Raw genomic sequence first — 144,179 nt, 5'->3', positions numbered from 1 at the left:
TTTGAAATTGTGCCCTGTGCACCAAGGTCTAGGTCATTAATATATATCAGGAAAAGCAAGGGTCCTAACAATGAGCCCTGGGGAACTCTACTATGAACCTTCCTCCAGCCGAAAAACATCCATTAATCACTACTCTTTGTTTCCTGTGACTCAGCCAATCTCGTATCCATGTTGCTACCGTCCCTTTTAGTCCATGAGCTACAAGTTTGCTCACAAGTCTGTTGTGTGGCATTGTATCAAATGCCTTTTGAAAGTCCATGTACACCACATCAACAGCATTGCCCTCATCAACCCTCTCTGTTACCTCCTCAAAAAACTCCAGCAAGTTAGTAAACATGCTTTTTCCTTAAGAAATCAGTGCTGGTTTTCCTTAATTAACTCACATTTGTCCATGTGACCATTGATTTTGTCCCAAATTATTTTTTTTCTGGAAGTTTTCCCACCACTGAAATTAAACTGACTGGCCTGTAGTTGCTGGGCTTATCTTAACACACTTTTTTGAACAAGGGTGTAACATTTGCAATCCTCCAGTCCTCTGGCATCACCCCTGAGTCTAAGGAAGACTGAAAAATTATGGCCAGTGCCTTTGCAATTTCCACCCTCACTTCCCTAAGTATCCTTGGATGCATCTCATCTGGTCCTGGTGCTTTATCCACTTGAAGTCCAGACAGCCTATCTAATACTTCCTTTTTAAAAAAATCAATTTTAAATCCCTCTAGTGTCTGACATAACGCCTCTTTCAACATTGCCTGGGTTGCATCTTCTTCCTTGGTAAAGACAGATGCAAAGTATTCATTTAATACCTCAGCTATGCCCTCTGCCTCCAAGTGCAAATCCCCTTTCTGGTCCCTAATCAGCCCCACTCCTCCTTTTAACAACCTTTTACTATTTATATGCTTATAGAAAACTTGGGGACTTCCTTTTAATGCTAGCTGCCAGTCTCTTTTCATGCTCTCTGTTTGCTTTTATTTGCTTTTTCACTTCCCCTCTGGACCTTCTATATTCAGCCTGGTTCTCAATAGTATTTTCTACCTGGCATCTGTCATCTTTATCTTAATCTCTATCTCTTTTATCATCCAGGGAGATCTGAATTTGTTTGTCCTCCTTTTCCCCTTCGAGGGAATATACCTTGATTGTGCCCAAACTATCTCCTCTTTGATGTCATGTACCCTTCAATATTCTGGTCCCAATCTGTCATCTTGCTGCCATGTCTCTATAATGGCTATCAGATCGTACTTATTTATTTCTATTTGCGCTATCAGTTCATCTGTTCTGTTTTGAATGCTACGTGCATTCAGATACAGAGACTTTAGTTTTGTCCTTTTATTATTTTTGTAACCTCTAGCCTTGACTGCTGATTTACTCTTAGATTTATACTCTTGGTCCCTTCCCATATTAATACCTTTCATGTCTTGTCTTGACTCTTTGATTTACCACATCTTCCCAAATTTGATCCTTTGGCCCTACACTTCCCTCATTATGTGGCTCACTTGAACACCAGTCCCAGCACCGTCCCAACGGTACAGCCCCCACTTGCCCCAGTACTTGTGCCAGTTCCCTACAAACCAGAATGCACTGCTACCACACCAGTCTTTGAACTACGCATTCATTTCTCTAATCTTATTTGCCCTATGCCAATTTACACGTGGCTCAGGTAATAATCCAGAGGTTAATTTTGAGGTTCTACTTAATTAGGTGCCTAGCTCCTCATACTGACTATGCAGAACCTCCTTCCTTATCCTGCCAATGTTGTTGGCACCTACATAGACTATGACGACTATCCCCTTCCCATTGTAAGTTTCTCTCCAGCCCTGTGCAGATGTCCCGAACCCTGGCACTGGGAAGGCAACACAGCTGTCTGGACTCTTGCTCTTTGCTGCAGAGAAAAGTGTCAATCCCCCTAACTATACCGTACCCTGCAACTACAACATTCCTTTTTGCTCCACTGATTGAATGGCTTCCTGTGCCAACGTGCCATGGTCAGTTTGCTCATCCACCCTGCAGCCCCTACTCTCATCCAAACAAGCTGAAAGAACCTCTAACCAGTTGGACAATTGCAATGGCTGAGGCTCGTCCACTCCTGTCCTTTGGGTCCCCTTACCTGTCTCAGCTGCAGTCACGCTCTCCAGTCCCTGATCATTGACAAAATCAGAAGGCCCTATCCTAAGGAGTGTGTCCGCCTCCTGGAACAAAGTGCCCAGATAACCTTTCCCCTCCCTGATGCACTACACTGTCTGCAGCTCATTAACTCTCAGCACGCCAAATCATAAACACTTACTGCAGATATGGTTGCTGTGGATCACACTGGTGTCCATGATCTCCCACATACTGCAGCTGCAACACATCACCTGCCCTGCTATCCTGATTGTGTTTAATTAATTATTTAGTTCAATAATTAGTAGGAAATAGTCACCAGCCAATCTATTAAACTTTACTACTATTAGTAAATAGAATCTAATTGCTACAATTACCTGTGTTTTTGAAAGATTGTTATCAAGGTTTTCATTTTTTTGTTCAAACTTGAGAATCTTTTAAAAATTGAAAAGGATTTCATGGATGCTGGAATGTTGAAGAAGCTGAACTTTTGGTGTTTTTTTTAAAAGGAAGTTCAACAGAAGGTTGACCAGTAAACAGGTTTTTACTGCAAGGCACATGTTTGTAAAGAATTCAGCAAATGTTGTGTTCTAACCTGAGGGACAGATGTTTACAAGGAAATGACAGACCACAATTTATGGCTGTCTCAGGATTGTTGCTGAACAGTTAACTTCATCTTGAACTGTTAAAGCCAGCTGATTTGGCTAAAAACAGGCAGCTGGACTTTGCTAATTCACCTGCCAGGAGAATAGAAGAAAAGCCAAACAATTGTTACCTCTCTGAAGAATCCCTGCTCTTGAAAAGCAAATCCTGTATCAAGTTAAAAAAGAACATACGAATATACAAATTAGGAGCAGGAATAGGCCACTCGGCCTTTCGAGCCTGCTCCGCCGTTTAATAAGTTCATGGCTGAACTGATTATTCCACATTTCCGCCTACCCCCGATAACCTTCCACCTCCTTGCTTATCAAGAATCTATCTACCTCTGCTTTAAAAATATTCAAAGACTCTGCTTCCACCGTCATTTGAGGAAGAGAATTCCAAAGACTCATGACCTTCGGAACGAAAAAATTTCTCATCTCTGTCTTAAATGGGCAACCCCTTATTTTTAAACAGTGACCCATAGTTCTAGATTCTTCCACAAGGGGAAACATCCTTTCCACATCTACCCTGTCAGGACCCCTCAGGATCCTATATGTTTCAATCAATTGCCTCTTACTCTTCTAAATTCCAGCCGATACAAGCCGGACCAATCTTTCCTCGTAAGACAGCCCGCCCGTTCCAGGTATTAGTCCAGTAAACCTCCTCTGTACTGCCTCCAACGCATTTACATCCTTCCTTAAGTAAGGAGAGCAATACTGTACACAGTACTCCAGATGTAGTCTCACCAATGCCCTGTATAGCTGAAGAATAACCTCCCTACTTTTGTATTCAATTACCCTCGCGATCAACGATAACAATCTATGAGCTTTCCTAATTACTTGCTGTACCTACTTACTAATCTTTTGTGATTCATGCACTAGGACACCCAGATCCCTCTGCAATCTCTCACGATTTGGATAATATGTATTCTTCCTGCCAAAGTGGACAATTTCCCACTTTCCCACATTATACTCCATTTGCCAGGTCTTTGCCCACTCACTTAACCTATTTATATCCCTTTGGAGCCCCCTTATGTCCTCTTCACAAGTTGCTTTCCTACCTATCTTAGTGCCATCAGTAAATTTAGCAACCATACCTTCGGTCCCTTCATCTAAGTCATTTATATTGTTACGACCAGGTGAGAAAGCTGTCTAGGGGTCCCTTTTAGTCTTCACCTGGTCTTATTATAACAGGGTTTAATTTTAAACACATTGTGTTTTGAGCTCCCCCTTGGTGAATCCTTGTTCATCGCTTTCCAATTATAGGCAAAGAAATGAGCACAAACAGCCTTCCTTAGGTTTAAAGAAGAAAAGTGAAATTTGTTAAGCTTAAACTCTAATTCGTTTAACACCGCTGGATACACGCTGCACCCCATGCTGGCGTGCATATGTGATATGCACAAGCAAATAGAGACAGAAAAGAGCAGAAGAAAAACAAAGTAGAGAAGTTTGAGGCAATATCAGAAGAGTTTCTTGTTACTGTGCTTTGAGCTCACTGTAGTCCTTTTGTAGGTAGATCTTGCTTTTCGTTGGGGCCCAGTATTCTTTTTAAACCATGTTCACTGTAGGAAACTTTTCTCTCTTAGGGTTCATGCGTCTTCAATGGGTCTTCAGTTCCATGAGAAAGAGATGAGAGCAGACAGGAGAGAGGTCTTTTCAGTCTAGGAGCAAAGAGCTTTCTGAGTTTTAAAACTCTGTGGCCAACCACCAGTTAGTCATGTGACTAAACTGGTCTGACCAGGTCTTCTGTGTATTGAGGAAGCAGGGACTGGTTCCTTTGTTCCAACGCTGTCTGCTAGTATACAAAAAAGGTCCTTCTGGCGAGGAGCCTGGCAATTCTTTGTGATCGGCTCACTTTTCTTCCCAGCAGCAATTTTAAATTTTAATGTTCATCTGGTGAAATAATGTGTGCCTTATTCTTGGCAGGTGGAAGCCTGCATGACAATATAAATTGTAAAAAGTTGAAGCCCCAGCACAGATCCCTGTTACCACATGTTACATATTGCCAACCAAAAAATGACCCATTTATGCCGACTCTCTGTTTCCTGTTAGCTAATCAATCTTCTATCCATGCCAATATGTTACCTCTACACCATGAGCTTTTATTTTGTGCAATAACCTTTGATGCGGCACCTTATCAAATGCCTTCAGGAAATCTAAGTACAATACATCCACAGGTTCCCCTTTATCCACGTACATGTAACTCCCTCAAAGAACTCCAATAAATTGGTTAAACATGATTTCCCTTTCACAAAACCATGTTGACGCTGCCTGATTATCTTGAAGTCAATAATGAGGTCAAGAGGGGTAAGCAGATGCTAGGCATCTGTAATTAAAAACTAATCTCAGTAATCATGCCATGAAACTATTATCGAGTGTTGTAAAAACCCATCTTGTTCACCAATGTCCTTTAGAGAAGGAAGAGCAGCAGAGTTTAAAAAGAGCGGGAGAGTGGAGGGGCAGAGTTTTAAAGAGCGGGAGAGAGGAGGGCCGGAGAGGGGCAGAGTTTTAAAGATCTATTCTAGCTTGTGCAGGCCACCAGAATGGAACGACTGCCTCCTGAGAAAAAAATCATAGTGACGTCACAGGAAAACAGGTAGTTGACTGGCTGGTGAGAGTTTTTCTCATTTATCGTGTTACGACCGAGGTGGGAGGAGTGCACTGTTAATTCAGTCCCACTTCTCCACAGGTCACAACATATATTTAAATTTTCCCACTTACTGAAACAGTCAATCATATATTTTATTTGTCACCAGAATAAAGGACACTAACCTTACCATCAGGAGCGGAGAGCAGTCGGACCTGTGTGGAAAGAACCAGAACCGGGAGCGGATAAATCCAGCACGGGGCTTGGGGCCTTCACTTTCCTTCAGGAGCGGAGAGCAGTCGGACCTCTTCCAGCACGCCGGAGTTTTGAAAAAAAAAGCCAACAGTGACGTCACAGGAAAGCTGCAAGGTGACTGGTTGGTGAGTCACTGCTGTTAGGGAATAGCTGTAAATAACTGGGTCAGTATCTAAGGTAAGAAAGGTTTACAGTTTATTTCATATATAGTAAGCAGCGTTTTTTGAGGGACTTCTGTAGTAACAAGGACCAGGGAAGAAAGGCCCTAGAGTAACTGATATTATTGGACATTAAGATCTTCCAAAAGGTTAATTTAAAGGGTTAAGTCATGGCAGGAGAGCTCAAAGCCGTGGTGTGCTCCTCGTGCTCCATGTCTGAAGCCGGGAACGTTTCCAGTGCCCGGGACCAGCATGTGTGCAGGAAGTGTCTCCAGCTGCAGCTCCTGGAAGCCCGGGTTTCAGAGCTGGAAACACTGTGGAGCATCCATGGGGTGGAGAGTATCGTGGATAACACGTATAGAGAGTTGGTCACACCGCAGGCTTAGAGCCCACAGGCAGGAAGGGAATGGGTGACCACCAGGCAGAGCAAGAGGACTAGGCAGGCAGTGCAGGAATCTCCTGTGACTATTCCCCTGCAAAACAGATATACTGCTTTAGATACTGTTGGGGGAATGGCCTCTCAGGGGAAAGCAGCAACAGCCCAATTCGTTGCACCACAGTTGGCTCTGCTGCATAGGGGAGGAGTAAAAAATGTTGGAATGCAATAGTAAAAGGGGATTCAATTGTAAGGGGAATAGATAGGCGTTTCTGTGGCCGCAAAAGAGACTCCCGGATGGTATGTTGCCTCCCTGGTGCTAGGGTCAAGGATTACAGGTGACAGAGCGGTTACAGGACATTCTGAAGGGGGAGGGTAAACAGCCAGTGGTCGTGGTACACATTGGTACAAACGACATAGGTATAAAAAAAAAAGGGATGAGGTCCTAAAAGCAGAATATAGAGAGTTAGGAAGTAAGTTGAAAAGTAGGACCTCAAAGGTAGTGATCACAGGATTACTACCAGTGCCACGTGCCAGTCAGAGTAGAAATAGTAGGATATATTGGATGAATATGTGGCTGAAGAGATGGTATGAGGGGGAAGGTTTTAGATTCCTGGGACATTGGGACCGGTTCTGGGGGAGGTGGGACCAGTACAAATTGGACGGGTTACACCTGTGCAGGACTGGGACAGATGTCCTGGGGGAGTATTTGCTCGAGTGGTTGGGGAGGGTTTAAACTAAAATGGCAGGGAGATGGGAACCTTTGCAAGGAGTCAGAGGAGGGGGGATCAAAGACAAGAACAAAAGACAGTAAGGGGAATAAGAAAAGTGATAGGCAGAGAAATCAAGGGCCAGAATCAAACTGGGCCACAGTGAAAAATAGTGGGAAGAGGACAAGTAATGTTTAAAAGACAAGCCTTAAGGCTTTGTGCCTTATCGCGCGGAGCATTCACAAAGTGGATGAATTAATTGTGCAAACAGATGTAAACAGCTATGATATAGTCGGGATTATGGAGACATGGGTGCAGGGTGACCAGGGATGGGAAATGAACATCCCGGGGTATTCAGTATTTAGGAAGGACAGACAAAAAGCAAAAGGCGGTGGAGTTGCATTGCTGGTTAAAGAGGAAATTACTGCAATAGTGAGGAAGGATATTAGCACTGACGATGTGGAATCCGTATGGGTAGTGCTGACAAACACTAAGGGGCAAAAACGTTAGTGGAGGTTGCAGATAGACCCCCAAACTGTAGTGGTGATGTTGGGAATGGCATTAAACAGGAAATTAGAGACTTATGCGATAAAGGAACATCTGTAATTATGGGTGACTTTAATCTGCATATAGATTGGGCAAATCAAATTAATCACAATACCTTAGAGGAGGAATTCATGGAGTGTACATGGGATGGTTTTCTGGACAATACATTGAGGAACTGACTAGAGAACAGGCCATTCTAGACTGGGTATTGTGTAATGAGAGAGGAATAATTGACAATCTGGTGGTGCGAAACCCCTTGGGGATGAGCGACCATAATATGGTAGAATTCTTCATCAAGATGAAGAGTGACATAGTTGATTCTGAGACTAGGGTCCTGAATCTTGGTAAAGGAAACTACGAAGGTATGAGGCGCGAGTTGGGAAAAGTTACTTGAAGGGATGACGGTGGATAGGCAATGGCAAGCATTTCAAGAGCACATGGATGAACTGCAACAATTGTTTATCCCTGTCTGGCGCAAAAGTGAAACGGGAAAGGTAGCCAAACCATGGCTTACAAGGGAAATTAGCGATAGTATTAGATCCAAGGAAGAGGCATATAAATTTGCCAGTGAAAACAACAGACCTGAGGATTGGGAGCAGTTTAGAATTCAGCAAAGGAGGACCAAGGGATTGATTAAGAAGGGGAAAATAGAGTATGAGAGCAAGCTTGCGGTGAACATAAAAACTGACTGTAAAGGATTCTATAAGTATGTGAAGAGAAAAAGATTGGTGAAGACAAATGTAGGTCCCTTACCGTCAGAAACGGGAATTTATTATGGGGAACCAAGAAATGGCTGACCAACTAAATGCATACTTTGGTTCTGTCTTCACAAAGGAGGACACAAATATCATACCAGAAATGTTGGGGAACACAGTGAGAGAGAGGAACAGAAAGAAATCAGTATTAGTAGAGAAATGATTAGTGGAGGTTGTAGATAGACCCCCAAACTGGGGAAATTGATGGGATTGAAGGCCGATAAATCCCCAGGGCCTGATGGTATGCATTCCAGAGTACTTAAGGAATTGGCCCTAGAAATAGTGGATGCATTGGTGGTCATCTTCCAAGATTCTATAGACTCTGGAACAGTTCCGACAGATTGGAGGGTAGCTAATGTAACCCCACTATTTAAAAAGGAGGTAGAGAGAAAGCAGGGAATTATAGACCAGTCAGCCTGACGTCGGTAGTGGGGAAAATTCACAAGTCCATTATCAAAGATTTTATAGCAGAGCACTTGGAGGACAGTGGTAGAATCGGGCAGAGTCAGCATGGATTTACGAAAGGGAAATCATGCTTGACAAATCTACTAGAATTCTTCGAGGATGTAACTAGTAGAGTTGATGAGGGGGAGCCAGTGGATGTGGTTTATTTGGACTTTCAGAAGGCTTTCGACAAAGTCCCACATAAGAGATTAACGTGTAAAATTAAAGTGCATGGGATTGGGGGTAGTGTATTGCGATGGATAGAAAATTGGTTGGCGGAGAGGAAACTAAGACTAGGGATAAATGAGTCTTTTTCCGACTGGCAGGCAGTGACTAGTGGGGTACTGCAGAGATCGGTGCTAGGACCCCAGCTATTCACAACATATATTAATGATTTATATGAGGGAACTAAATGTAATATCTCCAAATTTGCAGATGACACAAAACTGGGTGGGAGGGTGAGTTGTGAGGAGGATGCAGAGTGGCTTCAGGGTGATTTGGACAAGTTGAGTGAGTGGGCAAATGCATGGCAGATGCAGTATAATGTGGATAAATGTGAGCAAAAACAGGAAAGCAGATTATTATCTGAATGGCTATAAACTGAGAGGGGGAAGTGTGCAGCGAGACCTGGGTGTTCTCGTACACCAGTCGCTGAAGGTAAGCATATAGGTGTAACAGGCGGTAAAAAAGGCAAATGGTATGTTGGCCTTCATAGCGAGAGGATTCGAGTACAGGAGCAGGGATGTCTTGCTGCAATTATACAGCAAGTGAGGCTACACCTGGAATATTGTGTGCAGTTTTGGTCTCCTTATCTGAGGAAGAATGTTCTTGCTATAGAGGGAGTGCAGCGAAGGTTTACCAGACTGATTCCTGGGATGGCGGGTCAGACGTATGAGGAGACATTTAGTCGGTTGGGATTATATTCGCTGGAGTTCAGAAGACTGAGGGGGGATCTCATAGAAACCTATAAAATTCTAACAGGACTTGACAGGGTAGATGCAGGAAGGATGTTCCTGATGGTGGTGGAGTCCAGAACCAGGGGTCATAGTCTAAGGATATGGGGTAAACCTTTCAGGACTGAGATGAGGAGAAATTACTTCACCCAGAGTGGTGAGCCTGTGAAATTCGCTACCACAGAAAGCAGTTGAGGCCAAAACATTGTATGTTTTCAAGAAGGAGTTAGATATAGCTCTTGGGTCTATAGGGATCAAAGGGTATGGGGAGAAATGGGAACAGGTTACTGAGTTGGATGATCAGCAATGATCATAATGAATGGCGGAGCAGGCTCGAAGGGCCAAATGGCCTACTCCTGCTCCTATTTTCTATGTTTTTCTGTAGCTCTTGATGTCGTTGTTAATGTTGAAGGCACTGACTGGCTGGATCTAGATCACCACAAACATACAACTCACACAGAAAGGTAATCTCTGGATTACTACCTGAGTCACCAGCAGATTGACACAGGGTAATTAAGAGAGAGTTAGATGCGTAGCTCAATGACTGGTGTGGGAGAAATGGGTTTCGATTCATGGTGCACTAGTACTGGGGAAGGTGGGAGCTGGACTGTTGAACCGTTCCAGGAGTCGTGTTTTGGTAAATCATATAACTAAGGCAGTAGAGAGGGGTTTAAACTAAATAGTGGGGGAGAGGGGGGAAAGGATCAAGTGACAGGAGATGTGATAAATTAAAGGGAAAGGGCAAGGCAATCATGCAGGGTAACGACCTGGGTAATGATAACCAGAGTGTGACAGGAAAGGACAGAGCGTACAAACTTAAGAGTGCACCAGCAGATAAGGCCAGGGTTATAAAAAATTGTAAAAAGGCAGAACTGAAGGCTTTGTATCTGCATGCAGCATTCATAACAAAACAGATGAATTATTCGCACAAATAGAAATAAATATGGATGACTTGATAGCCATTACAGAGATATGGTTGCAAAGTTACCATGGCTGGGATCTGAATATTCAAGGGTACTTGACATTTCAGAAGGAAAGGAAGCTCGGAAAAGGTACTGGGGTAGCTCTGTTAATTAAGGAAGACAGTGACAGATGACCTCAGTTCAAAAGATCAAGATGTAGAATCAATTTGGGTAGAGATAAGAAATAATAAAGGAAAATCACTTGTGCAGCAGTTTATAGGTCCCTTAACAGTAGCTACACTGTAGGACGGGGTATACAAGAAGAAATAATAGGGGCTTGTAAGAAATAGAGGCGTACAGCATAGAAACATGCCCTTCGGCCCACCGTGTCCATGCCGACTATAATGCCTATCTATACTAATCCCACCTGCCTGCATTAATTCCATATCCCTCTCTGCCTTGCTCATTCAAGTATCTGTCCAGATGCCTCTTAAATGTCGCTACTGTTCCTGCCTCCACCACCTCCTCAGGCAGCTCATTCCAGATGCCCACTATTCTTTGTGTGAAAAATTTACCCCTTTGATCCCCTTTAAACCTCCTCCCTCTCACCTTAAATCTATGCCCTCTAGTTTTAGTCACCCCTACCATGGGAAACAGACTCCGGCTATCTACCCTATCTATGCCTCTCATAATTTTATATACCTCTATCATGTCACCTCTCAGCCTCCTTTGCTCCAGGGAAAACAGACCCAGCCTATCCAATCCCTCTTTATAACTCAAGCCCTCCAAACCAGGCAACATCCTTGTGAATCTTTTCTGCACCCTCTCTAGCTTAATCACATCTTTCCTGTAGTGCGGCGACCAGAACTGCACACAGTACTCCAAGTGCAGCCTAACCAACGTTATGTACTACTGTAACATGACATTCCAACTCTTGTACTCAATGCCTCGGCTGATGAAGGCAAGCATGCCATACTCCTCCTTCACCACCCTGTCTACCTGTGTTGCCACTTTCAGGGAACTATGTACTTGCACCCCAAGGTCTCTCTGCTCAACAACACTCCTCAGGGCCCTGCCATTCACTTTATATGTCCTGCCCTGGTTTAACTTCCCAAAGTGCATCACTTCACACTTGCCTGCGTTAAATTCCATTTTCCATTCCCTTGCCCACTTTCCCAGTTGATCTATATCCTGTTGTAACCTAAGACGACCTTCATCACTGTCCACTATACCACCAATTTTGGTGTGAACTGCAAATTTACTAATCATGCCCCTTACATTCACATCCAAGTCATTAATAGACATGACAAACAACAGAGGGCCCAGCACTGATCCCTGCGGCACACCACTGGTCACCGGCCTCCAATCTGAAAAACAACCTTCCACGACCACACTCTCCCTCCTATCACCAAGCCAATTTTGTATCCAATTGACTAGCTCACCCTGGATCCCATGTGTTTGAACCTTCTGGACCAGCCTACCATGTGGTACCTTGTCAAAGGCCTTGCTAAAGTCTATGTAGACAACGTCCATCGCCCTGCCCTCGTCAATCCTCTTGGACACCTCCTCGAAAAACTCAATCAAATTCATGAGACATGATTTCCCAAGCACAAAGCCATGCTGACTATCCTTAATCAGAGCATGCCTTTCCAAATGCATATAAATCCTGTCTCTCAGAATCCTTTCCAATAACTTCCACAGAATCACAGAATAATACAGTGCAGAAGAGGCCCTTCGGCCCATCGAGTCTGCACCGATGCATTAAAACACCTGACCTGTCTACCTAATCCCATTTGCCAGCACTTGGCCCATAGCCTTGAATGTTATGAAGTGCCAAGTGCTCATCCAGGTACTTTTTAAAGGATGTGAGGCAACCTGCCTCTACCACCCTCCCAGGCAGGGCATTCCAGACCGTCACCACCCTCTGGGTAAAAAAGTTCTTCCTCAAATCCCCCTTAAACCTCCCGCCCCTCACCTTAAACTTGTGACCCCTCATAACTGACCCTTCAACTAAGGGGAACAGCTGCTCCCTATCCACCCTGTCCTTGCTGCTCGATCAGGTCACCCCTCAGTCTTCTCTGCTCCAGTGAAAACAACCCAAGCCTATCCAACCTCTCTTCATAGCTTAAATGTTTCATCCCAGGCAACATCCTGGTGAATCGCCTCTGCACCCCCTCCAATGCAATCACATCCTTCCTATAATGTGGCGACCAGAATTGCACACAGTACTCCAGCTGTGGCCTTACCAAAGTTCTATACAACTCCAACATGACCTCCCTGCTTTTGTAATCAATGCCTAGATTGATAAAGGCAAGTGTCCCATATGCCTTTTTCACCACCCTATTAACCTGCCCTTCTGCCTTCAGAGATCTATGGACAAACACGCCAAGGTCCCTTTGTTCCTCGGAACTTCCCACTGTCAGGCCATTCATTGAATACTTCCCTGTCACATTACTCCTTCCAGAGTGTATCACCTCACACTTTTCAGCGTTAAATTCCATCTGCCACTTTTCTGCCCATTTGACCATCCCGTCTATATCTCCCTGTAACCTAAGACACTCTACCTCACTGTTAACCACTCAGCCAATCTTTGTGTCATCCGCGAACTTACTGATCCTACCCCCCACATAGTCATCTATGTTGTTGATATAAATGACAAACAATAGGGGACCCAGCACAGATCCCTGTGGTACGCCACTGGACACTGGCTTCCAGTCACTAAAACAGCCGTCTGTCATCACTCTCTGTCTCCTACAGCTAAGCCAATATTGAATCCACCTTATCAAGTTACCCTGTATCCCATGTGCATTTGCTTTCTTGATAAGTCTCCCATGTGGGACCTTGTCGAAGGCTTTGCTGAAATCCATGTAAACTACATCAACTGCACTACCCTCATCTTCACACCTGGTCACATGCTCAAAAATTTCAGTCAAATTTGTTAGGCATGACCTCCCTCTGACAAAGCTATGCTGACTATTCCTAATCAAATTTTGCCTCTCCAAGTAGAGATAGATTCTCTCCTTCAGAATTTTCTCCAATAGTTTCCCTACCACTGATGTGAGACTCACTGGTCTGTGGTTTCCTGGCATATCTCTACAACCTTTCTTAAATAGTGGGACCACATTAGCAGTTCTCCATTTCTCTGGCACCTCCCCCGTGGCCAGAGAGGAATTAAAAATTAGGGCCAGAGCTCCTACAATCTCCACCCTCGCCTCCCACAGCATCCTGGGACACAAATCGTCCGGACCTGACGATTTGTCCACTGTTAAGCCTTCCAAAACCTCCAATATATTGTCACTCCCTATGACAATTTGCTCAAGAACCTCACAGTCTCTCTCTCTAAGTTCCATATCTACATCCTCATTCTCTTGGGTGAAGACAGATGTGAAGTATTCGTTCAACACCCTACCAATGTCCTCTGGCTCCACCCACAAATTTCCCCCTTGGTCCCGAATGGGTCCTACTCTTTCCCTGGTTATCCTCTTCCCATTGATATACTTATAGAATATCTTGGGATTTTCCCTACTTTTACCAGCCAGAGCTTTCTCATATTCCCTCTTTGCTCTCCTAATTGCTTTCTTAAGCTCCATCCTACGATTTCTGTACTCCACTAATGCTTCCATTGAATTGCTCTCCTTGTATTTGTTAAAAGCCTCTCTTTTCCTTCTCATCGTACCCTGAATGTTTCTGGTCATCCATCGTTCTCTGGGCTTGTTGCTCCTACCTATTACCCCAGAGGGAACATGTTGGGCCTGTACCCTCCCCATTTCCTTTTTGAATGCCCCCCACTGCTGTTCTGTAGATTTCCCGACAAGTAACTTTTTCCAGTCTACCTTGGCCAGATCCTGCCTTATTTTACTAAAATTTGCTCTCCCCCAATCCAAAACCTTTTTTTGCAACTTGTCTTTTTCTTTCTCCATAACAAGCTTAAATTGTACCATGTTGTGGTCGCTATCACCAAAATGGTCCCCCACCAACACATCAACCACCTGTCCGGCTTCATTCCCCAGAATTAGGTTTAGCACTGCACCCTCCCTTGTTGGATCCTCTACATATTGTGCTAAAAAGTTCTCCTGTATACATTTTAAGAACTCCACTCCATCTAAGCCCTTAACATGATGACTATCCCAATTAATGTTAATGTCCCACCACTGATGTAAGGCTCATCGGCCTGTAGTTCCCTGGCTTATCCCTGCTGCCCTTCTTAAATAAAGGCACAACATTAGCTATCCTCCAGTCTTCCGGTACCTCACCCGTGGCTAACACTGATACAGAAATCTCTGCCTGGGCCCCAGCAATCTTCTCCCTTGCTTCCCATAGCATCCTAGGATACACCTGGTCAGGCCCTGGGGATTTATCCACCTTAATGTGCTTCAAAACCTCCAACACCTCTTCCTTTGTAATGTTGATATGCTCCAGGATATCTGTGTTCACTCCATTGAACTCACTGGCTTCCATGACCACCTCCACGGTAAATACAGACGAGAAATATTCATTTAAGACCTCGCCCATTTCCCATGACTCCACACATAGATTACTACACTGATCCTTAAGGGGACCTACTCTCTCCCTTGCTTCCCTTTTACTCTTAATATATTTATAGAATCTTTTAGGATTCTCCTTTATCTTATCTGCCAAGGAAAGCTCATGGCCCCTTTTCGCCCTCCTAATTTCCTTCTTAAGTGTAGTCCTATATCCCTTTTACTCCTCGAGGGACTCGCTCGATTCTAGCTGCCTATACCTGACATATGCCTCCTTCTTTGTCCTGACCAGACCCTCATTATCCTTTGTCAATCAAGGTTCCCTAAACTTGCCAGCCTTGCCCTTCCATCTAACAGGAACATGCCGGCCCTGAACTCTTCCTATCTCACTTTTAAAAGCCTTCCACTTGCCAGACGTCCCTTTACCTGTAAACAGCCTCTCCCACTCAACTTTTGAGAGTTCCTGTCTGATGCCATCGAAATTAGCCTTCCCCCAATTTAGGACTTCAACTTGAGGACAAGTCTTATCCTTTTCCATAACTTTCTTGAAGCTAATAGAGTTATGGTCACTGGTCCCAAAGTGTTCCCCCACTGACACATCAACTCCTGCCCAGCCTCATTTCCTAAGGGGAGGTCGAGTGTAACCCCTTCTCTAGTAGGGCCATCCACATACTGCTTCAGAAAATAATCCTGGACACACTTAACAAATTCTTCCCCATCTGATCTGATTAGTAAGTTTGCGGACGACACAAAGGTTGATGGAGTTGCCGATAATGATGAGCATTGTCAGAGGATACAGCAAGATATAGATCAGTTGGAGACTTGGGTGGAGAAATGGCAGATGGAGTTTAATCCGGACAAATGTGAGGTAATGCATTTTGGAAGGTCTGATGCAGGTGGGAAGTATACAGTAAATGGCAGAACCCTTAGGAGTATTGACAGGCAGAGAGATCTGGGCGTACAGGTCCACAGGTCACTGAAAGTGGCAGTGCAGGTGGATAAGGTAGTCAAGAAGGCATACGGCATGCTTGCCTTCATTGGTCGGGGCATAGAGTATAAAAATTGGCAAGTCATGCTACAGCTGTACAGAACCTTAGTTCGGCCACACTTAGAATATTGCGTGCAATTCTGGTCGCCAGAGGGACGTGGAGGCTTTGGAGAGGGTACAGAAGAGGTTTACCAGGATGTTGCCTGGTCTGGAGGGTATTAGATATGAGGAGAGGTTGGATAAACTTGAATTGTTTTTACTGGAATGACGGAGGTGGAGGGGCGACATGATGGAGGTTAAGAAAATTATGAGCAGCATGGACAGAGTGGATAATCAGAAGCTTTTTCCCAGGGTGGAAGAGTCAGTTACTCGGGGACATAGGTTTAAGGTGTGAGGGGCAAAGTTTAGAGGGGATGTGCGAGGCAAGTTCTTTACACAGAGGGTGGTGAGTGCCTGGAACTTGCTGCCAGGGGAGGTGGTGGAAGCAGGTACGATAGCGACGTTTAAGAGGCATCTTGACAAATACATGAATAGGATGGGAATAGACGGATACGGTCCCCGGAAGTGCAGGTTTTAGTTTCGATAGGCATCAAGATCGGCACAGGCTTGGAGGGCCGAATGGCCTGTTCTTCTTTGTTTGTTCCCCCTCCTCTCTTACCTCCACCTCTGTCACGCCAGAAGGATCGGTACCCCGGAACATTGAGCTGCCAGTCCTGCCCAGCCTTCAACCACGTTTCCGTAATAGCTATAATATCACAATCCCATGCACCAATCCATGCTCTGAGTTCATCTGCCTTACCTGGAAGGCTTCTTGCATTAAAGTAAATGCAGTTTAGCCTACCAGACCTTCCACGCTCCCTGTCCTGCCCCTGCCTGACCTGCCTACTGGACTTGCTTTAAAGTGTGGGTGCGAGAACACAGCCCTGTTTCACGCCACTCGGGATAGGAAAGGGGTCTGATGAGGTGCCGCCATGTTGAATTGTGCCTTTCGTATTGTCATGGAATGAGGTGATAACACTTAGTAGCTTTGGTGGACATCTGATCTTTTCTAGTTGTCTGAAGAGACCACGTCTGCTGATGAGGTCAAAGGCTTTGGTGAGATCAATCAAAGCAACGTAGAGGGGCATCTGTTCGCGGCATTTCTCCTGTATCTGACGAAGGGAGAACAGCATGTCAACGGTCGATCTCTCTGCACGAAAGCCACACTGTGCCTCAGGGTAGACGCGCTCGGCCAGCTTCTGGAGCCTGTTTAGAGCGACTCGAGTTGTAATCCTGAGATTACAACCCTGGAGGTCTTGCTTTTTATCCTTCTGCCTAACTCCCTGTGTTCACTTTGCAGGACCTCATCTCTCTTCCTGCCTATGTTAGTACCAATATGGACCACGACCTCTGGCTGCTCACCCTCCCCTTTCAGAATGTCCTGTAGCCGCTCCAAGACATCCTTGACCCTAGCATCAGGGAAGCAACATACCATCCTGGAGTCTCGTTTGTGACCACAGAAACACCTGTCTGCACCCCTTACGATAGAATGCCCTATCACGATAGCTCTTCCACTGCTTTTCCTCTCCTGCTGTGCAGCAGAGCCCTCTGTGGTGCCACGAACTTGGCTGTTGCTGCTTTCCCCTGGGAGGTCATCCCCCCCACCCCCCGCCCAACATTATCCAAAGCGGTATATCTGTTTGAGAGGGGGATGGCCACAGGGGACTCCTGCACTACCTGCCTGCGCCTACTACTCTGTCTGGTGGTCAACCATCTCTTTTCTGCCTGTGCAGCCATTACCTGTGGTGTGACCACCTCACTAAACGTGCTATCCACGACTTCCTCAGCATCGCGGATTCTCCACAGTGAATCCACCCGCAGCTCCAGCTCCGTAATGTGGGTAGTCAGTAGCTGCAGATGGATACACTTCCTGCACACATGGTCACCAGGAACACTGGAAGCGTCCCTGATTTCCCACAGAGTGCAGGAGGAGCATATCACGGGGCTGAGCTCTCCTGTCATGACTTACCCTTAGATTAATTAGTTACTCCCTTAATTAAAAAATACTAATTATCCTAGGGGCCTTGTTCCACCCACTTCAATTTAAAGTCCTTAAAAAAAAACTTCAGTAGTACTCCCCTTATCACCAGAGATTTTTTTTTCCAATAACTAAAACTTACCCCTTTTTTTTTCAGATATTCTAACAGCTGCTACTCACCAACCAATCACCTTGCAGCTTTCTTCTGATGTCACTGTTTGCCTTATTTTTCAAAACTCCGGCGCGCTGGAAGAGCTTCGACTGCTCTCCTCTCCTCTCCGCTCCGCTCCCGGAAGGTCATGTACTGCAATAATCATACATGATTTTAATCTACATATGGATTGGACAAGTCAGGTTGACAAAGGTAGCCTGGAAGATGAGTTCATAGACCGTATTCAGAACAATATCTTGGAATGAACGAATAAAAAATAAGTAGCATATTCTAGTGCTGACCAGGGAGCAGGCTATTACCACACCTGGTAATGTGCAATGAGACTGGATTAATTCATGACCTCATATTAAAGGAGCCTGTAGGCAACAGTGATCAAAACATGATAGAATTTCACATTCAGTTTGAGGGTGAGAAGTTTGGTTCTAAGATTCGTGTTTTAAACGTAAATAAAGGTAATGACAAGGGTATGAAGACAGATCTGGCCGAAGTGAACTGGGACAATAGATTAAAAGATAGGACGGTAGAGAAGCCGTGGCAGAAATTTAAGGAGATATTTCAAAAGATATATTCCAGTGAGAAAGAAAGACTCTGAGAAGGATGCACATTCCAAGGCTAACTCCAGAAATTAAGGATTGTATCAAATTGAAAGAAAAAGCACACAATTCTGTGAAGATTAGTGGTAGGTCAGACGATTGGACAGATTTTAAAATGGTTGAGGATGATTCATTGGATGTGGAGGTTGGTGGGATGGAAAGTGAGGACAAGGGGAACCCTGTCGCTGTTTTGGGAGGGAGGGGAAGGGGTGAGGGTAGAGGTGCAGAAAATGGGCCGGACACAGTTGAGGACCCTGTCAACCACAGTGGGGGGGAATCCTCGGTTGAGGAGAAAGGAAGACCTATCAGAAGCACTGTTATGGAAGGTAGCATCATCAGAGCAGATGCATCGGCGACGGAGAAACTGGGAGAACGGAATGGAGTCCTTACAGGAGGCAGGGTGTGAAGAAGTGTAGTCGAGGTAGCTGTGGGAGTCAGTGGGCTTATAACAAATATTAGTAGACAGCCTATCACCAGAGATGGAGACAGAGAAGTCGAGGAAGGGAAGGGAAGTGTTGGAGATGGATCATGTAAAGAGAAGGGTGGAAATTAGAAGCAAAGTTGATAACGTTTTCCAGTTTGGGGCGGGAGCAGGAAACGGCACCGATACAGTCATCAATGTACCAGAAGAAGAGTTTGGGGAGGGGGCCTGAGTAGGACTGGAACAAGGAATGTTCGACATATCCCACAAAAAGACAGGCATAACTGGAACCCATGCGGGTACCCAAAGCAACATCTTTTACTTGAAGGAAGTGAATGGAGTTGAAGGAGAAGTTGTTCAATGCGAGAACAAGTTCAGCCAGGCAGAGGAGGGTGGTGGTGGATGGGGACTGGTTGGGCCTCTGTTCAAGGAAGAAGTGGAGAGCCCTCAAACCATCCTGGTAGGGGATGGAGGTGTAGAGAGATTGGACGTCCATAGTGAAGAGGAGGCAGTTAGGGCCAGGAAACTGGAAATTGTCAAAATGAAGTAGGACGGCGGAAGAGTCACGGATGTAGGTGGGAAGAGACTGGACCAGCGGAGAAAAGATACAGTCAAGATAGGAAGAAATAAGTTCAGTGGGGCAGGAACAGGCTGAAACAATGGGTCAGCCAGGATAGTCCTGTTTGTGGATTTTGGGAAGGAGGTAGAAGTGGGCTGTCCGGGGTTGCGGGACTATGATGTTAGAAGCTATAGAGGGAAGATCTCCAGAGGAGATGAGGTCAGTGACAGTCCTGTGGACAGAAGCTTGATGATCAGTTGTGGGGTCATGGTCCAGGTGGAGGTAGGAAGAAGTGTCTGAGATTTATCAATTGAATTCAGATTCCACCTCCTGCCATGGTGGGTTTCGGACCCAGGCCCCAGAGCAATACTCTCGGTCTCGGGATTACTAGTCTTGTGATGATATCACCATGCCACCGCCTCCCTACGCGCAGGAGTAGGCCACTCGGCCCCTCAAGCCTGCTCCGTGATTCAATAAGATCATGGCTGAACTGATTACTCCATATCCTGCCTACCCCCAATAATCTTTCACCCCATTGCTTATCAAGAATCTGTCTACCTCTGCCTTTAAAATATTCAAAGACTCTGCTTCCACCGCATTTTGAGGAAGAGAATTCCAAAGACTCATGACTCTGAGATGAGCAAATGGGCAACCCCTTATTTTTAAACAGTGACCCCTAGTTCTAGATTCTCCCACTAGAGGAAACATCCATTCCTTCTTTGCACATCCACCCTGTCAAGACCCCTCAGGATCTTATATGTTTCAATCAAGTCACCTCTTACTCTTCTAAACTCCAGCAGATACAAGCCTAGCCTGTCCAACCTTTTCCTCAGAAGACAACCTGCCCATTCCAGGTATTAGCTCAGTAAATGGGCGGCACAGTGGTTAGCACCGCAGCCTCACAGCTTCAGGGACCCAGGTTCAATTCTGGGTACTGCCTGTGTGGAGTTTGCAAGTTCTCCCTGTGTCTGCGTGGGTTTTCTCCGGGTGCTCCGGTTTCCTCCCACTGCCAAAGACTTGCAGGTGATAGGTAAATTGGCCATTGTAAATTGCCCTTAGTGTAAGGAATATGGGATTACTGTAGGGTTAGTACAAATGAGTGGTTCTTGGTCGGCACAGACTCGGTGGGCCGAAGGGCCTGTTTCAGTGCTGTATCTCTAAATAAAATTTTTAAAAAATAAAAACCTTCTCTGAACAGCTTCCAATGCTTTTACATTCTTCCTTCAATAAGGAGACTAATACTGTACATAATACTCTGGATGTGAACAAAGAACAGTACATAACAGGAACAGGCCATTCGGCCCTCCAAGCCTGCGCCGATCTTGATGCCTGTCGAAACTAAAACCTTCTGCACTTCCGGGGACCGTATCCCACTATCCCCATCCTATTCATGTATTTGTCAAGATGCCTCTTAGAGGGTAAATCAACATCTGACAAACAGGCTAATTATAACAATATTAGGCAGGAACTGAAGAATTTAGATTGGGGGCGGCTGTTTGAGGGTAAATCAACATCTGACGTGGGAGTCTTTCAAATTTCAGTTGATTAGCATCCAGGACCAGAATGTTCCTGTGAGGAAGAAGGATAAGTTTGGCAAGTTTCGGGAACCTTGGATAACGCGGGATATTGTGAGCCTAGTCAAAAAGAAAAAGGAAGCATTCGTAAGGGCTGGAAGGCTGGGAACAGATGAATCCCTTGAGGAATATAAAGACAGTAGAAAGGAACTTAAGCAAGGAGTCAGGAGGGCTAAAAGGGGTCATGAAAAGTCATTGGCAAACAGGATTAAGGAAAATCCCAAGGCTTTTTATTCATATATAAAGAGCAAGAGGGTAACTAGGGAAAGGGTTGGCCCACTCGAGGACAGAGAAGGGAATCTATATGTGGAGCCAGAGGAAATGGGCGAGGTACTAAATGAGTACTTTGCATCAGTATTCACCAAAGAGAAGGACTTTTTTTTTTAGAATTAGAACATTACAGCGCAGTACAGGCCCTTCGGCCCTCGATGTTGCGCCGACCTGTGAAACCATCTGACCTACACTATTCCATTTTCATCCATATGTCTATCCAATGACCACTTAAATGCCCTTAAAGTTGGCGAGTCTACTACTGTTGCAGGCAGGGCGTTCCACGCCCCTACTACTCTCTGAGTAAAGAAACTACCTCTAACATCTGTCCTATATCTATCACCCCTCAACTTAAAGCTATGTCCCCTCGTGTTTGCCATCACCATCCGAGGAAAAAGACTCTCTTGGTGGATGATGAGCCGAGGGAAGGGAGTGTAGATAGTCTCAGTCATCTCATTATCAAAAAGGAGGAGGTGTTGGGTGTCTTGCAAAGCATTAAGGTAGATAAGTCCCCAGGGCCTGATGGGATCACCCCCAGAATACTGAGGGAGGCAAGGGAAGAAATTGCTGGGGCCTTGACAGAAATCTTTGCATTCTCACTGGCTGCAGGTGAGTTCCCAGAGGAATGGAGAATAGCCAATGTTGTTCCTTTGTTTAAGAAGGGTAGCAAGGATAATCCAGGAAATTATAGGCCAGTGAGCCTTACGTCAGTGGGAGGGAAATTATTAGAAAGGATTCTTCGGGACAGGATTTGCTCCCATTTGGAAACAAACAAACTTATTAGCGAGAGACAGCATGGTTTTGTGAAGGGGAGGTCGTGTCTCACTAACTTGATTGAGTTTTTTGAGGAAGTGACAAAGATGATTGATGAAGGAAGGGCAGTGGATGTTATCTAAATGGACTTCAGTAAAGCCTTTGACAAGGTCCCTCATGGCAGACTGGTACAAAAGGTCACACGGGATCAGAGGTGAGCTGGCAAGATGGATACAGAACTGGCTCTGTCATAGCAGTGGAAGGGTGCTTTTCTGAATGGAGGGATGTGACTAGTGGTGTTCCGCAGGGATCAGTGCTGGGACCTTTGCACTTTGTAGTATATATATAAATGATTTGGAGGAAAATGTAGCTGGTCTGATTAGTAAGTTTGCGGACGACACAAAGGTTGGTGGAGTTGCGGATAGTGATGAGGATTGTCAGAGGACACAGCAGGATATAGATCGGTTGGAGACTTGGGCGGAGAAATGGCAGATGGAGTTTAATCCGGACAAATGTGAGGTAATGCATTTTTGAAGGTCTAATGCAGGTGGGAAGTATACAGTAAATGGCAGAACACTTAGGAGTATTGACCGGCAGAGAGATCTGGGCATACAGGTCCACAGGTCACTGAAAGTGGCAACGCAGGTGGATAAGGTAGTCAAGAAGGCATACAGCATGCTTGCCTTCATCGGTCGGGGCATAGAGTATAAAAATTGGCAAGTCACGCTGCAGCTGTACAGAACTTTAGTTAGGCCACACTTAGAATATTGCGTGCAGTTCTGGTCGCCACACTACCAGAAGGATGTGTAGGCTTTGGAGAGGGTACAGAAGAGGTTTACCAGGATGTTGCCTGGTCTGGAGGGCATTAGCTATGAGGAGAGGTTGGATAAACTTGGATTGTTTTCACTGGAACGACGGAGGTGGAGGGGTGACATGATAGAGGTTTACAAAGTTATAAGCAGCATGGACAGAGTGGATAGTCAGAAGCTTTTTCCCAGGGTGGAAGAGTCAGTTACTCGGGGACATTGTTTAAGGTGAGAGGGGCAAAGTTTAGAGAGGATGTGCGAGGCAAGTTCTTTACACAGAGGGTGGTGAGTGCCTGGAACTTGCTGCTGGGGGAGGTGGTGGAAGCAGGTACGATAATGACGTTTAAGAGGCATCTTGACAAATACATGAGTAGGATGGGAATAGAGGGATACGGTGCCTGGAAGTGCAGAAGGTTTTAGTTTCGGCAGGCATCAAGATCGGCGCAGGCTTGGAGGGCCGAATGGCCTGTTCCTATGCTGTACTGTTCTTTGTTCTTTAAAGCCCTCCTGGATGCTCCTTATGAATTCTGCCCCATCCAAGCCCCTAGCACTAAGTGAGTCCCAGTCAATATTGGGGAAGTTAAAATCACCCACCACTACAACCCTGTTACCTTTGCATCTTTCCAAAATCTGTTACATATCTGCTCCTCTACCTCCCGCTGGCTGTTCGGAGGCCTGTAGTAAACCCCCAACATTGTGACTGCACCCTTCCTATTCCTGAGCTCCACCCATATTGCCTTGCTGCATGACCCCTCCGAGGTGTCCTCCCGCAGTACAGCTGTGATATTCTCCTTAACCAGTAATGCAACTCCCCCACCCCTTTTACATCCCCCTTTATCCTGCCTGAAGCTTCTAAATCCTGGAACATTTAGCTGCCAATCCTGTCCTTCCCTCAACCAAGTCTCTGTAATAGCAACAACATCATAGTTCCAAGTACTAATCCAAGCTCTAAGTTCATCTGCCTTACCTGTTATACTTCTCGCCTTGAAACAAATGCACTTCAGACCACCAGTCCCGTTGTGCTCCGCAACATCTCCCTGCCTGCTCTTCCTCTTAGTCTTACTGGCCTTATTTACTAGTTCCCCCTCATTTATTTCACCTGCTGTCCTACTGCTCTGGTTCCCACCCCCCTGCCACACTAGTTTAAACCCTCCCGAGTGACGCTAGCAAACCTCACAGCCAGGATATTTGTGCCCCTCCAGTTTAGATGCAACCCGTCCTTCTTGTACAGGTCCCATCTGTCTCTGAAGAGATCCCAATGATCCAGATATCTGAAACCCTCCCTCCTACACCAACTGCTCAGCCACGTGTTTAGCTGCACTATCTTCCTATTTCTCGCCTCACTGGCACAAGACACAGGGAGTAATCCCGAGATTACAACCCTAGAGGTCCTGTCTTTTAACTTTCTACCTAACTCCCTAAACTCCCCCTGCAGGACCTCGTCACTCTTCCTGCCTATGTCATTGATACCGATGTGTACCACAACCTCTGGCTGTTCACCCTCCCCCTTCAGAATGTCCCCTGTCTGTTCAGAGACTTCCTTGACCCTGGCACCAGGGAGGCAACATACCATCCTGGAGTCTCTTTCACGTCCACAGAAGCGCCTATCTGTGCTCCTGACTATAGAGTCCCGTATAACTATTGCTCTTCTGCGCTTTGTCCCTCCCTGCTGAACAACAGTGCCAGCTGTGGTGCCACTGCTCTGGCTGCTGCTGTTTTCCCCTGATAGGCCGTCCCCCCCAACAGTATCCAAAACGGTATACTTGTTGGAGAGGGGGATAGCCACAGGGGATTCCTGCACTGAATGCCTGCCCCTTCTAGCGGTCACCCATCTATCTGCCTGCACCTTGGGTGTATCCACGTCTCTAAAACTCCTGTCTATGACGCTTTCTGCCACCTGCATGCTCCTAAGTGCATCCAGTTGCCGCTCCAACCGATCCATGCGGTCTGTGAGGAGCTGCAACTGGGTACACTTCCTGCAGATGTCATCTGGAACGCTGGAAGCGTCATGGACCTCCCACATCTCACGAAGCACTTTACCTCTCTAACTGACATTTCTAGCACTAAAGATGAGGAGAAATGTCTTCACACAGAGGGTTGTGAATCTTTGGAATTCTCTACCCCAGAGGGCTGTGGAAGCTCAGTCATTAAGTATGTTTAAAGCAGAGATTGACAGATTTCTAAATACAAATGACATAAGGGGATATGAGGATAGTGTGGGAAAAAGGCAATGAAGTGGATGATCAGCCATGATCGTATTGAATGGTGGGGCAGGCTGAATGGCCTACTCCTGTTCCTATATTCCTATGTTCCTATCACTCAGATCTTTGACACTGAAAACTGATGTTATTCCGGAGCTGCCAGTGCTTTGATCTAGGATGTCTCCACATGGTTTTATATTTGTCCTTCTACTGGAAGAGGATGTTTGTTATAATGAGGCTGTGCTGAGCACACTTTCTTAGCAGGAGGATACCATTTGCTTTGGCTTTTCCAACTCCTTTTTTCCCCAATGGTTCCACTCCAGACTTCGGAGTCACAGCCAACCCTGGCATTGAAGTCCCGAAAAGATTGTTTTTTTTTCTTCTTTTGGGATGGCAGGGAGGACTTTATCACGGTCAGAGTCCAGGTTTGGGGTAGAAGCACTGATGGTGATATATTGATTGCTGCTGAGCTGTCGTTGAAGTGTCATGGACTCTTTCATTTATACAATTGGGGAGTTACGGCCGTGGATCCAAGATACTATTCCGGAAGGCACAGACAGCTCTGTGGACACGAGGGTCCTTTTCAGCCTTTCCTCCCAGGAAGGCGGGTCTCACTGAGGGCGGCGATGTCAATTTGGAATCTTGATGGCTCATGTGATGTGATTTTAGTTCTTCTATCCAGATGGTCACTCTTGAGATTATCCTTGAGTGTTCCAACATTCCAAATTGCAAAATTTAAAGTTTTCTTTATTTGACCACGGTAGGCGGTGGCGTAGTGGTATTGTCACTAGTCTAGTAACCCAGAGACCCAGGGTATTTCTCTGGGGACATGGGCTCGAATCCCACCACAGCAGAAGGTAGAACTTGAATTCAATTAATAAATCTGGTATTAAAAAGCTAGTCTAATGATGGCCATGAAACCATTGTCGATTGTTGTGAAAATCCATCTGGTTCACTATAGTCCATTAGGGAAGGAAATCTGCTGTTCTTACCTGGTCTGGACTACATGTGACTCCAGACCCACAGCAATGTGGTTAATTCTTAAATGCCCTCTGAAATGGCCTAGCAAGCCACTCAGTTGTACCTAACCGCTACAAAGTCAATAAAAAGGAATGAAACCAGACAGACCACCCGGCATCAACCTGGGCACCGGAAACAACAACAGCAAACCCAGCCCTGTCAACCCTGCAAAGTCCTCCTTTCTAACATCTGGGGGCTTGTGCCAAAGTTGGGAGAGCTGTCCCACAGACTAGTCAAGCAACAGCCTGACATAGTCATACTCACGGAATCATACCTTACAGACAATGTCCCAGACACTGCCACCACCAGCAGGATAGACCCAGCGGAGGTGGCGGGACAGCGGTATACAGTAGGGAGGGAGTTGCCCTGGGAGTCCTCAACATCGACACCGGACCCCATGAAGTCTCATGGCATCAGTTCAAACATGGGCAAGGTAACCACCTACTGATTACCACCTACCGCCCTCCCTCAGCTGATGACTCCGTACTCCTCCATGTTGAACACCACTTGGAGGAAGCATTGAGGGTGGCAAGGGCACAAAATGTACTCTGGGTGGGGGACTTCAATGTCCATCACCAAGAGTGGCTAGGTAGCACCACTACTGACCGAGCTGCTAGACTGGGTCTGCGGCAGGTGGGGGGGGGGGTGGAAACTAACACGAGGGAAAAACATACTTGACCTCGTCCTCCCCAATCTGCCTGCTGCAGATGCTTCAATCCATGACAGTATTGGTAGGAGTGACCACCGCACAGTCCTTAGAACATAGAGCACAGTGGCGCAGTGGTTAGCACCGCAGCCTCACAGCTCCAGCGGCCCGGGTTCAATTCTGGGTACTGCCTGTGTGGAGTTTGCAAGTTCTCCCTGTGTCTGCCTGGGTTTTCTCCGGGTGCTCCGGTTTCCTCCCACAAGCCAAAAGACTTGCAGGTTGGTAGGTAAATTGACCATTATAAATTGCCACTAGTATAGGTAGGTGGTAGGGAAATATAGGGACAGGTGGGGATGTGGTAGGAATATGGGATTAGTGTAGGATTAGTATAAATGGGTGGTTGATGGTCGGCACAGACTCGGTGGGCCGAAGGGCCTGTTTCAGTGCTGTATCTCTAAACTAAACTAAAACATAGAACAGTACAGCACAGTACAGGCCCTTCGGTCCACGATGTTGTGCCGAACCTTTAACCTACTCTAAGATCAAACTAACTACCTACCCTTCATTCTACTATCATCCATGTACCTATCCAAGAGTCGCTTAAATGCCCCTAATGTATCTGCTTCTACTACCACCGCTGACAGCGCATTCCACACACCCACCACTCTCTGTGTAAAGAACCTACCTCTGACATCTCCCCGAAACCTTCCTCCAATCACCTTAAAATTACGCCCCCTGGTGATAGCCCTTTCCACCCTGGGAAAAAATCTCTGACTATCCACTCGATCTATGCCTCTCATCATCTTGTACACCTCTATCAAGTCACCTCTCATCCTTCTTCGCTCCAATGAGAAAAGCCACAGCTCCCTCAATCTTTCTTTGTAGGACTTGTCCTCCAGTCCAGGCAGCATCCTGGTAAATCTCCTCTGCACCCTCTCTAAAGCTTCCACATCCTTCCGATAATGAGGCGACCAGAACTGAACACAATATTGGAAGTCCCACCTTCACTTTGGGGATACCGTCCGTCGTGTTGTGTGGCACTGTCACCGTGCTAAATGGGATAGATTTCAAACAGATCTAGCAATTCAAAACTGGGCATCCATGAGGCGCTGTGGGCCATCAGCAGCAGCAGAATTGTACTCGACCACAATCTGTGACCTAATGGCCCGGCATATCTTTCACTCTACCATTACCATCAAGCCAGGAGACCAACCCTGGTTCAATGAAGAGTGCAGGAGGGCATGCCAGGAGCAGCACCAGGCATACCTCAAAATGAGGCGTCAACCTGGTGAAGCTACAACCCAGGACTATCTGCATGCCAAACTGCATAAGCAGCATGTGATAGACAGAGCTAAGCGATTCCATAACCAACAGATCAGATCTAAGCTCTGCAGTCCTGCCACATCCAGCCGTGAATGGTGGTGGACAATTAAACAACTAACTGGAGGAGGTGGCTCCACAAATATCCCCATCCTCAATGATGGGGGAGCCCAGCACATCCGTGCAAAAGATAAGGCGGAAGCATTTGCAACAATCTTCAGCCAGAAGTGCCGAGTTGATGATCCATCTCAGCCTCCTCCTGAAGTCCCCAGCATCACAGATGCCAGACTTCAGCAAATTCGATTCACTCCGCATGATATCAAGAAACGACTGAAGGCAGTGGATACTGCAAAAGCTATGGGCCCTGACAATATTTCGGCAATAGTACTGAAGACCTGTGCTCCAGAACTTTCCGCGCCCCTAGCCAAGCTGTTCCAGTACAGCTACAATACTGGCATTTACCCTGCAATGTGGAAAATTGCCCAGGTATGTCCTGTACACAAAAAGCAGGACAAGTCCAACCCGGCCAATTACCGCCCCATCAGCCTACTCTCAATCATCAGTAAAGTGATGGAAGGTGTCATCAACAGTGCCTTCAAGCGGCACTTGCTTAGCAATAACCTGCTCAGTGACGCTCAGTTTGGGTTCCGCCAGGTCCACTCAGCTCCTGACCTCATTACCGCCTTGGTTCAAACATGGATAAAAGAGCTGAACTCGAGGTGAGGTGAGAGTGACTGCCCTTGACATCAAGGCAGCATTTGACCGAGTATGGCATCAAGGAGCCCTAGCAAAACTGAGGTCAGTGGGAATTGGGGAAAGCCCTCCGCTGGCTGGAGTCATACCTAGCGCAAAGGAAGATGGTTGTGGTTGTTGGAGGTCAATCATCTGAGCTCCAGGACATCACTGCAGGAGTTCCTCAGGGTAATGTCCTGGGCCAAACCATCTTCAGCTGCTTCATCACTGACCTTCCTTCAATCATAAGGTCAGAAGTGGGGATGTTCGCTGATGATTGCACAATGTTCAGCGCCATTCGCGACTCCTCAGATACGGAAGCAGTCGGTGTAGAAATGCAGCAAGACCTGGACAATATCCAGGCTTGGGCTGATAAGTGGCAAGTAACATTCGTGCCAGGCAATGACCATCTCCAACAAGAGAAAATCTAACCATCTCCCCTTGACATTGAACAGCATTACCATCGCTGAATTCCCCAGTATCAACATCCTAGGGGCTACCATTGACCAGAAACTGAACTGGAGTAGCCATATAAATACCGTGGCTACAAGAGCAGGTCAGAGGCTAGGAATCTTGAGGCGAGTAACTCACCTCCTGACTCCCCAAAGCCTGTCCACCACCTACAAGGCACAAGTCAGGAGTGTGATGGAATACACTCCACTTGCCTGGATGGATGCAGCTCCAACAACACTCAAGAAGCTCGACAGCATCCAGGACAAAGCAGCCCGCTTGACTGGCACCCCATCTACAAACATTCACTCCCTCCACCACCGATGCACAGCGGCAGCAGTGTGTACCATCTACAAGATGCACTGCAGCAATGCACTAAGGCTCCTCAGACAGCACCTTCCAAACCTGCGACCTCTACCAACTAGAAGTACAAGGCAGCAAATACATGGGAACACCACCACCTGCAAGTTCCCCTCCAAGTCACACACCATCCTGACTTGGAACTATATCGCCGTTCCTTCACTCTCGCTGGGTCAAAATCCTGGAACTCCCTTCCTAACAGCACTGTGGGTGTACCTACCCCACATGGACTGCAGCGGTTCAAGAATGCAGCTCACAAGCACCATCTCAAGGGCAATTAGGGATGGGCAATAAATGCTGGCCTGGCCAGCAACACCCACATCCCATGAATGAATAAAAAAAAAAGATGGTGATCCCACAGGATGTGATTCCCCAGCCAGGAGGAAGTGGGAGAGCCTATATTTAGGGCACTTCTCTAGCGCCTTCCCTTTTTGGGGTTAGTAGAGGGTTTCCTGAAGAGGGAGGAGGTTTAAAGGGGATCAAAGGGGTAAATTTTTCACAAAGAATAGTGGGTATTTGGAATTAGCTGCCTGAGGAGGTGGTGGAGGCAGGAACAGTAGCGACATTTAAGAGGCATCTGGACAGGTACTTGAATGAGCAAGGCACAGAAAGATATGGAATTAATGCAGGCAGGTGGGATTAGTTAGATAGGCATTATGGACGCGGTGGGCTGAAGGGCCTGTTTCTATGCTGTATGACTCTATGACTGCTCAGTCACAGATGCTGCTGCATAAGGCTACCTCTGTTCCAACACAGGTCTCCAATGACCTTCATACATCTGTCACCCGTGTGCAGATTCTTGGTTCTGGACTCCCAGGTTCACAGCCCTGTCCCCGTCGCCAATTCTCCATTCTCACAGGACTTGGTAAGTGGACCCTGGTAAAAGCCTACATGTGGCTTTGTTTCATGTGGGGACCATGAATGAGGCGCCATGATTGTTCAGATGATCTTTACAGATTGGTGGTCAGATTTCAGTGATGTTTTGAATGACATTGAGATAATGGACCACTTTTCTGCTGCAACCTCCTTCCGCCTTCACAGCTGGTGAGGCGCAGCGTCTTCCTTCACCTTCTGCTATTGAGGACTTTTTGAACCACACTTTGTCTGGCACATCCCTCGACCTTACCTCTATGGGAGGCCCTACAAGGAGCAGGGAGCTCCTGCTGGCATCACTTAAGGGATTATTAGGACACACAATCCTCTCCAGCACGTCAAGGTGGCAATCCGCAGAAAAGATCCTTGGAGATTAGGGGCTCAGTCCTTACCATATTTAAGCCATGTGACCTCCTTATTTTTCCTATCAAAATACACAAGTTATCAATATTGAAATTTGTTTGCCAATTACTCACTTATTCTACAAGTTTATTAACGTAGTCTTGCATTTTGTCACAGTCTTCCTCAGTATTGACACCAGTTTTACAAAAGCAAAATACTGCAGCTGCTGGAAATCTGAAATAAAAAAACGGAGAAAGCTGGAAATACTCAGCAGGTCCGGCAGCATCTGTGAAGAGAGAAATAGAGTTGATGTTTCAGATCTGTGACTTTTCATCAGAACTGGATGAAAGGTCATTGACCTGAAATATTAACTCTGTTTCTCTCTCCACAGACACTGCCAGACCTGCTATTTCCAGTTTTTTGTTTTTATTAACTGTAGTTTTTAGTGATATATATTTTTTGTGAACTCTATTTTCCACCTTTTTAAATATTTCCCACTGTTATTCTGTCTCTTTGATTATCAATACATTTTCCAGTTCCATTGTCATCATCTCATAATTAGCTTTTTTTCCAATCTATTACTTTGGTCTTTTGTTTCTCTGAACCTTTATTGTAAACCTTTTATTATGGTGTGATTGCTGCTACCTGGATGATCCCCTAAGTTCACTTCTCTTATCTACTGAAGTCAAGAATGCACAACAGGCCAAACTGAAGGAATGCGAAGCTTTCGGAGAGTTCGAGGACTGGAGGAGGTTACAGAGGTAGGGAGGAGGTGAAGCCATGGAGGAACTTAAACACATATCAAAAGAGTCAAATGTTTTAGTTCTCAAAATACCAAGCCATCTGTTCAATGCTTGTTATTTTGAAATGAAACATACTCGAATATGATCATTTTCCTGATTGGCCTATGGAAAGCCATTAGACTTCTGGACATAAGTACTAATGTTATAAGTGCCTATAGTGTACAAGTACCAACCAAAAAGATGTCTGAGAGGCTCCATAAACAAGAACTATCTGTTTTATTGAAGAATCTTCTTCCACCTGAGCAAGTTTGAGGAAGATGAACAATTCCCTCTCATGCTGTGTCCGAGTGGCCAACAGCTCCAGGGAAATGGGGAGTTGGGGGGTGAGTCAAAGAAGAGATAGATAATGTCACACTTGAAGGTCATCTGTGTAAATCATTTCCATCTATGGCAACTTTTACAGAGAGAGCTGTTAAATCCTTTTTAATTATTGAATTTCCTTCACATACATGATAGACAATGATATTCAATAAATTTGTAACATTAAGTGCCAAAAAACAAAAATATTCAAGCTACCTAGAGATTATTTCAGGATTAATATTTACAGGCTGTCACTCTTTCCTCTAGAAAATAAAAGCCTGCGAGATGACGTCCTAGAGGTTTTCACAATTATCAGTGAGTTTGTCAGGGTAGACATACAGAATATTTCCACCTGTGATGAAATCTAAATCCATAAATTGTAAATATAAGACAATCACAAATAAATCAAATAAAGGAGGAACTTCTTTAGCCAGAGAGTGGTTAGCATGTGGAAGTATAGAATCACAGAATTACACAGCACAGAAGGAGGCCATTCAGCCCTTTGTGCTGACCCTTTGGCAGAACTATCAAATTAGACCCACTCCCTTGCCCTTTCCCATAGCCCTGCAAATTGTTCCATTTTTTTACATCTCAATTAAATCTCCTCTGAGTCTCCTCTGTTCTACAGAAAACAACTGCAACCAATCCAATCTTTCCTCATAGCTAAAATTCTCCATTCCTGACAACACCCTTGTAAATCTTCTCTGTACTCTATCTAGTATAATCATGTCCTCCCTGTAATGTGGTGTCCAGAACTGTACACAGTACTCTAGCTGCTGTCTAACTAGTGGTTTATACAGTTCCAGCATAGCCTCCCTGCTCTAATATATTCTATGCCTTGGCTAATAAAGGAAAGAATCCCATTTACAAAAGCAAAATACTGCAGATGCTGGAAATCTGAAAGAAAAACAGAAAATGCTGGAAACACTCAGCAGATCTGGCACCATCTGTGGAGAGTTATCATTTCAGGTCGATGCCCCTTCATTAGAACTAGGAAGAGTTGGAAATGTAATAGGTTTTAAGTAGGTTAAATAGAAGGGTGGAAAAAGGCCAAAATGGAAGGTCTGTGATAGGGCAGAAAAAGGGAGACATTGGCTGTAACTTTATGCCCCCCAAACGAGCAGGCTGGTCGTGGGGTGGGGGGGGAGGCATAAAATTGAGTGGGAGTTACGTTGAGTTCCTGATGCTCTCCCGCCCCCATTGCCAGTTTACCCAGGGCGGCAGGGGCAAGAAATGGCCCACCCACCCCAGGCCAATCAAGACCCATAAGTGGCCAATTAACTGGCACTTAAGGGCTTCCACCTACCGTCACGGGTATTTTACGCTTGGCTGGCGGGCAGCTGAAGCCTCAAATAGCCTGCCTAATGAAAGCAGATGGCCTTCTTGCAGGCTGGGGGGGGGGTCCCTGATTGAGCTCCCTGTGCTCTACAGAGGGCCACCGTCAAAGTCCCAACTGCCCACAATGCACAAACCTCCCCCGTCCTCCTGACAAACCCCCCCCCCCCCCTTTCTTCACCGGGGCCGGATCGATTGCCACCTTTTCTTTGGGGCCGTCCTTCATCTTCTTCTGATGGCTGGGTGTAGTCCCAGCAATGGCCACCGTTCCCAGTGACGCTGCTGGGACTAAGAGCTGCCAGTCTGCTGATTGGCCGACAGCTCCATTAGGTGGGATTTCCTGCCTCAAGGAGGTGGAAGTCCCACCCAAGACCAATTAAAAGCCTGGGGAGGGAAAAATCCTGATCTGGCTCCCCAAGCTTGGCGGAGGTGGGCTCGCCACCGACTTTTCGGCCGGTGGATGGGGCCTCCCACCCAACGAAAAATTTTGTCCATTACTTGTCCCATTGTTACTCCTTTTGGCTCTGTCCCACTAACTCTTTAAATGACAAAAGAGACAAAAGATACACCCAGAGGAGGTGTGAATGGCAGAATGATGAAGAGCTGCCATCTGAAAGCAAAATGAGAGAAAACAAGCTAAAGACCGAAACGTGCAAAGAAAAGGAAACAAAAAGGGGCAGACATTAACAGTCTGAAATTGTTGAACTCAATGTTGAATCCAGAAGGCTATAAAGTGCCTAGTCAAAAGATGAGGTGCTGTTCCTCCAGCTTGCATTGACTTTCATTGGAACACTGCAGTAGGCAAGGACAGAGATGTCAGCCTGAGAGCAGGGTGGTGAATTAAAATGGCAGGCCACCAGAAGCTCAGGGTCATGCCTATGGACTGAATGGAGGTGTTCCACAAAGTGACCACCTAATCTGCTTAGTGTAGAGGAGACCACATTGTAAGCATACGAAAGTATACTAAATTGAGAGAAGTACAAATAAATCACTGCTTCACCTGGAAAGAGTGTTTGGGGCTTTGGACGGTGAGGAGGTAAAAGGGCAGGTGTTGCATCTTCTGTGCTTGCATAGAGAGGTGCCGAGGGAAGGGGAGTGAGTGTTGGGGGTGATTGAGGAGTCGACCAGGGTGTCATGGAGGAATAGTTCCTTTGGAATGCTGAGAGGGGAAGGAAGATATATTTTGTGGTGGCATCATGCTGGAGGTGGTAGAAATGGCAGAGGTTGAATATGAAGGCTGTGGGGGTGGAAGGTGAGGATAAGGGGAACCCTATCGTGGTTCTGGAAGGGAGGATAAGGGGTAAGAGCAGAAGTGTGGGAAATGGGTCAGACAGGTTGAGGGCCCTGTCGACCACAGTGGGGGGATGGGGGGGAATCATCGGTTGAGGAAAAATGAAGACATATCAGCAGCGTTGTAGTGGAAGGTTGCATCATCAAAACAGATGCGACAGAGACGGAGAAACAGGGAGAATGAAATGGAGTCCTTACAGGAGGCAGGTTGTGAGGAAGTGTAGTCGAGGTAGCTGTGGGAGTCATTGGGCTTATAATGAATATTATTAGTCAGCCTATTCCCAGAGATGAAGGCAGCGAATTCAAGAAAGGGAGAGGAAGAGTCAGAGATGGACTATGTGAAGGTGAGAGAAGGGTGGAAATTGGAAACAAAGTTCATGACATTTTCCAGTTCAGGGCAAGAGCAGGAAACAGCACAAATATAGTCGTCAATGTTCAGAAAAAGAGTTGAGGGAGGGGGACCCAAGTAGGACTGGAACAAGCAATGTTCCACAAATACCACAAAAAGGCAGCTAGGACCCATATGGGGACCCATAGTAACAACATTCACACCTGCTCTGGACACATATTTTGACTCTTTATTACTCCCTTTGGCTGTGTCCCACCAACTCTTTTATCATTTAGCATCTCCCATCTTCTGCCCTATCACAGACCTTCCATTTTGTTCTTTTCCCACCCTCCCCCATTTGACCTATTTAAAACCTGTTACATTTGTAAATTTTCCCGGTTCTGATGGAAGGGTCATCAACCTGAAATTTTAACTCAGCTTCTCTCTCCACAGATGCTACCAGGCTTGCTGAGTATTTCCAGCATTTTCTGTTTTTATTTAAATATCCTATATACCTTCTTAACCACCTTATCTACCTGTCCAGCCACCTTCAGGGATCAGTCGACATGTACTCCAAGGTCCTTCTGCTCCTTTACACTTCTCAGTATCCTACCACTTATTGTGTATTCCCTTGCCTTGCTTCTACTCCCCAAATGCATTACCTCACATTTCTCTGTATTGAACACCATTTGCCACTTTTCTACCCACCTGACCATTCCATTGATATCTTCCTGCAGTCTACTGCTTTCTCCCTCATTGTCAACCACATGGTAAATTTTTGTATTATCTGCAAACGTCTTAATCATGCCCTCTGTATTTAAGTCTAAATCATTAGTATCTATCACGTAAACTAAGGGACCCAGTACTGAGCCCTGTGAAACCCCACTGGAAACAATTTTCCAGTCACAAAAACACCCATTGACCATTACCCTTTGCTTCCTTCCCACTGAGCCAACTTTGGATCCAACTGCCATTTTCCCTTGGGTCCCATGGGTTGTTACTTTTATGACCAGTCTGCAATGTGGGAACTTGTCAAAAACCTTGCTAAAATCCATGTAGACTATATCAAACACCCTACATCGACCCTCCTTGTAACTTCCTCAAAAACTTTAATCAAGTTAGTCAGACAGAAACTTCCCTTAACAAATTAATGCTGACTGTCCTTGATTAATCTGTGCCTTTCTAAATGATGATTTATATTGTCCTTCAGAAGTTTTTCCAATAATTTGTCCACCACTGAGGTTAGGCTGACTGGCCTGTAATTACTCGGTCTATCCCTTTCTCTCTTTTTAAACAATGATACAATGTTAACAGTCCTACAGTCCACTGGCACCACACCTGTAGCCAGAGGGGATTGGAAAATTATGGTCAGATCCTCTGCTATTTCTTTCCTTAAATTACCTTAAATTTGTGTCCTCTGGTTACCAAAACAGTTTCTCCTTTTTTATTCTATCACAACCCTTCATGATTTTGAACACCTCTATCAAATCTCCACTTAACCATCTCTGCTGTAAGGAGAACAATCCCAGCTTCTCCAGTTTCTCCACATAACAGAAGTCCCTCATCCCTGTAAATTCTACCAAATCTCCTCTGCATCCTCTCTAAGATCTTGACATCTTTCACAAAGTGCGGTGCGCAAAATTGAACACAATACTCCAGCTGAGGTCTAACCAGTGTTTTATTAAGGTTTAGCATAACTTCCTTGCTCTTGTACTCTATTCCTCTGTTTATAAAGCTAAAGATCCCATATGTTTTTAACAACTTTCTCAACCTGTTCTGCCCCCTTCAAAGACTTCTGTACATACACCCCAAGGAGTCTTTGTTCCTGCACTCCCTTTAAAATTGTGCCCTTTAATTTATATTGCTCTCCTCATTCTTCCTACCAAAATGTATCACTTGACACTTCTCTGCATTAAATTTCTCTACTCCCTCCAGCTGACCGTGTCAGTGAGTGATCACCATTCATGTAAAGATTTTTTTAACTGTTTTAAATTTACTCGCACTAATTTAAATCCCAGTTTTATCTAATTTTGAAGCTGGTCAATAATGCAGAGGCTAATTTTTCAGACAATACCTATCACTTTATATTGAAAATACTGAATTGTGTATCTATGACTCCTTTTCCAAGTGTGGTCTAACTAAGGTTTTCTATGAGTTTAACATAACTCTCTGCTTTTCAATTCTATACCTCTAGAAATGTGCTTTTCTATAGCCTTATTAACCTGCATTGCTGCTTCCGGTGATCTGTATATCTATATACCTAGATTCCTTGGCTCCTTTATCCCATTCAGACTTTTATTATCCAAGGAGTATGTGGCCTCCGTATTCTTCCTACCAACATGCATCACCTCACACTTATTTATTGTGAAATTAATTTGTCAATTGTGCGCCCATTCTGCAAGTTTATTAATAGCTTGTAATTTGTCGCAGTCCTTCTCAGTCTTAACTATACCTTCTAATTTGGTGTAATTTGCAAATTTTGTAATTGTACTTCCAATTCCTGAGTCCAAATTATTTATGTAAATGGTGAACAACAGTGATCCCAGTACTGATCCTTATGAAACACCATTTCCCATCTTCTGCCAGTCTGCGTAACTACCTTTCACCCTCTATTCTGATTTGTACTAGAAAATACAACGAGTATACTATGCGGTACATTATCAAAGGCCTTTTGAAAGTCCATATATATTACATGCACTGCATTATCCTTGTCTACTCTTATTAAATTCTTTGAAGTAACAAAGGTTAGTTGAAAGCAATTGTTACGGTGGGTGCAGCAACCAATACCTGAGCTTTCACATTGTGGTTGCTTTAGCTAGAGACCAGAGTAATATCCCAAGGTTCAATGTTTTTCTTTGAGAAACAGCTTGTATTATTTCTGAATTTAACTCCTTACATGCTATTTCTGACAATGCAAGGTAAACATTCAAAGTATATTTTTGTCACGTGCTGTGTGAAGACACGTTGTTGTCAATTTAGGATTTATTAAATGTAAAGTGTCTATGGGGCAGCTTTTATATAAAGTGTAGGACAATGAGCAGAGGTGAGAGGCAATTTCTGTCTGATATTCGGATGTGTGCATATCCAGCACATTCATCAGTCAGTCTTTCCACCTCTGATCAAACCTGTTAAAAGATCAAGCTTTAACTACCCAACAACTAGACAATTAAGAGAATGACCTTTAAACTTCCAAGAGATTGGGTGAAATTGGTCTTCAGTGAAAATGTGAAATGTTATGATAATAAATCGGCAGCTCGTTTAATCAGGTGGTTGCAAAACGAACTTAATTTGCTATTTTGTGTTTTCCCTGTGGTATCTATAATACTAATCACAATTTTCAAATTCAGATAATTCTGCTGAGGCAGCCTGTAGGTGGACATCCCATAACACAAACAGGCTCCACTCCATTGTTCATTTCCTCTGAGATTAATAAATTAGAGGCCTCTTTTCCAAAGCCTGAATATTGTCTGCACCTCCAGCTTTTATGCACATTCACATTTATTCCATCTGACTTCACAGCTTCATTCGTTTTATTGCTTTTTCTTCCCTTTCTCCTTCTTCCCTTTCTCCTTCTTCCCTTTCTCCTTCTTCCCTTTCTCCTTCTTCCCTTTTTTGTCTTTCTTTGGAAACAAATTTTTGAATCGTCCTAGTTCCTTCCGGACCATTAATCCACGCCACCAAGCCTGGATCTGTCAGACGAAGGAATGAACACTGAGTTAAGAATGAGTTATAACTCCCTACTTAAAGCTGACCAAAAAAGGGACTGGCTGATGGGAGTACAGAGGGATGGCAAGAGGTAGAAAGAGAGAGAGCGAGAGATGGAGCAGTACGTGATGTCGCACTGGGTGAACAGAGACAAGAAGGTAGTGCACTAGGTCAGGGGATGACCAGGGCCCAGAAACTCATGCAGAGACAGGAACAGCAGGGCTGAATGGCCTCCTTTGTTATAACCTCTAATTCTATGGAAGCTCTCCTTACTGAGCTGAGCTCAGTGAGTGGTTAGAAATGTTGGTACGGAGCTGAGTTTAACACAATATGCCCTGTGAGAAGTGCCCCAGAAACTGAGGCCTGTGCCTTTTGTGCAATGTCTTGGGCAGTTTCAGGCTGAACTGTGGCACCCGGTTACGCCATGTGAAGCACACGTACAGATCAGCTCTGACTGAGGCTCCCAGGTCAAAGTTGGCATCTTCACAGAAAACCAGAGCCCAAACCGGAGTCTGAGGAGATTGGTAAAGAGATCGGGTCTGTTGAAATTGGCATCGTGTGGGGAGCCTGACTACACCATGTGCAGTGTGGTGGGGTGGGTGGGGTGCGTGGGGAGGGGATTCGGGCTACAGTTTTAGGGTGACTATCAGTGGGTTACAGGATTATTACTAATTACAGGTAGGATTCAAGGTACACCTACTGCTACAAGTTGCATTTGGACTATTGGTGAGTTATTGCCTTATTGTTATTAATTGCTGTTTATGAAGTGTTAACAGTATTAATATTAGTTATAACTTGTGAGTTACATTTAATTGCTGGTTCCTCCCACCTCTGGTTTCCCTTCCCTACCCTCTATTTCCCCTCTTCCCCATTTTCTGCTTATTCTCCTGTTCCATTGCCTCAATTTCCCCTCCACTGGCCACTTGGTGATTCTCCTCTACCTGATTCTCTGCTCACTGGGCCATTCACTTTGTCAAGCATAACAGCCCACACTGATCCTGCCCCACACACACACTGACCAGTAATCAGCAGCAGGAACCCTGGCTAATTTCCCCTCTCTCTAACCCAGGGGTCACTAGACAGTAATCAGCAGCAGGAACCCTGGCTGATTTCCCCCCCTCTCTAATCCAGGGGTCACTGGACAGTAATCAGCAGCAGGAACCCTGGCTGATTTCCCCCCCCACTCTCTAACCCAGGGGTCACTGGACAGTGATCAGGAGCAGGAACCCTGGCTGATTTCCCCTCTCTCTCTATATCCCGTGGCTCATTGGACAGTGATCAGGAGCAGGAACCCTGGCTGATTTCATCGGGGCGAGGGAATTATTGAAATTCTTCCAAAGCAATTGTGTTGTGTCAAACACAATTTTCTGACCTATCCTTTCAATTTTAATGGTGGAAATATTAGTACCTTTGTTGCCTTGGAATGTTGGGTCTTCTTTGTCTGTATGTATTGGAGTATAGCAGAAACCCCCAGATGGCAAATTTCATCCAAAGGCTTTTCCAATGGGTTTCTCTCCAGGGACAGGATTTCCAGTTTCTTCAGTTGGTCCAGGTTTTCTGGGAGATGAGTTATTCGATTACAATTTGCTAGAAGCTTCTGCAAGCCTGTGGGAACACACCATGTTTAATCAAAGTAATTTTCTTGCTAACGGGCTGAAGCTAGTTAAAGCTTATTTTCAAGAACTTCCATTTTCCATTATTAGGTCACCCAGCACCCAGCCTTCTGTCCATTATCCTGTCCCACCGCCCAGCCTTCTATAGTTGTTGATTGGAGGTGAAATTTTAATATTAGACGAACCTGATCCAGGCAAGTTGTTGCTTGTGATGAACAGACTAAATCTGCCAGGCATTTGTTAAAAAATCAGGAAGTTGAAAGTTGGAAGAAAAATTATGGGAAATTTGGTGACAGGAAGGGTTTTAAAGTTGCTCGGAGGAAGCCTGGACTAGTTTGGTATTTTTGGGAGAGACTCTTTTGAGTTTTGTGCAAGTGAGTTGTTGGGATTATTGCTGCCTGATGGGCTTTTTCTGCTCCTAACCATCTTTCTAAATGTTTTTAAAATCACCTTCCAATTAAGGAATATCTGAATGCTGATTGGCTGAATGTATACCGATAGTTTGTATTATTATAATAATGTCAGCTGATTCTTTTCTGAAGATAAGAAACTAAAATGGGAAAGGGAAATGGGAAAGGGTCTCTTGCCCATGATCTATTCCTTCCTCAGGCTAAACATAATTGACCATTTTATTGAAATAAAAAAAGAAAATACTAGAAATGCTCAGGGGAGAGAAACAGAGTTAATGGCCGGGATTTTGTGAGGCCCCTGGGATTGGAGGCGGGAGGGCATGGACTATTGTGACAGGTGGCCAGGGGAGTGGGGGGGGGGGTGCATGGTGGGGTGGAGGGCCCATAGCCATCCTGTCCCCCAGCGATCTTCCCGGGACGGGAACAACTTTTTCCAGACTCCCACTGGGAACAACTTTACCCACCCACCCCAGGACCCCCTTCCCCCGGATTACATAGAACATAGAACATAGAACATACAGCACAGAACAGGCCCTTCGGCCCACAATGTTGTGCCGATCCTTTGTCCTCTGTCAAGGACAATTTAATCTATACCCCATCATTCTCCTTTATCCATATACCTATCCAAAAGCCTTTTGAAAGTCCCTAAAGTTTCTGACTCAACAACTTCCCCGGGCAAGGCATTCCATGCCTCGACCACTCTCTGGGTAAAGAACCTTCCCCTGACATCCCCCTTATATCTCCCACCCTTCACCTTAAATTTATGACCCCTTGTAACGCTTTGCTCCACCCGGGGAAAAAGTTTCTGACTGTCTACCCTATCTATTCCCCTGATCATCTTATAAACCTCTATCATGTCACCCCTCATCCTTCTCCTTTCTAATGAGAAGAGGCCTAGAATGTTCAGCCTTTCCTCATAAGACTTATTCTCCATTCCAGGCAACATCCTGGTAAATCTCCTCTGCACCCTCTCCAAGGCTTCCACATCCTTCCTAAAATGAGGCGACCAGAACTGCACACAGTACTCCAAATGAGGCCTTACCAAGGTCCTGTACAGCTGCATCATCACCTCACGGCTCTTAAATTCAATCCCTCTGCTAATGAACGCTAACACCCCATATGCCTTCTTCACAGCCCTATCCACTTGAGTTGCAACTTTCAATGATCTATGCACATAGACCCCAAGGTCTCTCTGCTCCTCCACATGCCCAAGAACCCTACCGTTAACCCAGTATTTTGCATTCATGTTTGTCCTTCCAAAATGGACGACCTCACACTTTTCAGGGTTAAACTCCATCTGCCACTTTTCAGCCCAGCACTGCAACCTATCCAAGTCCCTTTGCAGACGACAATAGCCCTCCTCGGTATCCACAACTCCACCAACCTTTGTATCATCTGCAAATTTACTGACCCACCCTTCGACTTCCTCATCCAAGTCGTTAATAAAAATCACAAACAGGAGAGGACCCAGAACTGATCCCTGCGGCACGCCACTGGTAACTGGGCTCCAGGCTGAGTATTTACCATCTAAGACCACTCTCTGCCTTCTATCAGTTAGCCAATTCTTAATCCAACTGGCCACATTCCCCACTATCCCATGCCTCCTGACTTTCTCCATAAGTCTACCATGGGGGACCTTATCAAATGCCTTACTAAAATCCATGTACACCACATCCACTGGTTTACCCTCATCCACTTGCTTGGTCACCTGCTCAAAGAATTCAATCAGGCTTGTGAGGCAAGACCTACCCCTCACAAAACCGTGCTGACTGTCCCGAATCAAGCAGTGTCTTTCCAGATGCTCAGAAATCCTATCTCTCAGCACCTTTTCCATCAACTTGCCTACCACCGAAGTAAGACTAACTGGCCTGTAATTCCCAGGGTTGTTCCTATTCCCTTTCTTGAACAGGGGCACAACATTTGCCACCCTCCAATCACCTGGTACCACCCCCGTCAGCAGAGAAGATGAAAAGATCATTGCCAGCGGCTCTGCAATTTCATCCCTTGCTTCCCATAACATCCTTGGATATACCCCGTCAGGCCCGGGAGACTTGTCTATCTTCAAGTTATTCAAAAACCCCAACACATCTTCCCTCCTAACGAGCACTTCCTCGAGCTTACCAGTCTGCTTCCCACCGTCCTCTTCAGTAATACACCCCTTCTCATTCGTAAATACCGAAGAGAAGTACTCATTCAAAACCTCACTTATCTCTTCCGGCTCAACACACAGTCTCCCGCTATTGTCCTTGACCGGACCTACGGTCCCCTTAGTCATCCTCATATTTCTGACATACGCGTAAAAGGCCTTGGGGTTTTCTTTTATCCTACCCGCCAAGCATTTTTCATGCCCTCTCTTAGCTCTCCTAATCCCTTTCTTCAGATCCTTCCTGGCCATCTTGTATCCCTCCAGAGCTATGCCTGTGCCCTTTTTCCTCAACTTTATATACGCATCCTTCTTCTTCCTAACAAGACTCTCAACCTCTCTTGTCAACCACGGTTCCCTCACATGACCATCCCTTCCCTGTCTGACAGGGACATGCTTATCAATGGCCCCTACTATCTGCTCCTTGAAAAAGTTCCACATTTCGACCGTGCCCTTCCCTGCCAGCATATGCTCCCAACTTATGCTCCTCAGTTCCTGCCTGACAGCATCATATCTACCCTTCCCCCAATTGTAAACCTTGCCCTGTTGCACATACCTATCCCTCTCCATTACCACAGTGAATGCTACAGAATTGTGATCACTATCTCCAAAGTGCTCGCCCACCAACAGCTCTATCACTTGCCCTGGTTCATTACCTAGTACCAAATCCAATATTGCCTCCCCTCTGGTCGGGCAGTCTACATACTGAGTCAGAAAAGCTTCCTGGACATACTGCACAAACACTACCCCATCCAAACTATTCGATCTAAAGAGTTGCCAATCAATATTTGGGAAGTTGAAATCCCCCATAATTACTACCCTGTGACTTCTGCTCCTTTCCAAAATCTGTTTCCCAATCTGCTCTTCCACCTCCCTGCTGCTATTGGGGGGCCTATAGAAAACTCCCATCAAGGTGACTGCTCCTTTCCTGTTCCTGACCTCAACCCACAGTGCCTCAGTCGGCAGATCCTCCTCGAAAATTCTTTCAGCAGTTGTTACACTATTTCTAACTAACAATGCCACCCCCCCACCTCTTTTACCACCATTCCTAATCTTATGAAAACATCTATAACCAGGTACCTCCAAAAACCATTCCTCCCCCTCACCTATCCACGTTTCAGTGATGGCCACAACATCGTAGTCCCAAGTGCCCATCCACGCCTTCAATTCACTCACCTTATTCCTGATGCTTCTTGCGTTGAAGTATACGCACTTTAACCCTTCTCCGTGCCCATCTGTCCTCTGTGACAGTGCTACCTTCCCCAATACCTCACTGCATGACCACTCTCCCACTCCCTGTCGCCGGAACCTTCTGGACTGGCCCCGGTGACCCCGCCTCACCTACCTCTGTTCTGGCTTCCACCGCTGGGACTGGGTCCAAGGCTTCTGCAGTACTGGCCGTGGCCAACGCTCCTGGTGACACTGCTGAGCTGCTGGCCCTCTGATTGGCTGGCAGTTCTTGGAGGCAGGATCCCTGACACAGATCCCACCTCCTAAAACTTTGATTCAAAAAGACCAGAGGATTGCTCTCTGGTCGGGTGGGAGAGGGCATGAAAAGGCAGAGGCGGGTTCTCCCTGTCCTTTCAGCCTGGTGCCAGGAGCCCCACCTCCAGCACAAAATCCAGCCTATGTTTCAGGTTCATGTACTTGCATCACAACCATGTCATTGGCTCCTGAGGAGTCTTTTGTACGAAACTTCCTGGTCCCCACAGACTATCAAATAACTCTGAGATTGTTGACCCTTTCACTGGCTGGGTTTTGCCTGTTAGTCTTCAGTCCATGGTTTCTGCATCCATTGAAATAAACCTGGGGAAAAACAGAGGCCTGCTGAGTGTAAAAGCACAACCTTTATCCTCAGCCAGCAAGTTTTAATAATGTGACAGCAAATATACAAACCAGAGTAAGCACCAGGTCTGCTCTGCAGTCTGCACCAAATTAACTGATCTCAGGTGTACATCATTGACCTACAAGTGACAGCCCCTGCCTCAGGTTCCTGCTTTACCCTGACTGCTGGGTATCTGCATCAGAGTCATGAATTCTCAAACAACCTGTCCAAATGCACATCAATAATTGGTTAGCGTATAAAAAGAGAGCTATGAATGTGGAAATATAGTCCAGGGAGGAGGAAAGTCCATCTGGAGAAAAGAAAAGTCTCTGTTCTCATATCTCCACTATTGAGCTGGTAATGTTTTTTTTAAATTCAGTCATGGGATGTGAGCATTGCTGGCTCAGACAGCATTTATTTCCCATCCCTAATTGCCCTTGAGAAGGTGGTGGTGAGCCGCCTTCTTGAACCGCTGCAGTGCATGTGGGGTAGGTACACCCACAGTGCTGTTAGGAAGGGAGTTCCAGGATTTTGACCCAGTGACAGTGAAGGAACGGTGATATAGTTCCAAGTCAGGATGGTGTGTGACTTGGAGGGAAACGTGCAGGTGGTGATATTCCCATGCATCTGCTGCTCTTGTCCTTCTAAGTGGAAGAGGTAATGGATTGGAAGGTGCTGTCTAAGGAACCTTAGTGTGTTGCTGCAGTGCATCTTGTAGATGATACACACTGCTGCTACTGTGTCTCGGTTGTGGAGGGAGTGAATGTTTGTAGATGGGGTGCCAATCAAGCGGGCTGCTTTGTCCTGGATGGTGTCGAGCTTCTTGAGTGTTGTTGGAGCTGCACCCATCCAGGCAAGTGGAGAGTATTCCATCACACTCCTGACTTGTGCCTTGTAGATGGTGGACAGGCTTTGCGGAGTCAGAAGGTGAGTTACTCGCCTCAGGATTCCTAGGCTCTGACCTCTGCTGAGCTCTTCCATAAATATCTCTGATGACCTTACTCTTCATTTTCCCCACCTGAGGTTTTGGGCCCTCCTGAGATTGGGTAACTCAGCACAGATTAGAGATTGAAGCTGGCACCATTTTTAGTTTGTTTGCCTTGGGACCACACTGGATGTGGTGGAGTCAGGCTGACAGAGGGAGCTGTGTACCGTGAATATCCGTGATTGATTCAGGTAACTCCAGCAGACGGTTTTCATGGCAGTCAAGCACAGTCAAGTTCTGCAGCAACCCGATTGTTGATGGCAAAAACTCAATCTCGTTGTTTTCAAGGTACAATTCTTTCAGGTTCTGAAAATACAAATAGCGTGTTCAGATTTCAGTTAGACCAACAGTGGACTCCCCAACCAGTGGAAATAGTTTCGCTCTATCTACCCTATCAGTTCCCCTTAATACCTTGAAAACTTTGATCAAATCACCCTTTAACCTTCTAACTTCCAGGGAATACAACCTTAGTTTGTGTAATCTCTCCTCGTAATTTAACCCTTAGAGTCCAGGTATCATTCTGGTAAAGCTACACTGCAGTCCCTCCAAGGCTATCCTTAAGGTGTGGTGCCCAGAACTGCTCACAGTAACTCCAGGTGTGGTCTAACCAGGGCTTTGTATAACTGAAGCATAACTTCTACCCCTTTTATTCTACCCCTCGAGATATAAAGGTCAGCATTCCATTAGCTTTTTTGATTACTGTCTGTACCTGTTCATGACATTTTAATGATCTGTCGGCCTGAACCCCCCCAAGTCACAGAGTCATAGAGTCATACAGCACAGAAACAGGCCCTTCGGCCCATCATGTCTGTGCCCGCCATCAAGCACCTAACTATTCCAGTCCCATTTTCCAGCACTTGGCCCGTAGTCCTGTATGCTATGGCGTTTCATGTGCTCATCTAAATACTTCTTAAATCTTGTGAGGGTTCCTGCCTCTACCACCTCTTCAGGCAATGCGTTGAAGATTTCAACCACTCTCTGGGTGAAAGAAAATTTCCTCAAATCCCCTCTAAACCTCCTGCCCCTTACCTTAAATCTATGCCCCCTGGTTATTGACCCTTCTGCTAAGGGAAAAAGTTTCTTCCTATCTAACCTATCAATGCCCCTCATAATTTTGTATACCTCAATCATGTCCCCCCTCAGCCTTCTCTGCTCTAAGGAAAACAACCCTAGCCTTTTCAGTCTCTCTTCATAGCTGAAATGCTCCAGCCCAGGCAACATCCTGGTGAATCTCCTCTGCACCCTCTCCAGTGCAATCACATCCTTCTTACAGTGTGGTGCCCAGAACTGTACACAGTACTCCAGCTGTGGCCTAACTAGCATTTTATACACCTCCATCATAACCTCCCTGCACTTAGATTCTATGCCTTGGCTAATATAGGCAAGTATCCCATAAGCCTTCCTAACCACCTTATCTACCTGTGCTGCTGCCTTCAGTGATCTATGGAGAAGTACACCAAGGTCCCTCTGACCCTCTGTACTTCCTAGGGTCCTACCACCCATTGTATATTCCCTTGCCTTGTTAGTCCTCCCAAAATGCATCACCTCACACTTCTCAGGATTAAATTCCATTTGCCACAACTCAGCCCATCTATATCGTCCTGTAATCTAAGGCTTTCCTCCTCACTATGTACGACACCACCAATTTTCGTGTCATCTGTGAACTTACTTATCATACCTCCTATATTCACGTCTAAATCATTAATGTACACTAGAAACAGCAAGGGTCCCAGCACCGATCCCTGTGGTACACCACTGGTCACAGGCTTCCACTCGCAAAAACAACCCTCGACCATTACCCTCTGTTTCCTGCCACCAAGCCAGTTTTGGATCCAATTTGCCAAATTGCCCTGGTTCTCATGGTTACTGTCAGCATTCCGAAGGGATTGTTCCCTCCGCGACACCCTGGTCCACTCCTCCATTACCCCCACCACCTCGTCCATTTCCCACAGTACCTTCCCCTGCAACCTGCCCATTTACCTCCTCTCTCCTCACTATCCCAGGCCCCAAGCACTCCTTTCAGGTGAAGCAGTGATTTACTTGTACTTCTTTCAACGTAGTATACTGTATTCGCTGCTCACAATGTGGTCTCCTCTACATTGGGGAGACCAAACGCAGACTGGGTGACTGCTTTGCGGAACACCTCCGCTCAGTCCGAAAGCATGACCCCGAGTTTCCGGTTGCTTGCCATTTCAACACTCCGCCCTGCTCTCATGCTCACATCTCTGTCCTGGGATTGCTTCAGTGTTCCAGTGAACATCAACGCAAGCTCAAGGAACAGCATCTCATTTACCGATTAGGCACACTACAGCCTGCCGCACTGAACATTGAGTTCAATAATTTCAGAGCATGACGGGGGCCCCCCCCCCCCCTCTTTTACTTTTATTTTTAGTTATTTTTTCTTTTTTTTTTGTGTTTTATTTCATCTTAGTTTGTTCAGTTTGCTTATCCACTTTTTTTTTTACTGTTTGTACTTGTGGCTGTTCAATTTCAGTCCGTTAACACCCTATCTGTACTAATGCTTTGCTTTTCACCATTAACATATTGTTTGCTTTGCTCCGTGACCTTCTGGTCAGCTATTCTGTGAACTTGTCCTATTTACACCTTCTCCTTTGTTTTCTGTTGCCCCACCCCCACTTTACTTCTTATAACCTTTTACATTTCTAATATTTGCCAATTCTGAAGAAGGGTCACTGACCTGAAACGTTAACTCTGCTTCTCTCTCCACAGATGCTGCCAGACCTGCTGAGTATTTGCAGTATTTCGTGTTTTTATTTCAGATTTCCAGCATCTGCAGTATTTTACTTTTATTTTAGTGTTTAATTCGCTGCCACTTCTCTTCCAGGAATGCCGACCTTGAAGAGGTTCTGCTCTTCTGTCCGACGGGATTTTCGTTTGTCTCTTTTACCTTGTTCACCTTCATTGCTTTCTATTTCCCTCCTGGTGTTTGATAAAATGTCTACCAAAACTCGTTTTCACAGCCACATCTCCTTCCTCAGTGATTTTCTCCGGCTCTGACTTATTCCACGTGGATTCCAACTGCAGTTTCACCCATCATGTTTTGAATCCACCCAGGATTACAGGTATCTCCAAGAAATACAACGTTCCTCGGACTGCTATTCTCGCTGCATCCTGAGATCCACACTCAGTGCTGTGCGCCGCCACATGTACACACTGGACCTCTCTCTCCAGCAGCACCACCTCACCTTATCTCAAAGCTGTTCTACTCCGCAGTTTCATTTCATCCTTCGTTTTATCCGACGCATTAACAAAAAACTTTTTCTCTTCCTTTCAGGTGTCAATGAAAGCAAACTCCAGCAGCTGATGGGGTCTAATGCTCCTCCAGATCCTTCACTTCCCTCTGACCCCACCCCTTCTGATCTGACCCCTTGGCATGTATTCTCTATACCCTCTGACCTCCCCCTCTCTGACGCTGAACGTTCTGTACTCAGCAAAGGACTCAGTTTTATCCCATTATGCCCCCACCTCAATGAATTTCGCGCTCGGCATGATGTTGAGCTTTTCTTCCGTCGCCTCCGCCTCCGGGCTCACTCTATGACCAGGAGTCCTCCCCCCGATCAGACCCATTCACCCGCCTCCAGCATTCTCCCTCTACCTGGACCCCTCCCCCTGGCCTCTTACCCGCTCTTGATCTTTTCATTGAAAACTGTCGGCGAGACATTGGCCATCTCAATTTCTCTGCCCCCCTCACTCACTCTAACCTGTCCCCCTCTGAACTTGCTGCACTCGGTTCTCTCAGGTCTAACCCCGACATGGTCATCAAACCTGCTGACAAGGGTGGTGCTATTGTTGTCTGGCGTACTGACCTCTACTTTGCAGAGGCTCAGCGCCAACTCTCAGACACTTCTTCCTACTTCCCCCTGGACCATGGCCCCACCACTGAACATCAAGCTACTGTCCACAGGACTGTCACTGACCTCATCTCCTCTGGAGATCTTCCCTCTACAGCTGTCAACCTCATAGTCCCACAAACCCGGACAGCCCGCTTCTACCTTCATCCCAAAATCCACAAACGGGACTGTCCTGGCAGACCCATTGTTTCAGCCTGTTCCTGCCCCACTGAACTTACTTCTTCCTCTCTTGATTCTATCTTTTCTCCACTGGTCCAGTCTCTTCCCACCTACATCTGTAACTCTTCTGACGCCCTACGTCATTTTGACAATTTCCAGTTTCCTGGCCCCAACCGCCTCCTCTTCACTATGGACGTCCAATCTCTTTACACCTCCATCCCCCACCAGGATGGTTTGAGGGCTCTCCACTTCTTCCTTGAACAGAGGCCCAACCAGTCCCCTTCCACCACCACCCTCCTCCGCCTGGCTGAACTTGTTCTCACATTGAACAACTTCTCCTTCAATCCACTCACTTCCTTCAAGTAAAAGGTGTCGCTATGGGTACCCGCATGGGTCCTAGTTATGCCTGTCTTTTTATGGGATATGTTGAACATTCTTTGTTCCAGTCCTACTCAGGCCCCCTCCCTCAACTCTTTTTCCGGTACATTGATGACTGTATCGGTGCTGTTTCCTGCTCCCGCCCCGAACAGGGAAACTTTATCAACTTTGCTTCTAATTTCCACCCTTCTCTCACCTTTACATGGTCCCTCTCGGACACTTCCCTTCCCTTCCTCGACTTCTCTGTCTCCATCTCTGGTGATAGACTTCTTCACGCCCTGTTTCCTGTAAGGACTCCATTCCATTCTCCCAGTTTCTCTGTCTTCGACGCATCTGCTCTGATGATGCTACCTTCCATGACACCGCTTCCTTTTTCCTCAACCGAGGATTTCCCCCCACTGAGGTTGACAGGGCCCTCAACCGTGTCCGGCCCATTTCCCGCACCTCTTCCCTCACCCCTTCCCCTCCCTCCCAGAACCGCGACAGGGTTCCCCTTGTCCTCACTTTCTACCCCATCAGCCTTCATATCCAAAGGATCATCCTCCGCCATTTCCGCCACCTCCAGCATGATGCCACTGCCAAACGCATCTTCCCCTCCCTTCCACTGTCAGTATTCCGAAGGGATCGTTCCCTCCACGACACCCTGGTCCACTCCTCCATTACCCCCACCACATCGTCCCCTTCCCACGGCACCTTCCCCTGCAATTGCAGGAGGTGTAATACCTGCCCATTTACCTCCTCTCTCCCCACTATTCCAGGCCCCAAGCACTCCTTTGAGGTGAAGCAGTGATTTACTTGTACTTCTTTCAATGTAGTATACTGTATTCGCTGCTCACAATGTGGTATCCTCTACATTGGGGAGACCAAACGCAGACTGGGTGACCGCTTTGCGGAACACCTCCGCTCAGTCCGAAAGCAAGACCCCGAGCTTCCGGTTGCTGGCCATTTCAACAGTCCCCCCTGCTCTCATGCTCACAGCTCTGTCCTGGGATTGCTGCAGTGTTCCAGCGAACATCAACGCAAGCTTGAGGAACAGCATCTCATTTACCGATTAGGCACACTACAGCCTGCCGGACTGAACATTGAGTTCAATAATTTCAGAGAATGACGGGCGCCCCATTTAACTTTTATTTTTAGTTATTATTTTTTCTTCTTTTTAATATTTTTTTGTGTTTGTTTTATTTTATTTTATTTAGTTTGTCCAGTTTGCTTACCCACTGTTTTTTTTTCATGTTTGTATTTGTGACTGTTCAATTTTCAGTCCGTTAACACCCTATCTGTACTAATGCTTTGTCTTTCAACACACCATTAACGTATTGTTTGCCTTTGCTCCATGACCTTCTGGTCAGTTATTCTCTGTGACCTTGTCCTATCTGCACCTTCTCCTTTGTTATCTCTTGCCCCACCCCTGCTTTACTTGCTTATAACCTTTCGCATTTCTAATATTTGTCAGTTCTGAAGAAGGGTCATTGACCTGAAATGTTAACTCTGCTTCTCTCTCCACAGATGCTGACAGACCTGCTGAGTTTTTCCAGCATTTCTTGTTTTTATCCCATGGGCTCTTACCTTCTTAACTAATCTCCCATGTGGGACCTTATCAAAAGCCTTACTGAAGTCCATGTAGACTACATCAACTGCTTTACCCTCATCGACACATCTAGTCACCTCCTCGAAAAATTCAGTCAAGTTAGTTAGACATGATCTCCCCCTGCCAAAGCCATGCTGACTATCCCTGTTTAATCCCTGCCTCTCCAAGTGGAGATTAATCCTGTCCCTCAGAACATTTTCCAATACTTTCCCAACCAATGATGTTAGACTCACCGGCCTGTAATTACCTGGTCTATCCCTGCTACCCTTCTTGAATAATGATACCATATTCACTGTCCTCCAATCCTCTGGTACCTCACCCGTGCCCAGAGAGGATCTGAAAATTTGTGTCAGAGCCCCTGCTATCTCCTCCCTTGCCTCACATAACAGCCTGGGATACATCTCATCTGGGCCTGGGGATTTATCCACTTTTAAACCCGCTAAAACATCTAAAACTTCCTCCCTTTCAATGTTAATATGTTCAAGTATATCGCAATCCCCCTCCCTGATCTCAACACCTACATCGTCCTTCTCCATAGTGAAGACAGATCAAAAGTAATCATTTAAAACCTCACCTATGTCCTCCGGCTCCACACACAGATTGCCACTTTGGTCCCTCATGGGCCCCACTCTTTCCCTCGTTACCCTCTTGCTCTTAACGTACTTATAAAACGCCTTCGGATTTTCCTTGGCCGCCAATGTTGTTACATGTACCCTCTTTGCTCTCCGAATTACTTTTTTAAGTACCCCCCTACACTTTCTATACTCATCTAATGCCTCCACTGTTTTCAGTGCTCTGAATCTACCATAAGCCTCCGTTTTTTTCCTGATCCAATCTATCCCTTGACATCCAGGGTACCCTGGACTTATTGGTCCTACCCTTGACCTTAACGGGTACGTGTTGCTCTGAACTCTCACTATTTCCTCTTTGAATGACTCCCACTGGCCTGATGTAGACTTTCCTACAATTAGTGGCTCCCAGTCCACTTTGGCCAGATCCTGTTTTATCAAATCGAGATCGGCCTTCCCCCAATTCAGTACCTTTGTTTCTGGTCCATCTTTGTCCTTTTCCATAACTACCTTAAATGTTAGAGTTATGGTCACTGTTTTTTTTTATTCATTCATGGGATGTGGGCGACGCTGGCTAGGCAAGCATTTATTGCCCATCCTTAATTGCCCTTGAGAAGGTGGTGGTGAGCTCCTTTCTTGAACCGCTGCAGTCCATTTCGGGTAGGTGTACCCACAGTGCTGTAAGGAAGGGAGTTCCAGGATTTTGACCCAGCGACAGTGAAGGAACGGCAATAATGTTCCAAGTCAGGATGGTGTGTGATCCCCGAAATGCTCCCCCACTGACACTTTTACCACTTGTCCGGCTTCATTCCCGATGATGAGGTCCAGTACTGCCCCTTCTCGTGTCGGACTTTCTACGTACTGGCTCAAAAAGCTCTCCTGTGTGCATTTTAATAATTCCTCCCCATTCAAGCCTTTTGCACGAAGACTCTTCTTTGGCCTCCTTGTCTCGATAGACAATGGGTAAGCGCCTGGAGGTGGTCAGTGGTTTGTGAAGCAGCGCCTGGAGTGGCTATAAAGGCCAATTCTAGAGTGACAGACTCTTCCACAGTTGCTGCAGAAAAATTTGTTTGTCGGGGCTGTTACACAGTTGGCTCTCCCCTTGCGCTTCTGTCTTTTTTCCTGCCAACTGCCAAGTCTCTTCGACTCGCCACACTTTAGCCCCGCCTTTATGGCTACCCGTCAGCTCTGGCAATCACTGGCAACTGACTCCCGCGACTTGTGATCAATGTCACAGGACTTCATGTCGCGTTTGCAGACATCTTTAAAGCGGAGACATAGACGGCCGGTGGGTCTGATACCCGTGGCAAGCTCGCTGTACAATGTGTCTTTGGGGATCCTGCCATCTTCCATGCGGCTCACATGGCCAAGCCATCTCAAGCGCCGCTGACTCAGTAGTGTGTATAAGCTGAGGATGTTGGCCGCCTCGAGGACTTCTGCGTTGGAGATACGGTCCTGCCACCTGATGCCAAGTATTCTCTGGAGGCAGCGAAGATGGAATGAATTGAGACGTCGCTCTTGGCTGACATACGTTGTCCAGGCCTCGCTGCCATAGCGCAAGGTACTGAGGACACAGGCTTGATACACTCGGACTTTTGTGTTCCGTGTCAGTGCGCCATTTTTCCACACTCTCTTGGCCAGTCTGGACATAGCAGTGGAAGCCTTACCCATGCGCTTGTTGATTTCTGCATCTAGAGACAGGTTACTGATGATAGTTGAGCCTAGGTAGGTGAACTCTTGAACTACTTCCAGAGCGTGGTCGCCAATATTGATGGATGGAGCATTTCTGACGTCCTGCCCCATGATGTACGTTTTCTTGAGGCTGATGGTTAGGCCAAATTCGTTGCAGGCAGCCGCAAACCTGTCGATGAGACTCTGCAGACACTCTTCAGTGTGAGATGTTAAAGCAGCATCGTCAGCAAAGAAGAGTTCCCTGATGAGGACCTTCCATACTTTGGTCTTCGCTCTAAGACGGGCAAGGTTGAACAACCTGTCACCTGATCTTGTGTGGAGGAAAATTCCTTCTTCTGAAGACTTGAACGCATGTGAGAGCAGCAGGGAGAAGAAAATCCCAAACAGTGTGGGTGCGAGAACACAGCCCTGTTTCACGCCACTCAGGATAGGAAAGGGGTCTGATGAGGTGCTGCTATGCTGAATTGTGCCTTTCATATTGTCATGGAATGAGGTGATGATACTTAGTAGCTTTGGTGGATATCCGATCTTTTCTAGTCGTCTGAAGAGACCACGTCTGCTGACGAGGTCAAAGGCTTTGGTGAGGTCAATGAAAGCAACGTAGAGGGGCATCTGTTGGTAGCGGCATTTCTCATGTAGCTGGCAAAGGGAGAACAGCTTGTCAATGGTCGATCTCTCTGCACGAAAGCCACACTGTGCCTCAGGGTAGACGCGCTCGGCCAGCTTCTGGAGCCTGTTTAGAGCGACTCGAGCAAAGACTTTCCCCACTATGCTGAGTAGGGAGATTTCACAGTAGTTGTTGCAGTCACCGCGGTCACCTTTGTTTTTATAGAGGGTGATGATATTGGCATCGCGCATGTCCTGAGGTACTACTCCCTCGTCCCAGCACAGGCAAAGCAGTTCATGTAGTGCTGAGAGTATAGCAGGCTTGGCACTCTTGATGATTTCAGGGGTAATGCCATCCTTCCCAGGGGATTTTCCGCTGGCTAGAGAATCAATGGCATCACTGAGTTCTGATTTGGTTGGCTGTACGTCCAGCTCATCCATGACTGGTAGAGGCTGGGCTGCATTGAGGGCAATCTCAGTGACAACATTCTCCCTGGAGTACAGTTCTAGGTAGTGCTCAACCCAGCGGTCCATTTGCTTGCGTTGGTCAGTGATTGTGTCACCTGATTTAGATTTGAGGGGGGCGATCTTCTTGATGGTTGGCCCAAAAGCTCTCTTAATGCCATCATGCATTCCTCTGATATTTCCGGTGTCTGAGGCCAGCTGAATATAACTGCATAGGTGTTGCCAGTAGTCATTTGAGCAGCGCCTGGCTGTTCTTTGTGCAGCGCTTCTGGCTGCTTTAAGTGCTACGGATGTTAACTCGCTGGGGGCTTTCTTGTAGTTCAACAGTGCAATGCGCTTAGCGGCTATGACAGGTTCCAGCTCTTCAAAGTGAGATTGAAACCAGTCTGTATTCTGCTTCTCACATTTGCCATAGGTGGTCAAAGCTGACTCATAGATGGCGTCTCTGATGTGGGCCCATTTGGTCTCAGCATCCCCTGTGGGAGTGTTTTGAAGGGCTTTTACAAGTGAATTTAGAAATTTTTGTAACAGCTGTGGATGAGAAATTCTGCTCGTGTTAATGCGCGGGTGGCCCTTCTGCTTGGGGTGATGCAGCTTCTTTGGTTTGAGTCTAACCTTGCTGCACACCAGGGAGTGGTCGGTGTCGCAGTCCCAGTTGATATTAGGTAAGTTGAAATCCCCTACTATTATTACCCTATTATTTTTACGCCTCTCTGGATTTGCCTACAAATCTGTTCCTCTATCGCTCCCTGACTGTTTGCAGGCCTGTAGTATGCGCCCAGCCAAGTGATTGCCCCCCTTTTGTTCTTACGTTCTACCTATATGGCCTCATTTGAGGAACCATCTAAGATATCATCCCTCCTTACTGCAGTAATTGACTCCTTGATCAACAGTGCAATACCACCTCCTCTTTTATCTCCTCTCCTATCACGCCTGGAATTCTGAGCTGCCAGTCCTGCCCCTCCCTCAACCATGTCTCTGTGATAGCAATAATATCATAATCCCATGTGCTAATCAATGCCCTCAGTTCATCTGCCTTACTGGTAAGACTCCTTGCATTAAAGTATATTCAATCCAGCCTTGCATTTTTTATTTGTGCCTTAACAGGTCTATATTTTCTCTGTCTTCCAGACTGACTCTGTTTCTCTTCTATATTTGGCTGTGCCTCACCCCCTACTGTACCTCCACTCTGTATGCCATCTCCCTGCCAAATTAGTTTAAACCCCCCCCCCCCCACCAACAGCACTAGCAAACCTCCCAGTAAGGATGTTGGTCCCATTCCGGTTCAAGTACAACCCATCCGACTTGTACAGGTCCCACCTTTGCCAGAAACAGACCCAGTGATCCAGGAACCTAGAGCCCTCCCTCCTGCAGCATCTCCTCAGCCACGCATTCATCTGCTCTATCCTCCTATTCCTAGACTCACTAGCACGTGGCACAGGGAGTATTCCAGAGATTACAACCTTTGAAGTCCTGCTTTTTAATCTGCTACCTAGCTCCCTAAATTCTTGTTGCAGGACCTCATCCCTCTTTCTACCTATGTTGTTGGTACCAATGTCTATCACGATCTCTGACTGCTCCCCCTCCCCCTTCAGAATGTGCTGCTGCCGTTCCGTGACATCCTTGACCCTAGCACCAGGGAGGCAACATACCATCCTGCAGTCTCGTTTGCGGCCACAGAAACGCCTATCTGCACCCCTTACGATAGAATCCCCTATCACTCTTGCTCTTCCAACACTTTTCCTCCCCTGCTGTGCAGCAGAGCCCTCAGGTGCCACAAACTTGGCTGTTGCTACTTTCCCCTGGAAGGTCATCCCCCACAACAGTATCTAAAGCGGTATATCTGTTTGAGAGGGGGATGGCCACAGGGGACTCCTGTACTATCTGCCTGCACCTACTACTCCGCCTGGTGGTCACCCATCTCTTTTCTGCCTGTGCAGCCATTACCTGCGGTGTGACCACCTCACTAAACGTGCTATCCACGACTTCCTCAGCATCACGGATGCTCCACAGTGAATCCACCCGCAGCTCCAGCTCCATAATGTGGGTAGTCAGTAGCTGCAGATGGATACACTTCCTGCACACATGGTCGTCAGGAACACTGGAAGCGTCCCTGATTTCCCACATAGCGCAGGAGGAGCATATCACGGGGCTGAGCTCTGCTGTCATGACTTACCCTTAGATTAATTAATTACTCCCTTAATTAAAAAATACTAATTACACTAGGGGCCTTGCTTTACCCACTACCCATCCTTAATAAGTTACACTGAATTCAAAAACAGTTTAGTAGTACTCACCTTATCACCAGAGGTTTTTTCACAAAAAAAACTTCCGCTTTTTTTTCAGCAATTTAAATGCACTAACCGCTGCTAATCACCCAACCAATCCCGTGATGTCACTAAGTTTTTTTTCTCGAGTCTCAACGTGTGCCGAGAGAAGGAGCAGGTCCGCGAGCCACTGCCGCTCCTGTCTTCAGGTAAGTCAGCATAAGTTCCAGCATCACCTCCCTGCTGTTGTATTCTATACCTTGGCTAATAAAGGAAAGGATTCCATATGCCTTCTTAACTACCTTATCGACCTGTCCTGCTACCTTCAGGAATCTGTGGACATTCACTCCAAGGTCCCTTACTTCCTCTACACTTCTCAGTATTTTCCCATTAATCGTGTATTCCTTTGTCTTGTTTGACCTCCCCAAATGCATCACCTCACACTTCTCCAGGTTGAATTCCATTTGCCATTTTTTGCCGATCTGACCAGACCATCAATATCTTCCTGCAGCCTACAGCTATCCTCCTCGCTATCTACCACACGACCAGTCTTTGTGTCATCCGCAAAACTTTTGATCATGCTCCCTACATTTACATCCATAATCGTTAATATACACCACAAAAAGCAGGGGGCCCAGTACTGAGCCCTGCAGAACGCCACTGGAAACAGCCCTCCAGTCGCAAAAACACCCGTCAACAATTACCCTTCGTTTCCTGCCACTGAGCCAATTTTGTATCCACCTTACTGCATTTCCCTGGATCCCATGGGATTTTATTTTTGTAGCCAGTCTGCCATGTGGGACCTAGTCATGAGCCTTGCTAAAATCCATGTCAACCCCATCAACTGCACTACCCTCATCTATCTTCCTTGTTACTTCTTCAAAAAATTCAATCAAGTTGGTCAAACAAGATCTTCCCTTAACAAATCCATGCTGACTATCCTTGATTAGCCTGTGGCTTTCTAAGTGGCAGTTTATCCTGTCTCTCAGAATAAGTTCCAATAATTTGCCCATAACTGAGATTAGACTGACTGGCCTGTAATTATTCAGTCTATCCTTTGCTCCCTTTTTAAACAGAGGTACAATGTTAGCAATTCTTTAATCCTCCAGGCTTTGGAGAGGGTACAGAAGAGGTTTACCAGGATGTTGCCTGGTCTGAAGGGCATTAGCTATGAGGAGAGGTTGGAAAAACTCGGATTGTTTTCACTGGAACGACAGAGGTGGAGGGGCGACATGATAGAGGTTTACAAAGTTATGAACGGCATGGACAGAGTGGATAGTCAGAAGCTTTTTCCCAGGGTGGATGAGTCAGTTACTAGGGGACATAGGTTTAAGGTGCGAGGGGCAAAGTTTAGAGGGGATGTGCGAGGCAAGTTTTTTACACAGAGGGTGGTGAGTGCCTGGAACCTGCTGCCGGGGGAGGTGGTGGAAGCAGACACGATAGCGATGTTTAAGAGACATCTTGACAAATATATGAATAGGATGGGAATAGAGGGATATGGGCCCTGGAAGTGCAGAAGGTTTTAGTTTAGGCAGACATCAAGATCGGCACAGGCTTGGAGGGCCGAATAGCCTGTTCCTGTGCTGTACTGTTCTTTGTTCTTTGTTCACACCTGTAACCAGTGAGGACTGGAAAATGATGCTCAGACCATCTGCTATTTCCTCTCTTGCTTCTTTTAATAGTCTGGGATACATTTCATCTAGCCCTGGTGATTTATCAACTTTCAGGAATACTAATCCCATTAATACTTCCTCTCTCCCTATGTTTATCACATCCAATACTTCACATTCTTCCTCCTTAACTACAATATCTGCACCGTCCCCCTCTTTTGTGAAGACAGACGCAAAGTATTAATTGAGAACCATACCAATATCTTCTGCTCCTACCTTTTTGGTCTTTTTTGTCCCCACTTTCTCCTTAGTTACCCTCTTACTCTTAATGTATTAATAAAACATCTTTGGGTTCACCTTGATTTTGCATGCCAACATTCTTTCATGCCATCTCTTTGCTTTCCTATTTTTCTTTTTGATTTCACCCCGCCACTTTCTATACTCATCTCGGCTTTCTGTTGTAATGAGTTCTCGGTGTCGGACATAAGCTTTCCTTTTCTGCCTTATCTTACCCTGTAGGCTCCTTGACATCCATGGGGCTCTAGACTTGGACGTCTTGCCCTTTTTCTTTGTGGGAACATGTTTAACCTGAACCCCTTGAATCTCCCCTTTGAATGCCTCCCAAGTAGCTGTTTCCAGTCCACTTTCGCTCAATCACTCCTCAGTTCAGTAAAATTGGCCTTGCCCCATTGAGAACTCTAACTCCTGTTCTATCTCTGTCCTTTTCCATAATTATGTTAAAACTGACTGAATTATGATCACTACCATCAAAATGGTCTCCCACTCCTACTCCATCCACCAGCCCATCTTCATTTCCTAAAACTAAGTCTAAAAGTTCTTGCAGTTCTCTGAGATTTGCCTACATATCTGTTCTTCTATCTCCCTCTTACTGCTTGGGGTTCTATAGTACACACCCAGCAGTGTGATTGCCCCTTTTTTGTTCCTTAGCTCAATCCATATGGCCTTATTTGATGAACCTTCCAACATATCATCCCTCCTCACGGCTGTAATAGTTTCCGTGACCAGAGTTGCCACTCCCCCTCCATTCTTGCCCCCCTCTCTATCGTGTCTGAAAACCCTGTAACCAGAACGTTGAACTGCCATTCCTGTCCCTCCTTAAGCCATGTTTCTGTAATAGCTATGATATCATATTGCCATGTCTATCTGTGCCCTCAGCTCATCTATCACTCTAATTATAGAAACCCCTACAAATGCACCCTCTCTACTCTGAACTTCCTCCCCTTGGTCAGCCTCCCACTCCATGGTGCCTAGGTTGGAATTCTGCCTGTCCTTCCCAGTCTTCTTCCTTATCCTCAAAGATATTGAGTACTTTGTACCTGTTGGACAGGAGCAGCGTCTCATGGACCTTCTTCACTACCTCTCCTACATTTCTCCTATCTGGGTAACTGACAGCCACTCTCTCCCCTACCTGCACCTGAGCTTTTCTTTGATATGTGACTGTACTCTGGAGTAAATTATCCAGTAATTCCTCCTCATCTCAAATGCATAGGATATCTCTAGCTTGGACTCCAGCTCAATGATTCTGAGCCAGAGTGTCTCAAAGCAGAAACATTTCTTGTAGATGTGGCAATCTAGGTCAGTCTTGTTATCCACAAACTGTCACATAGTACACCCAACACACTGTTTGCACTGCCGAATTCATTAACTTATGTTAGTTATCTGTTGTTTTGCTGAAATCAGACATTTTGTTGAAACTTTTCATCTTGTACTCATCAGGACAAATCGCAAGAATACCAATGTAAGGGAAAGAAACAAATTTACATGATATGAGAAGAGAGTGCTGATTGGTTAGCAAGTGGACTCTGATGGTAGAGGTGTTGCCATGGAGAATGCACCAGTTTATGAAGACTGACAGTTAACTGCCAAGCTTTGTTTGAAATTTAAACCAGGCAGCTTGACTCTGGTCAAGGCCTTGTCCTGAGGAATAAACCAGTGAATGGCTGTCATTTATTTTGTTCAGCTAAAACAGGCGCAATGTGTGTACATGTTCTTTCTGTCTGCAAAGAACAGGGCCCTGTGTATTAATATATGTAGCTTCCAGTGTGCACAAATGTGCCACACTGCGAGCCCGACTAACAATCTTAAATTGGTTGTCAGCGTAATTCTTAGCACACTGAGGATTATTTAGCAAATATTATCCAATCGCGGAATCACGCATAATGTTGGACACTGTGTTTTGAGTTTTGCAAGCACAGGCTGGTTGGGTACGGCCTGTACCTTGCCCGTTGTGAACAGCGGAAGGGGCATGTTGTTTGATACTATCTTCCAATCTTTGGCCTATATACCCAGCATCACACTGGCACTGAAATTCATATATCACATTACTCGTTTGTGCGATAGGCAGGACGTCTTTTTGGCTTGACGGCAGCATCCTGTTGGTGGCGAACACCACACGCGTTGCTACTGCATGGTTTTACGACCGACTGCTCAAGTCAAAGCCCCCAATTAAAATATATGATTCTGATTGTGGTGGGAGAAACGCACTGTTGATTCAGACACATCCCTCCACAGATCGCCTAACATACCATTTTAAACTTTCCAAATTAAAGACCCAGCCAAATTGTACCATCTATTAATCCCTGAATGAGACTAACCAAACCAGGTGTCTTTAGATCAACAAATTAACTGTTTAGTTAGAAAAACTAAATTCTTAAACACTACTAAGATATAAACAACATTTAAAATTGAAAAAATTAGAGTCCTTGCATATTTACGCCATTCCCAAAGTGAAATCTTCCAATGTGGAATAGTCGAAGGTTGCTTGAAGTCCGATGGGGAAAAAAGAAAGATTCTTCAACAGTAAAACAGCAGTTGAATTGATGCACTTCTTTTCCAGTGATGAATTTCAACAACTACAGTTCAGTAGTTAAAGGAATTTGGTTATTTTCTTTTAAGAAATTAATCTGGCTTGACATCAGAATTCTGAGAGTATAACAAATAGGGTTTAAATAAACTGAGAGCGCTCTCATTTCCTTCAGTATATGCTGGACCAGCTGTCTGTCTGTTTCTCTATTAACAGTGTCTCAAAAGCCAGTTTTTCAATTAGTTTCAAATGTCAATCGGTAACAATGTATCTCTTGATCCTCAGTTTCTGAGTGGCTGTATCCGGGGCAACGAGAATTCATTCTTTGACTCAGTCTGTGCAGCTTGTGGCCTTAAAGCAGTACTGCTCCTGTTCAGCCTTAAAGACACACACCGCATTCTTCCCAGACAAAAAACTATAGGATCATAACACCTCCACTCCTGGTGGAATGAAACGCCATTCCTGGAATGCGTTTCCTTACAATGTGAAAAAAATACAAATTGCAAAAAAAAGCTAACACTTTTTTTCCCGCATTTACAGATATACAATTTCTCAAATGGTAAGATTACAGCAACAAGTTCCACCAGAATATTTGTAGCTTTAAATTTGCAAAAAAGTTGTCCCAGTTAACACATTTAAAATTTACAAGGATTGTCTTCCAGTTGTTTCATGATTTCCCTCCAAATGTCCCTATTGTCCATCCCCTCGGCCAGGTGAAGTGCACAGCTCGAAGCACTGACCATGACAGGTTTCGCTGTTCTCTGAGAATTTTCTCGATTACCCCTTAACCTATGTGGCATCACTTGACACTGGAAAACCCTGTCCGGTGTAACCAAAGCTGATTTTGTCTCACCCTGGGGTGTCAAAGGAATTTGACAGGTTTCCTCCAACACATTTGTCTCTTTAAGACACATGGTGTTTCCCACTCTGTCCATACAGTCTTTTAAATAAGAATTTGGGTAGGAGACTGCCTTCTTTCCCACAGTGACTCTTCTAGAGTCTATGCAAGTTTGAGACATCCCACCAGGTTTAAGCATCAAGACCACCTGAGAATTTCAGCTGTCCTGACTAGGGTCAACTAGGCTGCCCGTCAGCTTCCAGTTGGACCTGTCTGTCTGGACCTAAGCAACAAGGATGTTTTAAAGGAATGGTTCCCCCTATACCCACATTCTGGCCTATCCCTACAATCTTTTTGAAATGTTGTGAAAACCCTGGCTAGGACTTCACGCTGTTTTGCCTCTCTAAGTGTAAAAGCCTATTGTTTAATTTTCCCAGCTATTCTGTATTCACTAATCATATAGATGGAGGTTCAGTCTGAGAATTTCCCAGGCCTGCTTCTGTCTCATCCTCATTATCCTTTTCCTTCTCAACAGTCCCAATTACCTGACATACCTGCACTGGCTTATCCTCCTCTCTGTGATAATATTGTTTGAGCATATTAATGTGACACAACCGGTTCTTCTTCCATCATGGGTTTCAATCAAGTAATGAATCTTACCCACTCTTTTGATCACTCTATATGGGCCACTGAACCATGCTTTAAATGGTTCTCCCTCTGATGGTAACAACACTAATACTTCATCCCTTGGTTTTATGGTAGGTTGTGGTTTTCCCACCATTTGACAGGTATGGCATATCCTACAAAATTGTCTCACATCTTTTGTAAGACCTGGCCAGTAGTAATATCGGCTTATGCATGATTTGGTCTTCTGAATTCCCCTATGTCCTGGGCGGCACAGTGGTTAGAACTGCAGCCTCACAGCTCCAGTGACCTGGGTTCGAATCTGGGTACTGCCTGTGCGGAGTTTGCAAGTTCTCCCTGTGACCGCGTGGGTTTCTGCTGGGTAATACTACTAGATGGTACTACTATCTGTTTAACAACTGTCCAGTCTTCATCGGCAGGTCTATGAGGCGGTCTCCATTTCCTCTTCAAAACCTTGTTTGCCATATCATAGCCTTCTGGAACTCCTTTCACCTCAGCTTCTGACAGAGCCGTCTGTGCTATTCGGTATATCTCTGGATCAGCTTGTTGTGCTGCAATGACAGACGATCTGTTAAACAATTCATTTGGATTATCTAAGTCTCCAAATAAAGTTTCAGAAACTTGGCTATCTATTTGTGGTGCCCCCTTTACCTCCGACAATGGACCCTGTTTAGCCATTGCTTGGGTGACTGCACACGCAGGAAATATTCCCAGAACTTGTTCCTGTAATTGCTCCATTTCCTTAATTTCACTTGGTTCCTCTGTAACTATAGGAGAAACCGATACTTTTGATCCTGCCAAATCATTTCCTAGGAGTAGATCAATTGCCTTTACTGGTAAACTGTGGACAACACCTACAGTAACTATCCCAGATATTAAGTCACTCTCTAGTGCTTTATACAAAGGTACAGGTATATACTCCCCGCCAATTCCATTTACTAAAACTTTAGTATTCAAGGCGCTCTCTGGTAGAAACCTCATATCTTTCCCAGCAAGAGTGTTTGGGTTGCTCCTCTGTCCCTAACTATAATAGTTATAGTTTAGGGGGGATATGCGTGGAAAGTTCTTTACGCAGAGGGTGGTGGGCACCTGGAACGCATTGCCAGCGGAGGTGGTAGACGCAGGCACGATGGAGTCTTTTAAGATCTATCTAGATAGATACATGAATGGGCAGGAAGAAAAGAGATACAGAACCTTAGAAAATAGGCGACATGTTTAGAGAGAGGATCTGGATCGGCGCAGGCTTGGAGGGCCGAAGGGCCTGTTCCTGTGCTGTAATTATCTTTGTTCTTTGTACACTTCTGGTTTTAGTATCTGGTTTCACATTCACAGCTGTTGTTAAAGATATAGCCTACTCTGCTATACTGTCAGTCAGAGTCTTTTCCTCTGAACTAACTTTGCGTACCCCAACAAGTTACCTCACAATTTCCAGCACTCCGAACGAAGATGACCCGTTTTGTTGCAATGATAATACTTTGGCTTGCTAACCTCACTTCTACCCTCAGGACCTTCCTTTCTGACCTGAGGTGATGATCTTGGGGCATTTCCAGCTGTTCCTTCTCGTCCCCGGCTACTTGCCTTCCTTTCACTCTCCCACTTTCTATCCTTCTTGGGTTTATGGGGGGTGATGGACAAAATAGGTTGGCTTATTCATAAGCTCAAAATCATCAGCAATCTCTGCTGCTTGCCTAGCTTTCAAAACTTTCAGGTTATCTATGAGTTCTCACTACTGAAGGAATGGAGTTTTTAAACTCTTCTAAGAGAATCAATTGTCAAAGGTTCTCATATATGGTTTCTATCTTCAATGCCCGTATCCAACGGTCAAAGTTAATTTGCTTCACACCCTCTCAAATTCTAAATATGCCTGCCCAACTAATCTCCATAAGTTCCTAAACTTCTGACAGTAAGTTTCAGGGACTAATACGCAGCGAGAATAGCCTTTTTTGCCATCTCATAATCTGCAGAAGCCTCTTCAGAAAGCATAGCATAAGCTTCATGAGCTCTGCCTACCAACCTGCCCTGCATGAGTAATGTCCAGCTTTCTTTCAGCCATTTCATCTGTTTGGCTATTTTTTCAAAAGATATGAAAAATGCCTCCTCGTCCCTTTCCTCGAACTTAGGAAGAGCCTGTATAAATTTAAACAACTTTTCGCTGGGTCCTAATCTAAATTCAGATTTTTCCTGACCCAAATTTTCCCTGGATTCAAGACTACACTTTTGTCTTAGTTCCATCTCTTTTAACTTAAATTCCCTCTCTTTTTCACTTTCTGTCTGAAATGCTCTCTCTTTCTCCATTTCCTCCAATTCATTTTTTCTTATTGCTATTGCTTTTTCTTTTTCCTGTTGAAACTCCAGTTTCTTCATTTCTAACTGAATCCCAGCTAATTCCACTGCATTACTCTCGGACCTACTACCTTCTTGTCTCTCGTATTCCCTTTCTTGTTCCTTGTATTCCCCTTCATCATCATCATCTACTAATTCCAGATGTTCAGCTATTATGTCAATTATCCCTGCTTTTTTGGCACCTGATTTCAATTCCAACCCCAATTTCTCTGCCAATTCTTTTAATTTGCTCTTAGTTAAAGTTATCAAGTCACTCAGGGGAACATTCTGCTTTTCCAAAAACTCTGCTACAACCACTAAAGTCATTACAACGGTATAGACTGTGCCTTATTATACAAGAGACCTGGATCTTTTATTTCTTTGTAATTGGTGTTGGATTTAGATCCCAACAATCGAGTTTCCAATTGCTATAATCCTAGATGCGAGAGCAATTAAATATGATGCCAAACGGAAGACCCCAATTTAAATATATTATCTCAGAAACAAGTAATTAATATGATTCCAAATGCGAGCCCTCCAAATTAGTCTGATACAGATCCCAGATGCCAGCTACCAAATTAAATAAGATTCAATCTTGAGCGAGCCCCCAATTAATATGTATGATTCTGATTGTGGTGGGAGAAACGCACTGTTGATTCAGTCTAGTCCCTCCCCAGATTGCCTAACATATCATTTTAAACTTTGTAAGTTAAAGAATGACCCAGCCAATTTGTACCATCTATTAATCCCTGAATGAGGCTAACCAAACCAGGTGTCTTTAGATCAACAAATTAACTGTTTAATTAGAAAAACTAAATTCTTAAACACAACTAAGATATAAACAACATTTAAAATAGAAAAAATTAGAGTCCTTGCATATTTACACTCCTGCCAAAGTGAAATCTTCCAAGGTTGCTTGAAGTCCTCACAGCTGTCCAGTGGGGGGAAGAAAAAGATTCTTCACCAGTACAGTACAACAACACAACAGTCTGTAGTCTGGTTCAGCAGTTGAATTGATGCGCTTCTTTTCCAGTGATTAATTTCAACAATTACAGTTCAGTAGTTAAAGGAATTTGGTTATTTTTCTTTTCAGAAATTAATCTGGCTTGACATCAGAATTCTGAGAGTATAATAAATTCTCTCTTCTCTTTGGCCTTCTTGTCTCGAGAGACAATGGGTAAGCGCCTGGAGGTGGTCAGTGGTTTGTGGAGCAGCGCCTGGAGTGGCTATAAAGGCCAATTCTAGAGTGACAGACTCTTCCACAGGTGCTGCAGAAAAATTTGTTTGTCGGGGCTGTTACACAGTTGGCATTTGCGCTTCTGTCTTTTTTTCTGCCAATGCTAAGTCTCTTCGACTCGCCACACTTTGGCCCCGCCTTCATGGCTGCCCGCCAGCTCTGGCGATCGCTGGCAACTGACTCCCACGACTTGTGATCAATGTCACAGGACTTCATGTCGCGTTTGCAGACGTCTTTAAATCGGAGACATGGACGGCCAGTGGGTCTGATACCAGTGGCAAGCTTGCTGTACAATGTGTCTTTGGGGATCCTGCCATCTTTCATGCGGCAAATAGGGTTTAAATAAACTGAGAGAGAGCTCTTATTTCCTTCAGTATATGCTGGTCCAACTGTCTGTCTCTCTGTTAACTGTGTCTCAAAAGCCAGTTTTTCAACTAGTTTGAAATGTCAATCAGTAACAATGTATCTCTCAATCTCTGAGTGGCTGTATCCCAGGGCAACAAGAATGCACTCTTTGAATCACAGTCTCTGAGTGGCTGTACCCCAGGGCAATGAGAATGCATTCTTTGACTCAATCTCTGGAGCTTGTTGCCTTAAAGCAGTAATGCTCCTTTTCAGCCTTAAAGACACACTGCATTCTTCCCGGGAAAAAATCTACAGGATCATAACAGTAGTACGGGCCTAAGGCTGTCATTTTCGGTCCTGAAAAGTGCCCAGTCTACCTCCGATTACCCGAGAAGGATAATGTCTCAAAAAAATTTGAGCAACAGGTGAAGCTCACTGTTTCATGCTGCTACTATGCAGTAGCAATGCGTGTGGTGTTCGCCACCAAAAGGATGCTGCCATCAAGCTAAAAAGATGTCCTGCCGATCACACAAATGAGTAATGTGATGTATGAATTTCAATGTCAGTGTGATGCTAGGCATATAGGCCATACGTCCCAAAGATTGGCGGATCAGATCAAACAACATGCCCCTTCCGCTGTTCGCAACAGGCAAGGTACAGGCCATACCCAACCAGACCATGCTTGCAAAACTCAAAACACAGTGTCCAACATTAGATGTGATTCTGCGATTGGACAACATTTGCTAAATAATCCTCAGTGTGCTGAGAATTACCCTGACAACCAATTTAAGGTTGTCAGTCGGGCTCGCAGTGTGGAAAATTTGCATGTACTGGAAGCTACTGTTACGACTAGGTGAGAAAGGAGTCTAGGGGTCCCTTTCAGCCTTCACCTGGTCTTACTGTAACAGAGTTTTATTTTTTAACACACTGTGTTTTGAACTCGCCCTTGGTGAATCCTTGTTCACTGCTTTCCAATTATAAGGCAAAGAAATGAGCACAAACAGGCTTTCTTAAGTTTAAAGAAGAAAGGTGAAATTTATTAAAACTTGAACTCTGAATCAGTTAACGCCGACAGATACACACTGCGCCCGACGTCAGCATGCATACACAATACGCACATGCAAATAGAGACACAAAAGAGCAGAACAAAAGATAAAGTGGAACAGTTTGAGACAATCTCTGAGGAGGGGTTTTTACTGTGCTTTGAGCTCACTGTAGTCCTTGATTGAAGATATGGTCTTGCTTTTTGTTGGGGCCCAGTATTCTTCTTAAACCTTGTTCACTGTAGGAGACTTTTCTCTCTTGGGGTTCATGCGTCTTCAATGGGTCTTCAGTTCCACGAGAAAGAGATGAGAGCAGACAGGAGAGGCTGCGGCAAGCCAGCCATGGGAGGTCTTTTCAGTCCAGGAGTAAACAGCTTTCTGCCTTCAAAAACTCTGGCAAGTTCAAATTCAAAAAACACAGATTGCCCAGCAGGTTAGTCATGTGACTGGGGTGGGGGGGGGGGGTGACCATGTCCATTTGTGTATTCAGCCATCTTAGCAGTCAACCTGGAAGACGAGCTCCTCCACCCTCAATGTCTGGTAATCAAAAGTCCATTGTGGATTGTACATGTCAGGAAATGGTCTTTAGTTTAAGCACTGTCTGTAAATATGCAAATATCTTTACAGTCAAGGATCTGGTGTTTTTTTTTAAAGCGAGTTCTTTACTCCAGTAATGGTTTAAAAATCAATGTTCATGTGGTGAAATTAATGTGCCTCATTCTTGGCAGGTGGGGGCCTGCATGACACTACATATATTAATACACAGGGCCCTATTCTTTGCAGACAGAAAGAACATGTCTACACATTGCGCCTGTTTCAGCTAAACAAAATAAATGACAGCCATTCGCTGGTTCATTCCTCAGGGCAATGCCTTGACCAATCAGAGTTAAATTTCAAACAAAGCTTGGCAGTTAACTGTCATTCAGCATAAACTGGCGCATTCTCCATGGCAACACCTCTACCAATCAGAGTCCACTTGCCAACCAATCAGCACTCTCATGTAGTATAAATTTGTTGCTTCCCCTTACATTAGTATTCTTGCAAATTGTTCTGATGAGTACAAGATGAAAAGCTTTGAAAAAATGTCTGTTTTCAGTACTACCAAATGACCATCTGTAGTTTATTTATGAACATACCAAAATGATAGACAGGAGAACACCAGCCTGTCCATCAATCCTCTCCCACATTATGCTGGCTTGACTACCATGGCTAAACACTCCTTTCCTCCCCTTCTCTGACACACCCACGTTTCCCCCCAACCCCCTCACACACAGCCATGTAATCTCCTGGCAGATACAACAAAAACAGTAAAATCCAAGGGAGAAAAATACCCTGTGCAATTGCTCCCTATGCCCTCATGCAATAAAAATCAGTCCAGGGATTACATAGACCAGGTATTACCTCAACAGACACGTGGCTTCTCTATGATAAAGTCTCTGCCTTAACAAGAGAGCTGGATTGGTGCCCAGCTAGGACAGAGTGTCAGCACTCCACCAAACCAACCAGCAATGTATTACAGAGGCTCACTGCTCTCTGTGAAAAGAAGAACCATCCACATCCAGTCTATTCCTTCACAATCTGTTAAACTGGGATAATAAACAACAACTTATATTTGTATAGCACTCTTAACATAATAAAACATTCCAAGATGCTTCACAGGAACATTATGCAACAAAATATGACAGCGAGCCACATAAGGAGATATTAGAACAGATGACGAAAAGCCAGACCACATAAAAACATAAGAAATAGGAGCAGGAGTAGGCCATTCGGCCCCTCAAGCCTGCCCCATCATTCAATAAGATCATGGCTGATCTGCCCCAGACCTCAACTCCTCTTTCGTGCCAGCTCCTCATAGCCCTCAACTCCCCGATCTTTCGAAAATCTATCTACCTCCTCTTTAAATACTTTCAGTGATCTAGCCTCCACAACTCTCTGGGGTAGAGAATTGCAGACATTCACTACCCTCTGAGAGAAGAAATTCCTTCGCATCTCAGTTTTAAATGAGTGTCCCCTAGTTTGAGATTCCCCCATTAGTGGAAACATCTTCTCAACATCTACCCTGTCAAGCCCCCTCAGAATCTTCTACGTTTCAATAAGATCACCCCTCATTCTTCTAAACTCTAATAAATAAAGGCCCAACCTGTTCAGCCGTTCTGGATAAGTCAACCCCTTCGTCCCAGGAATCAGCCTAGTGAATCTCTTTTGAACTGCCTCCAGTATGGGGACCAAAACTGTACACAGTACTCCAGGTGCAGCCTCACCAACACCCTGTTCAGTTGTAACAAAACTTTCCTATTTTTAAACTCCAACCCCCTAGCAATAAAGGCCAAAATTCAATTTGCTTTCTTAATTACATGCTGCACCTGCATGCTAACTTTTTGTGTTTCATGCACATGAACACCCAGATCCCTCTGTACTGCACTTTTTTGAAGTCTCTCTCCATTTAACTAATAGTCTGCCATTTGATTCTTCCTACCAAAGTACATGACCTCACACTTTCCGACATTAAACTCCATCTGCCAAGTTTTTGCCCACTCACTCAACCTGTCTATATCCGCTTGCAGATTCCTTATGTCCCCATCACAACATATCCTCCCAAGCACGGAGTGATGGGTAAATGGGACTTGATAGGATACGGGCAAAACAGTTTTGAATGGCCTCAAGTTTATGGAGGGTAGAATGTGGGAGGTCAGCCAAGAAAGCATTGAAATAGACTGGTCCATAGGTAACAAAGGCATGGATAAGCGTTTCAGCAGCAGATGAGGTGAGGCGGTGTGGAATCAGGTGATGTTACGGAGGTGGAAATAGGATGGTTCAAATATGTGGCCAGCTTGAGGTCAAATATGATACCAAGGTTGCGAAAATTCTGGAACGTGGGAGGCAACAGAACCTTGGAGAGGAAAGGGCGGTTAGAGATGGGGTGGTAGTTTGCAAGGACGGAGAGGTCAAGGGTTGTTTTTTGAGGAAGGGTGATGATGGCAGATGTGAAGGTGAGAGGGTCAGTACCTGGGGTGAGAAAACTGTTAACAATGTCAGCTAATGTGGGAGCCAGGAAGAAGTTAGATAATTTAGTAGAATAGGGTCAAGAGAGCAGAAGGGGGGTCTCATGGACAAGATGAGCTCAGAGAAGGCTTGAAGAGAGAAACTAGAGATAGATGTGAGTTTAGGGTTAGGGCAGGGAGGAACATAAGAGGAAGTTTGGTCAGGTGGCCTAGTGGAAGGGAGGGAAGTGACACAGGCAGCTGATCGGATGGTCTCGATCTTAGTGACAAAGAAATCCATGAGCTCCTCACACTTGTTGTTGGAGGTGATGGTGAAGGAGACAGGGGAGAGAGGTTTAAAAAGACAAACTATCAATCTAACATGAGAGACTGTATCCAGCTCTTTCATTGTTTTATAACCCTCCATCTGGTTGCCTGTAAGTCCAAGCTGCTCTAAAGTAAATAGACCAAGGTTCTTGAGCCTATCTGAGGTTCTTTAAGCTAGGAATCATTCTTGTATCTGTCTAATGGACCTTGTCTAAGGTCACTATATCACCCACCAGGCTGGGGTACCAAAACTGAACACAGTAATCAGGATGTGGTCTGACTAGCAACCTGTATAGTCTCAAAATGGTGTCCTTCGATTTATTCTGAATGACTCCATTAATACAACCTGAAGCTTTAGCTACAGTTTCTCTACATTTGCTATGAACCTTCAATGATCTGTGTAAAATAAGATCAAGTTCTTTTCCTCTCTTGACCTCTCTCAATATTATTCCCCACAAATTATATATGTATTCTGTATTGGCCAACCACCACGCATGACACTGCATTTATCTAAATTAAATACGACTTGCCAATGTATGACCCTCTACCCTAGCACATCAAAATCCCTTTGGATTGGGTTGCACTCCTCTACATCTTAACCCTTGCACAGATTTTCTTGCCACCTGCAAACGTACTGACTGTACTTTGTTGTTAATAAAGATGCTGAAGAGTAGTGAGCCTTGGGCTGATCCCTGGGAGACACCACTAATAACATGTCCAAACTGAACCACATCTGTTAACTACAACTTTTTGGCTGTGGGATTGGAGACAATTCCTAATTCAGCTTTTCATTTTTTTATGAAAGATTCCATCGTGTGAAGTGACCTAATGTAAGGAGCCTTATCAAAAGCTTTTTGAAAGTCCAGGTAGAGAGCGTCAAGCTCTTGAAATAATTTGTCCCTTGAGGTCTAGATTTACTAGAGAGATGAATTTAGCTTGATGTAAAATGAATTCGTAATTTGCGACTGTGATTAAGGAGGCATTTATCAATTATTAGCATCTTTAACTACAGTTATAATTTGATCATTCAGCTCATTTTCCTTTGACTTATTCCAGTATTAAATCTTTACTAATTCAAGCTTAATATTAACCACTAAAGATACTAAACACACAAAGAGATATCAAGTTCCTTATGAAAATACTTATCTTCATTTTCTCAGGTTCATCCAATTCTCTTTGATATTGATGTCACTTTTTAAAATTTTCTCTGGTGCAATTCAATTCTGTTCTGACGCTCAGTTCCCACTCTTTATATAGTGCTGACCGGGCCTGATTACAGCAGACTGACCCTTACAGGGGCCTGATTACAGGACACTGACCCTTATTGGGTCTGATGACAGGACACTGACCCTTACAGGGGCCTGATTACAGGACACTGACACTTACAGGGGCCTGATTACAGGACACTGATCCTTACAGGGGCCTGATTACAGGACACTGACCCGTACAGAGGCCTGATTACAGGACACTGATCCTTACACAGGCCTGATTACAGGACACTGATCATTACAGGGGCCTGATTACAGGAGACTGACCCTTACAAGGACCTGATTACAGGACACTGACCGTTACAGGTGCCTGATTACAGGACACTGATCCTTATTAGGGCCTGATTACAGGACACTGGCCCTTACAGGGGCCTGATTACAGGACACTGATCCTTACTGGGGCCTGATTACAGGACACTGACCCTTACAGGGGCCTGATTACAAGACACTGACCCTTACAGGAGCCAGATTACCAGACATTGAACCTTATTGGGGCCAGATTACAGGACACTGACCCTTACAGGGTCCTGATTACAGGACACTGATCCTTATTGGGGCCTTTTTACAGGACACTGACCCTTACAGGGGCCTGACTACAAGACAGTGACTCTTACAGGAGCCTGATTACAGGACACTGACCCTTACAGGAGCCCGATTACAGGACATTGAACCTTATTGGAGCCTGATTACAGGATGCTAATCCTTATTGGGGCCTGATTACAGGACACTGACCCTTACAGGGTCCTGATTACAGGACACTGATCCTTACTGGGGCCTGATTACAGGACACAGACCCTTACAGGGGCCTGATTACAGGTCTTTGACCCTCAATGGGGCCTGATTACAGGACACTGACCCGTACAGGGTCCTGATTACAGGACGCTAATCCTTATTGGGGCCTGATTACAGGACACAGACCCTTACAGGAGCCTGATTACAGGACACTGACCCTTACAGGGGCCTGATTACAAGACACTGACCCTTACAGGGGCCTGATTACAGGACACTAATCCTTATTGGGGCCTGATTACAGGACACTGACCCTTACAGGGGCCTGATTACAGGACACTGATCATTACAGGGGCCTGATTACAGGACACTGATCCTTACAGGGGCCTGGTTACAAGACACAGACCCTTATTGGGGCCTAATTACAGGACACTGACCCTTAAGGGGCCTGATTACAGAACACTGACCCTTACAGGGGCCTGAATACAGGTCACTGACACTTATTGGGGCCTGATTGCAGGACACTGATCCTGATTGTGGACTGATTACAGGACACTGACCCTTACAGGGGCATCATTACAGGACATTGATCCGGATTGGGCCAGATTTCAGGACACTGACCCTTACTGGGGCCTGATTACAGGACAGTGACACTTATTGGGGCCTAATTACAGGACACTGATCCTTATTGGGGCTTGATTACAGGACACTGATTCTTATTGGAGCCTGATTACAGGAGACTGATCCTGATTGGGGCCTCATTTCATGACACTGACCCTTACAGGGGCCTGATTTCAGGACACTGATCCTGATTGGGGCCTGATTTCAGGACACTGACCCTTACAGGGGCCTGATTACAGAACACTGACCCTCACAGGGGCCTGTTTACAGGACACTGATCCTTAATGGGGCCTCATTACAGGACACTGACCCTTACGGGAGCCCCATTACAGGACACTGATCCTTATTGGGGCCTGATTACAGGACACTGATCCTTATTGGGGCCTGAATACAGGACACTGACCCTTAAAGGTGCCTGATTACAGGACACTGAACCTTCCAAGGGCCTGATTACAGGACACTAACCCGTACAGGGGCCTGATTACAGGACACTGATCCTTATTGGCGCCTGATCACAGGACATTGTCCCTTACTGGGGCCTGATTACAGGACACTGATCCTTATTGAGGCCTGATTACAGGACCAATCCTTATTGGGGCCTGATTACAGGACACTGACCCTTACTGGCGCCTGATTACAGGACACTGACCCTTACAGGGGCCTGATTACAGGACACTGATCCTTATTGGGGCCTGATTACAGGACACACCCTTAAAGGGGCCTGATTACAGGACACTAACCCTTACAGGGGCCTGGTTACAGGACACTGATCCTTATTGGCGCCTGAATACAGGACACTTACAGGGGCCTGATTACAGGACACTGACCCTTACTGGCGGCTGATTACAGGACACTGACCCTTACAGGGGCCTGATTACAGGACACTGATCCTTATTGGGACCTGATTACAGGACATTGACCCTTACTGGGGCCTGATTACAGGACATTGACCCTTACTGATGCCTGATTACAAGACACTGATCCTTCCTGAGGCCTGATTAGAGGACCGATCCTTATTGGGGCCTGATTACAGGACACTGACCCTTATTGGGGCCTGATTACAGGACACTGACCCTTACAGGGGCCTGATTACAGGACACTGACCCTTACTGGCGGCTGATTACAGGACACTGACCCTTACAGGGGCCTGATTACAGGACACTGATCCTTATTGGGACCTGATTACAGGACATTGACCCTTACTGGGGCCTGATTACAGGACATTGACCCTTACTGATGCCTGATTACAAGACACTGATCCTTCCTGAGGCCTGATTAGAGGACCGATCCTTATTGGGGCCTGATTACAGGACACTGACCCTTATTGGGGCCTGATTACAGGACACTGACCCTTACAGGGGCCTGATTACAGGACACTGATCCTTATTGGGGCCTGCTGACAGGACACAGGCCCTTACAGGAGCCTGATTACAAGACACTGATCCTTTCTGGGGCCTGATTACAGAACACTGACCCTCACAGGGGCCTGTTTACAGGACACTGATCCTTAATGGGGCCTCATTACAGGACACTGACCCTTACGGGAGCCTGATTACAGGACACTGATCCTTATTGGAGCCTGATTACAGGACACTGACCCTTAAAGGTGCCTGATTACAGGACACTGAACCTTGCAAGGGCCTGATTACAGGACACTAACCCTTACAGGGGCCTGATTACAGGACACTGATCCTTATTGGGGCCTGCTGACAGGACACAGGCCCTTACAGGAGCCTGATTACAAGACACTGATCCTTTCTGGGGCCTGATTACAGGACACTGACCCTTACGGGAGCCTGATTACAGGACACTGATCCTTATTGGAGCCTGATTACAGGACACTGACCCTTAAAGGTGCCTGATTACAGGACACTGAACCTTGCAAGGGCCTGATTACAGGACACTAACCCTTACAGGGGCCTGATTACAGGACACTGATCCTTATTGGGGCCTGCTGACAGGACACAGGCCCTTACAGGAGCCTGATTACAAGACACTGATCCTTTCTGGGGCCTGATTACAGAACACTGACCCTGACAGGGGCCTGATTACAGAAGACAGACCCATACAGCTGCCTGATTACAGGACACTAATCCTACCTGGGGCCTCATTACAGGACACTGACCCTTACAGGAGCCTGATTATCGGATATTGATCCTTATTGGGGCCTGATTACAGGACACTGATCCTTATTGGAGCCTCATTACAGGACACTGATCCTTATTGGGGCCTGAATACAGGACACTGACCCTTACTGGCGCCTGATTACAGGACACTGACCCTTACAGGGGTCTGAATACAGGACACTGATCCTTATTGGGGCCTGATTACAGGACACTGACCCTTAAAGGTGCCTGATTACAGGACACTGAACCTTCCAAGGGCCTGATTACAGGACACTAACCCTTACAGGGGCCAGATTACAGGACACTGATCCTTATTGGCGCCCGATCACAGGACATTGTCCCTTACTGGGGCCTGATTACAGGTCACTGATCCTTATTGAGGCCTGATTAGAGGACCGATCCTTATTGGGGCCTGATTACAGGACACTGACCCTTATTGGGGCCTGATTACAGGACACTGACCCTTACAGGGGCCTGATTACAGGACACTGATCCTTATTGGAGCCTGATTACAGGATACTGACCCTTACAGGGGCCTGATTACAAGACACTGATCCTTTCTGGGGCATGATTACAGGACACTGACCCTTACAGCTGCCTGATTACAGGACACTGATCCTACCTGGGGCCTGATTACAGGACACTGACCCTCACAGGGATCTGATTACAGGACACTGACCCTGATTGGGCCTGATTACAGGACACTGTCCTTTACAGGGGCCTGTTTACAGGACACTGACTCTTACTGGGGCCTGATTTGAGGACACTGACCCTTACAGGGGCCTGATTATAGGATGCTGACCCTTACAGGAGCCTGATTACAGGACACTGACCCTTATTGGGGCCTGATTGCAGGACACTGACCCTTACAGGGGCCTGATTCCAGGACACTGATCCTTATTGGGGCCTGATTACAGGACACTGACCCTTACAGGGGCCTGATTACAGGACACTGATCCTTATTGGGGCCTGATAACAGGACACTGACCCTTACTGGGGCCTGATTACAGGACACAGATCCTTACAGGGCCCTGGTTACAGGACACGGATCCTTACAGGGGCCTGATTACAGGAAACTGACCCTTACAGGGGCCTGTTTACAGCACACTGATCCTTATTGGGGCCTCATTACAGGACGCTGACCCTTACAGGAGCCTGATTACAGGACACTGATCCTTATTGGGGCCTGATTACAGGACACTGATCCTTATTGGGGCCTGAATACAGGACACTGACTCTTACTGGCGCCTGATTACAGGACACTGACCCTTACAGGGGCCTGATTCCAGGACACTGATCCTTATTGGGGCCTGATTACAGGACACTGAGAATACAGGACACTGACCCTTACTGGCGCCTGATTACAGGACACTGACCCTTACAGGGGCCTGATTCCAGGACACTGATCCTTATTGGGGCCTGATTACAGAACACTGACCCTTACAGGGGCCTGAATACAGGTCACTGACACTTATCGGGGCCTGATTGCAGGACACTGATCCTGATTGTGGACTGATTACAGGACACTGACCCTTACAGGGGCATCATTACAGGACATTGATCTGGATTGGGCCAGATTTCAGGACACTGACCCTTACTGGGGCCTGATTACAGGACAGTGACACTTATTGGGGCCTAATTACAGGACACTGATCCTTATTGGGGCTTGATTACAGGACACTGATTCTTATTGGAGCCTGATTACAGGAGACTGATCCTGATTGGGGCCTCATTTCATGACACTGACCCTTACAGGGGCCTGATTTCAGGACACTGATCCTGATTGGGGCCTGATTTCAGGACACTGACCCTTACAGGGGCCTGATTACAGAACACTGACCCTCACAGGGGCCTGTTTACAGGACACTGATCCTTAATGGGGCCTCATTACAGGACACTGACCCTTACGGGAGCCCCATTACAGGACACTGATCCTTATTGGGGCCTGATTACAGGACACTGATCCTTATTGGGGCCTGAATACAGGACACTGACCCTTAAAGGTGCCTGATTACAGGACACTGAACCTTCCAAGGGCCTGATTACAGGACACTAACCCGTACAGGGGCCTGATTACAGGACACTGATCCTTATTGGCGCCTGATCACAGGACATTGTCCCTTACTGGGGCCTGATTACAGGACACTGATCCTTATTGAGGCCTGATTACAGGACCAATCCTTATTGGGGCCTGATTACAGGACACTGACCCTTACTGGCGCCTGATTACAGGACACTGACCCTTACAGGGGCCTGATTACAGGACACTGATCCTTATTGGGGCCTGATTACAGGACACACCCTTAAAGGGGCCTGATTACAGGACACTAACCCTTACAGGGGCCTGGTTACAGGACACTGATCCTTATTGGCGCCTGAATACAGGACACTTACAGGGGCCTGATTACAGGACACTGACCCTTACTGGCGGCTGATTACAGGACACTGACCCTTACAGGGGCCTGATTACAGGACACTGATCCTTATTGGGACCTGATTACAGGACATTGACCCTTACTGGGGCCTGATTACAGGACATTGACCCTTACTGATGCCTGATTACAAGACACTGATCCTTCCTGAGGCCTGATTAGAGGACCGATCCTTATTGGGGCCTGATTACAGGACACTGACCCTTATTGGGGCCTGATTACAGGACACTGACCCTTACAGGGGCCTGATTACAGGACACTGACCCTTACTGGCGGCTGATTACAGGACACTGACCCTTACAGGGGCCTGATTACAGGACACTGATCCTTATTGGGACCTGATTACAGGACATTGACCCTTACTGGGGCCTGATTACAGGACATTGACCCTTACTGATGCCTGATTACAAGACACTGATCCTTCCTGAGGCCTGATTAGAGGACCGATCCTTATTGGGGCCTGATTACAGGACACTGACCCTTATTGGGGCCTGATTACAGGACACTGACCCTTACAGGGGCCTGATTACAGGACACTGATCCTTATTGGGGCCTGCTGACAGGACACAGGCCCTTACAGGAGCCTGATTACAAGACACTGATCCTTTCTGGGGCCTGATTACAGAACACTGACCCTCACAGGGGCCTGTTTACAGGACACTGATCCTTAATGGGGCCTCATTACAGGACACTGACCCTTACGGGAGCCTGATTACAGGACACTGATCCTTATTGGAGCCTGATTACAGGACACTGACCCTTAAAGGTGCCTGATTACAGGACACTGAACCTTGCAAGGGCCTGATTACAGGACACTAACCCTTACAGGGGCCTGATTACAGGACACTGATCCTTATTGGGGCCTGCTGACAGGACACAGGCCCTTACAGGAGCCTGATTACAAGACACTGATCCTTTCTGGGGCCTGATTACAGGACACTGACCCTTACGGGAGCCTGATTACAGGACACTGATCCTTATTGGAGCCTGATTACAGGACACTGACCCTTAAAGGTGCCTGATTACAGGACACTGAACCTTGCAAGGGCCTGATTACAGGACACTAACCCTTACAGGGGCCTGATTACAGGACACTGATCCTTATTGGGGCCTGCTGACAGGACACAGGCCCTTACAGGAGCCTGATTACAAGACACTGATCCTTTCTGGGGCCTGATTACAGAACACTGACCCTGACAGGGGCCTGATTACAGAAGACAGACCCATACAGCTGCCTGATTACAGGACACTAATCCTACCTGGGGCCTCATTACAGGACACTGACCCTTACAGGAGCCTGATTATCGGATATTGATCCTTATTGGGGCCTGATTACAGGACACTGATCCTTATTGGAGCCTCATTACAGGACACTGATCCTTATTGGGGCCTGAATACAGGACACTGACCCTTACTGGCGCCTGATTACAGGACACTGACCCTTACAGGGGTCTGAATACAGGACACTGATCCTTATTGGGGCCTGATTACAGGACACTGACCCTTAAAGGTGCCTGATTACAGGACACTGAACCTTCCAAGGGCCTGATTACAGGACACTAACCCTTACAGGGGCCAGATTACAGGACACTGATCCTTATTGGCGCCCGATCACAGGACATTGTCCCTTACTGGGGCCTGATTACAGGTCACTGATCCTTATTGAGGCCTGATTAGAGGACCGATCCTTATTGGGGCCTGATTACAGGACACTGACCCTTATTGGGGCCTGATTACAGGACACTGACCCTTACAGGGGCCTGATTACAGGACACTGATCCTTATTGGAGCCTGATTACAGGATACTGACCCTTACAGGGGCCTGATTACAAGACACTGATCCTTTCTGGGGCATGATTACAGGACACTGACCCTTACAGCTGCCTGATTACAGGACACTGATCCTACCTGGGGCCTGATTACAGGACACTGACCCTCACAGGGATCTGATTACAGGACACTGACCCTGATTGGGCCTGATTACAGGACACTGTCCTTTACAGGGGCCTGTTTACAGGACACTGACTCTTACTGGGGCCTGATTTGAGGACACTGACCCTTACAGGGGCCTGATTATAGGATGCTGACCCTTACAGGAGCCTGATTACAGGACACTGACCCTTATTGGGGCCTGATTGCAGGACACTGACCCTTACAGGGGCCTGATTCCAGGACACTGATCCTTATTGGGGCCTGATTACAGGACACTGACCCTTACAGGGGCCTGATTACAGGACACTGATCCTTATTGGGGCCTGATAACAGGACACTGACCCTTACTGGGGCCTGATTACAGGACACAGATCCTTACAGGGCCCTGGTTACAGGACACGGATCCTTACAGGGGCCTGATTACAGGAAACTGACCCTTACAGGGGCCTGTTTACAGCACACTGATCCTTATTGGGGCCTCATTACAGGACGCTGACCCTTACAGGAGCCTGATTACAGGACACTGATCCTTATTGGGGCCTGATTACAGGACACTGATCCTTATTGGGGCCTGAATACAGGACACTGACTCTTACTGGCGCCTGATTACAGGACACTGACCCTTACAGGGGCCTGATTCCAGGACACTGATCCTTATTGGGGCCTGATTACAGGACACTGAGAATACAGGACACTGACCCTTACTGGCGCCTGATTACAGGACACTGACCCTTACAGGGGCCTGATTCCAGGACACTGATCCTTATTGGGGCCTGATTACAGGACACTGACCCTTAAAGTGGCCTGATTACAGGACACTGACTCTTCCAAGGGCCTGATCACAGGACATTGTCCCTTACTGGGGCCTGATTACAGGACACTGATCCTTATTGAGGCCTGATTACAGGACCGATCCTTATTGGGGCCTGATTACAGGACACTGACCCTTATTGGGGCCTGATTACAGGACACTGACCCTTACAGGGGCCTGATTACAGGACACTGATTCTTATTGGAGCCTGATTACAGGACACAGGCCCTTAAAGGGGCCTGATTACAAGATACTGACCCTTACAGGGGCCTGATTACAAGACACTGATCCTTTCTGGGGCATGATTACAGGACACTGACCCTTACAGGGGCCTGATTACAGAAGACTGACCCTTACAGCTGCCTGATTACAGGACACTGATCCTACCTGGGGCCTGATTACAGGACACTGACCCTCACAGGGATCTGATTACAGGACACTGACCCTGATTGGGCCTGATTACAGGACACTGTCCCTTACAGGGGCCTGTTTACAGGACTGATCCTTACAGGGGCCTGATTACAGGACACTGACCCTTACAGGGGCCTGATTACAGGACACTGATCCTTACAGGAGCCTGATTACAGGACACTGACCCTTATTGGGGCTTGATTACAAGACACTAACCCTTACTGGGGCCTGATTTGAGGACACTGACCCTTACAGGGGCCTGATTATAGGACGCTGACCCTTACAGGAGCTTGATTACAGGACACTGACCCTTATTGGGGCCTGATTACAGGACACTGACCCTTACAGGGGCCTGATTCCAGGACACTGATCCTTATTGGGGCCTGATTACAGGACATTGACCCTTAAAGGGGCCTGATTACAGGACACTGATCCTTATTGGGGCCTGAATACAGGACACTGACCCTTACTGGGGCCTGATTACAGGGCACTGATCCTTACAGGGCCCTGGTTACAAGACACTGATCCTTATTGGGGCCTCATTACAGGACGCTGACCCTTACAGGAGCCTGATTACAGGACACTGATCCTTATTGGGGCCTCAGTACAGGACACTGATCCTTATTGGAGCCTGAATACAGGACACTGATCCTTATTGGGGCCTGAATACAGGACACTGATCCTTACAGGGGCCTGATTACAGGAAACTGACCCTTACAGGGGCCTGATTACAGCACACTGATCCTTATTGGGGCCTCATTACAGGACGCTGACCCTTACAGGAGCCTGATTACAGGACACTGATCCTTATTGGGACCTGATTACAGGACACAGACCCTTACAGGGGCCTGATTACAGGACACTGATCCTTATTGGAGCCTGATTAAAGGACACTGACCCTTACAGGGGCCTGATTACAGGATACTGACCCTTACAGGGGCCTGATTACAAGACACTGATCCTTTCTGGGGCATGATTACAGGACACTGACCCTTACAGGGGCCTGATTACAGGACACTGTCCCTTACAGGGGCCTGTTTACAGGACACATCCTTATTGGCGCCTGATTACAGGACACTGACCCTTACAGGGGCCTGATTACAGGACACTGATCCTTACAGGAGCCTGATTACAGGACACTGACCCTTATTGGGGCTTAACTACAAGACACTAACCCTTACTGGGGCTTGATTACTGGACACTGACCCTTACTGGGGCCTGATTTGCGGACCCTGACCCTTACAGGGGCCTGATTATAGGACACTGATCCTTATTGGGGCCTGATTACAGGACACTGACCCTTAAAGGGGCCTGATTACAGGACACTGATCCTTATTGGGGCCTGAATACAGGACACTGACCCTTACTGGGGCCTGATTACAGGGCACTGATCCTTACAGGGACCTGATTACAGGACACTGATCCTTATTGGGGCCTGAATACAGGACACTGACCCTTACTGGGGCCTGATTACAGGAAACTGACCCTTACAGGGGCCTGATTACAGCACACTGATCCTTATTGGGGCCTCATTACAGGACGCTGATCCTTATTGGGGCCTGATTACAGGACACTGATCCTTATTGGGGCCTGATTACAGGACACTGATCCTTATTGGGACCTGAATACAGGACACTGACCCTTACTGGCGCCTGATTACAGGACACTGATCCTTCTTGGGGCCTGATTCCAGGACACTGATCCTTATTGGGGCCTGATTACAGGACACTGACCCTTAAAGGGGCCTGATTACAGGACACTGACTCTTCCAAGGGCCTGATTACAGGACACTAACCCTTACAGGGGCCTGATTACAGGACACTGATCCTTATTAGCGCCTGATCACAGGACACTGACCCTTACTGGGGGCTGATTCCAGGACACAGACCCTTACAGGGGCCTGAATACAGGACACTGATCCTTATTGGGGCCTGATTACAGGACACTGATCCTTACTGAGGCCTGATTACAGGACCGATCCTTATTGGGGCCTGATTACAGGACACTCACCCTTACAGGGGCCTGATTACAGGACACTGATCCTTATTGGGGCCTGATTACATGATACATGCCCTTACAGGGGCCTGATTACAGGATACTGACCCTTACAGGGGCCTGATTACAGAAGACATATCCTTACAGCTGCCTGATTACAGGACACTGATCCTACCTGGGGCCTGATTACAGGACACTGATCCTATCTGGGGCCCGATTAGTGGACACTGATCCTTATTGGTGCCTGATTACAGGACACTGACCATTACTGGAGAAAAAAAAATCAAGAGTTGCATTTATATAGCTCCTTTCATGACTACTGTACATCTCAAAGCGCTTTACAGTCAATGAAGTACTTTTGAAGTGTATTCACTGTTGTATTGTAGGAAATGTGGCAGCCAATTGCAGACAGCAAGATGCTAAAAACATCAAAGTGGTAGTAACCAAATAATCTGTTTTCTGTGATGTTGATGGAAGGATAAATATTGGCCCCAGGACCCCGGGGAGAACACCTCTGGTCTTCTTCAAAATAGTGCCATAGGATCTTTAACATCCACCTGAGAGGGCAGATGGGCCTCAATTTAATATCTCATCCGATAGACAGCACCTCTGACAGTATAGCACTCACTAGGTACTGCACTTGTGCTCAAGTCTCTCGCGTGCAGGGCACAATTTTAAATTTTGTGGATGATACGAAACTTGGAAGCATTGTGAACTGTGAGGAGGATAGTGTAGATAAGTAGGTGGAATGGGTGGTCAGGTGGCAGATGAAGCTCAATGCAGAGAAATGGGAAGTGATTCATTTTGATAGGAAGAACATGGAGAGACAATATAAAATAAAGGGTACAATTGGGTGGCACAGTGGCGCAGTGGTTAGCACCGCAGCCTCACAGCTCCAGTGACCCGGGTTCCATTCTGGGTACTGCCTGTGTGGAGTTTGCAAGTTCTCCCTGTGTCCCTGTGTCTGCGTGGGTTTTTTCCGGGTGCTCCGGTTTCCTCCCACAGCCAAAAGACTTGCAGGTTGATAGGTAAATTGGCCATTATAAATTGCCCCTAGTATAGGTAGATGGCAGGGAAATATAGGGACAGGTGGGGATGTGGTAGGAATATGGGATTAGTGTAGGATTAGTATAAATGGGTGGTTGATGGTCGGCACAGACTCGGTGGGCCGAAGGGCCTGTTTCAGTGCTGTATCTCTAAACTAAACTAAACTAATTCTAAAGGGAGTGCAGGAGCAGAGGGATCTGGGTGTATGTGTGCATAAGTCATTGAAGGTGGCAGGACAGGTTGAGAGAGCAGTTAATAAAGCATACAGTATTCTGGGCTTTATTAATAGGAGCATAGAGTACAAGAGCAAGGAAGTTCTGTTGAACTTGTATAAGACACTAGTTCGGCCTCAGCTGGAGTATTGTGTCCAGTTCTGGGCGCCGCACTTCAGGAAAGATGTGAGGGCATTGGAGAGAGTACAGAAAAGATTCAGGAGAATGGTTCCAGGGATGAGGAATTTCAGTTATGAAGACAGATTGGAGAAGTTAGGACTGTTTTCCTTGGGGAAGGGAAGGCTGAGAGATGATTTGATCGAGGTATTCAAAATCATGAGGGGTCTGGACAGAGTAGATAGAGAGAAACTGTTCCCACTCATGAAAGGATTGAGAAGGAAAGGGCACAGATTTAATGGGTCAGAGAAGTAAAAGTGACATGAGGAAAAACTTTTTCACACAGCGAGCGGCCTGAGAATGTGGTGGAGGCAGGTTCAACTGAAGTATTCGAAAGGGAATTAGACAGTTATATGAAAAGGAAGAATGTGCAGGGTTATGGGGAGAAGGCAGGGGAATGGCACTAAGTAAATTGCTCTTTCAGAGAGCTGGTGCAGACACGATGGGTCGAATGGCCTCCTTCTGTGATTCTGAGTGGAACTTGAACCGAGAACTTTCTGACTCAGAGCTGAGAGTGCTACCAACTGAGCCAGGACTGAAACATTTACTAAAATAAAAGCAAAATACTGCGGATGCTGGAAATCTGAAATAAAAACAAGAAATGCTGGAATCACTCAGCAGGTCTGGCAGCATCTGTGGAAAGAGAAGCAGAGTTAACGTTTCGGGTCACTGACCCGAAACGTTAACTCTGCTTCTCTTTCCACAGATGCTGCCAGACCTGCTGAGTGATTCCAGCATTTCTTGTTTTTATTTCTGAAACATTTACTGCCTTGGCAGATGGAAAACTAGCATAACAAGTAAAGATAACCAGGCATTTCAATCTGGCTCTTACCTTTTGACCAACATATGGAAACTTACAAGAGATTTACTAGTTTTCAGTTAGCCGCAGCTGCAATTCCAATGCCTCGGCTTATGCCATAGGGAGAATTGGGCATTGACAGACCAGATTCGCAGCCAATCATCACAGCAGTGTCCCCTACCCCAGACTACCCATAGCTCGTCCTGTCAGAGCTCACTGAGCTTTGATACTCTACAGTTTTCTATCTCTTACCACAAGTCGGGAAATTTCCTCAGGTATGTGGATGAATTTCATCCCATGATCTTGTCCCAGGTACAGTTTTTCCAGGGATTCCACAGAGCAAATCTCCTGGGGAAAAGCCCGGAACCTGTTCCCAGTCAAACCAAGAATCTTCAACTTAGTCAAATTCTTTATTCCTGGAGCGACCTGCAAATAAAATGAGGTTTTTATTGTTTTCTTGAGAGCAGTGGGGAGTACAAAATATGGGGTATCATTGGATGTATTCATGGAACAAATGCCAATTAAAAATCAGTAACCACAAGTCAGAGTTATACTGCTAGTTTGGTTTACTCTGCTGTACCATTGGGATGACTTTCAGCTGAGCTGTGCTGGGACCATTGTCCATGCTGGAAATTTTGAATGATATGAGGATAGATAAGTCCCCGGGGCCAGACGGGATATACCCAAGGATATTACGGGAAGCGAGGGAAGAGATTGCCGCGCCTTTGGCGATGATCTTTGCGTCCTCACTGTCCACTGGAGTAGTACCGGATGATTGGAGGGTGGCAAATGTTGTTCCCTTGTTCAAGAAAGGGAATAGGGATAACCCTGGGGATTATAGACCAGTCAGTCTTACGTCGGTAGTGGGCAAATTATTGGAGAGGATTCTGAGAGACAGGATTTATGATTATTTGGAAAAGCATGGTTTGATTCGAGATAGTCAGCATGGCTTTGTGAGGGGCAGGTCATGCCTCACAAGCCTTACTGAATTCTTTGAAGATGTGACAAAACATATTGATGAAGGAAGAGCAGTGGATGTGGTGTATATGGATTTTAGCAAGGCGTTTGATAAGGTTCCCCATGGTAGGCTCATTCAGAAAGTAAGGAGGCATGGGATACAGGGAGATTTGGCTGTCTGGATACAGAATTGGCTGGCCCATAGAAGACAGAGGGTGGTAGTAGATGGAAAGTATTCAGCATGGAGCTCGGTGACCAGTGGTGTTCCACAAGGATCTGTTCTGGGACCTCTGCTCTTTGTGATTTTTATAAATGACTTGTATGAGGAAGTGGAAGGCTGGGTTAGTAAGTTTGTCGATGACACAAAGGTTGCTGGAGTTGTGGATAGTGTGGAAGGCTGTTGTAGGTTGCAACAGGACATTGACAGGATGCAGAGCTGGGCTGAGAAGTGGCAGATGGAGTTCAACCTGGAAAAGTGTGAAGTGATTCATTTTGGAAGGTCGAACTTGAATGCTGAATACAGGCTTAAAGACAGGATTCTTGGTAGTGTGGAGGAACAGAGGGATCTTGGGGTCCATGTCCATAGATCGCTCAAAGTTGCCACCCAAGTTGATAGGGTTGTTAAGAAGGCGTATGGTGTGTTGGCTTTCATTAACAGGGGGATTGAGTTTAAGAGCCGCGAGGTTATGCTGCAGCTCTATAAGGCCCTGGTTCGACCACACTTGGAATATTGTGTTCAGTTCTGGTCGCCTCATTATCGGAAGGATGTGGAAGCTTTGGAGAGGGTGCAGAGGAGATTTACCAGGATGCTGCCTGGACTGGAAGGCATGTCTTACAAAGAAAGATTGAGGGAGCTGGGGCTTTTCTCATTGGAGCGAAGAAGGATGAGAGGTGACTTGATAGAGGGGTACAAGATGATGAGAGGCATAGATAGAGTGGATAGCCAGAGACTTTTTCCCAGGGTGGAAAGGGCTATCACCAGGGGGCATAATTTTAAGGTGATTGGAGGAAGGTTTCGGGGAGATGTCAGAGGTAGGTTCTTTACACAGAGAGTGGTGGGTGTGTGGAATGCGCTGCCAGCGGTGGTAGTAGAAGCAGATACATTAGGGACATTTAAGCGACTCTTGGATAGGTACATGGATGATAGTAGAATGAAGGGTAGGTAGTTAGTTTGATCTTAGAGTAGGTTAAAGGTTCGGCACAACATCGTGGGCCGAAGGGCCTGTACTGTGCTGTACTGTTCTACGTTCTATGTTCTATGACTAGACCGGTAGAGAGGGCTTTAAACTAAGTAGTTGTTGGGGGAGGTGGGGGGAAAGCTTCATGTGAGGGGAGATGTGGAAAGTTAATGAGAAAGGACAAGGAAATAGTGCAGGGTAATGATACAGTTACTGAGAACCAGCATGTGACAGGAAGGGACAGAGCGGACAAACATAAGAGTGCACCACCAAATAAGGTCAGAGTAGGCAAAAATGGTAAGGAGACAGAATTAAAGGCTCTTTATCTGAATGCTCGCAGCATTCACAACAAGACGGATGAATTGATGGCACAAATAGAAATACGTGAGTATGATATGATATGATAGCTCATGGCTGCAAGGTGACCAAAGCTGGGACCTGAATATTCAAGAGTACTTGACATTTCGGAGGGACAGGAGGAAAGGAAATGGAGGTGGGGGTAGCTCTGTTAATAAAGGATCAGTACAATAGTGAGAAATGATCTTAGTTCAGAACATCAAGATGTAGAATCAGTTTGGGTAGTGATAAGAAATAGCAAAGGAAAGAAGTCACAGGTGGGAGTACTTTATAGGCCCCCTAAAAGTAGCTGCAAAGTAGGACAGAGCATACATCAGGCAATGGGGGCTTGCAAGAAAGGTACGGCAAGAATCGTGGGTGATTTCAATCTTCACATCGATTGGACAAATCAAATTGGAAAAGGTAGCCGAGAGGGCGTGTTCATACAGTATATTTGGGACTGTTTTTCGCAATACATTTAGAACCTACCAGGCTACTTTGGATCTGATAATGTGTAATGAGAGAGCATTAATTAAACATCTCATAGTCATAGTAGAGTCATACAGTCGTACAGCATAGAAACAGGCCCTTCGGCCCACCGCGTCCATGCCGACCATAATGCCTATCTATACTAATCCCACCTGCCTGCATTAATTCCATATCCCTCTATGCCTTGCTCATTCAAGTACCTGTCCAGATGCCTCTTAAATGTTGCTACTGTTCCTGCCTCCACCACCTCCTCAGGCAGCTCATTCCAGATACCCACTATTCTTTGTGTGAAAAATTTACCCCTTTGATCCCCTTTAAACCTCCTCCCTCTCACCTTAAATCTATGCCCTCTAGTTTTAGTCACCCCTACCATGGGAAACAGACTCTGGCTATCTACCCTATCTATGCCTCTCATAATTTTATGTACCTCTGTCATGTCCCCTCTCAGCCTTCTTCGCTCCAGGGAAAACAGACCCAGCCTATCCAATCTCTCTTTATAACTCAAGTCCTCCAAACCAGGCAACATTCTTGTGAATCTTTTCTGCACCCTCTCTTGCTTAATTTCATTGCAGCAGCTTATTCGGGAGCAGAGAGTGCGAGCAAGTGATCAGCTGGGAAGGTCAGTTTCAAAGTAAACTTAATTTCCTTTTGTTTTCGGTGGAGACCAGGGGGCTGCTGGGTAAGTAAAACCCTATATATTTGGGCCATTTAAAATAACTTGCCTTTCATTGCAGCAGCTTATTCGGGAGCAGAGAGTGCGAGCGAGTGATCAGCTGGGAAGGTCAGTTTCAAAGTAAACTTAATTTCCTTTTGTTTTCGGCGGAGACCAGGGGGCTGCTGGGTAAGTAAAACCCTATATATTTGGGCCGTTTCTGAACCCGAGACACTACACGGGTAGAGTCTCCCACCCGCCCTCCTCCTCTAACCAAAAAAAAAAGGACTCGGTGGTGTGTAGATAAGGTAAGGCATTTTCTATTTCCCTTTTTTTTTATCGTGTGATTGGTAAAAGCTTTTCGTTCCTTTTTCATTTAACTAAGTTAAGCTTAAGATTAAAAATGGCAGGAGATCTCAGACCTGTGTCATGCTCCTCTTGCTCAATGTGGGAGCTCAGGGACACGGCTGATGTCCCAGACTCCTTCACGTGCAGGAAGTGTGTCCAGCTGCAGCTCTTGTTAGACCGCATGACGGCTCTGGAGCTGCGGATGGACTCACTTTGGAGCATGCGCGATGCTGAGGAGGTCGTGGATAGCACGTTCAGCGAATTGGTCACACCGCAGATTAGGATTGCTGAGGGAGAAAGGGAATGGGTGACCAAAAGGCAGAGAAAGAGGAGGAAGGCAGCGCAGGTGTCCCCTGCGGTCAAATCCCTCCACAACAGGTATACCATTTTGGATACTGTTGAGGGAGATGGCTCACCAGGGGAAGGCAGCAGTAGCCAGGTTCATGGCACCGTGGCTGGCTCTGCTGTTTGGAAGGGCGGGTAAAAGAGTTGAAGGGCTATAGTCATCAGGGATTTGATTGTAAGGGGAGTAGATAGGCGGTTCTGTGGTCGAAAACGAGACTCCCGAATGGTATGTTGCCTCCCAGGTGCACGGGTCAGAGATGTCTCAGATCGGCTGCAGAACATTCTGAAGGGGGAGGGTGAACAGCCAGTTGTCATTGTGCACATAGGCACCAATGATATAGGTAAAAAACGGGATGAGGTCCTACAAACAGAATTAAGGGAGTTAGGAGCCAAGTTAAAAAGTAGGACCTCAGAGGTAGTAATCTCAGGATTGCTACCAGTGCCACGTGATAGTCAGAGTAGAAATGAAAGAATAGTCAGGATGAATGCGTGGCTTGAGAGATGGTGCAGGAAGGAGGGGTTCAGATTTTTGGGACATTGGGACCGGTTCTGGGGGAGGTGGGACTATTACAAATTGGATGGTCTACACCTGGGCCGGACTGGAACCAATGTCCTTGGGAGAGCTTTTGCTAACACTGTTGGGGAGGGTTTAAACTAATGTGGCAGGGGGATGGGAACCAAATGAGGAGGTCAGTGGACAGTAAGGAGGTAGTAACGAAAGCCTGTAAGGAACTAGATAATTAAGTCAGCGTGACTAAGGGGAAGAGTAGGCAGGGAGCAGATGATGAACGCAATGGAGGTGTTGGTCTGAGGTGCATTTGTTTTATTGCAAGAAGTGTAGTAGGTAAGGCAGATGAATTTAGGGCTTGGATTAGTACCTGGGAGTATGATGTTATTGCTATTACTGAGACTTGGTTGAGGGAAGGGCATGATTGGCAACTAAATATCCCAGGATATTGATTCTTCAGGCGGGATCGAGAGGGAGGTAAAAGGGGTGGAGGAGTTGCAGTACTGGTCAAAGAGGATATCACAGCTGTGCTGAAGGACGGCACTATGGAGGACTCGAGCAGTGAGGCAATATGGGCAGAACTCAGAAATAGGAAGGGTGCGGTAACAATGTTGGGGCTGTACTACAGGCCTCCCAACAGCGAGCGTGAGATAGAGGTCCAAATATGTAAACAGATTATGGAAAGATGTAGGAGCAACAGGGTGGTGGTGATAGGAGATTTCAATTTTCCCAACATTGACTGGGATTCACTTAGTGTTAGAGGTCCAGATGGAGCAGAATTTGTCAGGAGCATCCAGGAGGGTTTTCTAGAGCAGTATGTAAATAGTCCAACTCGGGAAGGGGCCATACTGGACCTGGTGTTGGGGAATGAGCCCGGCCAGGTGGTTGAAGTTTCAGTAGGGGACTACTTTGGGAATAGTGATCACAATTCCGTAAGCTTTAAAATACTCATGGACAAAGACGAGAGTGGTCCCAAAGGAAGAGTGCTAAATTGGGGGAAGGCCAACTATACCAAAATTCGGCAGGAGCTGGGGAATGTAGATTGGGAGCAGCTGTTTGAAGGTAAATCCACATTTGATATGTGGGAGGCTTTAAAAGAGAGGTTGATTAGCGTGCAGGAGAGACATGTTCCTGTGAAAATGAGGGATAGAAATGGCAAGATTAGGGAACCATGGATGACAGGTGAAATTGTGAGACTGGCTAAGAGGAAAAAGGAAGCATACATAAGGTCTAGGTGGCTGAAGGAAGACGAAGCTTTGAAAGAATATCGGGAATGTAGGACCAATCTGAAACGAGGAATTAAGAGGGCTAAAAGGGGTCATGAAATATCTTTAGCAAACAGGGTTAAGGAAAATCCCAAAGCCTTTTATTCATATATAAGGAGCAAGAGGGTAACTAGAGAAAGGATTGGCCCACTGAAGGACAAAGGAGGAAAGTTATGCGTGGAGTCAGAGAAAATGGGTGAGATTCTAAACGAGTCCTTTGCATCGGTATTCACCAAGGAGAGGGACATGAAGGATGTTGAGGTTAGGAACAGATGTTTGATTACTCTAGGTCAAGTCGGCATAAGGAGGGAGGAAGTGTTGGGTATTCTAAAAGGCATTAAGGTGGACAAGTCCCCAGGTCCGGATGGAATCTATCCCAGGTTACTGAGGGAAGCAAGAGAGGAAATAGCTGGGGCCTTAACAGATATCTTTGCAGCATCCTTAAACACGGGTGAGGTCCCGGAGGACTGGAGAATTGCTAATGTTGTCCCCTTGTTTATGAAGGGTAGCAGGGATAATCCAGGTAATTATAGACCGGTGAGCCTGACGTCAGTGGTAGGGAAGCTGCTGGAGAAGTTACTGAGGGATAGGATCTATTCCCATTTGGAAGAAAATGGGCTTATCAGTGATAGGCAACATGGTTTTGTGCAGGGAAGGTCATGTCTTACCAACTTAATAGAATTCTTTGAGGAAGTGACAAAGTTGATTGATGAGGGAAGGGCTGTAGATGTCATATACATGGACTTCAGTATGGCGTTTGATAAGGTTCCCCATGGTAGGCTGATGGAGAAAGTGAAGGCGCTTGGTGTCCAAGGTGTACCAGCTAGATGGATAAAGAACTGGCTGGGCAACAGGAGACAGAGAGTAGCAGTAGAAGGGAGTTTCTCAAAATGGAGACATGTGACCAGTGGTGTTCCACAGGGATCTGTGCTGGGACCAGTGTTGTTTGTGATATACATAAATGATTTGGAGGAAAGTATAGGTGGTCTGATTAGCAAGTTTGCAGACGACACTAAGATTGGTGGAGTAGCAGATAGTGAAGGGGACTGTCAGAGAATACAGCAGAATATAGATAGACTGGAGAGTTGGGCAGAGAAATGGCAGATGGAGTCCAATCAGGGCAAATGCGAGGTGATGCATTTTGGAAGATCCAATTCAAGAGTGAACTATACAGTAAATGGAAAAGTCCTGGGGAAAATTGATGTACAGAGAGATTTGGGTGTTCAGGTCCATTGTTCCCTGAAGGTGGCAACGCAGGTCAATAGAATGGTAAAGAAGGCATACGGCATGCTTTCCTTCATCGGACGGGGTATTGAGTACAAGAGTTGGCAGGTCATGTTACAGTTGTATAGGACTTTGGTTCGGCCACATTTGGAATACTGCGTGCAGTTCTGGTCGCCACATTACCAAAAGGATGTGGATGCTTTGGATAGGGTGCAGAGGAGGTTCACCAGGATGTTGCCTGGTATGGAGGGCGCTAGTTATGAAGAGAGGTTGAGTAGATTAGGATTATTTTCATTGGAAAGACGGAGTTTAAGGGGGGACCTGATTGAGGTGTACAAAATCGTGAGAGGTATAGACAGGTTGGATAGCAAGAAGCTTTTTCCCAGAGTGGGGGATTCAATTACGAGGGGTCACGAGTTCAAAGTGAAAGGGGAAAAGTTTAGGGGGGATATGCGTGGAAAGATCTTTACGCAGAGGGTGGGGGGTGCCTGGAACGCGTTGCCAGCGGAGGTGGTAGACGCAGGCACGATGGCGTCTTTTAAGATGTATCTAGACAGATACATGAATGGGCAGGAAGTAAAGAGATACAGACCCTTAAAAAATAGGCGTCATGTTTAGATAGAGGATCTGGATCGGCGCTGGCTTGGAGGGCCGAAGGGCCTGTTCCTGTGCTGTAATTTTCTTTGTTCTTTGTCCTTTGTTCTAAATCACATCTTTCCTGCAGTGCGGCGATCAGAACTGAACACAGTACTCCAAATGCGGCCTAACCAACGTCATGTATAACTGTAACACGATATCCCAACTCTTGTACTCAATGCCTCGGCTGATGAAGGCAAGCATGCCATATGCCTTCTTCATACCCTGTCTACCTGTGTTGCCACTTTCAGGGCACTATGTACTTGCACCCCAAGGTCTCTCTGCTCAACAACACTCCCCAGGGCCCTGTCATTCACTGTATATGTCCTGCCCTGGTTTAACTTCACAAAGTGCATCATTTCGCACTTGGCTGCGTTAAATTCTATTTGCCAATCCCTTGCCCACTTTCTCAGTTGATCCATATCCTGTTTATCTATATCCTGTTGTAACCTTAGACAACCTTAGACAACCTTCTTCACTGTCCACTATACCACCAATTTTGGTGTCATCTGCAAACTTACTAATCATGCCCCCTACATTTACATCCAAGTCATTAATATACATGACAAACAACAGAGGGCCCAGCACCGATCCCTGCAGCACGCCACTGGTCACTGGCCTCCAATCTGAAAAACAACCCTCCACTACCACCCTCTGTCTCCTATCACCAAGCCAATTTTGTATCCAATTTGCTAGCTCATCCTGGATCCCATGTGTTCGAACCTTCTGGACCAGCCTACATGTGGGACCTTGTCAAAGACCTTGCTAAAGTCCATGTAGACAATGTCCATTGCCCTGCCCTCGTCAATCCTCTTGGTCATCTCCTCAGAAACTCATTCAAATTTGTGAGACATGATTTCCCACGCACAAAGCCATGCTGACTATCCCTAATCAGACCTTGCCTTTCCAAATGCATATAAATCCTGTCTCTCAGAATCCCTTCCAATAACTTTCCCACCACTGATGTAAGGCTCACCAGCCTGTAGTTCCCTGGCTTATCCCCGCTGCCCTTCTTAAATAAAGGCACTACATTAGCTATCCTCCAGTCTTCCGGTACCTCACCCGTAGCTAACGATGATACAAAAATCTCTGCCAGGGCCCCAGCAATCTCCTCCCTTGCTTCCCATAGCATCCTAGGATACAACTGGTCAGGTTACATTGAGGAAGAAAGACTCTATCAAAAGGATGCACCATCCATTCAGTGGTATCAAACTGAATGAAAAGGCATCTCATGCTACAAAGATTAGTGGGAGGCCGGAAGATTGGGTAAATTTTGGAAACTAACAAAGGATGACTTAAAAAAAAGGGGGAGAAATTGTAGTGTGAGAGAAAACTAGCACGAAATATAAAAACAGACAGTAAAATCTTCTACAAATATATAAAAAGGTAAAGAGTAGCTGATGTGAGCATTGGTCTCTTCGAGGGAGAGACTGGGGAATTAATAATGGGAAACAAGGAAATGGCAGAGGCTTTGAACAAGTATTTTGTATCTGTCTTCACAGTAGAAAACACATAAAGCATCTCAAGAATAGCAGAAAATCAGGAGGCAAAGGGGAAGGAGGAACTTAAAACAATCACTATCACGAGAGAAAAAGTAATGGGAAAACTAATAGGACTAAAGGCCGATAATTCCCCTGGGCCTGATGGCCGGCATCCGAGGATCGTAAAGGAAGTGTCTGCAGAGATCATGGATGCATTAGCTGTGATCTTCCAAAATTCTCTAGATTCTGGAAAGGTCCCAGTGGATTGGAAATGCACAAATGTAACACCTCTGATCAAGAAAGGCGGGAGACAGAAAGCAGGAAGCAGCCTAACATCTATCACTGGTAAAATGCTGGAATCTGTTATTCAAGAGCTAGTAGCAGGACATCTAGAAAATCACAATACAATCAGGCAGAGTCAACATGGTTTTGTGAAATCGTATTTCACCAAATTAGTAGGGTATTATTTAAATGGAGAGAGACTGCAGAATGCTCTGTATAGAGGGACCTGGGTGTTCTTGTACACAAATCACAAAAGTTCAGCATGCAGGTACAGCAAGTAATTAGGAAGACAAATGGAAAGTTGGCCTTTATTGCAAGGGGGTTGGAGTATAAAAGAGGGGAAGCCTTGCTACAACTGCACAGGGCATTGGTGAGACCACACCTAGAGTACTGTTTACAGTTTTGGTCACCTTATTTATGGAGGGATATACTTGCATTGGAAGCAGTTCAGAGAATGTTCACTAGGCTGACTCCTATGTTACAAGAGTACTACTATTTTTTTTGTAAAATATGTTTTAAGGACTTATAGTTGAATTATGGACATTGATTCATCTGGAATCTTGAAGAGCTGATGAACTTTGTGTTTGAGGAACATAGGAACAGGAGTTGGCCATTCAGCCCATCAAGCCTGCTTTGCCATTCAGTATGATCATGGCTGATTATCCACTTCAATGCCTTTTTCCCACACTTCCTCACATCCCCTTATATCATTGGTATTTAGAAATCTGTCAATCTCTGTTTTAAACATACTCAATGACTGAGCTTCCACAGCCCTCTGGGGTAGAGAATTCCAAAGATTCACAACCCTCTGAGTAAAGAAATTTCTCCTCATCTCTGTCCTAAGTGGCTTCCTCCTTATTTTGAAATTGTGTCCCCTGATTCTAGACTCCCCATCTTACCTACATCTACCCTGTCTATCTCTTTAAGTATTTTGTAGGTTTCAATGAGATCACCTCTCATTCGTTGAAACTCTAGAGAATACAGGACCAGTTTCCCCAATCTCTCTTCATCGGACAGTCCCGCCATCCCAGGAACAAGTCTGGTGAATCTTCGTTGTACTCCCTCTATGGCAATAATATCATTCCTAACGTAAGGGGACCAAAACTGCACACAGTACTCCAGGTGCGATCTCACCAAAATTCTATACAATTGAAGCAAGACTTCACTACTCCTGTAATCAAATCTTCTTGCGATAAAGGCTAACATACAATTAGCTTTCTCAATTGCTTGTTAGCTATCAGTGACTTATTGACAAGGACACCGAGGTCCCTTTGTACATCTACACTTTCTAATCTCTTACTCTGCACATCTATTCCTCCTACCAAAGTGGATAACCTCTCATTTTTCCACATTCCATCTGCCATGTTCTTGCCCACTCACTAAGTCTGTCCAAATCCCCTTGAAACCACTTTGCATCTTCCTCACAACACACATTCCCACCTAGTTTAGTGTCATCTGCGAAATTGGAAATATTGCATTTGGTCCCCAAAACCAAATCATTGATATATATTGTGAACAACTGGGGCCTAAGTATTGATCCCTGCGGTACCCCACCAGTCACTGACTGCTAATGAATGACCCATTTATTCCTATTCTCTGCTTTCTGCCTGTTAAACAATCCTTAATCCATGCCAGTATATTACCTCCTATCCCATGTGCTTTAATTTTTGCTAACAAACCTCCTGTGGGGTAATTTATCAAAAGCCTTCTGAAAATCCAAGTATAACACATCCACAAACTCTCTTTTTATCAATTCTGTTAATAACATCCTCAAAAAATTCCAACACGTTCATCAAACATGATTTCCCATTCATAAATCCATGTTGACTAAGTACAGTCAGGTCATTATTATCCAACTGTCCATTTATCACATCCTTTAGAATAGATTCTAGCATTTTCCCATTGACTGATAGGTCTGCAATTCCCTGTTTTCTCTCTCCCTCACTTCTTAAATTAGTGGGGTGACATTTGCTAGCTTCCAATCTACTTTAAAGAAGTCACCAGACAGGTTCCTGGATTTGGCTTGTAAACAAGTTTTACTGGAAGGCACTTGTCTGTGGATAATCACCCAGCAGGGGTTGCTTTTGACTTGGAGATATGTTCACAGAGAAGTAACAGGTCGAGATTTATAGAGGTCAGGAGACTTGACTTCTGAACTGTTTCAGTTTCAATTTGTACTGTTACAAAAGACAGTTGGTTTTTGCCTGCCAAAAGAAGACCCAGCTCTCTCTCTCTCTCGAAAAGAAATCCTGCATACAGTGTATCAGTTTCCTATTTCTAACTGTATTTGAAGAAACCCTGTGTTGAATGTGAGGGAACTGAAACCTTGTTGCCACATTTCTGCTGTAAGACCTATCTGAAGCCTCTGTAGCTACATTTTTTGGAAGGCCTACCCAAACTGATCTTCAGCATTGCCTGGAAAGAACTGTTCTTGGAAGATCCAAGTGACAGCCATCTGTATGCATTTGGAATACCAAACCAAAACCAAAGACAAGTATTCCGCATAAGAGTTTTCTTTTGTCTTTGTTTTCTTTGTATCAGTGCTATTAACAAAAAAATCCTTTTTTTTCCCCAGTTAACCAGTGTACGTATGGGCTGAATTTTAGGAGAGTGCAGCAATTCGCGGCAGAGCACTCTGATGGCGGCGTGCATCACCCGCATCCCTGAGCCCCCGCAATATTACGTGCGGTGGCTCATTTAAATGGAGGGAGCGGGCGCTGCATCCCCAACAATGACGTCTGTCACCACTGCGCAGGCGCCAGTGCCATTTTTAAAGGGCTGCAAGCCCTTAGGAAAAGTTTTAATATTTAAAGTGATATTGTTCAGCATTGTGTCTAAAAAATTAAATAAATACTGGAGGCCCTTTCCCAGCCCCCGCGCCCCCCACCCCAATATTTGTTTTTGGGGCAGTATCATCCTAGGGGCATCCTAGGGGCGACCACTGACCAGAAACTGAACTGGAGTAGCCATATAAATACCGTGGCTACAAGAGCAGGTCAGAGGTGAGGAATCCTGAGGCGAGTAACTCACCTCCTGACTCCCCAAAGCCTGTCCACCATCTACAAGGCACAAGTCAGGAGTGTGATGGAATACTCTCCACTTGTCTGGATGGGTGCAGCTCCAACAACACTCAAGAAGCTCGACACCATCCAGGACAAAGCAGCCCGCTTGATTGACATCCCATCCACAAATGTTCACTCCTTCCACCACCGACGCACAGTGGCAGCAGTGTGTACCATCTACAAGATGCACTGCAGCAATGCACCAAGGCTCCTTGGACAGCACCTTTCAAACCCGCGACCTCTACCAACTAGAAGGACAAGGGCAACAAATACATGGGAACATCACCACCTGCAAGTTCCCCTCCAAGTCACACACCATCCTGACTTGGAACTATATCGCTGTTCCTTCACTGTCGCTGGGTCAAAATCCTGGAACTCCCTTCTTAACAGCACTGTGAGTGTACCTACCCCAAATGGACTGCAGCAGTTCAAGAAAGCAGCTCACTACCACCTTCTCAAGGGCAATTCACAGAATCACAGAATAATACAGTGCAGAAGAGGCCCATCGAGTCTGCACCGATGCATTAAAGACACCTGACCTGCCGACCTAATCCCATTTGCCAGCACTTGGCCCATAGCTTTGAATGTTATGTCGTGCCAAGTGCCCATCCAGGTACTTTTAAAGGATGTGAGGCAACCTGCCTCTACCACCCTCCCAGGCAGGACATTCCAGACTGTCACCACCCTCTGGGTAAAAAGGTTCTTCCTCAAATCCCCCTTAAACCTCCTGCCCCTCACCTTAAACTTGTGTCCCCTAGTAACTGACCCTTCAACTAAGGGGAACAGCTGCTCCCTATCCACCCTGTCCATGCCCCTAATAATCTTGTACACCTTGATCAGGTCACCCCTCAGTCTTCTCTGCTCCAGCGAAAACAACCCAAGCCTATCCAACCAATGTTCCATTCCAGGCACCATCCTGGTGAATCGCCTCTGCACCCCCTCCAGTGCAATCACATCCTTCCTATAATGTGGCGACCAGAATTGCACACAGTATTCCAGCTGTGACCTTACCAAAAAAATTAGGGATGGGCAATAAATGCTGGCCTGGCCAGTGACGCCTACATCCCATGAATGAATAAAAAAAAAAGAAGGAACTTTATTTCCAATCCAAACTGTCCCCCAACCTCTTAACATTTGCCCTTCAATATGTATCTGTGTTCCAGGAAGAGCCTGCAAAGTGGCTCAAGAAAAACACCTTAAAGCTTCCCAAACAAATAGGCAGACAAGGATGTTAAGACCCGAACGTTTTAACCAGGGGATGAAGTATTAGTTTTGCTACCTTTACAGGTTGAATGATTGAAAGCACAATTCATCGGTCCATTTCAAGTGGTCAAGAGAATTGGTAAATTATTTGATTGACACCCCAGATCACCAGAAAAAGAATCGGCTGTGTCATATCAATATATTGAAACAATATTATCACCAGGAGGAGGATAAGCAAGCCGAGGTATATCAGGTAGTAGGGACAGTGAAGAATGAAAGGGATAGTGAGGATGAGGCAGAAGGAGGCCTAGACAATTGAACCTCCTACTATCCAGTTAGCTAATGCTGAATTGTTAGGGAGATTGAATACTATGTTTTCATGTTTATGAAAGGGAAATCATGTTTGGAGTTTTTTGAGGAAGTTGCTAACAGGATTGATAAAGGGGAGTCGGTGAATGTAGTCTACTTGGATTTAGAGTCATGGAGTTATACAGCACAGAAACGGGCCCTTCGGCCCATCGTGTCTGTGCCCGCCATCAAGCACCTAACTATTCTAATCCCATTTTCCAGCACTTGGCCCGTAGCCTTGTATGCTATGGCGTTTCAAGTGTTCATCTAAATACTTCTTAAATATTGTGAGGGTTCCTGCCTCTACCACCTCTTCAGGCAATGCATTCCAGATTCCAGCCACCCTCTGGGTGAAAAAAATCTTTCCTCAAACTCCCTCTAAACCTGCTGCTGCTTACTTTAAATCTATGCTCCCTGGTTATTGACCCCTCCGCTAAGGGAAAAAGTCTCTTCCTATCTAACCTATCAATGCTCCTCATAATTTTGTACACCTCAATCAGGTACCCGCTCAGCCTTCTCTGCTGTAAGGAAAACAACCCTAGCCTTTTCAGTCTCTCTTCATACCTGAAATGCTCCAGCCCAGGCAACATCCTGGTGAATCTCCTCTGCACCCTCTCCAGTGCAATCACATCCTTCCTATAGTGTGGTGCCCAGAACTGTACACAGTACTCCAGCTGTGGCCTAACTAGCATTTTATACAGCTCCAACATAACCTCCCTGCTCTTATATTCTATGCCTCGGCTAATAAAGGCAAGTATCCCATATGCCTTCCTAACCACCTTATCTACCTGTGCTGCTGCCTTCAGTGATCCATGGACAAGTACACCAAGGTCCCTCTGACCTTCTGTACTTCCTAGGGTCCTACCATCCATTGTATATTCCCTTGCCTTGTTAGTCCTCCCAAAATGCATCACCTCACACTTCTCAGGATTAAATTCCATTTGCCACTGCTCTGCCCATCTTACCAGCCGGTCTATATCGTCCTGTAATCTAAGGCTTTCCTCCTCACTATTTACGACATCACCAATTTTCGTGCCATCTGCGAACTTACTGATCATACCTCCCATATTCACGTCTAAATCATTAATGTACACTACAAACAGCAAGGGTCCCAGCACTGATCCCTGCGGTACACTACTGGTCACAGGCTTCCACTCACAAAAACAACCCTCGACCATCTCCCTCTGCCTCCTGTCACTAAGCCAATTTTGGATCCAATTTGCCAAATTGCCCTGGATCCCATGAGCTCTTACCTTCTTAACCAATCTCCCAAGCAGGACTTTATCAAAAGCCTTACTGAAGTCCATGTAGACTACATCAACTGCTTTACCCTCATCTACACACCTAGGCACCTCATCGAAAAATTCAATCAAGTTAGTTAGATACAATCTACCCCTGACAAAGTCGTGCTGACTATTCCTGTTTAATCCCTGCCTCTCCAAGTGGAGATTAATCCTGTCCCTCAGAATTTTTTCCAATAGTTTCCCTACCACTGATGTTAGACTCACTGGCCTGTAATTACCTGGCTTATCCCTGCTACCCTTCTTGAATAATGGTACCACATTCGCTGTCATCCAATCCTCTGGTACCTCTCCTATGGCCAGAGAGGATTTGAAAATTTGTGTCAGAGCCCCTGTTATCTCCTCCTTTGCCTAACATAAAAGCCTGGGATACATCTCATCTGGGCCTGGGGATTTACCGACTTTTAAGCCCACTAAAACATCTAATACTTCCTCCCTTTCAATGCTAATATGTTCAAGTATATCATAATCCCCCTCCCTGATCGCTACACCTACATCGTCCTTCTCCACAGTGAACATGGATGAAAAGTAATCATTTAAAACCTCACCTGTGTCCTCCGTCTCCGCACACAGATTGCCACTTTGGTCCCTAATGGGCTCTACTCTTTCCTTGGTTATCCTCTTGCCCTTAATATACTTATAAAACGCCTTGGGATTTTCCTTTATCTTGCCCGCCAGTGTTTTTTCATGTCCCCTCTTCGCTCTCCTAATTATTTTTTTTAAGTAACCCTCCACTTTCTATCCTCCTCTAGTGCCTCCGCTGTTTTCAGCACTCTGAATCTGCCATAAGCCTCCTTTTTTCCCCTGATCCAATCCTCTATATCCCTTGACATCCAGGGTTCCCTGGACTTGTTGATCCTACCCTTCACCTTAACGGAAACAAGTTGGCTCTGAACTTTCACTATTTCCTCTTTGAATGACTCCCACCGGTCTGATGTAGACTTTCCTACAAGTAGCTGCTCCCAGTTCACTTTGGCCAGATCCTGTTTTATCATATTGAAATTGGCCTTCCCCCAATTCAGTACCTTTATTTCCGGTCCATCTTTGTTCTTTTCCATAACTACCTTAAATCTTACAGAGTTATGGTCGCTATCCCCGAAATGCACCCCCACTGACACTTCTACCACTTGTCCAGCTTCATTCCTTAGGATTAGGTCCAGTACCGCCCCTTCTCTTGTCGGAATTTCTATGTGCTGGCTCAAAAAGCTCTCCTGTATGTATTTTAAGAATTCCACCCCCTTTAAGCCTTTTGCACTAAGACTATCCCAGTTGATATTGGGGAAGTTGAAATCCCCTACTATTATTACCCTATTATTTTTACACCTCGCTGAGATTTGCCTACATATCTGTTCCTCGATCTCTTCCTGACAGTTTGGGGGCCTCAAGTACACTCCCAGCCAAGTGATTTCCCCCTTTTTGTTTTTAAGTTCTACCCATATGGTCTCATTTGAGGAACCTTCTCAGATATCATACCTCCTTACTGCAGTAATTGATTCCTTGATCAACAGTGCAATGCCACCTCCTCTTTTACCCCCTTCCCTGTCACGCCTGAAGATTCTATACCCTGGAATATTGAGCTACCAGTCCTGCCCCTCCCTCAGCCATGTCTCAGTGATAGCAATATCATATTCCCATGTGTTAATCAATGCCCTCAAATCATCTGCCTTACTTAAATGGTAAGAGATTCGAAAAAGTAGATGTACAAAGGGACCTGGGTGTCCTTGTCAATAGGTCGCTGAAATCTAGCATGCACGTGCAGCAAGCAATTAGGAAGGCTAATGGCAAGAGTATTTGAGTACAGGAGTCATGAAGTCTTGCTTCAATTGTATAGAACTTTGGTTAGACTGCATCTAGAGTAGTATGTGCAGTTTTGGTCCCCTAACTTTAGGAAGAATATTATTGCCATAGAGGGAGTGCAATGAAGATTCACCAGACTTGTTCCCGAGATGGCGGGACTGTCCTATGAAGAGAGATTGGGGAAACTGAGCCTGTATTCTCTAGAGTTTCAAAGAATGAGAGGTGATCTCATTGAAACCTACAAAATACTTAAAGGGATAGGGTAGATGTAAGCAAGATATAAAATTCTATATTCTATAAAATTCTAACAGGACTTGACAGGATAGATGCAGGAAGGATGTTCCCGATGGTGGGGGAGTCCAGAACCAGGGGTCATAGCCTAAGGATACGGGGTAAACCTTTCAGGACTAAGATGAGGAGAAATTTCTTCACCTAGAGAGTGTTGAACCTGTGGAAAGCAGTGGAGGCCAAAACATTGTATGTTTTCAAAAAGGAGTTAGATATAGCTCTTGGGTCTAAAGGGATCAAAGGGTATGGGGCGAAAGCAGCAACAGGTTACTGAGTTGGATGATCAGCCATGATCATAATGAATGGCGGAGCAGGTTCGAAGGGCCGAATGGCGTACTCCTGCTCCTATTTTCTCTGTTTCTATGTAAGATATTTCCCCTGGTTGGGGAGTCTAGAACCAGGGAACACAATTTCAAAATAAGGGGGGAGCCACTTAGGACTGAGATGAGGAGAAATTTCTTCACTCAGAGGGTTGTGAATCTTTGGAATTCTCTACCCCAGAGGGCTGTGGAAGCTCTGTCACTGAGTATGTTTAAAACAGAGATTGACAGATTTCTAAATACCAATGACATAAAGGGATATGAGGATAGTGTGGGAAGAAGGCATTGAAGTAGATGATCAGCCATGATCATATTGAATGGTGGAGCAGGCTCGATGGGCTGAATGGCCTACTCCTGCTCCTATGATCCTATGTCCCTATGTTCCTATGTTTGGATGTAGAACAACAAGAAGACCTAACAAGGCTTCTCACAGCATTTAGAAGAGTCTGTAGGAATAAGCCATGATGTGCAACCTTAGCCACACATGATGTGGTTGTCGGGGAATCCATTCCTATAAAACTGCATCCTTACCACTTAAGTCTAGAGTAACAGGCTCAGGTGAAAGCAGAAATCCAATACCTGCTGGAAAACCACCTAATAGAACCCAGATAAAGCAGTTGGAGTTCACCAGCTGCTTTGCCTAAATCTGACGGTTCAATTAGACTTTGCATAGACTACAAAGAGTTAATGCAGTAACAAAGGCAGACTCCTACGCAATCCCTCACTTGGAAGACTGCATTGAGAGAGTAGGCAGTGCCATATTTCCTACAAAAATAGATTTGTTAAATGGATACTGGACAATTTTTTCCAGTGCCGAGTGATGCTATTCAGGCTAGGGGCTGCCCCAGCAATATTTCAGAGACGAGTGAACCTAGTGGTAGGCAGTATTCCTAACTGTGTAGTTTATCTTGATAATGTGCTGGTTTACAGTGACACTTGGAAGGACCACTTGGCACAACTGGGGGATTCTATTTGAAAGTTTGCAGTTGGCTGATTTGGTGATAAACTTTGTGGAAAAAATTAAAAACCAGAATGCCATACTATGCCAATGGAGTTTACTATTACAGCCATATCACTTAAAGATTATCCACATTGCAGGCAAAAATAATGTTACTGCAGATGCTTTATCAAGAAAATAACGTTGTTTGAGTTGTTTGCAAAGATGGTACAAAGCAGAATTGTATTAAGTACAGGTAAACAGTGAATGGGAATGAATGTGAAAATGTGTTTTAAAATGTTGTCATCTTGTTTTTTTACACTTTGTCATGAAACGCATTTAAAAATGGTACTTCATTTCTCCAAGGGTGGAGGTGTTACAAGAGTACTACTTTTCTTTTGTAAAATGTGTGTTAAGGACTTATAGTTGAATTATGGACATTGATTCATCTGGAATCTTGAAGAGCTGATGAACTTTGTGTTTTGTTTCAAAATAAATCACCAGAAGGTTTCTGGATTTGGCTTGTAAACGAGTTTAACTGGAAGGCACCTGTCTGTGGATAATCACCCAGCAGGGGTTGTTTTTGACTTGGAGATATGTTCACAGAGAAGTGACAGGTCAAGATTTATAGAGGTCAGGAGACTTGACTTCTGAACTGTTTTTAGTTTCAATTTGTACTGTTACAAAAGACAGTTGGTTTTTGCCTGCCAAAAGAAGACCCAGCTCTCTCTCTCTCTCGAAAAGAAATCCTGCATACAGTGTATCAGTTTCCTATTTCTAACTGTATTTGAAGAAACCCTGTGTTGAATGTGAGGGAACTGAAACCTTGTTGCCACATTTCTGCTGTAAGACCTATCTGAAGCCTCTGTAGCTGCATCTCTTGGAAAGCCTACACAAAGTAACTCAAATAAGAAAAGTGATAAGCATAAAAATCAAGGGCCAGAATCAAACAGGGCTACAGTGAAATATAGTGGGAAGGGGAAAAGTAATATTAAAAAAATAAGCCTTAACGCTTTGTGCCTTAACGCACAAAGCATTCACAATAAAGTGGATGAATTAATCGCGCAAATAGATGTAAACAGCTATGATATAGTCGGGATTATGGAGACATGGCTGCAGGGATGGGAAATGAACATCCAGGGGTATACAGTATTTAGGAAGGACAGACAAAAAGCAAAAGGCGGTGGAGTTGCATTGCTGGTTAAAGAGGAAATTAACGCAACAGTGAGGAAGCATATTAGCTCTGATGATGTGGAATCTGTGTGGATAGAGCTGAGAAACACTGAGGGGCAGAAAACGTTAGTGGGGGTTGTATATAGACCCCCAAACTATAGTGGTGATGTTGGGAATGTTATTAAACAGGAAATTAGAGACTCATGCGATAAAGGAACATCTGTAATTATGGGTGACTTTAATCTGCATATAGATTGGGCAAATCAGATTAGTCACAATTCATGGAGTGTATACAGGATGGTTTTCTGGACCAATACATTGAGGAACCAACCAGAGAACAGGCTATCCTAGACTGGGTATTGTGTAATGAGAGAGGAATAATTGGCAATCTAGTTGTGCGAGACCCCTTGGGGATGAGCGATCATAATATGATAGAATTCTTCATCAAGATGGATAATGACGTAGTTGATTCTGAGACTAGGGTCCTGTATCTTAATGAAGAAAACTGCGAAGGTATGAGGCGCGGGTTGACTATGATGGATTGGGAAACGTTACTTAAAGGGATGACGGTGGGGAGGCAATGGCAAACATTCAAAGAGCGCATGGATGATCTGCAACAGTTGATTATTCTTGTCCGGCGCAAAAGTAAAATAGGAAAGGTAGCCAAACCATGGCTTACAAGGGAAATTAGGGATAGCATTAGATCCAAGGAAGAGGCATACAAATTCGCCAGAAAAAACAACAGACCTGAGGATTGGGAGCAGTTTAGAATTCAACAAAGGAGGACAAAGGGATTGATTAAGAAGGGGAAAATAGAGTACGAGAGCAAGCTTGGGGGGAACATAAAAACTGACTGTAAAAGTTTCTATAGGTATGTGAAGAGAAAAAGATTGGTGAAGACAAATGTAGGTCCCTTACAGTCAGAAACGGGAATTTATTATGGGGAAGAAAGAAATGGCTGACCAACTAAATGCATACTTTGTTTCTGTCTTCACAAAGGAGGACACAAATAACATACCAGAGATGTTGGGGAACACAGGGTTTAGTGAGAGAGAGGAACTGAAAGAAATCAGTATTAGTTGAGAAATGGTGTTGGGGAAATTAATGGGATTGAAGGCCAATAAATCCCCAGGGCCTGATGATCTACAATCCCCGAGTACCTAAGGAAGTGGCCCTAGAAATAGTGGATGCATTGGTGGTCATCTTCCGAGATTCTATAGACTCTGGAACAGTTCCTACAGATTGGAGGGTAGCTAATTTAACCCCACTACTTAAAAAGGGAGGTAGAGAAAAAACAGGGAATTATAGACCAGTCAGCGTGATGTTGGTAGTGGGGAAAATTCTAGAGTCCATTACCAAAGATTTTATAGCAGAGCACTGAGAGAACAGTGGTAGAATTGGGCAGAGTCAGCATGGATTTACAAAAGGGAAATCATGCTTGACAAATCTGCCAGAATTCTTCGAGGATGTAATGTCTAGAGTTGATGAGGGGGAGCCAGTGGATGTGGTTTATTTGGACTTTCAGAAGGCTTTCGACAAAGTCCCACATAAGAGATTAGCGTGTAAAATTAAAGTGTATGGGATTGGGGGTAGTGTATTGCGATGGATAGAAAATTGGTTGGCAGGCAGGAAACAAAGAGTGGGAATAAACGGGTATTTTTCCAAATGGCAGGCAGTGACAAGACGGGTACCGCAGGGATCGGTGCTAGGACCCCAGCTATTCACAATATATATTAATGTTTTAGATGAGGGAACTAAATGTAATATCTCCAAATTTGCAGATGACACTAAACTGGGTGGGAGGGTGAGTTGTGAGGAGGATGCAGAGAGGCTTCAGGGTGATTTGGACAAGTTAGTGAGTGGGCAAATGCATGGCAGATGCAGTATAATGTGGATAAATGTTAGGTTATCCACTTTGGTAACAAAAACAGGAAGGCAGATTATTAGCTGAACAGCTATAAACTGAGAGAGAGGAATATGCAACGAGACCTGGGTGTTCTTGTACACCAGTCGCTGAAGGTAAGCATGCAGGTTTAACAGGCAGTAAAAAAGGCAAATGGTATGTTGGCCTTCATAGCGAGAGGTTTGAGTACAGGAGCAGGGATGTCTTGCTGCAACTTTACAGGGCCTTGGTGAGGCCACACCTGGAATCTTGTGTGCAGTTTTGGTCTCCTTATCTGAGGAAGCATGTTCTTGCTATAGAGGGAGTGTAGCAAAGGTTTACCAGACTGATTCCTGGGATGGTGGGACTGACGTATGAGGAGAGATTGAGTCTGTTAGCATTATATTTGCTGGAGTTCAGGAGAGTGAGTGGGGGGGGATCTCATAGAAACCTATAAGATTCTAACCGGATTTGACAGGGTAGATGCAGGATATTCCTGATGGTGGGGGAGTCCAGAACCAGGGGTCATAGTCTAAGGATACGGGGTAAACCTTTCAGGACTGAGATGAGGAGAAATTTCTTCACCCAGAGAGTGGTGAGCCTGTGGAATTCGCTACCATAGAAAGCAGTTGAGGCCAAAACATTGTATGTTTTCAAGAAGGAGTTAGATATAGCTCTTGGGGCAAAAGGGATCAAAGGATAAGGGGAGAAAGCGGGAACAGGTTACTGAAACAAAAACAAGAAATGCTGGATTCACTCAGCAGGTCTGGCAGCATCTGTGGAAAGAGAAGCAGAGTTAACGTTTCGGGTCAGTGACCCTTCTTCGGAACTCTGTCAGTTTACTGAGTTGGATGATCAGCCATGATCATAATGAATGGCGGAGCAGGCTCGAAGGACCGAGTGACCTACTCCTGCTCCTATTTTCTATGTTTCTATGTGAACTGATCTTCAACATCGCCTGGAAAGAACTGTTAAAAGATGATCCCAGTGACAGCCGTCTATACGCATTTGGGACGCCAAACCAAAACCAAAGATAAGTATTCTGCCTAAGTCTTTTTTTTTGCTTTTGTTTTCTTTGTAACGTGCTATAAAAAAAAACTTTTATTTTTCCCAGTTAACTGGTGTATCTGTGTGTGTGTGTGTGTGCATGTGTATTTGTGTGTGTGTGTACGTATGTGTGTGTGTACGTATGTATATGTGTGAGGGGCTAAGATAAATAAGGGGCTTTAATATTTCAATTTGTCTGTCTCTGTTGTACTTAGTTATTGGTTGGGACTGGTTTTATAATCAACTGATAATTTTGTTCTTTATTAAAGAAACCTGGTTGGTGTGTTTTATTCTGGGAAAAACAGAGTATATGACTGACCGTATCGGTAAGTGGGAAAATTTAAATATATGCTGTGACCTGTGGAGAAGTGGCACTAGAATAACAGTGTACTCCTCCCGCCTCGGTCATAACACCTAAATGAAGAGTTGTCTTATGAGGAAAGGTTGAGCAGTTTGGGCCTATACACATTGGCATTTAGAAGATTGAGATCTGATCTTATTGAAACGTATAAGAATCTGAGGGGGCTTGACAGGGTAGATGTTGAGAGGGTGTTTTCCCACGTCAGGGAGTCTAGCACTAGTTTCAAAATAAGTGGTCTCCCATTTAAGCTGGAGATGAGGAGGAATTTCTTCTCTCAGAGGGTTGTTAATGTTTGGAATTCTCTTCCCCAGAGAGCAGTGGAGTCTGGGTCATTGAATATATTCAAGGCTGAGTTAGACAGATTTTTGATTGACAAGGGAGTCCAGGGTTATGGGGGGCAGACAACTAAGTGGAGTTAAGACCACAGTCAGATCAGCCATGATCTTATTAAATGGCAGAGCAGGCTCAAGTGGCCGAATAGCTCCTATTTCTTATGTTCGTATGTTCTGTCTAGAGAGAGCAGGGCTGGGATATTCCTATTGTCCAATAGGGAAAGCTTTCCAATAGTACAGGATTTTGCCCATCACTAAAATTCACCCTTGATTTTGGCCACATTTTCAGCCCAGGGTCATTTACTGGCAGTAGCTTGGTGGATGATGCCCACAGTTGACCTGTCTTTGACCTGTCCAGGCCAATGCACAGGAAAGCAGGAAAGTTGCCAAAAAAAGATTCCATGGCCCCTGCTAACTCTCAGAATGCTGTATGCCTGGGCATAGCAATCCTTGAATCCAGATTTCAAATAAATAGAGATAAATTGGAGAATACATTTCCTTCAAAATTTGCAAATGACACATAACTCAATAATGTAGCACACACTGATAGACAGAATGGTGAAGTGGGCAGGCACATGGCAAATTATATTTAAAACAGCATGAAGCGTGAATGATAGCATCATACAGCACAAAAGGAGGCTGTATGGCCAATTGACTTTGCACCAACTCTCTCAAAGAACAAGCAATAAGTCTTGCTCCCTCTGCCCTTTCCCCATATCCCTGCAATTTTTTTCTCCTTCCAGTATTTATCCAATTTTCTTTTGAAGGCTACTATTGAATTGTTTCCACTGCCCTATCAGGCAGTGCATTCCAAATACTAACCACTCAGTGCATCAGCTTTTCCTCGTCACCTCTGCTTTTGCATCACCTTAAATCTGGGCCCTCTGAATATCAACCCTTCTGCCATTGGAAATAGTTTCTCTATCTAAACCCTTCCTGATTTTAAGCACATCTATCAAATTAATTCTTGTCCTCTGCTATAAGAACAACCCCAGCTTCTCCAGTAAAATAAAAGCAAAATACTGCGGATGCTGGAAATCTGAAATAAAAACAAGACATGCTGGAACCACTCAGCAGGTCTGGCAGCATCTGTGAAAAGAGAAGCAGAGTTAAAGTTTCGGGTCAGTGACCCTTCTTCGGAACTGATAAATATTAGAAAAGTCACAGGTTATAAGCAAGTGAGGTGGGGTTGGGGCAAGAGATAACAAAGGAGGTCTAGATTGGACCAGGCCACATGGCTGACCAAAAGGTCATGGAGCAAAGGCAAACAATATGTTAATGGTGTGTTGAAAGACAAAGCATTAGTACAGATTAGGTGTTAATGCACTGAATATTGAACAACAGCAAGTGCAAACCTGAAAAAAGAAACAGTGGGTAAGCAAACTGAACAAACTAAGATGAAATGAAATAAATGCAAAAAAAAGATTGTAAAAAAAAAGAAGAAAAAATAACTAAAAATGAAAGTAAAATGGGGGGTTGTCATGCTCTGAAATTATTGAACTCAATGTTCAGTCCGGCAGGCTGTGGTGTGCCCAATCGGTAGATGAGATGCTGTTCCTCGAGCTTGTGTTGATGTTCACTGGAACACTGCAGCAATCCCAGGACAGAGATGTGAGCATGAGAGCAGGGGGGAGTGTTGAAATGGCAAGCAACCGGAAGCTCAGGGTCCTGCTTGCGGACTGAGCGGAGATGTTCCGCAAAGCGGTCACCCAGTCTGCGCTTGGTCTCCCCAATGTAGAGGAGACCACACTGTGAGCAGCGAGTACAGTATACTACATTGAAAGAAGTACAAGTAAATCGCTGCTTCACCTGAAAGGAGTGTTTGGGGCCTGGGATAGTGAGGAGAGAGGAGGTAAATGGGCAGGTATTACACTTCCTGCGATTGCAGGGGAAGGTGCCATGGGATGGGGACGAGGTGGTGGGGGTAATGGAGGAGTGGACCAGGGTGTCGCGGAGGAAACAATCCCTTCGGAATGCTGACAGGGGAAGGGAGGAGAAGATGCGACTGGTAGTGGCATCATGCTGGAGGTGGCGGAAATGGCGGAGGATGATCCTTTGGATATGGAGGCTGATGGGGTGGAAAGTGAGGACAAGGGGAACCCTGTCACGGTTCTGGGAGGGAGGGGAAGGGGTGAGGGTAGAGGTGCGGGGAATGGGCCTGACACGGTTGAGGGCCCTGTCAACCACAGTGGGGGGAAATCCTCGGTTGAGGAAAAAGGTCATATCAGAAGCACCGTCATGGAAGGTAGCATCATCAGAGCAGATGCGTCGGAGACGGAGAAACTGGGAGAATGGAATGGAGTCCTTACAGGAGGTAGGGTGTGAAGAAGTGTAGTCGAGGTAGCTGTGGGAGTCAGTGGGCTTATAATGGATATTAGTAGACAACCTATCCCCAGAGATGGAGACAGAGAAGTCGAGGAAGGGGAGGGAAGTGTCAGAGATGGACCAGCTTCTCCAGTCTGTCTAATGATACATTTTGGTCAGAAGAATGAAAAAAGGCAATATAAAGTAAATGTTACAATTCTAAAGAGGGTCCCGGAACAGAGAGACCTGGGGGTTTTGAAGGTGGTCGGACAAGTTGAGATGGGTGTTAAAAAGGCATATGGGATCCTTGGCTTTATAAACAGAGACGTAGAGTACAAAAGCAAGGAAGTTATGATGAACATTTATAAAACACTGGTTAGTCCCTGGCTGCAGTACCGTGAACAATTTTGGGCACCACACTTTAGGAAGGATGTCAAGCCCTTAGACAGAATGCAGAGGAGCTTTACTAGAATGGTAACAGGGTTGAAAAACTCAGATTGTTCTCCTCAGAGCAGAAAATGTTAAGATGAGATTTAATAAAGGCGCTCAAAGTTATCAAGGATTTTGATAGAGTAAATAAGAAGAAACTGTTTTCAGTGGCAGGAGGGTCAGTAATGAGAGAACACAGATTTACGGTAATTGGTAAAAGAACGAGAGATGACATGAGAAAATTTTTAACTGCTAGTTGTTGTGATCTGGATTGCGCTGCCTGAAAGGGCAGTGGAAACAGATTCAAAGTAACATACTTCAATCACAAACACAAATCTTAAACAAAGCCAATTACATAGGCATGAGGGGAGAACTGTCTAAGGTTGATTGGGTAGAGAGACTAAAAGGTATAGTGGTAAATTAACAGTGGGAAACATTAAAAGAAACAATTCAATATGTTCAACAAAGATATATTCCATTGAGAAACAAAACATAGCAAGGAGGAGGTTAAGATAGTATTAGTTTTAAAAAGAGGCTTATAATGTTGCAAAGAACAGCAGCAAATCTGAGGATTGGGAGTGTTTTAGAAACCAACAAAGCACCACTAAAAAGTTGATAAAAAGGGAAAAAATAAAATGAGTAAACTAGCCAGAAATATAAAAACAGATTGTAAGAGATTTGTTAATTATATAAAAAGGAGGAGAGTAGCTAAAGTAAACATTGGTCCCTACGAAGAGAAATTATCATGGAGAATGAAGAAATTGCAGTGGCATTGAACAAATACTTTGTGACTGTCTTCACAGTAGAAGACACAAGTTGCACAGCAGAAATAGAGGGTAACCTAGGGGCTAACAAGAGTGAAGAAATTAAGGTCATTATTATCAATGGAAAAAAAGTATTGGGGAAACTTAAGGGACTAAAATGTGACAAATCCCTGGGACCAGATGGCCTACATCCTAGGGTTCTAAAAGAGATAGCTGCAGAGATAGTGGATGCACTAGCTTTGAATTTCCAAAATTCCTTAGATTTGATAATGGTCCCATCAGATTGGAAGTTGGCAAATGTTACACTGCTTTTCAAGAAAGGAGGGAGAGAGAAAACAGGGAACTACAGGCCAGTTAAGTTAACATCAGTTGTTGGGGAAATGCTGAAATCTGTTATTAAAGAAATCTAACAAAGCACTTAAAAAAGCACAGTATGATCAGAACAAGTCAACAAGGAAAGGTTGGATAGGCTAGGCTTGTATCCGCTGAAATTTAGAAGAGTAAGAGGTGACTTGATTGAAACATATAAGATCCTGTGAGGTCTTGACAAGGTGGATGTGGAAAGGATGTTTCCCCTCATGGGAGAATCTAGAACTAGGGGTCACTATTTAAAAATAAGGGGTCGCCCATTTAACACAGATGTGGAGAATTTTTTTCAGTCTTGATCTTTGGAATTCTCTTCCTCACAAGGCGGTGGAAGCAGAGTCTTTGAATATTTTTAAGGCAGAAGTAGATAGATTCTTGATAAGCAAGGAGGTGATAATAATTACCTTAATTTCTTCACTCTTGTTAGCCCCTAGGTTACCCTCTATTTCTGCTGTGCAACTTGTGTCTTCCACTTATCGAGCGTAGATGGAAATGTGGAGTAATCAGTTCAGCCATGAACTTATTGAATGGCGAAGCAGGCTCAAAAGGCTGAGAGGCCTACCCCTGCTCCTAATTCGTATGTCGTATGTATGTTCATATGGTTTTACAAAATTTATTAGAGTTTTTTGGGGATCTAACTAGTAGGGTAGATAAAAGGGAACCAGTGGAGGTAGTATACCTGGATTTCCAAAAGGCATTGGATAAGGTGCCACACAAAAGGTTACTAGGCAAGATAAGGGCTCTTGAAGTTGGGGATAATATATTAGCATCAATAGAGGTTAATAGACAGGAAGCAGAGAGTGGGAATAAACGGGGCATTTTCAAGTTGGCAGCAGGTGACTTTTCCGAGAGTGGCCACTCAACCCAATACCTCAGGAATTACACAAGATTGGGCATTTAGCCCAATCGTACTAAATGTGTTCTTCAATGGGAGCAATCTACATGAATACCAGTTTCCCACCCTCCTCCATTCCCTTTTATAGTCTTTGTTTTCAAATGCTTATCCAATGATGTTACAGTTTCTGCCTCAATAACCTCTTGTAATATTGCATTCCACATTCCAATAATCCTGTCTAAAAATGTGCTTCTCGTGGTAATCCCATGTCGACATACCTCATTACAAATTATGGAAACAATCTTTCACTGTTTACACTCTTAAGAACATTCATAATTTTGAAAACCTCCATCAGATAAAAAGCCAAATATTTTGAGCCTTTCTTTATTGGCCCATGCTCCAGTCCTGTCCAGGTATGCTCCAGTTAACCCATCTCCCCAATCCAGCCCACAGAATCTCACAGAATCATACAGCACAGAAGGAGGCCATCTGGCCCATCGTGCCTGTGCTGGTCCTTATTCAGTTAGTCTCATTCTCTGGCTTTTTCCTATTGCTGTAACCTTTCATTTATGATATCCCTGAGGTGCATCTTAACTGCCCCTCTTTCTATGGCTCTAGATCTTTCCATAGTCGAGCTCTGAGAGTTTCACACAATATCCAACTGTGAGTAACAAATGTTTTGTACACATTCAACATCACTCTCTTGCTTTTGTGTGCAAAAGCCAGCTTCCCATCTCCACCTTTATGACCATTGCTACCCTGTGTTAAAGATCTTCATATGGGATCCTTCTTTTCCCCTATGAACATTCTTACTGTTTAGGATATAATTCCCTTCACTGTTCTTTCCCATACAATCGCCTACTTCCCATCACTGTGCCTGGCTGTGGTGGCTTATCCCTTTGTTGGAAAGACTTGTACCTGTTTCAGTTTGCTGTCATCCAGAGACAGAATCTCCAACTGGGTCAGTTTGCAGATTTGCTTCGGAAAATACCTGAGAACGTTTTGACTGAGGTCCAAGAGGCGAATTCCTATTAATTGGGAGAAGCAGCAGCTCAGAGACTTTAACTGTGTGTTTTTCAGGTAGAGGAGCTGTAAGGCCACACCGAGCCGGCAGACTGCAGTCGGGACTGTGTGCAGCTGATTATCAGACAGAGCAAGTTCGGACAGACTGGCTGGCAATGAGTGGAGGAGATTCCCATCCAGTCTGTTTCTGCTGATGTCCAACACACACAGGTTATTACAGCTGCCCAGGGAGTGGGGAATCACCTTCAGATTGTTATCTCTGAGGTAGAGGTGTTTGAGGTTTTGTAAAGAGCAAATATCATCAGGGAGATGAATCAAATCATTCTGACTCAGATCCAAAATCTCCAAACGATCCAGTTGGCAAAAGCCAAGTGGTAAGAGCTGCAAGTTGTTGTTGTGAAGGTAGAGTTGCTGCAGTTCGGTGAGGCTGCTGATCTCCCAGGGCAGGAAGTCCAGGTTATTCCCGGATAATCCCAGTAACTGCAGGTGATGCAGTTTCTTACACAACTGGCCCGGGAATTGTCTCAGTTCCATGTTGTAGAGGCGGAGTTCCCGCAGCGCCTGTAATCGGCACAAGGTGTCAGTGAGGAAGCTATTCCTGATGGGATTGTCACTCAGATCCAGACTCTGGAGTTGGGATAAATCCCCGAGCTGTTCACACACACTCTGCAGTTTGTTCTTGTTCAGATAGAGAACTCGCAGATTCCGCAGCCAGCTGATTGCGGGCGGGATTTCCTCAATGTTATTCTTTTCCAGGTGTAATTCCTGCAGATGCTGCAGCTGGAAGATTGCGGGAGGAAAGTTCAGCAACTCATTCCGCGCCAAATCTTTAAAGAAGACTCTGCCCCTCAGCAAGTGCGGAATCTCAGCATCCCGCCTCCAAACTGCAGAAAACCCCAAGTTCAACATGTCCGGGAGACCCCGAGAGAGCGGCAAATCCGCAAGGGGCATGAGGCAGAGAGATAAAACCGGAGTCCGTTAATAATCCCGGAGTCAGTCAGTGATCCCGGAGTCAGTCAGTGATCCCGGAGTCAGTCAGTGATCCCGGAGTCGGTCAATAATCCCGGAGTCAGTCAGTGATCCCGGAGTCAGTCAGTGATCCCGGAGTCGGTCAGTGAACCCGGAGTCGGTCAGTGATCCCGGAGTCGGTCAATAATCCCGGAGTCAGTCAGTGATCCCGGAGTCGGTCAGTGATCCCGGAGTCGGTCAGTGATCCCGGAGTCAGTCAGTGATCCCGGAGTCAGTCAGTGATCCCGGAGTCCGTTAATAATCCCGGAGTCAGTCAGTGATCCCGGAGTCAGTCAGTGATCCCGGAGTCGGTCAGTGATCCCGGAGTCAGTCAGTGATCCCGGAGTCAGTCAGTGATCCCGGAGTCCGTTAATAATCCCGGAGTCAGTCAGTGATCCCGGAGTCCGTTAATAATCCCGGAGTCAGTCAGTGATCCCGGAGTCAGTCAGTGATCCCGGAGTCAGTCAGTGATCCCGGAGTCGGTCAGTGATCCCGGAGTCAGTCAGTGATCCCAGAGTCAGTCAGTGATCCCGGAGTCAGTCAGTGATCCCGGAGTCAGTCAGTGATCCCGGAGTCCGTTAATAATCCCGGAGTCAGTCAGTGATCCCGGAGTCCGTTAATAATCCCGGAGTCAGTCAGTGATCCCGGAGTCAGTCAGTGATACCGGAGTCGGTCAGTGATCCCGGAGTCAGTCAGTGATCCCGGAGTCGGTCAGTGATCCCGGAGTCGGTCAGTGATCCCGGAGTCAGTCAGTGATCCCGGAGTCCGTTAATAATCCCGGAGTCAGTCAGTGATCCCGGAGTCGGTCAGTGATCCCGGAGTCGGTCAGTGATCCCGGAGTCGGTCAGTGATCCCAGAGTCGGTCAGTGATCCCGGAGTCGGTCAGTGATCCCGGAGTCGGTCAGTGATCCCAGAGTCGGTCAGTGATCCCAGAGTCAGTCAGTGATCCCGGAGTCGGTCAGTGATCCCAGAGTCAGTCAGTGATCCCGGAGTCGGTCAGTGATCCCGGAGTCGGTCAGTGATCCCGGAGTCGGTCAGTGATCCCAGAGTCAGTCAGTGATCCCGGAGTCGGTCAATAATCCCGGAGTCAGTCAATAATCCCGGAGTTGGTCAATAATCCCGGAGTCAGTCAGTGATCCCGCAGTCGGTCAATAATCCCGGAGTCGGTCAATAATCCCGGAGTCAGTCAGTGATCCCGGAGTCGGTCAATAATCCCGGAGTCAGTCAGTGATCCCGCAGTCGGTCAATAATCCCGGAGTCGGTCAATAATCCCGGAGTCAGTCAGTGATCCCGGAGTCGGTCAATAATCCCGGAGTCAGTCAGTGATCCCGCAGTCGGTCAATAATCCCGGAGTCGGTCAATAATCCCGGAGTCAGTCAGTGATCCCGGAGTCGGTCAATAATCCCGGAGTCAGTCAGTGATCCCGGAGTCGCTTGAACAGTTTCTGCTCTCGGCGGCGGCGAGGTGGGGGGCGTCACCATGGAGACCAGAGACGCGGTGACTCATCAGAAATAAAAACACGGCACCGGGAACAATTAACCTGACCCGGGACAGGGAACATTAACCTGACCCGGGACCGGTAACAATAACCTGACCCAGGACCGGGAACAATAACCTGACCCGGGACAGGGAACATTAACCTGACCCGGGACCGGGAACAATAACCTGACCCAGGACCGGGAACAATAACCTGACCCGGGACAGGGAACATTAACCTGACCCGGGACCGGGAACAATAACCTGACCCAGGACCGGGAACAATAACCTGACCCGGGACAGGGAACATTAACCTGACCCGGGACCGGGAACAATAACCTGACCCAGGACCGGGAACAATAACCTGACCCGGGACAGGGAACATTAACCTGACCCGGGACAGGGAACAATAACCTGACCCGGGACCGGTAACAATAACCTGACCCAGGACCGGGAACAATAACCTGACCCGGGACAGGGAACATTAACCTGACCCGGGACCGGGAACAATAACCTGACCCGGGACAGGGAACATTAACCTGACCCGGGACAGGGAACAATAACCTGACCCGGGACCGGTAACAATAACCTGACCCAGGACCGGGAACAATAACCTGACCCGGGACAGGGAACATTAACCTGACCCGGGACCGGGAACAATAACCTGACCCAGGACCGGGAACAATAACCTGACCCGGGACAGGGAACATTAACCTGACCCGGGACCGGGAACAATACCTGACCCGGGACAGGGAACATTAACCTGACCCGGGACAGGGAACATTAACCTGACCCGGGACCGGGAACAATAACCTGACCCGGGACAGGGAACATTAACCTGACCCGGGACAGGGAACAATAACCTGACCCGGGACAGGGAACATTAACCTGACCCGGGACAGGGAACAATAACCTGACCCGGGACAGGGAACATTAACCTGACCCGGGACCGGGAACAATAACCTGACCCGGGAAAGGGAACATTAACCTGACCCGGGATAGGGAACAATAACCTGACCCGGGACAGGGAACAATAACCTGACCCGGGACAGGGAACATTAACCTGACCCGGGACCGGGAACAATAACCTGACCCGGGACAGGGAACATTAACCTGACCCGGGACAGGGAACAATAACCTGACCCGGGACAGGGAACATTAACCTGACCCGGGACCGGGAACAATAACCTGACCCGGGACAGGGAACATTAACCTGACCCGGGACAGGGAACAATAACCTGACCCGGGACAGGGAACATTAACCTGACCCGGGACCGGGAACAATAACCTGATCCGGGACAGGGAACATTAACCTGACCTGGGACAGGGAACAATAACCTGACCCGGGACAGGGAACATTAACCTGACCCGGGACAGGGAACATTAACCTGACCCGGGACCGGGAACATTAACCTGACCCGGGACAGGGAACATTAACCTGACCCGGGACAGGGAACATTAACCTGACCCGGGACAGGGAACATTAACCTGACCTGGGACAGGGAACAATAACCTGACCCGGGACAGGGAACATTAACCTGACCCGGGACAGGGAACATTAACCTGACCCGGGACCGGGAACATTAACCTGACCCGGGACAGGGAACATTAACCTGACCCGGGACCGGGAACATTAACCTGACCCGGGACAGGGAACATTAACCTGACCCGGGACAGGGAACATTAGCCTGACCTGGGACAGGGAACATTAACCTGACCCGAGACCAGGACCGGGAACATTAACCTGACCCGGGACAGGGAACATTAACCTGACCCGGGACAGGGAACATTAACCTGACCCGGGACCAGGACCGGGAACAATAACCTGACCCGGGACAGGGAACATTAACCTGACCCGGGACCGGGAACAATAACCTGACCCGGGACAGGGAACATTAACCTGACCCGGGACAGGGAACAATAACCTGACCCGGGACAGGGAACATTAACCTGACCCGGGACCGGGAACAATAACCTGACCCGGGACAGGGAACATTAACCTGACCCGGGATAGGGAACAATAACCTGACCCGGGACAGGGAACAATAACCTGACCCGGGACAGGGAACATTAACCTGACCCGGGACCGGGAACAATAACCTGACCCGGGACAGGGAACATTAACCTGACCCGGGACAGGGAACAATAACCTGACCCGGGACAGGGAACATTAACCTGACCCGGGACCGGGAACAATAACCTGACCCGGGACAGGGAACATTAACCTGACCCGGGACAGGGAACAATAACCTGACCCGGGACAGGGAACATTAACCTGACCCGGGACCGGGAACAATAACCTGATCCGGGACAGGGAACATTAACCTGACCTGGGACAGGGAACAATAACCTGACCCGGGACAGGGAACATTAACCTGACCCGGGACAGGGAACATTAACCTGACCCGGGACCGGGAACATTAACCTGACCCGGGACAGGGAACATTAACCTGACCCGGGACAGAGAACATTAACCTGACCCGGGACCGGGAACATTAACCTGACCCGGGACAGGGAACATTAACCTGACCCGGGACAGGGAACATTAGCCTGACCTGGGACAGGGAACATTAACCTGACCCGAGACCAGGACCGGGAACATTAACCTGACCCGGGACAGGGAACATTAACCTGACCCGGGACAGGGAACATTAACCTGACCCGGGACCAGGACCGGGAACAATAACCTGACCCGGGACAGGGAACATTAACCTGACCCGGGACCGGGAACATTAACCTGACCCGGGACAGGGAACATTAACCTGACCCGGGACAGGGAACATTAACCTGACCCGGGACCGGGAACATTAACCTGACCCGGGACCGGGAACATTAACCTGACCCGGGACCGGGAACATTAACCTGACCCGGGACAGGGAACATTAACCTGACCCGGGACCAGGACCGGGAACAATAACCTGACCCGGGACAGGGAACATTAACCTGACCCGGGACCGGGAACATTAACCTGACCCGGGACAGGGAACATTAACCTGACCCGGGACAGGGAACATTAGCCTGACCTGGGACAGGGAACATTAACCTGACCCGAGACCAGGACCGGGAAAATTAACCTGACCCGGGACCGGGAACATTAACCTGACCCGGGACAGGGAACATTAACCTGGCCCGGGACAGGGAACATTAACCTGACACGGGACCAGGACCGGGAACATTAACCTGACCCGGGACAGGGAACATTAACCTGACCCGGGACCAGGACCGGGAACAATAACCTGACCCGGGACAGGGAACATTAACCTGACCCGGGACCGGGAACATTAACCTGACCCGGGACAGGGAACATTAACCTGACCCGGGACAGGGAACATTAGCCTGACCTGGGACAGGGAACATTAACCTGACCCGAGACCAGGACCGGGAACATTAACCTGACCCGGGACCGGGAACATTAACCTGACCCGGGACAGGGAACATTAACCTGGCCCGGGACAGGGAACATTAACCTGACACGGGACCAGGACCGGGAACATTAACCTGACCCGGGACAGGGAACATTAACCTGACCCGGGACAGGGAACATTAACCTGACCCGGGACAGGGAACATTAGCCTGACCTGGGACAGGGAACATTAACCTGACCCGGGACCAGGACCGGGAACATTAACCTGACCCGGGACCGGGAACATTAACCTGACCCGGGACAGGGAACATTAACCTGGCCCGGGACAGGGAACATTAACCTGACACGGGACCAGGACCGGGAACATTAACCTGACCCGGGACAGGGAACATTAACCTGACCCGAGACCGGGAACAATAAACTGACCCGGGACCGGGAACATTAACCTGGCCCGGGACAGGGAATATTAACCTGGCCCGGGACAGGGAACATTAAACTGGCCCGGGACCAGGACCGGGAACATTAACCTGACCCGGGACAGGGAACATTAACCTGACCCGAGACCAGGAGCGGGAACATTAACCTGACCCGGGACAGGGAACATTAACCTGACCCGGGACAGGGAACATTAACCTGACGCTGGACCAGGAGCGGGAACATTAACCTGACCCGAGACCGGGAACAATAAACTGACCCGGGACCGGGAACATTAACCTGACCGGGGACCGGGAACATTAACCTGACCCGGGACAGGGAACATTAACCTGACCCGGGACAGGGAACATTAACCTGACCCGGGACCAGGAACATTAACCTGACCCGGGACAGGGAACATTAACCTGACCTGGGACAGGGAACATTAACCTGACCCGAGACCGGGAACAATAAACTGACCCGGGACCGGGAACATTAACCTGACCCGGGACAGGGAACATTAACCTGGCCCGGGACAGGGAACATTAACCTGGCCCGGGACAGGGAACATTAACCTGACCTGGGACAGGGAACATTAACCTGACCCGAGACCGGGAACAATAAACTGACCCGGGACCGGGAACATTAACCTGACCCGGGACAGGGAACATTAACCTGACCCGGGACAGGGAACATTAACCTGACCCGGGACAGGGAACATTAACCTGACCCGGGACCAGGAACATTAACCTGACCCGGGACCAGGAACATTAACCTGACCTGGGACAGGGAACATTAACCTGACCCGAGACCGGGAACAATAAACTGACCCGGGACCGGGAACATTAACCTGACCCGGGACAGGGAACATTAACCTGGCCCGGGACAGGGAACATTAACCTGACCCGGGACCGGGAACATTAACCTGACCCGGGACAGGGAACATTAACCTGGCCCGGGACAGGGAACATTAACCTGACCCGGGACCAGGACCGGGAACATTAACCTGACCCGGGACAGGGAACATTAACTTGACCCGAGACCGGGAACAATAAACTGACCCGGGACCGGGAACATTAACCTGGCCCGGGACAGGGAATATTAACCTGGCCCGGGACAGGGAACATTAACCTGACCCGAGACCAGGACCGGGAACATTAACCTGACCCGGGACAGGGAACATTAACCTGACCCGGGACAGGGAACATTAGCCTGACCTGGGACAGGGAACATTAACCTGACCCGGGACCAGGACCGGGAACATTAACCTGACCCGGGACCAGGTACATTAACCTGACCCGGGACCAGGACCGGGAACATTAACCTGACCCGGGACAGGGAACATTAACCTGATCCGAGACCGGGAACAATAAACTGACCCGGGACCAGGAACATTAACCTGGCCCGGGACAGGGAATATTAACCTGGCCCGGGACAGGGAACATTAAACTGGCCCGGGACCAGGACCGGGAACATTAACCTGACCCGGGACAGGGAACATTAACCTGACCCGAGACCAGGACCGGGAACATTAACCTGACCCGCGACAGGGAACATTAACCTGACCCGGGACAGGGAACATTAGCCTGACCTGGGTCAGGGAACATTAACCTGACCCGGGACCAGGACCGGGAACATTAACCTGACCCGGGACCGGGAACATTAACCTGACCCGGGACCAGGACCGGGAACATTAACCTGACCCGGGACCGGGAACATTAACCTGACCCGGGACCAGGACCGGGAACATTAACCTGACCCGGGACCGGGAACATTAACCTGACCCGGGACAGGGAACATTAACCTGACCCGGGACCAGGACCGGGAATATTAACCTGACCTGGGACAGGGAACATTAACCTGACCCGGGACCGGGAATATTAACCTGACCTGGGACAGGGAACATGAACCTGACCCGGGACAGGGAACATTAACCTGACCCGGGACCGGGAACATTAACCTGACCTGGGACAGGGAACATTTACCTGACGCTGGACCAGGAGCGGGAACATTAACCTGACCCGAGACCGGGAACAATAAACTGACCCGGGATCGGGAACATTAACCTGACCCGAGACCGGGAACAATAAACTGACCCAGGAAAGGGAACATTAACCTGACCCGGGACCAGGAACATTAACCTGACCCGGGACAGGGAACATTAACCTGACCTGGGACAGGGAACATTAGCCTGACCTGGGACAGGGAACATTAACCTGACCCGAGACCGGGAACAATAAACTGACCCGGGACCGGGAACATTAACCTGACCCGGGACAGGGAACATTAATCTGACCCGGGACCGGGAACATTAACCTGACCCGGGACAGGGAACATTAACCTGGCCCGGGACAGGGAACATTAACCTGACCCGGGACCAGGACCGGGAACATTAACCTGACCCGGGACAGGGAACATTAACCTGACCCGAGACCGGGAACAATAAACTGACCCGGGACCGGGAACATTAACCTGGCCCGGGACAGGGAAAATTAACCTGACCAGGGACAGGGAACATTAACCTGACCCGGGACAGGGAACATTAATCTGACCCGGGACCGGGAACATTAACCTGACCCGGGACAGGGAACATTAACCTGGCCCGGGACAGGGAACATTAACCTGACCCGGGACCAGGACCGGGAACATTAACCTGACCCGGGACAGGGAACATTAACCTGACCCGAGACCGGGAACAATAAACTGACCCGGGACCGGGAACATTAACCTGACCCGGGAAAGGGAACATTAACCTGACCCGGGACCAGGACCGGGAACATTAACCTGACCCGGGACAGGGAACATTAACCTGACCCGGGACCAGGACCGGGAACATTAACCTGACCAGGGACAGGGAACATTAACCTGGCCCGGGACCAGGACCGGGAACATTAACCTGACCTGGGACAGGGAACATTAACCTGACCCGGAGCAGGGAACATTAACCTGACCCGGGACCAGGACCGGGAACATTAACCTGACCCGGGACAGGGAACATTAACCTGACCTGGGACAGGGAACATTAACCTGACCCGGGACCAGGACAGGGAACATTAACCTGACCCGTGACCGGGACCGGGCACATTAACCTGACCCGGGACCGGGAACATTAAACTGACCCGGGACCGGGAAAATTAACCTGACCCGGGACCGGGACCGGGAACATTAACCTGACCCGGGACCGGGAACATTAACCTGACCCGGGACAGGGAACATTAACCTGACCCGGGACCAGGACCGGGAACATTAACCTGACCCCGAACAGGGAACATTAACCTGACCTGGGACAGGGAACATTAACCTGACCCGGGACCGGGACCAGGAACATTAACCTGACCCGGGACCGGGAACAGAAAACTGACCCGGGACCGGGAACATTAACCTGACCCGGGACCGGGACCTGGAACATTAACCTGACCCGGGACAGGGAACATCAACCTGACCCGGGACAGGGAACATTAACCTGACCCAGGACCGGGACCAGGAACATTACCCTGGCCCGGGACAGGGAACATTAACCTGACCCGGGACAGGGAACATTAACCTGACCCGGGACCGGGACCAGGAACATTACCCTGACCCGGGACAGGGAACATTAACCTGACCCGGGACCAGGACCGGGAACATTAACCTGACCCGGGACAGGGAACATTAACCTGACCCGGGACCAGGACCGGGAACATTAACCTGAACTGGGACAGGGAACATTAACCTGACCCGGAGCAGGGAACATTAACCTGACCCGGGACCAGGACCGGGAACATTAACCTGACCCGGGACCGGGAACATTAATCTGACCCGGGACCAGGACCGGGAACATTAATCTGACCCGGGACAGGGAACATTAACCTGACCCGGGACCAGGACCGGGAACATTAACCTGACCCGGGACCGGGAACAATAACCTGACCCGGGACCAGGACCGGGAACATTAACCTGACCCGGGACAGGGAACATTAACCTGACCCGGGACCGGGAACATTAACCTGACCCGGGACAGGGAACATTAACCTGACCCGGGACCGGGAACATTAACCTGACCCGGGACCGGGAACATTAACCTGACCCGGGACAGGGAACATTAACCTGACCCGGGACAGGGAACGTTTACCTGACCCGGGACCAGGACCGGGAACATTAACCTGACCCGGGACAGGGAACGTTTTCCTGACCCGGGACCGGGACCGGGTACATTAACCTGACCCGGGACCAGGAACATTAACCTGACCCGGGACAGGGAACATTAACCTGACCCGGGACCGGGAACATTAACCTGACCCGGGACAGGGAACATTAACCTGACCCGGGACAGGGAACATTAGCCTGACCTGGGACAGGGAACATTAACCTGACCCGAGACCAGGACCGGGAAAATTAACCTGACCCGGGACCGGGAACATTAACCTGACCCGGGACAGGGAACATTAACCTGGCCCGGGACAGGGAACATTAACCTGACACGGGACCAGGACCGGGAACATTAACCTGACCCGGGACAGGGAACATTAACTTGACCCGGGACCAGGACCGGGAACAATAACCTGACCCGGGACAGGGAACATTAACCTGACCCGGGACCGGGAACATTAACCTGACCCGGGACAGGGAACATTAACCTGACCCGGGACAGGGAACATTAGCCTGACCTGGGACAGGGAACATTAACCTGACCCGAGACCAGGACCGGGAACATTAACCTGACCCGGGACCGGGAACATTAACCTGACCCGGGACAGGGAACATTAACCTGGCCCGGGACAGGGAACATTAACCTGACACGGGACCAGGACCGGGAACATTAACCTGACCCGGGACAGGGAACATTAACCTGACCCGGGACAGGGAACATTAGCCTGACCTGGGACAGGGAACATTAACCTGACCCGGGACCAGGACCGGGAACATTAACCTGACCCGGGACCGGGAACATTAACCTGACCCGGGACAGGGAACATTAACCTGGCCCGGGACAGGGAACATTAACCTGACACGGGACCAGGACCGGGAACATTAACCTGACCCGGGACAGGGAACATTAACCTGACCCGAGACCGGGAACAATAAACTGACCCGGGACCGGGAACATTAACCTGGCCCGGGACAGGGAATATTAACCTGGCCCGGGACAGGGAACATTAAACTGGCCCGGGACCAGGACCGGGAACATTAACCTGACCCGGGACAGGGAACATTAACCTGACCCGAGACCAGGAGCGGGAACATTAACCTGACCCGGGACAGGGAACATTAACCTGACCCGGGACAGGGAACATTAACCTGACCTGGGACCGGGAACATTTACCTGACGCTGGACCAGGAGCGGGAACATTAACCTGACCCGAGACCGGGAACAATAAACTGACCCGGGACCGGGAACATTAACCTGACCCGGGACCGGGAACATTAACCTGACCCGGGACAGGGAACATTAACCTGACCCGGGACAGGGAACATTAACCTGACCCGGGACCAGGAACATTAACCTGACCCGGGACAGGGAACATTAACCTGACCTGGGACAGGGAACATTAGCCTGACCTGGGACAGGGAACATTAACCTGACCCGAGACCGGGAACAATAAACTGACCCGGGACCGGGGACATTAACCTGGCCCGGGACAGGGAACATTAACCTGACCAGGGACAGGGAACATTAACCTGACCCGGGACAGGGAACATTAATCTGACCCGGGACAGGGAACATTAACCTGGCCCGGGACAGGGAACATTAACCTGACCCGGGACCAGGACCGGGAACATTAACCTGACCCGGGACAGGGAACATTAACCTGACCCGAGACCGGGAACAATAAACTGACCCGGGACCGGGAACATTAACCTGGCCCGGGACAGGGAATATTAACCTGGCCCGGGACAGGGAACATTAACCTGACGCTGGACCAGGAGCGGGAACATTAACCTGACCCGGGACAGGGAACATTAACCTGACCCGGGACAGGGAACATTAGCCTGACCTGGGACAGGGAACATTAACCTGACCCGGGACCAGGACCGGGAACATTAACCTGACCCGGGACCGGGAACATTAACCTGACCCGGGACCAGGACCGGGAACATTAACCTGACCCAGGACAGGGAACATTAACCTGATCCGAGACCGGGAACAATAAACTGACCCGGGACCGGGAACATTAACCTGGCCCGGGACAGGGAATATTAACCTGGCCCGGGACAGGGAACATTAAACTGGCCCGGGACCAGGACCGGGAACATTAACCTGACCCGGGACAGGGAACATTAACCTGACCCGAGACCAGGACCGGGAACATTAACCTGACCCAGGACCGGGAATATTAACCTGACCTGGGACAGGGAACATTAGCCTGACCTGGGTCAGGGAACATTAACCTGACCCGGGACCAGGACCGGGAACATTAACCTGACCCGGGACCGGGAACATTAACCTGACCCGGGACCAGGACCGGGAACATTAACCTGACCCGGGACCGGGAACATTAACCTGACCCGGGACCAGGACCGGGAACATTAACCTGACCCGGGACCGGGAACATTAACCTGACCCAGGACAGGGAACATTAACCTGACCCGGGACCGGGAATATTAACCTGACCTGGGAAAGGGAACATGAACCTGACCCGGGACAGGGAACATTAACCTGACCCGGGACCGGGAACATTAACCTGACCTGGGACAGGGAACATTAACCTGACCCGGGACAGGGAACATTAACCTGACCTGGGACAGGGAACATTAACCTGACCCGGGACCGGGAACATTAAACTGACCCGGGACCGGGAACATTAACCTGACCCGGGACCAGGTACATTAACCTGACCCGGGACCGGGAACATTAACCTGACCCGGGACCAGGACCAGGAACATTAACCTGACCCAGGACAGGGAACATTAACCTGACGCGGGACCCGGAACATTAACCTGACACGGGACCAGGACCGGGAACATTAACCTGACCCGGGACCGGGAACATTAAACTGACCCGGGACCGGGAACATTAACCTGACCCGGGACAGGGAACATTAACCTGACCCGGGACAGGGAACATCAACCTGACCCGGGACAGGGAACATTATTGAACGTTGATTGATGACGGAAGGGCTGTCGATGTCATATACATGGACTTCAGTAAGGCGTTTGATAAGGTTCCCCATGGCAGGCTGATGGAGAAAGTGAAGGCGCTTGGGGTCTAAGGTGTACTAGCTAGATGGATAAAGAACTGGCTGGGCAACAGGAGACAGAGAGTAGCAGTAGAAGGGAGTTTCTCAAAATGGAGACGTGTGACCAGTGGTGTTCCACAGGGATCCGTGCTGGGACCACTGTTGTTTGTGATATACATTAATGATTTGGAGGAAAGTATAGGTGGACTGATTAGCAAATTTGCAGACGACACTAAGATTGGTGGAGTAGCAGATAGTGAAGGGGACTGTCAGAGAATACAGCAGAATATAGATAGATTGGAGAGTTGGGCAGAGAAATGGCAGATGGAGTTCAATCAGGGCAAATGCGAGGTGATGCATTTTGGAAGATCCAATTCAAGAGTGAACTATACAGTAAATGGAAAAGTCCTGGGGAAAATTGATGTCCAGAGAGATTTGGGTGTTCAGGTCCACTGTTCCCTGAAGGTGGCAACGCAGGTAAATAGAGTGGTCAAGAAGGCATACGGCATGCTTTCCTTCATCGGACGGGGCATTGAGTACAAGAGTTGGCAGGTCATGTTACAGTTGTATAGGACTTTGGTTCGGCCACATTTGGAATACTGCGTACAGTTCTGGTCGCCACATTATCAAAAGGATGTGGATGCTTTGGAAAGGGTGCAGAGGAGGTTCACCAGGATGTTGCCTGGTATGGAGGGCGCTAGCTATGAAGAGAGGTTGAGTAGATTAGGATTATTTTCATTAGAAAGACGGAGGTTGAGGGGGGACCTGATTGAGGTGTACAAAATCATGAGAGGTATAGACAGGGTGGATAGCAAGAAGCTTTTTCCCAGAGTGGGGGTTTCAATTACTAGAGGACACGAGTTCAAAGTGAAAGGGGAAAAGTTTAGGGGGGATATGCGTGGAAAGTTCTTTACGCAGAGGGTGGTGGGCACCTGGAACGCATTGCCAGCGGAGGTGGTAGATGCGGGCACGATGGAGTCTTTGAAGATGTATCTAGACAGATACATGAATGGGCAGGAAGAAAAGAGATACAGAAGCTTAGAAAATAGGCGACATGTTTAGAGAGAGGATCTGGATCGGCGCAGGCTTGGAGGGCCGAAGGGCCTGTTCCTGTGCTGTAATTATCTTTGTTCTTTGTTTGTTCTATTAACCTGACCCGGGACCGGGACCAGGAACATTACCCTGAACCGGGACAGGGGACATTCACCTGACCCGGGACAGGAAACATTAACCTGACCCGGGACCGGGACCAGGAACATTACCCTGACTCGGGACCGGGAACATTAAACTGACCCGGGACAGGGAACATTAACCTGACCCGGGACCAGGACCGGGAACATTAACCTGACCAGGGACAGGGAACATTAACCTGGCCCGGGACCAGGACCGGGAACATTAACCTGACCTGGGACAGGGAACATTAACCTGACCCGGGACCGGGAACATTAACCTGACCCGGGACCAGGACCGGGAACATTAACCTGACCCGGGACCGGGAACATTAACCTGACCCGGGACAGGGAACATTAACCTGACCCGGGACCAGGACCGGGAACATTAACCTGACCCGGGACCGGGAACATTAACCTGACCCGGGACAGGGAACATTAACCTGACCCGGGACCAGGACCGGGAACATTAACCTGACCAGGGACAGGGAACATTAACCTGGCCCGGGACCAGGACCGGGAACATTAACCTGACCTGGGACAGGGAACATTAACCTGACCCGGAGCAGGGAACATTAACCTGACCCGGGACCAGGACCGGGAACATTAACCTGACCCGGGACAGGGAACATTAACCTGACCTGGGACAGGGAACATTACCCTGACCCGGGACCGGGCACATTAACCTGACCCGGGACCGGGAACATTAAACTGACCCGGGACCGGGAAAATTAACCTGACCCGGGACCGGGGCCGGGAACATTAACCTGACCCTGGACCGGGAACATTAACCTGACCCGGGACAGGGAACATTAACCTGACCCGGGACCAGGACCGGGAACATTAACCTGACCCCGAACAGGGAACATTAACCTGACCTGGGACAGGGAACATTAACCTGACCCGGGACCGGGACCAGGAACATTAACCTGACCCGGGACCGGGAACATTAAACTGACCCGGGACCGGGAACATTAACCTGACCCGGGACCGGGACCTGGAACATTAACCTGACCCGGGACAGGGAACATCAACCTGACCCGGGACAGGGAACATTAACCTGACCCAGGACCGGGACCAGGAACATTACCCTGGCCCGGGACAGGGAACATTAACCTGACCCGGGACAGGGAACATTAACCTGACCCGGGACCGGGACCAGGAATATTACCCTGACCCGGGACAGAGAACATTAACCTGACCCGGGACCAGGACCGGGAACATTAACCTGACCCGGGACAGGGAACATTAACCTGACCCGGGACCAGGACCGGAAACATTAACCTGAACTGGGACAGGGAACATTAACCTGACCCGGAGCAGGGAACATTAACCTGACCCGGGACCAGGACCGGGAACATTAACCTGACCCGGGACAGGGAACATTAACCTGACCCGGGACAGGGAACATTAACCTGACCCGGGACCGGGAACATTAACCTGACCCGGGACAGGGAACATTAACCTGACCCGGGACAGGGAACGTTTACCTGACCCGGGACCAGGACCGGGAACATTAACCTGACCCGGGACAGGGAACGTTTTCCTGACCCGGGACCGGGACCGGGTACATTAACCTGACCCGGGACCGGGAACATTAACCTGACCCGGGACCAGGACCAGGAACATTAATCTGACCCAGGACAGGGAACATTAACCTGACGCGGGACAGGGAACATTAATCTGACCTGGGACAGGGAACATTAACCTGAGACGGGACCAGGACCGGGAACATTAACCTGACCTGGGACAGGGAACATTTACCTGACGCTGGACCAGGAGCGGGAACATTAACCTGACCCGAGACCGGGAACAATAAACTGACCCGGGACCGGGAACATTAACCTGACCCAGGAAAGGGAACATTAACCTGACCCGGGAAAGGGAACATTAACCTGGCCTGGGACAGGGAACATTAACCTGACCCGGGACCAGGATCGGGAACATTAACCTGACCCGAGACCGGGAACAATAAACTGACCCGGGACCGGGAACATTAACCTGACCCGAGACCGGGATCAATAAACTGACCCGGGACCGGGAACATTAACCTGACCCAGGAAAGGGAACATTAACCTGACCCGGGAAAGGGAACATTAACCTGGCCTGGGACAGGGAACATTTACCTGACGCTGGACCAGGAGCGGGAACATTAACCTGACCCGAGACCGGGATCAATAAACTGACCCAGGAATGGGAACATTAACCTGACCCGGGAAAGGGAACATTAACCTGGCCTGGGACAGGGAACATTAACCTGACCCGGGACCAGGATCGGGAACATTAACCTGACCCGGGACCGGGAACATTAACCTGACCCGGGACAGGGCACATTAACCTGACCCGGGACAGGGTACATTAACCTGACCTGGGACAGGGAACATTAACCTGACCCGGGACCAGGACCGGGTACATTAACCTGACCCAGGACCGGGAACATTAACCTGACCCGGGACCAGGACCAGGAACATTAACCTGACCCAGGACAGGGAACATTAACCTGACGCGGGACAGGGAACATTAACCTGACCTGGGACCGGGAACATTAACCTGACACGGGACCAGGACCGGGAACATTAACCTGACCCGGGACCGGGAACATTAAACTGACCCGGGACCGGGAACATTAACCTGACCCGGGACAGGGAACATTAACCTGACCCGGGACAGGGCACATTAACCTGACCCGGGACAGGGAACATTAACCTGACCTGGGACAGGGAACATTAACCTGACCCGGGACCAGGACCGGGTACATTAACCTGACCCAGGACCGGGAACATTAACCTGACCCGGGACAGGGAACATTAACCTGACCCGGGACCAGGACCGGGTACATTAACCTGACCCAGGACCGGGAACATTAACCTGACCTGGGACAGGGAACATTAACCTGACCCGGGACCAGGACCGGGTACATTAACCTGACCCAGGACCGGGTACATTAACCTGACCCAGGACCAGGAACATTAACCTGACCCAGGACAGGGAACATTAACCTGACGCGGGACAGGGAACATTAACCTGACCTGGGACCGGGAACATTAACCTGACACGGGACCAGGACCGGGAACATTAACCTGACCCGGGACCGGGAACATTAAACTGACCCGGGACCGGGAACATTAACCTGACCCGGGACAGGGAACATTAACCTGACCCGGGACAGGGAACATCAACCTGACCCGGGACATGGAACATCAACCTGACCCGGGACCGGGACCAGGAACATTACCCTGACTCGGGACCAGGAACATTAAACTGACCCGGGACAGGGAACATTAACCTGACCCGGGACCAGGACCGGGAACATTAACCTGACCAGGGAATGGGAACATTAACCTGGCCCGGGACCAGGACCGGGAACATTAACCTGACCTGGGACAGGGAACATTAACCTGACCCGAGACCGGGAACATTAACCTGACCCGGGACCAGGACCGGGAACATTAACCTGACCCGGGACCGGGAACATTAACCTGACCCGGGACAGGGAACATTAACCTGACCCGGGACCAGGACCGGGAACATTAACCTGACCCGGGACCGGGAACATTAACCTGACCCGGGACAGGGAACATTAACCTGACCCGGGACCAGGACCGGGAACATTAACCTGACCAGGGACAGGGAACATTAACCTGGCCCGGGACCAGGACCGGGAACATTAACCTGACCCGGGACAGGGAACATTAACCTGACCTGGGACAGGGAACATTAACCTGACCCGGGACCAGGATCGGGAACAATTAACCTGACCCGGGACTGGGAACATTAAACTGACCCGGGACCGGGAACATTATCCTGACCCGGGACCGGGAACATTAACCTGACCCGGGACCAGGACCGGGAACAATAAACTGACCCAGGACCGGGAACATTATCCTGACCCGGGACAGGGAACATTAACCTGACCCGGGACCAGGACCGGGAACATTAACCTGACCCGGGACAGGGAACATTAACCTGACCCGGGACCAGGACCGGGAACATTAACCTGACCCGGGACAGGGAACATTAACCTGACCCGGGACCAGGACCGGAACATTAACCTGACCCGGGACCGGGAACATTAACCTGACCTGGGACAGGGAACATTAACCTGGCCCGGGACCAGGACCGGGAACATTAACCTGACCCGGGACCAGGACCGGGAACATTAACCTGACCCGGGACCGGGAACATTAACCTGACCCGGGACAGGGAACATTAACCTGACCCGGGACCAGGACCGGGAACATTAACCTGACCCGGGACCGGGAACATTAACCTGACCCGGGACCAGGACCGGGAACATTAACCTGACCCGGGACCGGGAACATTAACCTGACCCGGGACCGGGAACATTAACCTGACCCGGGACAGGGAACATTAACCTGACCCGGGACCAGGACCGGGAACATTAACCTGACCAGGGACAGGGAACATTAACCTGGCCCGGGACCAGGACCGGGAACATTAACCTGACCTGGGACAGGGAACATTAACCTGACCCGGAGCAGGGAACATTAACCTGACCCGGGACCAGGACCGGGAACATTAACCTGACCCGGGACAGGGAACATTAACCTGACCTGGGACAGGGAACATTAACCTGACCCGGGACCAGGATCGGGAACAATTAACCTGACCCGGGACTGGGAACATTAAACTGACCCGGGACCGGGAACATTATCCTGACCCGGGACCGGGAACATTAACCTGACCCGGGACCAGGACCGGGAACAATAAACTGACCCAGGACCGGGAACATTAACCTGGCCCGGGACAGGGAATATTAACCTGGCCCGGGACAGGGAACATTAAACTGGCCCGAGACCACGACCGGGAACATTAACCTGACCCGGGACAGGGAACATTAACCTGACCCGGGACCAGGACCGGGAACATTAACCTGACCCGGGACAGGGAACATTAACCTGACCTAGGACAGGGAACATAAACTGACCCGGGACCAGGACCGGGACCATTAACCTGACCCGGGACAGGGAACATTAACCTGACCCGGGACCAGGACCGGAACATTAACCTGACCCGGGACCGGGAACATTAACCTGACCTGGGACAGGGAACATTAACCTGACCCGGGACCAGAACCGGGAACATTAACCTGACCCAGGACCGGGAACATTAACCTGACCCGGGACAGGGCACATTAACCTGACCCGGGACAGGGAACATTAACCTGACCTGGGACAGGGAACATTAACCTGACCCGGGACCAGGACCGGGAACATTAACCTGACCCGGGACCGGGAACATTAAACTGACCCGGGACCGGGAACATTAACCTGACCCGGGTCAGGGAACATTAACCTGACCCGGGACCGGGAACATTAAACTGACCCGGGACCGGGAACATTAACCTGACCCGGGACCGGGACTGGGAACATTAACCTAACCCGGGACAGGGAACATCAACCTGACCCGGGACAGGGAACATTAACCTGACCCGGGACCAGGACCGGGTACATTAACCTGACCCAGGACCGGGAACATTAACCTGACCCGGGACAGGGAACATTAACCTGACCTGGGACCGGGAACATTAACCTGACACGGGACCAGGACCGGGAACATTAACCTGACCCGGGACCGGGAACATTAACCTGACCCGGGACCAGGACCGGGAACATTAACCTGACCCGGGACCGGGAACATTAACCTGACCCGGGACAGGGAACATTAACCTGACCCGGGACCAGGACCGGGAACATTAACCTGACCCGGGACCGGGAACATTAACCTGACCCGGGACAGGGAACATTAACCTGACCCGGGACCAGGACCGGGAACATTAACCTGACCAGGGACAGGGAACATTAACCTGGCCCGGGACCAGGACCGGGAACATTAACCTGACCTGGGACAGGGAACATTAACCTGACCCGGAGCAGGGAACATTAACCTGACCCGGGACCAGGACCGGGAACATTAACCTGACCCGGGACAGGGAACATTAACCTGACCTGGGACAGGGAACATTAACCTGACCCGGGACCAGGATCGGGAACAATTAACCTGACCCGGGACTGGGAACATTAAACTGACCCGGGACCGGGAACATTATCCTGACCCGGGACCGGGAACATTAACCTGACCCGGGACCAGGACCGGGAACAATAAACTGACCCAGGACCGGGAACATTAACCTGGCCCGGGACAGGGAATATTAACCTGGCCCGGGACAGGGAACATTAAACTGGCCCGAGACCAGGACCGGGAACATTAACCTGACCCGGGACAGGGAACATTAACCTGACCCGGGACCAGGACCGGGAACATTAACCTGACCCGGGACAGGGAACATTAACCTGACCTAGGACAGGGAACATAAACTGACCCGGGACCAGGACCGGGACCATTAACCTGACCCGGGACAGGGAACATTAACCTGACCCGGGACCGGGACTGGGAACATTAACCTAACCCGGGACAGGGAACATCAACCTGACCCGGGACAGGGAACATTAACCTGACCCGGGACAGGGAACATTAACCTGACCCGGGACCAGGACCGGGAACATTAACCTGACCCGGGATCGGGAACATTAACCTGACCCGGGACAGGGAACATTATCCTGACCCGGGACCAGGACCGGGAACATTAACCTGACCCGGGACAGGGAACATTAACCTGACGCGGGACAGGGAACATTAACCAGACCTGGGAGTGGAAAGAAATAAGAGGTGGATGATCTCGAGATCCAGAACAAGGCAAGTCTGCCAATTTCTCCTGGGCTGTTGCTCATTATCTAACAGGTCTAACCTTCAATCCTATCCCAGCAACTCCAGGAAATACCTTGCTCAGTTGCCCACTGACAGGGCAATAGTATGGGGCCATTTACTCATTTTGTGTCTGTCACAAAGAGATGTTTGAAGTTAAATAAGGTTGTTTCTTACTGTTACTCTGCACACTGACTGGTTGTAAATAAAGCATCTCAATGCTTACTGTGTGACCTCCTTTCACTAAAATGTTCTGAAACGTTAACTCTGTTTTCACAGATGCTGTCAGACCTGCTGTGTATTTCCAGCACTTTCTGTTTTTCTTTCAGATTTCCAGCATCTGCAGTATTTTACTTTTTTGAGAGCAGTGGGTTGGATTTGAAAAAGGCAAGTGGTGTCTAACAAATTTTGTTCATTGAGGAAATACTAATACATCGTCAAGGAAGTGCAGTGGATGTTGTGTGTATGGATTTTCAAAGGTTACATACGAACATACGAATCCAGAGCAGGAGTAGGCCACTCGGCCCCTCGAGCCTGCTCCTCCATTCAATAAGTTCATGGCTGATCTGATTGTAACCTCAACTCCACAGTCCTGCCTACCCCCGATAACATTTCACCCCTTGCCTATCAAGAATCTATCTACCTCTGCCTTAATCATATTCAAAGACTCTGCTTCCACCACCTTTTGAGGAAAAGAGTTCCAAAAACTCACGACTCACTGAGAGAAATAATTTCTCCTCATCTCTGTCTTAAATGGGCGACTCCTTATTTTTAAACAGTGACCCCTAGTTCGAGATTCTCCCACAAGGGGAAACATCCTTTCCACATCCACCCTTTCAAGACCCCTCAGGACCTTATATGTTTCAATCAAGTCACCTCTTACTCTGCGAAACTCTGGCGGATACAAGCCTAGACTGTACAACATTTCCTCATTAGACAACCCACCCTTCTAAGTATTAGTCAAGTAAACCTTCTCTGTACTGAAGCATAACCTCTCTACTTTTGTATTCAATTCCCCTGCAATAAGCGATAACATTTTATTAGCTTTCCTAATTACGTGCTGTACCTGCATACTAACATTTTGCGATTCACGCACTACGATACCCAGATCCCTCTGCATCTCAGAGCTCTGCAATCTCTCACCATTTAGATAATATGCTTCTTTTTTATTCTTCCTGCCAAAGTGGACAATTTCACACTTTCCCCATTATACTCCATTTGCCAGGTCTTTGCCCACTCACTTAACCTATTTATATCCCTTTGGAGCCTCTTTATGTCCTCTTCACAACTTATTTTCCTAGCTATATTTGTGTCATCAACAAATTTAGCAACCATACCTTCGGTCCCTTCATCCAAGTCATTTATATAAATTGTAAAAAGTTGAGGCCCCAGCACAGATCCCTCTGGCACACCACTCGTTACATCTTGCTAACCAGAAAATGACCCATTTATGTATACTCTGTTTCCTGTTAGCTAGCCAATCTTCTATCCATGCCAATATGTTACTCCCTACACCATGAGCTTTTATCTTCCACAATGACCTTTGATGTGGCACCTTATCAAATGCCTTGTATTTGATAAGGTGTTTGATAAAGTGCCGCATGGAGGCTGGTTGATAAAATTTAGGCTTACGGTACTAAAGGGAGTGTGACAACATGGGTAAGGAGTTGGTTAAATGACAGAAGGCAGAGCCTTGGTTAATTTCCTGGCCACATATCAGCTCACATTATTAATGGTTCTCTGTCCTCAGGTTCTGTCCCTCTCTCCTTCAAATCTGTCATCAAAAATGTCTCAAAAAAAACCCTTGACCCCCACCATCCTTGCAAACTACTTCCCCATCTCAAGCCTCCTTTTCCTCTCCAAACTCCTTGTATGTGGAATCTCAGAATGGTTACAGCACAAAAGGAGGCCACTCGGCCCATTGATGCCATGTCGGCGCCCTACAAGAGCAATTTAGCTAGTCCCACTCCTGCACCTTTCCCCGTAGCACTGCAATTTTTTACTCATCAGATAACTATCTAATTCCCTTTTGAAAGCCACGATTAAATCTGCCTCCACTACACTCTCAGGTAGTGCATTCCAGATCCTAACCACTCGCTGCATCAAAAAATGTTCCCTCATGTCACCTTTGGTTCTTTGGTCAATCACCTTAAACTGGTGTCCTCTGGTTCTAGATCTTTCCACTAATGGGAACAATTTCACCCTATCTATCCTAAAGCCTGCTTACCCGATCTGAACCCGACTAGACCCGACTACATGTATTGGGTTCGGGTCGAGTCGGGTCAGGCTGGACAGTGCTGCTTCCGGGAAGTCACAGGATCAGGCTTACCTGTGATTCCCCACAACTCCATCTGCAGGAATAGCCTCCTGTCAGAACAGATGAATGATATTTGTCTCCATCCAGTCTCCAGTAACCAGTCCCCATCCACCACCACCCTCCTCTGCCTGGCTGAACTTGTTCTCACATTGAACAACTTCTCCTTCAACTCCACGCACTTCCTTCAAGTAAAAGGTGTCGCGATGGGTACCCGCATGGGTCCTAGTTATGCCTGTCTTTTTGTGGGATATTTCGAGCATTCTTTGTTCCAGTCCTACTCAGGCCCCCTCCCCCAACTCTTTTTCCGGTACATTGATGACTGTATCGGTGCCGTTTCCTGCTCCCGCCCCGAACTGGAAAACTTTATCAACTTTGCTTCCAATTTCAACCCTTCTCTCACCTTCACATGGTCCATCTCTGACACTTCCTTTCCCTTCCTCGACTTCTCTGTCTCCATCTCTGGGGATAGGTTGTCTACCAATATCCATTATAAGCCCACCGACTCCCACAGCTACCTCGACTACACGTCTTCACACCCTACCTCCTGTAAGGACTCCATTCCATTCTCCCAGTTTCTCCATCTCCGACGCATCTGCTCTGATGATGCTACCTTCCATGACGGTGCTTCTGATATGACCTCCTTTTTCCTCAACCGAGAATTTCCCCCCACTGTGGTTGACAGGGCCCTCAACCGTGTCAGGCCCATTCCCCGCACCTCTACCCTCACCCCTTCCCCTCCCTCCCAGAACCGTGACAGGGTTCCTCTTGTCCTCACTTTTCACCCCATCAGCCTCCATATCCAAAGGATCATCCTCCGCCATTCCCGCCACCTCCAGCGTGATGCCACTATCAAACGCATCTTCCCCTCCCTTCCCCTGTCAGCATTCCGAAGGGATCGTTCCCTCCGCAACACCCTGGTCCACTCCTCCATTAGCCCCTCGTCCCCGTCCCATGGCACCTTCCCCTGCAATCGCAGGAGGTGTAATACCTGCCCATTTACCTCCTCTCTCCTCACTATCCCAGGCCCCAAACACTCCTTTCAGGTGAAGCAGCGATTTACTTGTACTTCTTTCAATGTAGTATACTGTATTCGCTGCTCACAGTGTGGTCTCCTCTACATTGGGGAGACCAAGCGCAGACTGGGTGACCGCTTTGCGGAACACCTCTGCTCAGTCCACAAGCAGGGCCCTGAGCTTCCGGTTGCTTGCCATTTCAACACTCCCCCCTGCTCTCATGCTCGCATCTCTGTCCTGGGATTGCTGCAGTGTTCCAGTGAACATCAACGCAAGCTCGAGGAACAGCATCTCATCTACCGATTAGGCACACCACAGCCTGCCGGACTGAACATTGAGTTCAATAATTTCAGAGCATGACAACCCCCCATTTTACTTTCATTTTTAGTTATTTTTTCTTCTCTTTTTTTACATTCTTTTTTACATTTTTTACAATCTTTGTTTTGCATTTATTTCATTTCATCTTAGTTTGTTCAGTTTGCTTACCCACGGGTTTTTTTTTCAGGTTTGCACTTGCTGCTGTTCAATATTCAGTGCATTAACACCTAATCTGTACTAATGCTTTGTCTTTCAACACATCATTAACATATTGTTTGCCTTTGCTCCATGACCTTTTGGTCAGCTATGTGGCCTGGTCCAATCTCGACCTCCTTTGTTATCTCTTGCCCCACCCCCACCTCACTTGCTTATAACCTGTGACTTTTCTAATATTTGTCAGTTCCGAAGAAGGGTCACTGACCCGAAACGTTAACTCTGCTTCTCTTTTCACAGATGCTGCCAGACCTGCTGAGTGGTTCCAGCATTTCTTGTTTTTATTATGAACGATATTTGTGTCGGGTCGGGCGCAGAAAAATTTAAATGACTTGTGTTTGGGTTGGGTTTGGGTTGGCTGTGGTTGGGTCGGGCCCGGGTTGGGTTTTAATTTTATACCTGAGCCAGGATTTAATCTACTCTGTCTGGACCCCTCATGAGTTTGAACATTTCTATCAAATCTCCTCTCAACCTTCTCTTTAAGATATGCTGTTGTTGTAATAGCCGGGTTACTATACTCTTTGTACCAAATAAAGATGGTCGGCTGTGGGTTAAGGTAACTGGAGTTTATTTACAAATGTCTATCATCGATGGCTGCCACTAAAATACTCCTCACACAAGGATCTGTACAATCTGTGACAATCTGTGATGAGATATAGACGGGATGGTCAAATGGGCAGAAAAGTGGCAGATGGAATTTAACGCTGAAAAGTGTGAGGTGGTACACTTTGGAAGGAGTAATGTGACACGGAAGTATTCAATGAATGGCCTGACACTGGGAAGTTCCGAGGAACAAACGGACCTTGGCGTGTTTGTCCATAGATCTCTGAAGGCAGAAGGGCAGGTTAATAGGGTGGTGAAAAAGGCATATGGGACACTTGCCTTTATCAATCAAGGCATAGATTACAAAAGCAGGGAGGTCATGTTGGAGTTGTATAGAACTTTGGTAAGGCCACAGCTGGAGTACTGTGTGCAATTCTGGTCGCCACATTATAGGAAGGATGTGATTGCATTGGAGGGGGTGCAGAGGCGATTCACCAGGATGGTGCCTGGGATGGAACATTTAAGCTATGAAGAGAGGTTGGATAGGCTTGGATTGTTTTCACTGGAGCAGGGAAGACTGAGGGGTGACCTGATCGAGGTGTACAAGATTATGAAGGGCATGGACAGGGTGGATAGGGAGCAGCTGTTCCCCTTAGTTGAAGGGTCAGTTAAGAGGGGACACAAGTTTAAGGTGAGGGGCAGGAGGTTTAAGGAGGATTTGAGGAAGAACCTTTTTACCCAGAGGGTGGTGACGGTCTGGAATGCACTGCCTGGGAGGGTGGTAGAGGCAGGTTGCCTCACATCCTTTAAAAAGTACCTGGATGAGCACTTGGCACGTCATAACTTTCAAGGCTATGGGCCAGGTGCTGGCAAATGGGATTAGGTACACAGGTCAGGTGTTTTAATGCATCGGTGCAGACTCAATGGGCCAAAGGGCCTCTTCTGCACAGTATTATTCTGTGTTTCTGTGAATACCACATATTACTGCTCTTTAGCAGTTGTTGCAAGGGCTCGTTTATCATAGTTAAATTTGGTAAGAATTTCCCTTTCTGATTCACCATTCCCATGAATCTTTGCAGTTCTGTTATATTCTTTGGTTCTGGGAAATCTTTTATTATCGTCACCTTCTGTGGATCTGCCTAATGACTGTTACGAGCTCACAGGACACCAGTCTGGTGTAGATTCTGTCCTTACTGAAACGGCTGCCCACAGTCAGAGTAGAATCATATGACTATGGCAAGCCAGGAGGCACATTAGTACGGTATTGCATTTCTATCCCAAACACCTTCCTTTTCATACAAAAAAAAACAAAAATAAATTGCATGCATTATCATTTACTCTGTGAGTTGCCCAGGTTACCCACTGTACACACAACTGTGTGTACAGTGGGTAACCTGGGCGGCACAGTGGCGCAGTGGTTAGCACCGCAGCCTCACAGCTCCAGGGACCCGGGTTCGATTCCGGGTACTGCCTGTGTGGAGTTTGCAAGTTCTCCCTGTGTCTGCGTGGGTTTTCTCCGGGTGCTCCGGTTTCCTCCCACAAGCCAAAAGACTTGCAGGTTGATAGGTAAATTGCCCATTATAAATTGTCACTAGTATAGGTAGGTGGTAGGGAAATATAGGGACAGGTGGGGATGTGGTAGGAATATGGGATTAGTGTAGGATTAGTCTAAATGGGTGGTTGATGGTCGGCACAGACTCGGTGGGCCGAAGGGCCTGTTTCAGTGCTGTATCTCTAATCTAAAAATCTAATCTAACTGTTCTCATGCATTAGCAGTTCATTATTCTGATCAGTCTCTGCACATGCATTGCACACATAGTCATTAAATCGTGCCCGCCTCTTAATGGTGTGCATGCGCGTTGTCATTGGTTGTTCATCTGGTTGATTTTTCTTCTCTGGTGAGTATCGTTCCCTTGTCACTTGTTGCCATGGTAACTGTTGTTCCACTACCGTTGTTGTGGTACTGTGGAGCTCTGGGACTGATGGTTGATCTGTGGTCTGTGCAGTTGCTGAGTTCTCATCTTCCTGACTGGCCCCCTGCCATGATGGAACAGCTTCTCCTGTTGTGCGTCTGCAGTTGCAACGGTATATCTGGTCGTTCACTTCCACTGCATATGATCGAGGTGACAACTGCTCTACACAGATCCCAAGTTGCCACTTGGGCTGACTGTTGTTGAGAGTGTTGAAGGTTTATACCCTGACTGGCTCTCCAATGCTCAATTCTGGCAATGGTTTGGCAGTTTTGTCAATGTGAAATTTGACTTTCTCAGTTTCACCTTGATTTTGTCACTCGCACCTGTTACTACTTCTGGCTGCAGTAGCATTTTGCTATTGGAAGACTAGTTTGGGTGCAGCTTATCATCAGTCTTTGTACCGGGACTACTTTCCATGCCTTCGGTAGGTGTGTTTCACCACTCGAGGATTGCCTTGTATATATCTGTGCCGGATTTGCTCGATTTCTTTATGATTCCTTTGGCGATTTTCACTGCCACTTCAGCCATTCCATTTGACTGGGGATAGCGTGGAGATGATGTATGGTGTTGAATTTCCCAATCATTTATGAAGCAGCTGAATTCTTCATTCGTGAACTGAGGGCCATTGTTGTTCATCACAATGTCTGGAATGCCGCAATGACCAAAGTGTGCTTTCAGGCATTCTACAATCTCACTGGTCGTCATTGAGGTCAGCTGATCCACCTCCCAGTAGTCAGAATAGTAAGACTGTGGTGACAAGATAATCAGTTCCTGCGAGGGTGAAGAGGTCTACTCCCAGCTTCATCCATGGTCTGTCTGGGATGTCATGTGGCATCAGCGGCACTTTAACTTTCTTAGCTTGGTAGTCATTACACGCACTGCACTGGCTGATGTGGTCCTTGATTTCATTGCTCATGTTTGATCAGTAGAGCACTTCTCTTGCCTTCC

General features: G+C 47.1%; 1 protein-coding gene across 1 annotated transcript; it reads right to left on the bottom strand.

Annotated features, from left to right (window-relative positions):
- Positions 1 to 38,585: 38,585 nt before the first annotated feature.
- LOC137375104 (leucine-rich repeat and IQ domain-containing protein 4-like) lies at positions 38,586 to 116,449 on the bottom strand. Its single transcript, XM_068041732.1, has 5 exons — positions 115,436 to 116,449; positions 86,320 to 86,493; positions 45,904 to 46,042; positions 40,169 to 40,365; positions 38,586 to 38,744 (listed from the first exon to the last, which is right to left on the bottom strand). The coding sequence occupies exons 1-5, from the start codon at positions 116,447 to 116,449 to the stop codon at positions 38,586 to 38,588; spliced, it is 1,683 nt and encodes a 560-aa protein (XP_067897833.1).
- Positions 116,450 to 144,179: the final 27,730 nt, after the last annotated feature.

Source organism: Heterodontus francisci, chromosome 11 (assembly GCF_036365525.1).
Source record: "Heterodontus francisci isolate sHetFra1 chromosome 11, sHetFra1.hap1, whole genome shotgun sequence".
Lineage (NCBI taxonomy): Eukaryota > Metazoa > Chordata > Chondrichthyes > Heterodontiformes > Heterodontidae > Heterodontus > Heterodontus francisci.
The sequence above is the reverse complement of the archived record's forward strand: the minus strand, read 5'-3'. Positions and strand labels throughout refer to the sequence as shown.

Bases quoted from the DNA above. Each gene is read 5' to 3' on its own strand.
- LOC137375104 (XM_068041732.1), bottom strand. From the start codon at position 116,449: ATGTTGAACTTGGGGTTTTCTGCAGTTTGGAGGCGGGATGCTGAGATT. The intron at 46,043-86,319 runs GTAAGAGATAGA...TTGTATTTTCAG, and splicing joins AGGAAATTTCCCGACTTGTG to AACCTGAAAGAATTGTACCT. The intron at 40,366-45,903 runs GTACACAGCTCC...GTGTTCCCACAG, and splicing joins ATCAATCACGGATATTCACG to GCTTGCAGAAGCTTCTAGCA.